The 137,680-nt window shown below is 49.4% G+C and overlaps 7 protein-coding genes and 1 long non-coding RNA gene across 17 annotated transcripts; 7 read left to right on the forward strand and 1 right to left on the reverse strand.

The window, feature by feature from the left end:
- The first annotated feature begins 1,339 nt into the window (after positions 1–1,339).
- HP1BP3 (heterochromatin protein 1 binding protein 3) lies at positions 1,340–17,030 on the forward strand. Of its 5 annotated transcripts, none has more exons than XM_082232620.1 (14): positions 1,345–1,479; positions 3,531–3,770; positions 6,572–6,749; positions 7,231–7,333; positions 8,363–8,516; positions 8,875–9,034; positions 9,835–9,978; positions 10,554–10,634; positions 11,167–11,324; positions 12,825–12,915; positions 13,057–13,216; positions 14,872–14,983; positions 15,538–15,663; positions 15,813–17,030. In XM_082232620.1, the coding sequence occupies exons 3-14, from the start codon at positions 6,663–6,665 to the stop codon at positions 16,114–16,116; spliced, it is 1,680 nt and encodes a 559-aa protein (XP_082088746.1). In that variant the 5' UTR covers positions 1,345–1,479; positions 3,531–3,770; positions 6,572–6,662; the 3' UTR covers positions 16,117–17,030. The 5 variants fall into 5 exon arrangements, with proteins under 5 accessions (XP_082088744.1, XP_082088746.1, XP_082088748.1 ...); XM_082232621.1 differs by having other exon boundaries at positions 1,356–1,479; positions 3,534–3,784; XM_082232619.1 differs by having other exon boundaries at positions 1,356–1,479; positions 3,534–3,770.
- Positions 17,031–27,759: 10,729 nt separating this feature from the next.
- SH2D5 (SH2 domain containing 5) lies at positions 27,760–36,704 on the forward strand. Its single transcript, XM_082230262.1, has 10 exons — positions 27,760–28,023; positions 28,414–28,547; positions 29,758–29,838; positions 30,148–30,222; positions 30,488–30,634; positions 31,006–31,254; positions 31,688–31,862; positions 33,289–33,394; positions 34,451–34,610; positions 35,236–36,704. The coding sequence occupies exons 2-10, from the start codon at positions 28,446–28,448 to the stop codon at positions 35,455–35,457; spliced, it is 1,317 nt and encodes a 438-aa protein (XP_082086388.1). The 5' UTR covers positions 27,760–28,023; positions 28,414–28,445; the 3' UTR covers positions 35,458–36,704.
- Positions 36,705–37,156: 452 nt separating this feature from the next.
- Positions 37,157–49,432, forward strand: DDOST (dolichyl-diphosphooligosaccharide--protein glycosyltransferase non-catalytic subunit). Its single transcript, XM_082230251.1, has 11 exons — positions 37,157–37,380; positions 39,307–39,417; positions 39,927–40,013; positions 40,815–40,918; positions 42,016–42,110; positions 42,603–42,696; positions 42,942–43,090; positions 44,290–44,437; positions 44,545–44,665; positions 45,880–45,986; positions 48,934–49,432. The coding sequence occupies exons 1-11, from the start codon at positions 37,188–37,190 to the stop codon at positions 49,081–49,083; spliced, it is 1,359 nt and encodes a 452-aa protein (XP_082086377.1). The 5' UTR covers positions 37,157–37,187; the 3' UTR covers positions 49,084–49,432.
- Positions 49,433–51,473: 2,041 nt separating this feature from the next.
- DDI2 (DNA damage inducible 1 homolog 2) lies at positions 51,474–76,773 on the forward strand. 3 transcript variants are annotated; one of them, XM_082233096.1, is made up of 10 exons: positions 51,474–51,734; positions 55,760–55,889; positions 56,993–57,250; positions 58,117–58,243; positions 58,856–58,983; positions 59,358–59,486; positions 60,221–60,324; positions 61,481–61,670; positions 64,982–65,045; positions 66,629–66,766. In XM_082233096.1, exons 1-9 carry the CDS (start codon positions 51,597–51,599, stop codon positions 64,996–64,998), a joined length of 1,221 nt encoding a protein of 406 aa, XP_082089222.1. In that variant the 5' UTR covers positions 51,474–51,596; the 3' UTR covers positions 64,999–65,045; positions 66,629–66,766. The 3 variants fall into 3 exon arrangements, with proteins under 3 accessions (XP_082089222.1, XP_082089223.1, XP_082089221.1); XM_082233097.1 differs by lacking the exons at positions 64,982–65,045; positions 66,629–66,766 and adding an exon at positions 76,556–76,773; XM_082233095.1 differs by lacking the exon at positions 64,982–65,045 and having other exon boundaries at positions 66,629–68,615.
- On the forward strand, positions 71,896–76,489 carry LOC309537947 (protein DDI1 homolog 2-like). The gene is made up of 6 exons (XM_082233098.1): positions 71,896–72,150; positions 73,019–73,136; positions 73,737–73,864; positions 74,228–74,356; positions 74,701–74,804; positions 75,961–76,489. The coding sequence occupies exons 1-6, from the start codon at positions 72,066–72,068 to the stop codon at positions 76,303–76,305; spliced, it is 909 nt and encodes a 302-aa protein (XP_082089224.1). The 5' UTR covers positions 71,896–72,065; the 3' UTR covers positions 76,306–76,489.
- A 12,380-nt stretch (positions 76,774–89,153) lies between the features above and the next one.
- Positions 89,154–124,027, forward strand: PLEKHM2 (pleckstrin homology and RUN domain containing M2). 2 transcript variants are annotated; one of them, XM_082229917.1, is made up of 20 exons: positions 89,155–89,711; positions 98,390–98,496; positions 99,820–99,929; positions 101,406–101,505; positions 102,262–102,349; positions 103,301–103,487; positions 104,642–104,701; positions 106,428–106,665; positions 108,924–109,694; positions 111,087–111,156; positions 111,521–111,611; positions 113,159–113,223; positions 114,941–115,029; positions 116,099–116,231; positions 117,005–117,195; positions 117,511–117,576; positions 117,675–117,834; positions 118,611–118,790; positions 119,788–119,904; positions 122,531–124,027. In XM_082229917.1, the coding sequence occupies exons 1-20, from the start codon at positions 89,649–89,651 to the stop codon at positions 122,666–122,668; spliced, it is 3,024 nt and encodes a 1,007-aa protein (XP_082086043.1). In that variant the 5' UTR covers positions 89,155–89,648; the 3' UTR covers positions 122,669–124,027. The 2 variants fall into 2 exon arrangements, with proteins under 2 accessions (XP_082086044.1, XP_082086043.1); XM_082229918.1 differs by lacking the exon at positions 104,642–104,701 and having other exon boundaries at positions 89,154–89,711.
- On the reverse strand, positions 118,797–122,630 carry LOC309536517. 2 transcript variants are annotated; one of them, XR_014221557.1, is made up of 3 exons: positions 122,499–122,630; positions 120,460–121,259; positions 118,797–119,405 (listed from the first exon to the last, which is right to left on the reverse strand). It is a non-coding gene; the product is annotated as an uncharacterized lncRNA (long non-coding RNA). The 2 variants fall into 2 exon arrangements; XR_014221558.1 differs by lacking the exon at positions 118,797–119,405 and having other exon boundaries at positions 119,912–120,584; positions 120,969–121,259.
- A 3,556-nt stretch (positions 124,028–127,583) lies between the features above and the next one.
- Positions 127,584–136,136, forward strand: SLC25A34 (solute carrier family 25 member 34). Of its 2 annotated transcripts, XR_014221506.1 has the most exons (6): positions 127,584–128,270; positions 130,190–130,255; positions 133,537–133,689; positions 134,298–134,432; positions 134,715–135,487; positions 136,122–136,136. XR_014221506.1 is itself a non-coding variant. In XM_082230475.1 (5 exons), the coding sequence occupies exons 1-5, from the start codon at positions 127,863–127,865 to the stop codon at positions 134,889–134,891; spliced, it is 939 nt and encodes a 312-aa protein (XP_082086601.1). In that variant the 5' UTR covers positions 127,584–127,862; the 3' UTR covers positions 134,892–135,638. The 2 variants fall into 2 exon arrangements, 1 of the variants encoding a protein (XP_082086601.1); XM_082230475.1 differs by lacking the exon at positions 136,122–136,136 and having other exon boundaries at positions 134,715–135,638.
- The last annotated feature ends 1,544 nt before the right edge of the window (positions 136,137–137,680 follow it).

Genomic DNA, 137,680 nt, shown 5'->3' on the forward strand with positions numbered 1-137,680 from the left:
GGATGTCAAAATATAGTCTTTCATGCACTGTTTGCTTACTCCACCATAGGAGCCTGGCTGTGACTTAACTGGTTTGCAGGAACAAAAGGAGTCTCATTTTTCATAAGTTTCATTTTTCATTAAAAACTCTGCATATGCTCACACATGTATTTGTGAGGAGGGGCATTCCTGTGCATAACCTGTCGTAGGACCCAAGACCCAGAGTCCTGCTTGTTCTCCTGCATGCCATTCCTGAGCAGAGGGAGGAGCAGAGACCAAATTATATGTCTGGCTACAGCAGTGAAGACAGTGGCCTACTTTGCAGGACTGTTGTCACAGGGGGGTGAATATGAGTTGGTAATGAATGGGCTTGCTTTTTACTTACAACTAAGGAACCACAAGCACTGGGAACTACCTTTAAGCCTGCTCTATAAAATCCTTGGATTTTTTTTTTTCATTTCATGTGGCAGGTGTCTCTTTGGAACTTCTATAAGGAGCTTGTCTTCAGCCACAGAACCATTTCTTTCTTTCTTTCTCCCTGCTTCGCTACAACAGGTCTTAAATCTTTTTAAGTGTCAAGCAAAGATGAGCCTGTTCCCCTTATTAGCTCTCAGTCTTTACATGTCCATATAAATGAGAGCGCAGTTATGGGGTTCAGAAGTCCTCTCTGCGCCTGCTTTCGATGGGCTCCTGGTTATCTCCTGGGCATGTGCAGAGAGCCAGCAAATTCCACTCGCCTTTGGGCCTCGTGCCTTCTTCTCTGGCACGAGTCCTTCTATGCGTAAACCAGCTCATTGTTCTTAAGGATTAAAATATGTACAGTCTTCTATATACTCCTTCCCACCCGCTTTTTTAAACCACCAGACCGGGTGAGATTCTGAGCTTGTTAAGATTGCTGCCCCTCACGAAGGAATCCCTGGTTGCTGGGGATTCGTTCCCCTTGGAACAGCGAGCGCTGGAGGTAAGTGAGAGTCACCGTCTCCTGAGCATGTACAAAATTCCCACGTGAACGAGGCTTTCTCAGGAGTGGGGGCGTGGCTGGCCGCGAGACAAGAGCGCAGTCGCCTGAAGGGGGGGGGGAATCACTTTTTCCCGCCAAAATAAGCTCGGTTCCTCCCCTTCCCCCTCCTCCCAGCCGCAAAAGCGCGCATGCGCCCTTCCCCCCTTGTTCAAAGCCGGGCTGCGTTTTTGTTTATTCGAAAAGGAAAAGGAGGGGGAAAGAAAACACAAACGGGAGTGGCGGCGCGGCGCACGCGCGTCTCGGAGGCGCCGGTTGGCCGCCGCCGCGCGTTCGAAAGGCGCTCGCCGCCGGCTATTGGTTGCTCCGGCCCGGTAGGCCCCGCCTCTTCCTGCCCACCGCCGAACCCCCAGCGTCCCCTCCGGTTCCGCCGCCGCCGCTTCTTGCTACCGTCGCTGAAGGGGCCGCCGCTGCCGCCGCTTTGTGCCTCGCTCACCGAAAAAGAGAGGGGTGTGAGGGGAGAGGAGGAGGCCCTGAAGCCGGTGAGTGGCGGGCGGGGAGAGGCGGGCGGGGTCAAAGGTCGCGCGTTGGGCCCGCGCTCCTATTTGCATAACACTTTTTTTGTATCCGTGTGACGCTTTTGGCCTCGGGAGGCCTGCGCTGGTCTCGGTGCCGCGCGCCGGGCAGGGGGGCGGGGCGGCCCCGGTTCCCTGGAAGGCTCGTTCGGTGGGGCCTGGATGGCGGTGGCCGCGGCTGCTGCGCCAGCCCCTCTGTCCCGGAGGGGAGGAGTCGGGGCTCATGGCACACCTTGGCAGCGACCCCCGGACTGGACCTACGGAGCAGCCCCTGCGCATCCTCCTCTTCGCTGCTGCTGCGCAGAGAGAAACGAGAGGCAGAAAGCGACACACACCGACCCGCAGAGGTCCGTTTCCATGGCTGGCTAACTGACAGGCTGGCGCAGAAGACGGACTCCTCCAGCCTCTCTCCTCCTTGCTTACCTGCCTTAGGTGGCAGCTGAAGCACGTTCCCCACGCCCAAAGTTTGCTTGCCCCCACACGGAGCTACAATAATCCCCAGCATCCTTAGCAAATTGCAGCTCCCAGGAGCCTTTGAGCAGGGTGAGCTTTTCAATGTGCGTGCTGCGTATGCAGCCTCGCCAGTGCTTATATCGCACTTTACAAAAAAAGAGCTGGGTCCCCCTAGTTTGAAATGCTTGTCATTCCAAGGGAGCTGACAGCAGTGCCTTTTCAGGCTGCTGGGAGGAAAGGAGGGGGAGGCTCAGCAGTAGGCGGCGCCAGAGCCAATGACAGAGGTAACTAAATTCTAGTTTTGTACCCATTCATCCCCCTGTTGAGTTCCACAAGGGCAACATTGAGACGACGGCGAGGAGGGAAAACTGATAGGCACAGCCATCCTACGGAGTTGGATGTAAGTAAGGAGGAAGTTGGGGACTGGCAGAGGACAGTGCTCCTTTTCTTCTAATGGACTTGCCTCCACTGGCAGCCAATGTGGTGCCCTGGACTGCAACTCCCAGCATTGACCCTGACCATTGGCCATGCTATCTGGTGGGAATTGGGGACCCCAGTGAGATCTGAAGGGCACCACATTGGCAACTTCTGTATGAATGTAATCTAATATTAAATCCAGGGGGAACCTGGTGTTCTCCAAAGCTTTTTGACTACAACTTCCATCAGCCCCAGCCAGGATATTTGTATGCTGCTGGGGCTGCTGGGCATCTGAGGAAGGCATAATGCTGTACAGGAGAGACACAAGGAAAAGGGGAGGCAGCAGTAAATAGAGGAAGGGCAGCTGTTCTCTGTTTGGTCCAATAATGTGGATTCGGGGCAAGTCAGGGGCTTCAGAGATTGGTGGGTCCAGGATCCCTGATCATTGCTGATGGGTGTTGGAGTCCAACAACATCTGAAGGGCCTCCACACAGCCTATTGCCCTGGTTTACTTTCAGGGAGGGGGGAGAGCTAAGGGTCATGCCAGGAGGTGGGTGTTGAGGAAGACTTTGCAGGATGAACTAGAGCAGAGGTGATGGTGTGCAGGTGTGTGGTAAGGTGCTATGGGCATAAGGGGCAACAATGGAGGAATGATGGGAGTTACATAAAGGAGCAGTAGATCCGAGGGTGGTGAAGAGGAAACCTCAAGGATGATGGGCAAGACACAGAAGAATCTTGAAAACTTTTATCAGGTGGGGGTAGCAACTCCAGAATCACATTCTAGGTGTGGTTCTGTAGCTCCTTCCTCCTCCAGCCTACCACCTCCTGCTTTTGGGCTAATGGCTGAAGCAGGCAAGAGCTGCTTCTACCCCTCAAGTTTCTGGTAGAAAAGCTAAAATCTAGACTGCTGTACTTGGATCTTAATTAGGGAAGTGTCGTAGCACAGTAGAAGAGCATCTGCTTTGCAAGCAGAATATCCACGTTCAGTCCCTGACAGCATCTTTAGTGACGCTGCCTGAAACCCTGGAGAGCCATTGCTGCCAGTCTGTGTAGACAACAGGGAGCTAGATGGACCCAGAGGCCTGGCTCCATATATAATTATTGTGGCGATTCCATTGTGGTCTCTGATCTCTGTCTCTTGCCTAGAGCAGAATCCACAAGCAATGATTCCTTAAGGTTCCAGTGCAAAAAAAATTCATCTCGACCAGCCGCTTCATTTTGGATTCAGCAGGAAATACGCGCACAGAGGCATCCCTCCCCCACCCTGCAAGCAGTGTCAGAGATACCAGGAGGCCTGTCACAAGGAGGAAGAGGAGAAATGCTGTCCATGTGGACTATTTTAATCCAGCACAGAATTTCCAACTGAAGTTAGCTTGGGCCACAGGAAGGTGTGTTCCTGTAGGTGTGTTTCATCAGGAAAGTATAGAGTCGTGTTGATTTAGGCACTGACATTGTTCCTGGAAACGCTTTTAACCTCTTTTGAGAAATGTCAGAGTGTAGCATCTCAGTGGCTGAACTGCCAACTTGGATGCCCCAGTGCAAATTCTGCCTCTGCTATGAGCTTGTTAGGCGGCCTTAAAGCAAGTCTCTCAACCTTATTGCACTCCCTAATCTACCACTGGGGGGGGCACAGCTATAAGGTCTGCAACAGCAGGTGATTTATAAATGCAAAATAATGATTCCATCAGCTTTTCCCAACCTCTGGTGCCCTACAGGTGTTTTGATCTGCAGCTTCCATCGGCCCCCTGCCAGCACAGCTGTATGATGCTGGGGATGATGGGAGTTGTAGACCAATACAACTCTGGAGACTGGGATACATGATCAGAGTATTGGGTAGGTGCTGAAAGTCTCCCAGAACAATTGTAGTTTTGCCACCTAGTTTTAGTTTGAAATGTTGGCGTCATAAATCCCCTACATGACTTGTGATGTAAAAGCTTCTAGCTAAATCTGGGCCTTTGGAGTCTTCTGTACGATTCTCGTTTTTGCCTGTAAAAATGCATGTGGTTTGAAACGCACCTGCAGTGTGACCTTCCACACAGGGAAGGCGCTCAGTCGCACCCAGAGCTGTGTGAGACCTCTAGCACATACGGGGAACAACAGATCCTTTCCATGGCCTGAGGGTCTTGCTACCTGTGAGGTAGGTGAGGCTAAGAGAGAGTTAGGCAACTGTCCCTTGTTTGCCCAGGGAGCTTTGTGGCTGAGGGGAGATTTGCACCTGGACCTCCCTGATCCTAAACCAACACTCTAACCACCATACTACACTGTTGCTAGCATCTACTACAGCTTGACAAGATTAAAAAAGGTAGAAGAAAATCTTCTCATGCTGTGCTTAGGGGTTCCGGTGCAACAGCGGTTTTAATCTCCCAGAGGGAAAACCCTGTTAGCAGCTTCCACGCTTTGAAATCAGCCTTGTGCAGAGACAGACAAAGCTTTGCAAGATTCAAACACGGTGGCTCTCTGGAGGGGCAGCTCTTTTTTTAAAAAAAGTGCATTAAAGCACCAGCAAAATCAAAGCCTAAGGAGTTCCTTTGGTCCCACAGAAATGTATGAAACCTGCTCCTGAACATCATGCTCACTTTTGGTATTCTTTAGAAAAGTAAAATCGGTGAGTGGGGACTTAAATTTGATTAAGCAAAGGTTTGAAATTTACGGGTTACATGCTTTGGAATCTCAGCCTGAAGAAGAGTGTTTTGTAGGCAAAGACGGAGGGGGTGGCAGTTGCTAGCCTGGGTGGAGGGGTTACTACACTTCCTACCAGGAATAATGCACACATGTTGGCTGTCTGAGGCTATCTGGGTTGTTTTTTAAAATAAAAATTAAGGTTTTTTTCCTGGGTCTTTTGGAGGAGGGGAAGAAGGTCCGTTTTGCAAATCCATACACAGGACTATGCCAGCCAAGGGGACCTATGCCCTACAATGCCAGAGCTCAAAGAGGCAGAGGTGTCCCAGTGCCACCCAGATCTCTCAGTCTCTCTCTCTAGTCTCTTCTGGCAGATGTAAACATTCAGAAAGATTGCAGGGCATTGTTCCCTTTGGGAGATAAATCTAGGGTGGTCTTCCTGCATTTGCCTCCCCCCCCCCCCGCCCCTGTATTCCCTGTCGCTCCATCAAGGCTCCTTCCCCCCCCCCCCTAGAGAGGGAGGACGTAAAACCTTTCTTGTTGGTGGGGCCTGAGGCCAGAAGGAATGTAGGGAATTTGCCCTGCGGTGGGCCCAGAACCTCACCATGCTGTTTTTCATTTCCTGCATTTTAACCTGATGGGGTTTTTTTTTATTAAAGTTGCATGTCTTGCCCTCGTCCGACCCACATCCTTCCCACACCTCAAATAGGTTAGGGGGGAGGGGATAAGACTGATTTGTGCTCCAGGCAGTTTAATTATTTCCTCTCACCCCCCAAAAAAGTTGTAATTCTGAAAAATGAGGATTCCACCTACCCACTTTCAGCTCTATTACAGTGTAGTGGGGCTGAGAAGTTGTTTTCCCCTGAGTGTCACATTTCATCTGCTTCGAGAAACAGGATGGGAGGCTGAAACTCCAAATTTGTTTTCCCCCTGCCGTCCCCGCCATGGAGCTGTGTGGGTCTGTTGCTGCAACTTCTTGTTTGTTAGAGGGGGGGTGGCTGGTGGGATTGTTTTTAAAGGTAGCCCTCTGCTGCCTGGAAGTTTGTGACATTTAAAAATAAGCTGGTGAAGGTGAGGGCAATGAGCTGCTTTGCGGTAAAAATGGGTGGAAGCTGGTCGGCTGGGCTCTTCAGGCTGACGAAAGCTGTGGGGTTGTCTTTAAACGTCCCACATGTAGAATAAGATCTTGGGGCTGGAGGGGGACGTTTCCACCCACAACATGCCAGCTGGTTGCATTCTGCTTGGATTGCCTACCCTGGGGCCTCCACTTCCACCCTTGGTTTGTTGGGTGCTGGGCAAGGGGCCTCGGAGGAGGAGGACATTCCCTTACCCCTCCCTCAATGTGTGCAAGGAAAACCCATTTCCCACCTGCAGGGGTTTCGGATGGGAGCTTCCAGCTTCTCTGTTGGACCACCAACAAAGTGGGCTTCCTGGCCTCCTCCTCTGCAACGGCTTAATTTGTTGTTTTCTTTTGCTTTGACTGCTCAGTAGCACGATAGGGAGGTAGATGAAGTTGCCTTTGTTTTTGTTTCGTTGTTAACCTTCACACCAAATCTTTTCTGCACTTCAGGTTGTCTGTGTTAGGAAGTCCTCTCCCCTTGAGGTTAAAACCTGGGGCTCCAAAGTGTTACCCTCACGTTGGGGTTATACATTAATTTAAAATGGCGACTGATCTGCCCGAAGCTGATCCCGCACACCGTAAGGCGCTTCCACTGTTAACGGGAGCCCCCCCGGACAAGTTGAGTGAGGTAGGGGCCGACCCTTCCCCACGCTCGCCCTTGGACTGGCCCCTGCGAGGGCTGCTCTACTTTTCCTTCCCCTGCTGCTTCTAGGAATCTTGGTTGGGGCTGCCTCCAACACCCCCCCCTTCCCTTTGCCCTGCCCTCCCCTCCCCACCCCAAAGCAATGATCCCTTCCCCTGCTTCCCCTGAGACCTCCCTCGCTGGGTCCCTTTGCTCTTCTCGTTCTGAACAGAAGCAATATATACGTATTAAAATGTATATACATCCTGTGATGCTCAAAAGTTCTGATGGAAACAGGAAGTTGGAGTCATCTGCCTCCTAAGGATCCTCAGCGCAGTTCCCTCTATCTTAGGTGGAATACATGGTGGGGTGATGGTGGCTTCCTTCTGGGTGTCCCTAGTTCCCTCTGGAGCCTTCCCCCTGCCCCAGCCCACTCCGCACCTCCTGGGCTCTCCTCATGACGCTCTTGCCACTGTTTCCCTTCCAGACGGCTGAAGACGCCACCATGCCCATCCGCCGGGCCGTGAATTCTTCTGCTCGGGAAACTCCTCCCAAAAGCAAACCTGCTGAAGGAGAGGAGGCCAAGCCAGGTAAAGACGCCCACTCCCACCTGTTGTCCTCCTTGGTCTGTGGTCAAGTGGTGGTGGTAGGGCTGATTCGTATGCAGCCTTGTCCTTTCAGCCAGAGAACCATCACTGCTTTCTAAGTTGACCCTTGCCTTGGGGATCTACTGAAATTGTATGTGTGTGTATGAGACACACAGAGAGATTCAGATGGGAGTTTGGAAAGTTTGGTGTTTGAGATGCATTATGTTATTTTTAATAGCATTTATTATTTCAGTTTGCATCCCACCCTTCCTAATAAGAAAAATAGGAACAATATTTTAAAAGTGGTTCTTTCTTTCCTTTCCTTTTTTTTTTTTTTTTGAGAAGTGTTCTAAAAACAGTTTTGAAAAGTGTTCCCCCAGCCAGTGAGTTCAGAGTTGCCTGAAACATTATCTTTCAGCCATCCAAGGCTAAGGGATGTTTTTAGATTTCCTCCTGAAAATCAGTAATGGCACAAACGGGCATACGTCACCAGGAAGAGCGTTCCACAAGGTGTGAGAACCGTCCCCAGCAAGGCCCTGCCAACCGGGCTCACTGCCAACTGGGTATTCCCCCGTGGTCGTACCACCAAGAAGACCACCTTGTACAGGCAAAGCACGGGCTCAGCCCCTGAACTATAGCCTGCCCTCACCACCACACCCACCCTGCAGAGTATTGGGGATGGAAACTGAGCCCCAGTTGCCGATTGAGCTAGTGGCTGCCCTCCAACTCATCAGCTTATAAGTGAAGGAGGCTGAAAGGTACCAAAAAGGCAACTCCATCACTACCTATGGTTCCCAATAGCCCACCAGTGGTCAGCCCCCACGTCTGCCTCTGGCTACCAGCTGATGGCTTTTGCCATCCTGCCTGCTTGTGAGCAGTCACTTCAGTCAGGAGATATAGCAGAAGGGGCCATGGTCGATCTGTCCCATTGTGGCATTCCTCAGGCAGGGCCCGTTTGCCCAACTGCAATGGGTGTGTTTTGTCCTTCGCATGTAACTTGCACATGGCCCTCTTCTTCCTCTTCCCTCTCAGATCCTGATGTCAGCTCAGAGGAATCTGCTTCGACTGTAGAGGAGCAAGAGAATGAAACTCCACCAGCCGCACCTAATGAGGCAGAGCCACCCAAGGAGCCCGAAGTGGAGGAAAAGGAAGGAGAGGCGAAGCCTGCCGAGGAAGCCAAAAAGGAGTAAGGGGTGGGGGCACTGAAGTGGGGGGCAGTCCATACCCGGGGGCAATGGTTATGCCAATGTCTCTGCCAACCCTACCTGGAGATGCAGCCAGGGATTGACCTGGCGCCTTCTGCATGCCAAGCAGGTGCTCAACCTCTGAGCTGCCATCCTTCCCTGACCATTTGGGGGATGCAGTGCTGGGCTAAGTGGAAGTGGCTTTGTATAAGGCCACTTTCAACATTCAGTTGCCCAGTTCTTCTGATTCCAGCGCTCTGCTTTTCTGTGAAATCAGAGCTCCCCTGAGCTGCAGAAAATGTAGTTGGGCTTCTGGGATTCCTGCATGAGTTTTGAGTCTCTCCCTTTGTGTGTGTAAAGGGAGAAGGATCAAGTCAAAGAGGAGAAGAAGAAAGTCAAGAAGACCATCCCTGCCTGGGCCACTCTCTCTGCCAGCCAGCTAGCCAGAGCACAGAAGCAGACGCATATGGCGGCTTCTTCTCGCCCCAAGATGGATGCCATTTTGATTGAGGCAATCAAGGTGAGCACAAAGGGTGGGCTTCTTGCTGCTCTTCCTTTCTCTTTGTGTCTCTTCCCCCAGGTATGTGGTTTTTTTTGGTCACCTTTCACTCCCCAGGAATAGAGTGCCAGTTGCACCGCCGGTTTAAACATATTTGCTGTTTCTGTGTTTTTACTTGAAACGGATTGTTTAGAAGGCGATTAATAAATCGTCAGCACCAGTGCAAACACCCCTGCCCTCCCAGCTCAAAGGGCACAGCTCTGCTGTGGTCAGTGGTCAGCCTTTGGGCCAGGAGACGCCCTGGACACCTGCCAGTTGGACCTCCCAGTTTCCTATAGGAAGTCCTCCAGGCTTAAAATGTCTTTATAGAGGGCTTTGTTTGGGATGCTGTCAGAAATCTGCCACCATCACATTTCACATGGAGGTGGGGGGAATGCACACATGCACACACTTTAGGAAGGCAGCGTATGGCTATGAGAGCACCCTGATTTGAGTCAGAAAGGGAGGATGCCTCAAGTCATGAGCAGCCTGGGCTTTGCTAGTCGTCCTGGGGGAATCCTGCGAGTGAAAAGCCCCTGCTAGTCCATCTGGTAACCCTGAGCTAGATGGTTGACCCCCTAGTCGCTCCAGGTAGGGTGATGAAGCACCCTGTCTTGAAACTGTGCAAGAAATATACAGCAAGATCAGGCCATCCTCCTCTTCTCACTATACCCAGCAGACGCCTCGGTGGGAAGCCCACAAGTAGGGCTCTCTCTTCTTGTGATTTTTCCCAGCAACTGGCATAGGGTAAGCCTAGTCACAGGTGCCTCCTCTCCTTCCAGGCGTGCTATCAGAAAGGCGGGGTGTCAGTTGTCGCCATCCGGAAGTACATCATCCATAAGTACCCTTCACTGGAGCTGGAGAGGAGAGGCTACCTCCTCAAGCAGGCCCTCAAGAGGGAGCTAGAGCGAGGGGTCATTCGGCAGGTGAGTTGGGTGTGGGTCAAGGGTTCTTTTGCTTGCTTATTTCTCTCTAGCCTGCCCAGCATTAGGAGAGCTCGCAGATTGGGTATGTTAAGAAGACTGAAACAATCACTTACATTTTCCAGAGTTCAAAGGCTTTATTCATGCAGGAGCAGCTTTGTCTTGGCAAAAAGTATTTATTTACAGGATGAGCAGAGCTAAAGAGAGAGAAATGGCAGACATCTTGTCAAAACAAGTTGGGGGAGAGAAACAAAATGGCTCAGCTTTTAGGGGCACAATTAACTTAGACAAAAAGACTACAAAAATGTTGGATAGATTACTAGAGAAACAGTGCCCTGATGTGGTTTAAAGTAGCATCTTAGAAGCTAAGAGAAGGAAGTGCATTTGTTTTGTCCAACACTCAGTCCCAAGGAGAATTCAGGGGCAGGGAACAAAGGTGTTAAATGTACCACTAAAACCAATTTACAGTAGGCCTGAGGAAAGCATCTGCCAGCATGGCATAGGGAAGCTTTCCCAGCCTTTCCTATTAAGGAAAGTTTGCCTGGTGCCTGAACTGGACCCCTCTTTCTCCACGCCAGGTGAAAGGAAAAGGAGCCTCTGGGAGCTTTGTGGTGGCCCCGAACTCAGGGAAAACGGCCCCCAAATCCAGGGACCGGAAGGTAATGCTGAGGGACCTGGGGGAGGTTTAGGGATTGAGGTAGCAAAGCTCGTAATTAGTGTGCACAGTTGAAATCCTCCATTCTCTGAAGGAACTAACAAGGGATCTTGTCTGAATCAGGTTTTGTATCCCTTCAAGAGCTCTGAAGAAGGCACATGTTTCACAGTGGTGGAAGCACTCGAAGAACTAGTGGCAGACCCTTTTCCATGTCTGTTGATGGCAAAGGATTACAGTAAATGTACATAACCTTTGAGATAAAAGCCACATTTGCCACATACATTTAAAGCACATGACTTTCCACCAATGAATTATGGGAACTGTAGTTTAAGGGTTGTGGGAAATGTAGCTTTGTGGGGGTAAACTACAGTTGCTGGGATTCTTTGCTGGGGAGTGGGATGTGCTTTAAGCATGTGATGTGGGCGTGAACGTTAGAACAGACAATTGCTTTGTAAACAGAACATGTAGAAAGCGGGGCTAGGAACGTATTGGAAGAAATGAAGACTTGCTTTGCTTCCGACCTCTCTCCTCCACAGCGGAGCTCTTCTTCGGCGTCCGGCCCAGAGCAGCAGGTGAAGCTGGAAGACATCCTCCCGCTGGCCTTTACACGCCTCTGCGAGCCGAAGGAGGCCTCCTACAGCTTGATCAAGAAATATGTCTCCCAGTATTACCCGAAGCTGAAGGTGGACATCAGGTAGGGCTGGAAGGGGGAGGGCAGGAAGGAGGCACTGGCTGGCCAACCAGCCAGGACTTCTTGCTTTTAGGCTCTGCCCTCTGACAGCAGGTGACTCTTCAACAACTTCTGACTTGGCATTGGCAGCAAAGGATTATTCCCTGTTGGGAACACGGGTGGTACCATGTTCACAGAAGTGGACCCATTTCAATGAGAGGAACTGAGCCATGTCCATCAGTTGCATCTACTCAAGTAGGACTATCTTTGGGTACGAACTGATGTTCTCACCTGAGACATGAACCTATGGGGTGTTCCTATGTTCAGAGTGTCCCGCCATTGTAGCCAGAGCAGAGGAAATGGCTTTCTTTACAGCTCAGTGGCGACTGAACCTGGGGCTCCCCGCATGAAAGGCACGTGCTCCACCACTGAGCTGTAAAGAAAGCTCAATTCTGAGCTCAGTGGTCAGACAGCCAGGCATGGTAGAAGGCAGCTTCCACTCCTGCTCAAAATTAGTTTCGTCCCACTGCTCCTGTGACCCTCCTCCCCACAAAAAAGGAATCCTTAAACTCTTCTAGGTTTATTCCAAATGTCTTGAAGTATACAGTGGTACCTCGGGTCAAGTACTTACCGTATTTTTCGCTCTATAACACGCACCAGACCATAACGCGCACGTAGTTTTTAGAGGAGGAAAACAAGAAAAAAATATTCTAAATGAAATAGTGGATATATGATTTTTGTAGTTCATGCTGTGGCCACAGACATGTGATCTGACAGTGAGTAGCTCAATGCAAAAATCCTGAGGATGCATGCTTTGTAACCACGGAGGAGGGAAGGAAGGGGAACCATGGATCCTCTGCTCACGACTGCAGCAGATCCCCCCCGCCACCCACAGGTATTCGCTCCATAACATGCACAGACATTTCCCCTTACTTTCTAGGAGGAAAAAAGTGAGTGCTATGGTGCAAAAAATATGGTAATTCGTTCCAGAGGTCTGTACTTAACCTGAAACTGTTCTTAACCTGAAGCACCACTTTAGCTAATGGGGCCTCCTGCTGCTGCTGCGCCGCCGGAGCACGATTTCTGTTCTCATCCTGAAGCAAAGTTCTTAACCTGAAGCACTATTTCTGGGTTAGTGGAGTCTGTAACCTGAAGCCTTTGTAAGCCGAGGTACCACTGTAGTTGGATTTTTAAAACAAGAGGGGAAAAGGAGGGTGTAGCTACTTGGCTGGTAGTCTGTGCGAGGGTTTGGTGCTCCAGTTCGCAGCCTGTGGACAGAAGAAGCCATTCTGCATCCCACGAGGAAGCAGAATCTCCTCCACTTCAAGGAAGGGCCACCCAGGAGGGCTTTGTGTCAGCCTCAGGCCCAGGAAAGAAGCATCACTCTTCCTCCTGGGAGGCTGTTTCAGCCATCCTCCCTCTTTTCAGCAGGATCTCCCTGCTGCTGGGAGATAGGGACTGTGTGGTCTTTGCCGCTCTCTCTGCCAATCATGGCCTTAAAGCTCCTTTTCTTCCCTCCCACAGACCTCAGTTGCTGAAGAATGCTCTGCAGAGAGCAGTGGAGAAGGGCCAGTTGGAGCAGATCACAGGGAAAGGAGCTTCTGGAACTTTCCAGGTGTGTGGGGGGGGAGCAGCCCAGCTCCCTTTAACTTGACTCCCTCTGGCTCCCCTCCTCCATTGGCCTGCCAAGAGCAAGCAGCTTAGGGGGCTGCGTCTGGTTTGGGCTGGGGGTTACCATAATGACTGTCTGTTTCAGCTGAAGAAATCTGGGGAGAAGCCCCTTCTGGGTGGGAGCCTGATGGAAGATGCCATCCTCTCCGCCATTGCGGCCATGAATGAGCCCAAGACCTGCTCCACCACTGCTCTGAAGAAATATGTTCTGGAGAATCACCCAGGGTCAAACTCCAGCTTCCAAGGTAAGGAGGCACAGAGGGGAGAGACCTAGTTCCACAGACGCAGGCAGGCAAGGATGATCTGGTCCAGAATCGCAGCTAAAGAATCCCCTTGTCATCTGGGAGGGCCCTGCACTGGCCAAAGTGAATACCAGCAGGGCCCAGCCGTGGGGTGCGGCAGGGGTGGGAAGGAGACTGACACATTTCATTGGTTTGTGCGCAGGCTACAAGCCCCTAACTTTGGGGCTAATGTGTAGATCGCAGAGTTGTAGAGTTGGAAGGCACCCTGAGGGTTATCTAGTTCAATCCCCCTCCAGTGTATTTCCTCTTATCTCTCTGGGGCGCCCAGATCTATAGAAATAGGAAAAGACAAGAGTGGCAACCAGCCATCGCCACGTGTTGTCAGGTGTAGGGAAGGTGGGTGATGCGTGGATTACTGGGGCCCCTGGTTTCTGCCAAAGGTCATTTACATCTGCAGAGAAGAGCCTTGGAGGTTAAGTGGGTTTAGGGCGAGGGCTTCAAAGAGCAACCAGGACAAGGGGTTACATTGCAGTAGCAGAGCCTTGGCAAATGAAATTCCTGTGCGATCCTCCCTCACTCCCTTCTTCCATCGATTGCCTTTACAGCCCAGGTTTCCCCCTCTCAGATCTTGGGTTTTAAAATAGCCCAGTGATGAGGTTTGCAGGAGACCTGCTGGGAGAAAGCGTGTGCAGGCTCTGTGTGTGTGTGTGTGCACGCATATTTTTGTTCCAGGAGAGCGCCTGCTCTTGAAAAGACACTGAGCCTTGGCAAGGGCACAGGGCTTAATGGAAGCCACCACCCCCCAGTTCTCCACATGGGCTCCCTTCTAGCTGCCCTTTCAAGGCAGCCTGTTCTGTCCCCTACAAGGAGAAGTCCGTGGGCTGCTGCTCATATCTCACACCCTGTGCCTGGATTATTTCCTCCTTCAACGCAAAGCCAGAGTGCTTTTTCCGCCCTGCCTCAGGCATCTTGGGGGCGTGGGCAGTGGTTGAAGCAAAAGCCCCTCCACTTGGCTCAGAATACTCGTTGCAAATATAGGGGAGCAGACAGAGACTGGGGGGGGGGGGAGGAGAGAGAAAGAGAAAGGCTTTGGTGCCCAGTTTTGACCTATGTTTTGAAAGGGCTTAGAGGGAGGCAGTTTGGAATCTGATTTTTGTTCCCTTTGGGAACAGCGTTTTAAGATGCTCTCATCACCCACTTTTCAAAGTGTGTGTGTGTGTGTGTGTGTGTGTGTGTGTTTTCCTTTACCCAGAGATGAGGGAGAATGTGCTGGGTGCAAGTTCAAGTCAAAGGTACTCACCTTAAAAAAAAGGGGGGGTGGAGTGGGGAGGCATTTAGCATAAACTGTTGCTAGGTAGATGAAGGTAAGCTTTCCAGCTGCTCTGACAGCCATGCAGCGTGGGGGGGGGGATCGGCTTCTTGGGAAGAGCAGAGGCTGGGATGCTCAGAGGTCCAGCCTTGGAACTTTGGCCTGAAGTCTCGAACCCCTCCCCAACTCCTGAGCACAGAGGCGGCTCAAAATTGGCCTCTTTGTCAGAATCCCAAGTAATGGGGCTTGCAAAAGAGGCCATTCCGTGGCAGGGAAGGGATTTGTTGGGGGTGTGCTAAGCTCAAGAGGCTGGTGCCCCTTCTGATGCCATCATCCTCCCACCCCACAGTCCACCTACTGAAGAGGACCCTGCAGAAGTGTGAGAAGTATGGCTGGATGGAGCAGATTTCCGGGAAGGGCTTCAGTGGCACCTTCCAGCTGTGTTTCCCCTACTATCCCAGGTAACAGGGTTGGGGGGCAGCCTCTGCCTTCGGAGGAAGCACCTGAGATTCCAAGGTGCAAGGCGGGACAGGGCAAGGTGAGGAAGAAGTTGAGGAAATGCTTTAAATACTCGAGCCAACCTTATTCTCACAAACACACCTGTCCTCCAGCTGACTCTCTTTAACGGCAGGAGTGGGAACCTTTTTGATTGGCGGGTCCAGATCATTTCATCTCCCACCCCGCAGGCCCCCAACCGCCAATCATCTGATGTCAGGTGACTGGTAGGTAGCAGCCCCCTGGTGAAGCAGCCTTCAGCAGGATTGATTCCCACTTCTCCCTGGCTACCAGCTGACATCAGATGATTGACAGGTGGGCCTGGTTTGGGGGAAGTGACTTTGCGGGCAACCCCCCCCCCCGTGGGCCAGAGTTCCCCCACCCTGTTCTAAAGCCTTGGGTGGTTAAAGGTATGGGAGAGAGGAGGATCCTGCCCCTTTTGCTCCCATTGAGCTCCACTTTCCCACCTGGTGAGTTGATTATTTCCTCTTGGGGGTGTTCCTTCTTTCCCCCCCTGCAGCCCCGGTGTCCTGTTTCCGGAGAAACAGAAAGAGGAAGAGTCTGAGGAGGATGAAGAGGAAGAGTCAGAGGAAGAGGAGGAGTCAGAGGAGGAGTCAGAGGAGGAAGAGCCCCCTCCAAGGAAAAGGTATCTGTTGGGGGGCACTTTTGGGTCCAGGTAGTTTTAACAGTCGTGGCAGCCCTCCTGGGCCACCTGGCCTGCTGTGAAGAGGCAGGGGCGGAGGTTGCCTCTGGGCTTGCAGGGCCCACCCTGAGAGCTTTTCCTTTCCTTGGCAGGATGCAGAAGCGGCCCCCGCCGAAGGCCCGGAACAGGGCCCCCCCACTGGCAAAGCGGCGGGAGGCCAAGCCCAAGCCCCGCAAAGCCCCCGTGGCCCGCCGTGGGAAGGCCAAAGCCCCCCCTCCCAAGGTCAAGGCCCCCAAGGCCAAGAAAGCCAAGCCAGCTGCCCCGCCCCGCCCGGCCCTCAAGACTCTCTCTGCCCCCAAGAAGCCCTCCTCAGCCGCCAGCGCAAGGAAGGACCTGAAGCCCTCGGCCAAGAAGAGCAAGACCACCATGCGCAAGTCCCTGAGAGCCAAAAAGTAACCCCTTCTCCCTCCGGAGTGGCAGGGCACAAGGGGGTGGGGATCTCACACGCTTGCTTGCGAAGTGCAAGGCCACCTTTGTCTCTTCCTCCTGATGCTTTCAAACCTCTCTCTCTTCTCCCCCCACTTCCTTCAGCAGCGGTGAAAGCCAGCCAGTCAAAGTGGCACTTAATAATCCAAGCGTCTCCCCTTAGATCTAGGTCCTGCCCTCTCTGCCTGCTCGCCACCCACCCTCTTCCCCTCTCCCACCTACCTGACCCCTTCCCCTCCAGAACCTTTAATCAGTAACATAGAACTGTTCTTTTTGAAATTAAAAAAGAAGGAGAAGGTTAATCTGTACAGGGTCACCTTGCCTTTGAATTTTGGGCTTTTGAAACAGGTTGCAGAAGAAGATTTTTATATTTTTAGAAAGTGGAAAGGATCCCCGGGAAGACTTTCTGAACAGGGCACTTCCTCCTCCTCCTCCTCCCTCCTCCTCCCGCCTTTTGGGTGCCTTGCTTGGTTCTTGCAGGCCAGTGAACCCCCTGGGGTGAGCAAGTCTTCTCAGAAGAGTTGGGTGCCAGATGGGGGGGGGCAGGGGGCTTCCCCACAGACGCCTTCTTCATTACCTTGTTGTGTTTTCTTGTGGTTTGTTTTTTTTTAGCTTAGATGCTCCCCACCCCCAGTGTTTCAATGTCGCCTGAAAACCAAGCTTACATAAAGTTCTTCTTGAATCCAGCTTTTGAAACTTGTTCTGTAAAGAAAGAGGGGGGGGGGAAACGAACATCAGGTTTCGTCATTTGTTCCCCCTCCCCTTTTTTTAAAGGAAAAAAAGAGAGAAAAGAAAATGACCGAGAACAATCTAAGTAGAGCAAATGATTAGAGCCATTAAGCAAAGGAACATGCTGTTTGTTAAAATAAAAAGTAGACTCTTGACACCTGTCTGGGGTGTGGTCTTTTTTTTTCTCCATATTATTTTTATTAAAGGTTTTCCCTTAAAATCTCCAAACATACAATTTAGACATCACATAGTTCAGTTATTGGACCTCCCTCAATTCCCCTGGTAATCTTCCATAGTTATTCCTCTACCCACGCATTTCTTAGTTATTATATCACCTTTGAATAAATTTTCTATCTTCATTTTCTTTCTTGCAATATTTCTTATTTTTTTCACAAAGCTTCTTTAAAGCACACTAGCGTTGTATGATCCTCACATACAGTTTCCAAATACTCCCTAAATTTTTTCCAGTCCTCTGAAAACTTATGGTCTCTTTGAGATCTAATCTTTCCCGTTAATTTATCCAATTCCGCATAGTCTGTTAGTTTTGTTCTCCATTCTTCCAAAGTCGGTGCCTCTTCTTGTTTCCATCTCTGGGCCAGCAGGGTTCTCGCTGCCGTTATTGCATACTGAAAAAGTTTTCTATCCCTCTTATTTATTGCATTTCTAGTTACTCCCAGCAAAAAAACCTCTGGTCTCTTTACAAAATTATATTTCAACATTTTCTGTAACTCATTATATATTATTTCCCAAAACCCCTTCACCTTTTTGCATTCCCACCACATGTGCATAAATGTACCCTCCTTCTCCTTACACTTCCAACATTTATTACAAATTTTATACATTTTTGCAAGCCTAGCCGGTGTCATATACCATCTGTATACCATCTTCATAGTGTTTTCTTTCAACGTAATACATGCCGTGAAATTCAAATTTTCAGTCCATATTTTTTGCCATTCCTCCAACTCTATACTATACCCCAAATCCCTGGCCCAGTGAATCATTACCTCTTTCACCTCTTCGTCCATAGTTTGCCATTCCAATAAAATTTTGTACATTTTAGATATTGTCTTACAATCGTTATTAATAATTTCTGTTTGAAATTTCGAGTCTTTTTCATTATATCTTCTCTCTTTTATCTCCTTTTTAAACATATCACTTATCTGAAGATATTGCAACCAATCGTATACATATTCTTTTACTTGTTCATATGGTTTCATTCTCCATTTATCTCCTTCTTTCATGACCAAATCACCATACATTATCCAATTACTCCTCATGTTAATTTTCTTAATTACTATAGCCTCTACTGGAGAAAACCAGTGTGGAACTCCCCTTTCTAATATGTTTTTATATCTGTCCCATACTTCAATTAGCGATTTCCGGAAAATACGGTTTTCAAACGATTTGTGACCCTTTTTCTTCTCTTTCCATAGGTACACGTGCCACCCGAATCTATTATCAAATCCCTCTAAGTCCAATAATTTTGTATCTTTCAGTTTTATCCATTCTTTTACCCAGCAAAGACACGATGCCTCATAGTATAACTTCAGATCTGGCAGGGCAAAACCTCCTCTTTCCTTTGTATCCGTCAACAATTTATATTTGATTCTTGGTTTTTTGCCCTGCCAGATATATCTTGATATCGATCTTTGCCATTCCTTAAAAATCTTCACTCCTCTTAATCCTGGGATCATCTGAAATAAGAATATCATTTTTGGCAACACGTTCATTTTGATCATTGCTATTCTGCCCCAAAAGGATAGTTTTAATCTTCCCCAACTCTCCAGGTCTTTCTTAATTCCATGCCATATCGGTACATAATTGTTTTGAAACAGGTCAATATTTTTAGTTGTTAACCATATGCCCAAGTATTTAACCTTTTTGACAATTTCAATACCTATTTGTTGTTGTAACGTCTCTCGCATTGTTTGATCCATATTTTTTGTTAAGATTTTTGTCTTCCCCCTATTTAACATAAATCCAGCCACCTCACCAAATTTTTCAATTTCCTCTATCACTTCAGTTGCATTATTCGTCGGATCCTCCACCATTATAACCAAATCGTCCGCAAAGGCTCTGACCTTATATTCATTGCGGCCTACTGTCACCGCCTTTATCTTTTTGTTTTCTCTAATTGAATTCAGAAGGATCTCCAGAACCATAATAAACAGTAATGGCGAGAGCGGGCAGCCCTGTCTAGTACCTTTTGATATTCTAATTTCTTCTGTTATCACGTTATTTACTAACAGCTTTGCCCTTTGTTCCATATATATTGTCCTTATTCCATTAAAGAATTCATTCCCCATCTCCATGTATTCCATATTTTTTAACATAAAGTCCCATGATATATTGTCGAATGCCTTTTCGGCATCGACAAACATTAGCATTGCTCTTCTCTCATTACTGGCTGACAGGTACTCCAAGATGTTTATTATATTTCTCACATTATCTCTCATCTGTCTTCGCGGAAGGAAGCCCGTTTGGTCTTCATGGATGATTCCTTGCAACACCTTTTTTAATCTCTTTGCTATTATTCCTGCAAAAATTTTGTAATCGGTGTTTAGCAGAGAAATTGGTCTATAATTCTTTACTTGTGTTAAGTCCACACCTTCTTTTGGAATAAAAGTTATATATGCTTCCTTCCAGGTCTCTGGGATCTCCCTCTCTTTTAAGATATTATTCATTGTTTCTTTCAGCGGTGTTATCAAAATTGGTTTTAGTTCTTTGTAGTACCTTGCTGTAAAGCCATCTGGTCCTGGGGCCTTCCCGTTTTTCAACTCTGATATAACCACCTTGATTTCCTCTTCATCTATTGGGGCGTTCAACCTATCTCTTGCTTCTGTTGGGATCTTTTGCACCTTTTTCTCTTTTAGGTATCTCTCTATTTTCCTTATATTACTCTTTTCTTTTTTCCTATACAATTGACTATAAAAGTCCAAAAATCCTTTCCTAATGCCTTTGGGGCTAGTTATCTCTTCTTCCTTCACTCTAATTTTATTTATTATACTCCTTTTCTTTTCTTGGTCTGCCCGGCCAGCCATTTTCCTGATTTGTTCGCGAATTCAAAATCTTTTTGTCTTAATCTTTTAATATTCCGTTCCACCTCCTTGTTTATTATCATAGCAAATTGGGTTTGCAAGGCCTTGATACTTTGTCTAACTTTCATATTATTCGGTTTTTTGATTAGATTTTGCTCATATTCCATAATTTGTTTTAAAATTTCTTTCTTTTCTTTCTCTCTATTCTTCCTTTTAATTGAATTTTGTTGTATATAAAGACCTCGCATCACTGCCTTGCTTGCATCCCAAACTATACTCATTTTCGTACCCTTGTTACAGTTGTCCACAAAATATTCCTTCATTTTCTTCTGTGCCTGTTGTACAAATTTTTGGTCATCAAAGAGGCTATCATTCATCCTCCATCTAAACGTTCTTTCTTCAAAGCCTTTAATCTCCAATTTGATCGGGTTGTGGTCTGAGATTACTCTTGGTTCTATTTCCACCTGGAGGATTCTTGGGGTTAACTCGTTCGAAATCCAAATTTGATCAATTCTCGACATTGATTGATTTGGCTCTGAATAATATGTGAGTTGTTTTTCCTGTGGGTGTCTTAACCTCCAGATATCTACTAAGTTACAGTTTTTAATCATTTCAAAAAATGATTTGGGTAGTTTACCTTCTTTTGATCCACTCTCCCTCAATCTATCCATTTCAATTGAGACCACCCCATTCATATCTCCCATCATGATTATTTTTTGATCCACATATTCCATCAATTTTTCCTCCAGGTTTTTATAAAAATCAGCTTTATTTCCGTTGGGTACATAGATTCCAACAATAATTATTTTTTCACCTTGCCAATTGATTTGAACAGCAACAATTCTTCCTTCTTCGTCCTTAAAGATTTGATGGGCTTCTATTTTGTTTTATATATATAAGATTACTCCTTTTTTCTTTCCTTTGTCTGAAGATATAAATTCATTTCCAAGTCTCTTATTTATCAAAATTCTCCTATGCCTTTTTGCCACATGCGTTTATTGCAGGCAAATGATATCTAATTTTTTTTTCTTTAAAAATTGTTCCACCTTATTCCTTTTTTTTATCATTCAGTCCATTTATATTCCAGTTCCATAATTTTAATGCCATATTGTTTTCAGTTAATGAAAATACTTTTTTCTCTACTTAAATTCCTTATAATCCTTCCTCTTCTTCCTCTCCCTCCTCCCCCTCCTCCTCCTCCCCCTCCTCCTCCAACCCTTCCCCAACTTTCCTCCTCTCTCCCACCTCTTTCAGTCCCTTTACCTCCACCCCTCCTACTGCTCCCCTGGCCTCTTCTTCCTCTTCTATTAGCAACTCTTTATATTTTCTTTGGAATTTACCTATTTCTTCTGGGCTAGTTAGTCTGTGCTTCTTGTTTTTGTAAGTGAATGAGATTCCTTCCGGAAACTCCCATTTAAATTCTATATTGTTCTTTTTGAGAATTTGCACCTGCGGCTTATAGGGGTCTCTCCGTTTCAACAGTCTAATTGGTATATCTTTAAAGATGATTATATAACTACCATCAATGCATAGTCTTTTTTCTCTATTTTTTTGAAGCACCACATTCCTCATATCTCTATCCTTAAAGGTTATCAGACAATCTCCTGGAAATTTCCTTGCCTTAGTCGTCTTCACTTTTAATCTGAAGGCATTCTGTATTGTACTCGCCACCTCCTCTGTTCGAAACTCCAGCCATTGTGCCAATTCTGTTATTAATTTTTGCCTAATATTCTCCCCTTGACTCTCTGGTACCCCCCTCAGTCTTAAATTAACTTCCCGTTGCCGGAGTTCATTCATGGAGATCGCATCCCACATTTCCTCTTGTATTTTATTAGTTTCTAAAAGTCCCACTCTAATTTTATCAGTTTCACGCTTTAAATCCTTCATTTCCAATTTTGTCCTTTTCATTCCTTCTTCTAACGCATGAGTTCTTTTAGATACCTCTTTAATTTGTCCTTTCAGTTCACTCACAGTTTCATCTATTTTTTAATCCATTTTCCCAATCTTAGAGTCCACCTGTTCAATTTTTGTTTCCAGATTTTTTTCACTTTGCCTAATCTCTGCAAACATCTTTAATATTTCAGATCTGAAATCTGTTTCTTGCTTAGACCCCTTCCTTTCCACTGGTGTCCCCCCATTCCCGCCTTTCTTTGGTACATGAGACATTTTGTGCGAATATATCTTACTACACCTGTTAAATAAGGTAAATATCCCAATTCCCTTTCCCCAATCAGAGCGTAACAGTCGGTTTTACAGTTTTTCAAAGACTCAAAACAATATCAAATAAAAACAATATCAAAATAATATCAAATAATATCAAACCTATTGGTTTGGGGTGTGGTCTTTTTCAGACACCCACAAAGTGTGGGGCTGGTGCCTGGGGGGTTGGGATGCGGGAGAGAGAAGCCTGCTCCCCAGAGCCATCCCAGCATAGCCCCAGCTCTGTCATGAGCCAAGAGGATCCTGCTTGCAGCTCAGAAGTGCCCTGAAGCACCATCTCAACAGAGGGCTTGGGAATCTTTTGGCCACTGTTTCCCAAAGTTGTTGATGATGCCCGGTTGGATTTAATTAAATTCTTCATTTCCACAAAACCCTAGGAACATAGGAAATTGCCTCATGCTGAGTCAGACCCATCGGTCCATCTAGCTTAGCGTTGTTTTTGCTGACTGGCAGCAGTGACTGTCCAAGGCTGCAGGCAGGCGTCTCTGCCCAGCCATACCTGGGACCTTCTGCATGCAAAACACGTGCTCTGCATTGACCTGGGTCTTTTATCAGATGCCCACATTTCTGGCCCAGTTCTTTTTGGGGGGAGATGGCTGGGGCGGGGGAGATGGCAGTGTTGGTGGATTAGGCAGGCAGCTGTTGGAAGTGTTGAGGTTGCAGATGACCACCTTCATTTCAAGAATCCTGACAGTAAGAGCTGTTTGACAGTGGAATTTGCTGCCAAGGAGTGTGGTGGAGTCTCCTACTTTGGAGGTCTTTAAGCAGAGGCTTGACAACCATATGTCAGGAGTGCTCTGATGGTGTTTCCTGCTTGGCAGGGGGTTGGACTCGGTGGCCCTTGTGGTCTCTTCCAACTCTATGATTCTATGATTCTAAGAAAACGTTGGGATCTCACTTTTGTCTGCTACATTCCACCCTCGCTCTCCTGCTCCTCACTCCTTAATTCACAGAGGTTTAGAAGGTTCCTTTTATAAATAAAACGCATTTTGTGTACCCATACTACAACACGTAAAACTGAGCCGGGCGGCACCCTGGGCAGCGGGGATCCTGTGATCCAGGGTCAAGGGTGAAAATGCAGGCGGTGTCAGCCATCTGGGCTCTCGCTTGGCATTAACACTTTGGGATGGTGCACAAATGTACAGGAGCACACGGTAGAGACACACACCCTGTTGTGGAGACCCGTGTGCCTTTACAGGGCAGGGAGAAAAGACTTTAAATGGCACGACATCTGTTTTAGCAGCAGTGCTTGAGTCCAGATACAAGAGGTTTACCAAAACCACTCATGCAGCCATCCATGGTCTGCCAAAGGCTGAATGCCCCCTCAGAGCAGCAGCCCAAAGCGACGGGGCAGTTCTGTGATCCAAATGCCTTTCCCCCAAAGTCTTCAGTTGGAAAATGTTACCTCCCCATCCTCCATTTAGATCCCATCCTAGAGCACTTCCTTCTCTCCTTGGCATTCACAGCCCAGTGCAAAGCTGACTGCCTCCTTTGGGTGACAAGCAGTGTTGGCTTAAGAAAACTGGCAAAAGAGCTTGGGACAAAACCAAGTCTGACCTGTCCATTGGAGATGGCCACTTTGCTGGATATCACAGGCACAGTGTGTCTTCATCCCACCCCACTCATCTCTCAAGGACAAATGTTACCCTTTTCAGATGGGCTTCCCAAGATCTTTTGTCTTCCCCTTGTCATTCTGAACCTCTGGCCTTTCCGGGCATTACTTCAGATTAAGCACATCCCACAAAGTCAGGTCATAAAAGTACCATCAACAGGAAGGAGTCCAGCAGCAGCACTGCCAGGGCTCACTAGAAGGAAAGGCTGCTGGAACAGTGACAGGGCTCCCCAAGTTGGACTACAACTCCCATCATCATCGTTGGTCATGCTGCCTGGCGCTGATGGAAATTCTATTCCCTCAACACCTGGAGGGCCAGAGGTCTAACATCCTTGCTATATAAGATCCGGAATATGCTGGCGAAGATCTTCCCAGGTGCATCTTGGTTTCTCCAGAGTACTTGCTTTGCAGCTTCAAACCTAAGTCTGAGGCATAGGCGCCGACTCCATGGGGCCTGAGGGGGCCCGAGCCCCCTCAAAAATTCATTTGGGGGGCTCTGCCCCCCCAATAATCTCGGACGCCCCTACAGCAGAGTGCCATCGCCGCCCCTCCCCCAGCCCAAAATGCACAGGGTCGGGCTGCATGCCTCCTGCCCTCCCTCCCGAGCAAAAGCTCCACCCAATTTCCTTCGGAGCTGATTAATAGGCGCAGCACACTCTCCCCTATTCGCTCACGAGGCGGCGGCGCCACTTTATTAATAATAATAATAATAATAATAATAATAATAATAATAATAATAATAATAAATTTTATTTATATCCCACCCTCCCCAGCCGAAGCTGGGCTCAGGGCGGCTAACAACAATCAAAATAGTTCAACATTCTAAAACATTCATTATAAAATTAATTAAATCAAATTAAAATCAAATTAATGGCAACCATCAAGCAAAATTTTGTGCAGATTGCCAGAGGAGGGGGTCAGGCTGCGCCCTGACAAAAGGCCTGGTGGAACAGCTCTGTCTTGCAGGCCCTGCGGAAGGATGTCAGGTCCTGCAGGGCCCTAGTCTCTTGTGACAGAGCGTTCCACCAGATTGGAGCCGCGGCCGAGAAGGCCCTGGCTCTAGTTGAGGCCAGCCTAACCTCTCTGAGGCCTGGGATCTTTAGGGTGTTTTTATTTGCAGACCGTAAATTTCTCTGTGGGACATACCACTTTATTTCCATATTCATGAGCTTATTTATTATTCATGAGCTTTCATTTATTATTCATTATTTATTATTCATGGGCTCCCCCAATATTTTTTATAAGTCGGCGCCCCTGGTCTGAGGTCTTGGGTTTCCAGCTGTTTTTGGACTACCAATTCCCATAATCCCTGACACTGTTCCTGCTAGCTAGGGATAATGGGAGTTGTAGTCCAGAAACAGCTGGAGACCCAAAGTTTGGGAAACCTTGGTCTAGTCCAATCTATCTAGTTCTCACAGATGCCCTAAAGGGAATCCTGCAAGTCAGGCATGAGCTCAACAGCAGGGCTCTCCCCACCTGTGACTCTTAGCAACTGGTATTTAGAGGCATCCTTGCCTTTAAGACAGGGACGCGGGTGGAGCTGTGGTCTAAACCACTAAGCCTTGGGCTTGCCAGTCAGAAGGTCAGCGGTTCAAATCCCTGCGATGGGGTGAGCTCCCATTGCTCAGTCCCAGCTCCTGCCCACCTAGCAGTTCGAAAGCACGTCAAAGTGCAAGTAGATAAATAGGTACCACTCCAGCGGGAAGGTAAACAGCGTTTCCGTGCGCTGCTCTGGTTCGCCAGAAGCGGCTCAGTCATGCTGGCCACATGACCCGGAAGCCGTCTGCGGACTAACACCTGCTCCCCCGGCCAGTAAAGCGAGATGAGTGCTGCAATCCCAGAGTCGTCCGTGACTGGACGTAACCGTCAGGGGTCCCTTTACCTTTTACCTTGCCTTTAAGGGTAGAGGTACCTTCCTAGATTCCCTTTCTCCCCGCAGAATCTTTGCAGGGCAGCTTGCAACAGCCAGACATGTCTCGTCACCCTGACGACCTTCACTAATAAGAGTTCCTCCACACATTATCCCAGCTCCTTCCTTCCTTAACCACTTCCTGCTCCTGTTCTGCCCCGCCCCCCTTTTTGTGTGTTCAAGAACCATCTGTCCCTTCTGTCTTGGCAATGTTCTCGGGCCCAAATCTGGTGCTTTAATTCTTCCCGGGAAAGTGGCTTGTTTCCAATCTCCCCTTGACAAAATGGTCCTCTTTTGTCTGCAAAAATAAATTCTGCCTCAAGGTCACTTCGGGGGGGGGGGGGGTTGTGATTATTTTGTCCATCCTAGTTTTTTGTTCTTTTTGTTCAACTTCACACAACATGTAGTTAAACTCTAGAACTCGCTCCCACAAGACGCATTGATGGCCACCAACTTGGATGGCTTCCAAAGATTAGGGAAATAATTCCAGGAGGATGGGGCTATATGTTCCACCTCCACGGTTGGAGGCAGCGATTCTTCTGAATACAGGCTCCTGGAAGCCTGTATTTGGGAATAAAGATAAAGGGACCCCTGACCATTAGGTCCAGTCGTGACCGACTCTGGGGTTGCAGCACTCATCTCATGTGGCCAGCATGACTAAGCCGTTTCTGGCGAACCAGAACAGCGCACGGAAACGCCGTTTACCTTCCTGCCGGAGTGGTACCTATTTATCTACTTGCACTTTGACGTGCTTTCGAACTGCTAGGTGGGCAGGAGCAGGGACCGAGCAACGGGAGCTCACCCCGTTGCGGGGATTCGAACCACCGACCTTCTGATCGGCAAGTCCTAGGCTCTGTGGTTTAACCCACAGCGTCACCCGTGTCCCTGTATTTGGGGATACAGGTTTCCAAAATCCTGCTTTTGGAATTCCCATTGGGGCATCTGGGTCGCCACTGAGAGAACAGAAGGCTGGACTAGATGGACTATTAGCCAGATCTAGCAAGGATCTTCCTATGTTCTTGTGACTTACTTTGCGTGCTCTGCAGGGAATGGGGCTTCAGGAGCTCTGAGACAGATATTCCACAGGTGCAGCCTTTCAGGATGGGATGGAGGCATGCAAGGAATGAGCCCTTTTTCTGCACATGTTGGGGCAGGAGGCAGGAACCATGCAGGTGCCCTTTGGTTAAAGTGCCACCTAAGTGCTCAAACCGTCCTACTCTGCCCTGCCACCCCTGGGCTATTTGAATGGGCTGCTTTCCATACAGACTAGGGGCTCCCCTTTCATCCACAGATCCCTAAAGGGTCTGTGAATTGCCCCATCCCCCCAAAAAAAATATTTTCCCAATGCCATAAAAATATGCAAAGTATTGTGGGGGAGGGGCAGTCCACGTAAAGGGACCCCTGACCATTAGGTCCAGTCGTGGCCGACTCTGGGGTTGCAGCGCTCATCTCGCTTTATTGGCCAAAGGAGCCGGTGTACAGCTTCCACGTCATGTGGCCAGCATGACTAAGCCGCTTCTTGCAGGACACGGAAACGCCGTTTATCTTCCCACTGGAGTGGTACCTATTTATCTACTTGCACTTTGACGTGCTTTCGAACTGCTAGGTTGGCAGGAGCAGGGACCCAGCAACGCGTCCCGCAGTCCACATAGCTTTCATCAGATTCTCAAAAGGGTCCACAGCCCCCAAAAGTGTACCCCCTTTCCTTCTGAGGAAATGCTTGCATCCATAGAAGTCAACTCCTAAAGGCCAAGATCTCTTTGCCCCCCCCCCCAATAAAATATTTGAGGGGCTTGGGCTCCCCCAAAGTTGATGGGACTTGCCGTTCAAATGGTTGCATGCACCACGTCATGTGATTGATTGGCAGCAGGGCGGGGTTTACGTGGACACCCACCCCTGTATTTTATTCAAGTTGGCACCCCTGCTTCTGTTGCAAATGATTCTGGGGGCGCCCCCTCGCTGGCCGGGGAGGGCTGTTCTGTGCGGTGCCCTGTCTCTTTTGAAGGTAACAAGACCTCAGAGCTTCCCTGGATGGGAAGCTGTTCTAAATGGAAGCGGGCGAGGCGAGGGGGCTGTGGGCCTGTGCCCAGCAAGGGCGGGTGGGGAGCTCTCGCCAGGCCTAAGCGCTGCAGGTCGCTCTACGCCGCCGCCCCCCACCCGCTGCTACATCTCCGCAGCCGGGGGCGGGGTCTCGCATTCCTGGCCGCTGATTGGTCGGCCGGGATGCGGAGGCGGCGCGTCCAGGTGAGCCGGGCCGGAGAGGCCGAGCAGGGGCCGGGAAGATGCTGCTGCTGCAGCTGCGGAGAGCGGAGCGCCTGGGCGCGGAGGAGATGCGCGGCGGCGGCGGCTTCCCACGCCGCCTCTGCCAGGTGAGGGCTGCGCGGAGGGAGGGAGGGAGGGCGGCGGCTTTTCTCCATCCTTCTCCTCCAGTGGCAGGATGGGAGAAGGAGGCTTCTGGGCGCGTGCAGAGCGCCCCCCGGGTCCTTGATCTCCCGTCGTGGAAAGAGGAGCTCTTCTCCTTTTGGGGCTTCCTATGGGGTGGGGGGGGGACCCCAGGAACTGCTCCTGGGGCATCTCCTCCTCCTCGCCCGCCCCCCAATATCTCTTTCCTGGCACCCAGCGCCCCCTCCCCATCATTTTCTTTGGGGGCCAGTGCGGGGGCGGAGGTGCCCCTTCCTCCCATGCCGCTTGGGCATCCGCGGTGCCTCTTCGGGGAGAGGCCGTCTCCTCCCTCCATCTCCCTGTCTCCATCCCCGCAGCAACCCCCGGAGCGGTCCCAGCCGGCGGCGCCATGAAGAAGCAGCGCTCCGAGTACTGGGGAGGGCCAGAGCCCCTGGCTTCCCCGCATCACCACCAGCAGAGGGGCGGGCGGGTCATCGCCAAACTAGCGGAGGTGAGGCTGGGCTGGGCTTTCACTCTTGTGGGGGGGGAGGGGGGGAGGAAGGATCGTAATAGCTCAGGGGTGGAGCAGCTGATTGGCATGCAGAAGGTCCCAGGTTCAATCGCCACTGGCAGCATCTCCAGGTGGGGCTGGGAGGGATCCCTGCCTGAAACCATGGCCAACCACTGCTGACAGTCAGTGTAGGCAACACTGACTCATTATAAGGCAGCTTTCTGGGGGGGGGGCAGTGGGTAGAGCATCTGCTTTGCATGCAGAAGGTCTCAGGCTCAATTCCAAGCCAGGTAAAGCCTCAGTCTGGAATGCAGGAGAGCCATCGCTGCCAGTCAGTGTAGACAGTACTGGGCTACATGGATGGCAGCTGCCTAGGTGTCTATGAAAGAGAAGACTTGGGAGGGTGAGGAGAGGATGTGGGGTAGAGGGGCTGATCTAGATCCTGCCTGCCTTGATCCCATGGTCAGGAATCTGGAAAGAGAGCATGGTTGGGCCATTATTGCCTCCTCTGTTGCCTTGCCTGGCTTTGCAGGGGCACTTGTGCCCACGGAGGCAGCCTGCTTTGCTGCTCAGCCCACTCCCCTGAAAACCTAAAGGTAAAGGGACCCCTGACCATTAGGTCCAGTCGTGGCCAAATCAGGGGTTTCGACGCTTACCTCGCTTTATTGGCCGAGGGAGCCGGCGTACAGCTTCCGGGTCATGTGGCCAGCATGACTAAGCCGCTTCTGGTGAACCAGAGCAACACACGGAAATGCCATTTACCTTCCCACCGGAGTGGTACCTATTTATCTACTTGCACTTTGACGTGCTTTCGAACTGCTAGGTGGACAGGAGCAGGGACTGAGCAACAGGAGTTCACACCATAGCGGGGATTCGAACCGCCGACCTGCTGATCGGCAAGTCCTAGGCTCTGTGGTTTAACCCACAGTGCCACCCACATCCCATCTGAAAACCTTGCAAAGAATCAAAGAAGAGGAAGAGAGAATCCCAGAGAAAGGAGAGGGCCACCCTAGCTCAGCTTCTAGTCTAGGGAGTTTGTCAGACCCCCCCTTTTTTTGCAAGGGGGGCAGTGGAGGTTTGAGGTGCATCTCCCTTAATTGCTCCCCAGAGGCCTCATCTTCCCAGGTCCTCCCTGGTGTTCCATGTGGGTCCTTAGAAGGGCTCCCCAGGGTATTCTCCTATCTCACTTTCCTCCTTCCCTTGCCAACAGTATGTGGGCTCCTTTACCGTCGAGGACACAGAGCTCCAGCAAAAGGCTCTGGCCATCCAACAGAAGCTCCAACGCCTGAAGGTAAGCAGTCGGAGCTGGTTGTGGCCACATTAGCCCTCTGCACGTGCTTAGAGGCACTAGCCCCAATGCTTCTTCCCCCTCTTTGGGGGGATCTTTACTCTGGCACTGTGAAACCAGCTCTGTCTCTGAGCCCCTGGGATGTGCATGCTACAAAGCCCCCAAAATTCTAGAGGTGCGGGGAGCAAAAGGGAATTGTCACTGCTTGGAATCTTTGTGCGTCTAGAAGAACCAAGTGAGTCTCCTTGGTGTGCCATCTCTGACTCCGTTTATCCCTTTCTCCATCTCTCATCCTGCTCTCCCGGAACACAGGACTGCCCCAGGCGGCGATCCGTCGTCCTCAAGTTTTGCCTGCAGGGCCTGAAGATGTACAATGCAGAGGGGGAGGTAGGAGCGGGGCCATGGCTTGATGCACGACAGCATGCTGGACCTAGGGGCCATCTTGCCTTATGAGGTGTTAACTGGGGCTTGTGCCAGGCTGGGTGGGGGTCCCGTTTTGTTTTCCGGCTGGCCCACCTTGCTGGGTTGTGGTGAGGATATCCTGAGGACGAAGGAGCCGGGGAGGCCTTCTCTGCTTGGTTGTTTGGTGAGGACACGAGTTGCCAACTGCTTGACCTCATTGCCCCTTCCTCCTCCTCTTCTCCTCCTGCAGGCTCTGCTTATGGCGCATGCCCTCAAGCGCATCCTGTATAGCACCTGGATACCCACTGAGTGCCAGTTCGCCTTTGTGGCCCGCAACCCACGCAGCCCTCGCAGCAGCCTCTTCTGCCACTTGTTTGTGGGCAGCCAGCCCAGTGAGGTAGGGCAGCTGGTGGGGCAGAGGTATAGCATCTCCGACAGTGGAGGAGAAATACAGCCACCCTGAATAGCAGTCATTGACGGACTGATCGTCCATGAATTTGCCTAGAGGATGAACATTCTATAACTGAAGTCACCACCAAGGAGGCCCTGCCTCTTGCCCCCCCAGAAACAGTGAGCACTGTTGGTCGCCGTGAAAACTTGGAGAGCATTAATCCTGCTGCCCCATGAAGGGAGGTGTTTAGTGCCTGCTCCTCTCCTAACAGAAATGTGCCACTCAGGAGTGAAGCTGCTTTCAGCCATTGCCTGGAAGGGGAATGGGGGGGGGCGCTGGTGGTGGCTAATGTGCCTCCTGCGTTTTCTGCCCTACAGGTCCAGATTTTGCACTTCTTGCTCTGCCGCTCCTTCCAGCTCTACTATCTCCTGGTGCATCCTGAGGACCAAGAATGGCTCCCCAGTGGTTCCACACAGCAGGAGCCTGGGAGGCTGCTGGGAGCCTCTCTGGATAACCGAGTGGCCTGGGAGTCCCTCGATCCGGAGGATGTATCTCAAAACGTCAATGCGTTGGTGTCCTTCCGGAGGCTTCCGTGCCCTGCTGACTTTGGCCCCTCCATCAGTGTGGTAAGTGGGTTCCCTCTGGGGTTCTCCATTGAGTAAGCCGAAGAAGTGAGCCCAGCTGCACCTGGCAGTGGAAGGAAGGCCCTTGCCAGCGGCATCTCCAGGTAGGGCTAGAAAAATACTACCTGCCTGAAACCATGGAGAGCCACGGCTGCCAGTCAGTGTAGGCAATGCTGAGCTGGATTGACCAATGGTTTGATTCAGTGTAAGGCAGTTTCCTATGTCCAGACCTGGATCAGGAAGAAACCACCTTCCAAAAGAAGACTTTCAGTCTGATCCAGAGTGCCAGGAGAAAAGGCACTGCCTGAATATTCAAGGTGACCTACTGTGCTGGGGTGGAACTTTGAGCCATCCAGCTTCCCGCTAAACTTTATCGCCAGCTCCAAATTCTGCTTCTCCTGCTCAGTGTCCATCCGTCTCTGTCTCGTATCCCTAGAGAGAGAGGCTGGATTTGGAGGAAAGGAGCAGCCTGGGCACTTCTCGCCCGGGGAATCCATACTGCTCTCCAATCCTGGTGCGGAAGAAGGCGATCCGCAGCAAAACCCTCCGCTCCGGAGCCTACCGGGGCTGCACCTTTGAGGCTCAGTTGCAGCAGAGCGCCCGAGAGATGTGTGAGTATTCGGGGAATGCGGAAGATTCTGCTGTTCAGGGAGACAAAGAGAATACCGGTATCCTGTGCTGCTCTTTCATCCATGTTGCATTCCAGCTATGTAAAGAGCTTCTGTTTATTTCCAAGTGTGTCTCTGGGGTGTTTTTGTCCCTGTTTTTCAGAGGATAGCTTGCCTCCTACATCTCCTTTTGCATTCTCATTCCTCATTTCTTTATTTTTCTTGTAATGAGAGTCTTATTAAAGTTTTTCATAATACTGTAAAATAGCTGCTACAAAAAAACCAATTGAATAAGTAGAATGTGGAGTCCTCTTAAAAGTAATTATTAGCCCTTACCAACCACAGAAGATAGTAGCTCATCCCGGTTCTCACCTGAGATATTTTCTCATCCCAGCCTTTCATCCTGGGAGACCAACATTCCCCTAGCTCTCATCCAGAGTCTCACCCATTTCCTGTTGTGTTTCCATTTCCTGATGTATTTTTGATAGTATCTTGATTTCCCCCCCCAGTCTTTTCCCAGAGAGTAGCATAAATTTAGTAGCATCATTCTCTGAATTTGCTCCAAATTGTATGCAAAATACTTTTTATCTGCTAGAACTGAAGAAAGGCCAGGATTGAAGTTTTCCCAAAGCTTTATATCCTCTCAGCTCCATTGATGCCATATCCATTTAATTTCCCATCTTTCCATTTTCTCCTCCAAATCCTTGTATGCAAGGCATTTCCATTTCAGCACCTGCTTTTTTCAATTTAGCTATTTCATCATCCAGTCCTGCTAGCTTTTCATCTATTCAGTATGAAGTATTTAAGTATTCTTCATTTCATATTTCTCAGATCCCTTTTCTTTCCCCCTTTCATCATGCACCGATCTGATCATTTTTAATTGTTCAGCCATTAACTGTTGAACAATACTAACGGTCACTAGGAGATCCAAAGGCACATTTGCCATATTGGGTGCTTTTGATGTTTTGAATATTATTAGCAACTCAGTCTACCTTAATATTTCCACGTTAAGCTCACAGCTAGCATATCCTTTCTCACAATAAATTCTTTCCATGGCTGGAATAATGGAGTAATTGCTGGTTTACTTTCAGTTATTTCAGCTCTTTAGTGGGAAGCAAGAGAAAAAGTGTTAATGATTCTTCACACATGGGATTCCTCCATCCATTTAATCTTTATTGCCAAACATAAATCAGACACGTCACTTTTCCTTAGACACTTTAATGTCCACTTTTCCTTTCTGTTATTCTGTTATCAATCACCACATAATTATATTCTGTCTGCGGCATGCTTATAGAGAGACAGCTGAACCACCAATTCCTCTCCCCGGAAGTCCTCCTTCCTTGTTCTGTTGAGATTTTGCTCAAGCATCTATGCTGCTGAGATGGTCTCTTTTGTATAACCTCCCCCTCTGTTTCCTTCTTGGCTTCAGTTCTCACCAGCTGCGACAGCAAAGGCAGCAGAGGGAGCCTGGCTTGCTTGCTGGATAACGACAGCAGTCTGATGGAGAATGTGTGGTCTTTTGCAGGCATCGACAGGTAAGGGGAGGTCTCCCCTTGTGTGCCCTCTGACAGGAGGCCTGCAAGGATGCTTGTAGATTGGGGAATGGAAGTAAACTGCACTGCACAGGTGGTTGACCACAAGAAGGAAGCAAAGATTTCCCATATAAATTCATGGTTGCTGGAGCCAAATTGGTAAGAACGTGAGAGAAGCCCTGCAGCTAGAAGAGACCAATGGCTTTGTCTGGTCCAGCATCCTGTTCTCATAGGGCCCAATCCCAATGGGAAGCCTGTGAGCAGGACCTAAGCGCAACAGCAATGCTGTCCCCATTTGTGATTCCCAGCAAAGGGCATATTGCCATCATGGCTAGTAGCCACTGACACTGCTTGCTGTTGAATGACCCAAGGAAAGTAGCCAAACATTTCCCACACTTGTGGTGCGAACTTAATCATGCTTACTCTGAAGTAAGTCCCGCTGTTTCCAGTGCAGCTTACTCCAAGGGAAGGGCGCATTGGATGGTAGACTTTATTCCCAGACGTGGAAGGGCTGGAGCGGGGAGAGGGATTCTGCTCCAGAGAGAGAAACCTGGTACGATGGGCTGCTTTCCTCCTGCTCAGAGGTCCCTTCTTATAATAATAATAATAATAATAATAATTTATTATTTATACCCCGCCCATCTGGCTGGGCCTCCCCAGCCACTCTGGGCGGCTTCCATAAAAACCAAAAATACAATAAAATATCACACGTTAAAAACTTCCCTGAACAGGGCTGCCTTAAGATGTCTCCTGAATGTCAGGTAGTTGTTTATCGCCTTGACATCTGCTGGAAGGGTGTTCCACAGGGCGGGCGCCACTACCGAGAAGGCCCTCTGCCTGGTTCCCTGTAGCTTTGCTTCTCGCAATGAGGGAACCGCCAGAAGGCCCTCGGCGCTGGACCTCAGCGTCCGGGCAGAATGATGGGGGTGGAGACGCTCCTTCAGGTATACTGGACCGAGGCCGTTTAGGGCTTTAAAGGTCAGCACCAACACTTTGAATTGTGCTCGGAAACGTACTGGGAGCCAATGCAGGTCTTTCACACTCCCTTCTGGTTTTCAGGGATGCTGGGATGGCACTGCTCAGGAATGATGTAATTGGAGCCTTCCTCCTCTGGGCTGAGCCAGGGGCCACCGATCAGTGGTGTCTTACAGTGAGGACAAGATGTGGAATCATCCCTTACCAGATTTACAGGAGCCAGCTTGGGAAGTATTCTGTGGAGGTGAGAGCTTGAGGGAAATGACATGCCAGCTCTGCCTGATTCTGTCTGATTCAGTTGTTGCAAGCACATTCGGACAGGTTTTTTTTAAACTCCTGTCATACAACATTGCCAATATATTGGACCACAGTCTCATCACTTTGGTGCACGAGATAAGCAAGTTTCCAGGAGCCAGAAGGAATGGTAACTAGTTGGATTTGTATCAATGGATTAAAAGATTAAAATGTTAAAACATTAACTGAAATATTGAAAACAATAAACATTCTACTAGCACTCACTAACATTTCTGAGCTCCTTTGGGGGCCTTCTTGGCCAAACGCAGTCCAGAAACAAAGTATGACAATAGTAATAGCAACATTACAAAGCTCTTCCTGTCCCTAAAGCCTCCCTCTCTAAGCCCAATCCGGTACATTTCCCCCCCTTTAACTAAATCTTCCCCTTACCTCTCAAGAATAGCTCCTGCATTGATTTGTGTTGAAATTCCACAAGGGACTGTTCCCCTTTGCAAATTAGATTGTGTGGGAACATTATGTGACATCACAGAAGCTCGTCCATTGAGGGGTGGTTTGCGGGCAACAGCCAGTTTTCGATCTCTTATCATTTATTTCCTTTTCTCCTGTTCTCATAGCATTTGAATGTGGAGTTCCCCAGTATGGAAGCTCTGTTGGATCACTACTCTGGAATCCAAGGAGGCCTGTTCTGCTCTCTGGCTGCAGGCCGGATCAACCACTGTTACGAGGAGCAAGACTGCGCAGCGGAGGATCCCTGGAAGGAAGACAGAAGCCGCCGGCAGGCGTCTTGGCTACATGGCACTAGTAAATCTCTGGCTGTCCCACAGGAACTGGGATGAGGAATCTGGGCTTAGCTTTCCTGCCATCCACATGCTAACTGTGCTAACTCTTTTTGTGGTGTTCAAGCTATGTGGCACTTTTGCACTTGGGCTAGCTTTCTCATACTGATATGGTAGGGATTAGGCTTTATGGCATTGATCCAATCCTTCCCTCTTGCCCTCTAGTAGAACGGCAAACTAGTCTTAACTTTTCTAGCCAAAGGGACCCATGGTGCTGATGCCCCTGGTCATTCAGAGATAGATTTTTCATCAGCGGCTGAAATCCTGCACATGCCGTATTTTAAAAAATTAAAATTCCTGACACCTGCAAAGTTGTTGAGCTTTTTTAAGGAAACCACTACCAATTTGGGAACAAACCCAAATTGTTTAGCTTTTTTGGGAAAACCAATAGTTATTTTAAGCTTTTTGATCTTTTTCCATTGTGTTGCCATACTTCCGTGTTCTCTAGACATTTTGCCCATTTGGCAGAATTCCCCCGACAACATTTTTACACCCGAAAACCAGGACATGGCAGGAATTTTCCTGACATGTGGCGAGTCTACTTTCCAAGCACAAAAGCCCCATTGGTCTTGGAGTTACTACTTACTAGAAGTACCCTAGAGTTGCACTTTTTGTCTCAATCCTGCATCACAGAATCGTGGAATTGGAAGGGACCCCAAGGCTTATCTAGTCCAATCCAATGCAATGCTGGAATCTCAACTATGAATTCATTTAAAGTAGCTAGGTGTTCCCTCACCACCTATTTTCCTATCTTGGGCTGCAGCTCAGACAATAAATCCTCCTTCAATTAGAACACTGGTTTACCAGATTCTTGCCACTTATCATAAAAACAAACAAATTAACTGAGCAGTTGAGAGGTCAGAGATAACTCCAGGTTTAATCTAAATAAAATTCTGCAAGTAGTTTTTAGCTCTTGCAGGTCAGTTAAGACAACACCCCCTTTCCCACTTAATTCTGCTGGTTTATGTTCCTTGGGTTGTGTCCAATGTTGGTCCTCTTCAAAGTTAATGTACATAATTTTAATGGGTCTACTCTCAGTAGAATTTAGTTGGTTACAATCCCTTGTTTTCCTTATGGGGGTTTATGTACCTTCTGCAGCCAGAATATTTTGAAAGAAATATTTTTGGGGAGGGAAATATTTGTGAGCATGCCAATATATGAATACATAACCTATATTTTAAATATGTTTATATATAAATGTTATGAAAAATATATTTGTAATCCAAAATGATTAAATTTTAGCTGTCGTTTGTGTGTGAGAGTGTGTTGGGAAATGGCAATAAAACGTGACTGGGAGGAGAAGACCTTTAAAATGTTAGTTTTCGAAATCAATGGCGGCCATTAAGGCCTAGATGCCTCCGTTGCCTAGCAACAATCGCTCAGCTCCGCGCTGTATTGGCCATGACTGCGCTCATGCTTGATTGGATACCAGCAGCAAAAGAGAAGCAGCGATTGGCTTCCGCCAAGGGCCGAGCTCGGACTGGCAGATCCGGCCGCGGGGAGCAACGGCAGGAAGGCTCGGCAGTGTCGAGAGTTGTCTGTCTCCGATTGGCTGAAGGCGGAAGGCAGGGCGGGCACTCGCTCCCGCGCGCAGCACGTTGCCCCGTCGCCTGCTGTTGGTTGGCTGAGAGACGCTTGGGCGCCCGCCTTCCCTGAAAGGGCGGTGTCCGCTGATTGGCGGCTGCGGCGGAGTTCGCTTCCGCGTCGCTCGGAGAGTGGGAGAAGGCAAGATGGCGGCGGCAGTGCGTGGAGCTCCCGGGCTGCGCCGGCGGAGGTCGATGGCAGCTTCTCTAGCGGCGGCGCTGGTGCTCCTATCCCTGGCGCGGGAGGCGGCGGCCGGGGGAGGCGGGATCCGCACGCTGGTGCTGCTGGAGAACATGAACCTGAAGGACACGCACTCGCTCTTCATGCGCAGCCTGGCAGGTCTGGCCCAGGAGCGGCGAGCGCTTTAGAGCAGACGGGGTCGGGGGTGGGAGCCTTTTCCAGCGCCAGGGCAGCATTCCCTTCAAGGCAACCTCCCAGAAGGGACGTGCCAGCGGGGTGTGTGTGTGTGTGTCAACACGTGGAATTCCTACCTTTGGACGGTGACTAGCGCGGTGGGTTAAACCACAGAGCCTCTTGGGCTTGCCCATCACAAGGTCGTCAGTTCGAATCCCCGCAACGGGGTGAGCTCCCGTTGCTCGGTCCCTGCTCCTGTGTACCTAGCAGTTTGAAAGTACACCAGTGTAAGTAGATAAATAGGTACCGCTCCGGTGGGAAGGTAAACGGCGTTTCCATGTGCTGCTCTGGTTCTCCAGAAGTGGCTTAGTCATGCTGGCCACATGACCTGGAAGCTGTCTGCTGGCTCCCTCGGCCAATAAAGCGAGATGAGCGCCGCAACCCCAGAGTCGGCCACGACTGGACCTAATGGTCAGGGGTCCCTTTACCTTTTACTACTACTACTAGTAATAATAATTTTATTATTTATACCCCGCCCATCTGGCTGGGTTTCCCCAGCCACTCTGGGCGGCTTCCAACAGAACACTAAAATGCAATAACCTATTAAACATTAGAAGCTTCCCTAAACAGGGCTGCCTTCAGATGTCTTCTAAAAGTTTGGTAGTTATTTTTTTCTTTGACATCTGATTGGAGGGCGTTCCACAGGGCGGGTGCCACTACCGAGAAGGCCCTCTGCCTGGTTTCCTGTAACTTACATTAAATATTTATTACATTTATCAAGGATGGCGCACATGGTTCTCTTGTTCCTCATTTCATCCCCACAACAACCCTGTGAGGTTGTTCAGGCCGAGAGACTGTGACTGCCCACCCGCAAGTGAGTTTCATGGCTGAGCCGGGGATTCGGAGCGTCGCTTCTCCGAAGGTGCTTGTCCTGCACTCTGAATCATTACACCACTAGGCTGTATGTATATGCACAGATTCTCACACACGCACCTCTCTACTCTCCATTCAGGGGAGTGGGAACTGTTATCAGAGTCCCAGCACATGTTCCAGTGTGGCACAGTGGTTAAGAGTGTTAGACCGGAACCAGCACTCAAATCCCCACCGCCTCTCAGCCATGAAACTCACTGGCTGACGTTGGTCCAGTTGGTCACTCTTAGCCGAACCTACCTTGCAGGGCATCTGAGGGGATGAAAGGAGGAGGGGTAGAGCCGCATATCCCAATCTGAGCTCCTTGGTGAGTTACAAAAGCAAAAAAGAAATGAAAACATTCAAAGGAGGGTGCAGAGCTTGTGTGGGATGTGGCCTTGAGGGAAGCCTGGTGGGCTACATCTGACTCTTCACCTCAGCTTTAGAGCAGGCATAGGCAAACTCCTGCCTTCCAGGTGTTTGGGACTACAATTCCCATCATCCCTGACAGCTGGTCTTGTTAGCTAGGGATGATGGGAATTGTAGTCCCAAACATCTGGAGGGCTGGAGTTTGCCTAAGCCTGCTTTAGAAGGTTAGGAGTGGAAGGTAGTGTTGGTTGGTTGAAGCGTGAGTAGGACACAATTTTTTTCTTATTCCTAGGCTTTTCCAGGTAATAACTTTGTTATTCAATAACATAACCCTCAAGTTCATTTTAGGCAGCTCAAGAAATTTTTTGTTTTATGGTTTATAAATGCTTTTAGGATAAATGAATAATTGGCGTGAATAATTCTGTGGGGCAGGTATTGCAAACAAGGGGAATAGAAGAGGCACCGTGGGGGTTGTTTCAGGCCAGCTAATCTTACCCAGCAGAGGAAAAATGGGAATTTGGAACTCCCTGATTTGCCCATCAGTCTTCTAGCAATGTCTAGTGGTTCCTGGATTTCTCTCTGTGCTTGGGAATATTACAATTCACTTATTTTCTCCTGTACTTCTAAATCTAGATAGGGGCTTTGATCTCACCTTCAGGACTGCAGATGACCCTGGGTTGTCTCTCATTAAATATGGAGAGTTCCTGTATGACAACCTGATTATCTTCTCTCCATCTGTAGAAGGTAAGACAGAAATGAAGTAATGTAGAGAAGTTTGAGTGCAACCCTATGCTGTGTTTATTCAGAAGTGAGGACCACAAAGTTTGTTCAAGCTTTATTTCCTTGAACTGTACAGTTCTTATTGTATAAATAATACTTGTGTGTCTTTATTTGCTTTCTGCACCTGTTCCTTGAACAGCTTATATTTCACCTGTTGAGTAGGAAGTGGTCTTTATTTGGGGGGGGGTTGGTTGGATTGGAAGGCATTTCTTTATATCACCCTTACAATAGGCATGACGGATAAATACAACTGTGTGTTGCTTTTTGCTAGAAAAACATTTACGTTTTTAAAAATGAGTTTTGCGGGTTGGGGTTGGCTGCTGGAAATCAGTCATTTGCGGTGTGCAGCCCTGAAGTTCAGCTGCTTCACCTACCTCTGTATGCACTGCAAAGATTATCCCTCCTGCAAACTGCTCCTTGCAAATCTAGCTTTTGCTTTGACATGTTTAAACATCATTGGCCCTTCATTTCAGATTTTGGAGGCAACATCAACGTGGAGACCATTGCTGCTTTCATCGATGGAGGGGGGAGCGTCCTTGTGGCCGCCAATTCAGATATTGGTCAGTAAAATGAACTTTATCCAACGGAGAGCCTTTGACTTGAAAGAGAGCTTCTCCCTATCCCCACCATGAATGGGGAACTTCTCGTTGATCAGCCATTTTGTTTTGTAGTTCGGTTGAGCCGCCTGTGCCTAGAATTCATTTGGCTATAGCAGTCCTGGAATTCTGGGTACCACTGTTAATTAAATGGGAAATACAGGACAAAGTACTCTTTCTAACCACCTTAAAGTGTGACTGCTTACTGTAAATGTGTTGAACCTTCCACTATTTAGCTGGAGAACTGACCTCCTAAGCCAGACCTCGCCAACCCAGTACCCTTTAGGTGTTTTGGACTGGTATTGGCAGCTGTGCTGACTGGAGCTGATGGGAGTTGCAGTGGAAGGGCACCAGGTTGGCAGGAGTTGACTTACTACTTCTACCTGAGTGATGAATGAGTATAGATTTAAGAAACAACAAACCCAGGGTGCCGCAACTTCCTTTTCTCTCTCTATAGCCATTATCTCAAAGGAAAGCAAAAGGGTCCGTTTCTGTCTGCTGTCATCTTTGAAGGTGGCATGATCCCCCCCCCTTCTTTTGCATCTGTTTGGAAGCTGCTGTCTTGAACAGAGTTAAGTAAACATTTGTGGCGTCATAAAATAGAGCTCTGAGCACTTCCACCCTCTTTTTCTATGCATATAATACTTCTTTGTACTTAGAGACTGATTTATGTGTGTATCATCTAAGTAGATGCCAGGCTACTTGTGGCTTTAATTATAAACAGCTCCCCTTTTTCTAAACAAGTACAATGTTGACAATTCTTAGGCGATCCCCTTCGAGAGCTGGGAAGTGAATGTGGCATAGAATTTGATGAGGAGAAGACAGCTGTCATTGACCATCACAACTACGATGTCTCTGATCTGGGTCAGGTAAGCAGCAGGATGCAAAGTGTTGGGTAGATTGGCTTTCCTCTAGGCAGTAAATATGTAGTTGTTTTGAAACAGTTGCCTGCGTTAACCATTAAGCTCTTACGAAGGCTGCAGGTGGCAGCCAGCATCTTAGAAAAGGCCACAGCCTCTTCACTGGGAGCCAGTGTGGTGTAGTGGTTAAGAGTGGTAGTCTCGTAATCTGGGGAACCGGGTTCGCTTCCCCGCTCCTCCACATGCAGCTGCTGGTGACCTTGGGCCAGTCACACTTCTCTGAAGTCTCTCGGCCCCACTCACCTCACAGAGTGTTTGTTGTGGGGGAGGAAGGGAAAGGAGAATGTTAGCCGCTTTGAGACTCTTTAAAGGGAGTGAAAGGCGGGATATCAAATCCAAACTCTTCTTCTTCTTCTTCTTCACTGCCATGGAGGGGGGAAAGCTGCTTCCAAGATGGTGCTTGCTTCAACATCTACATGTATATTTGAAAAACAAAGAACATATGCCAATTTACCAGTTAATTGATCAAAAGAATCTGCTTTCGGCCCCAACATGGAAATAGAATGCCAGCAGCCACTGGCTACTTTCTGACAATCATATCTCAACTTTTGCGGCCTCTTCTCTTTCCGCCATTTGCAGTGAAATGAATGAAATGAGGAGAACTGCGGTTAACCATTTTTTCCTGTTTTATGGGGAACCTGGAAACTCCGGCTACCTGCGTCAGAACAATCCAGTATCCAAAATATAGTTCAAACTATGGTTAAATATTCTGGCTAGTAACTGTAAATGTCCGACTCAGATGAAATGCAGCTATATGGAGACTATTTGGTTGAATTGTGCTGTGCGTGACGGGGCTGCCCTTGTAATGCAAATGCTTTTGCATATCTTGGTTGATGGTGCTGAACTGTAACCATCCAAATGCAGCCTTCTGTGTGTTGCAGAGAAAGTTGGAGAGGGCAGAAAAGCGGAGTTGGGGCTGGTGGGCAGAGAATTATGGCTTCTTCTAAGGCAAAGTGTTAGCCACATTTTCATTTGATGAAGCATTGGCTGAACCTGCCTGTAGAGTTGGCAGTCCCCAAAAGGTTTTAACTGCGGTCTCTTTGCAGCACACCCTCATCGTGGCAGATTCTGAGAACCTCCTGAAGGCTCCGACTATTGTGGGGAAGAAGCCTCTGAACCCCATCCTCTTTCGGGGAGTTGGGTGAGTCTCCCGTAACACGGGGGTTGTGTTTGGCCACAGCTATAGGAGCTGGTGCTCTTGGCCAGTTTACTGAGTGAAGAGACTATGTCTTCACCTAGACAACAAGAAAATTTGGTAACTACTTTGCTACGCTCCCAGCTCATGGGGCTTTCTCCAGCTAAGTCATTCTCAATAGACCCACTCAAATGAATTGGCCCGAGTTAGTCCTGTTGTCCATAAATTTCAATGGGGTTAGTCTAAGTAGGACTAGCAGTGGATACCTCCCATGGTTTCTCTTCATCTTTACTGAATTTTAAATCCTAATCATAAAGAGAAGATCCTCCTTTCAAGACAGTGTTGGGTCTTGCACCAAGTGCTTTCCAGAAATACATTATTAATATTTGGGGGCTCCCACCTGGAGGGGTCGCATGGGCGTTTTGAACTGAGTCTTGGAAGGAAACTTCTCCCCTGCTGTCGGACATCTTCTCACAACTAGTTTTCCCCCTCCTGCAGGATGGTGGCTGATCCTGACAACCCTTTGGTTCTAGATATCCTGACTGGCTCCTCAACCTCTTACTCCTTCTTTCCTGACAAACCCATCACACAGGTATGATATGAAAGAGTGGGGGGGGGGCCTTGCCTTTGTTAAAAACCTGCTGGCAAAAAGTACCTTGGTGCCAGGCTTCAATTGCTTTCCTTTTGGTTTGGGACTGCAGGGGGCATCAAAACAATGCTGTAGGATGGAGCACAGGACACCTGAAATTTGAGACCCCAAAGTCTGCCACTGGTGGCAATTGGCATCCTCTCAGAAAAATGGTTCACCTTCACTGACCAGTCATTTTTCTCCCTTAGTATCCTCATGCTGTTGGGAAGAACACGCTCCTGATTGCAGGTCTCCAGGCCCGGAATAACGCCCGTGTTGTTTTCAGCGGTTCCCTGGATTTCTTCAGCGATGCGTTCTTCAACTCTGCTGTGCAGAAAGCTACCCCTGGCTCCCAAAGGTATAGTCGGGTTTCCACTCCATTCTTGTGTTCCAGATGATGCCCACTTTCTGTGTGCATGAGCAGGGACAGAGCCCATGGAGGCTCCTTTGACAGAGACGATTCTGTCTTATTTATTACTTATCTTCCCGCTCCAGGTTGCTTAAAGTGGTCTACATAGTTCTCCCCTTCCTCATTTAATCCTCACAACATCCCTGGGAGCTAGGTTAGGCTGAGAGGCAATTTTTGGCCCCAGGTCACCCGGTGAGCTTCGTGGTCAAGTGGGGGGATTTGAACCCTGGTCTCCCATGTTAGGAAATTTACATCCTCAAACGAAAAACTGAGGGCGGTTATATCGGTACATGAGAACGAGCCCTCAAGTAACCATTGGAACGCTATTGGAAATAGCTAACAGTTTCCTACCAGTTAATCCAGAGTAGAGGATAAAGTCCGTACAGCATGAAAGCATAAAAGCACTGGCAACCAAAAGATTAAACAGCTGCTGGAATAAGAAAGGTATTTTGTGAGGTGGCTAAAAGCCATCAGGTGTTAAATACATTGCAGGATTCCCAAAAATAGACCAGAGGCATTTCATCCAGCAGAGCTTTACTGCTACTGAAGACAAATGTGCATAATGGTCACAAATCCAATACATTCAGGATTGGCACTGTCCATAAGAAATCCAGTTGCAGCAGACTTAACTTAAACCTTACAATAGCTTATAATAAGACTAAACTGTAACACTATATACGGAACACCACACCAGAGCAAAAAGAGAGAGGGTGAAACTCGGGCTCCTTCTGGCCCTACTTTTATAGGCAGCATGACCTTGACAGAAAGAGAGAACAGAACCAGTTTAAACCAGCTGAAGGAATAACCCAAACATCAGTAACCTCCTGCTTGCTTCTTTCGCACAGAGAAGCTTCCAGAACCCTCTTGAATTAATTAGAATAGGAAAGATCTCTACGCATCAGATCAATATTTTCTGTACTGTGCTAAGAAATGCCAACTGACACCCACCCCCCCAGCTAGGTTTGTAGTCCAAAAGACCTGGATGTCTCTAGGTTGGTGAAGGTCGATGCAGACCGTACTAGATCTGCCGTGCAAATAACGCTGATTAATCTTCCTGTGCTGGAGTTGAATTTCTGTGGATATGCAACATCCCTTGAGCAAATGTTAACTCTCATTCCTTGGCTTCCTCTTCTATGTAACTCACTCAGGTACTCCCAGACGGGGAACTATGAGCTGGCCATGGCTTTGTCGCGCTGGGTGTTCAAGGAGGAAGGTGTCCTTCGTGTGGGAGAGGTGTCCCACCACCGGGTGGGGGAGATCGCGCCCCCTAGTGCCTACACCGTCACAGACCTGGTGGTGAGATTTTAAAACCATCCTTTGCAGCCGGAGCTTAAGAGTTCCCTTCACAGTCTGCACATGCCTTTTTAGCCGGCCAATGACACTCGCTCCCCCCTCTATCTCAGGAATACAGTATCGTAATTGAGAAGCTCTCTGATGGGAAGTGGGTCCCCTTTGATGGCGATGATATCCAGCTCGAATTTGTCCGCATCGACCCGTTTGTGAGAACTTTCCTCAAGAGGAATGGTAAGCTGGTTCCGTTTTCTCAGCCGTGCATTGTCAGTCCCTTGAAAATTTCAGAATTTCTGCTGTCCCCATTTGCCTGTATTCCTTCGTGCCCCCTCCACTGTGACCTAGGAGTGGGGGAGAGGTGAAACCACCTCTGTTACTTTCTAGAAAAGATTCATTTCTGGCCTGAGTTGAGTAGCTTGCATGCAGGTTTGCAGTCAGTTATGACCCAGGCTTGCAGTATCCTAACACCTTCACGTAATGTTGTCATAGTGATGTTGGATGGCGCTGAGAAATTCTGATACACATCGAGAGACCTGCCACCTATACTGTCTGAACCTACCCAGCTGCTAAGATCCACAGGTTGGGCACCTTAACTCAGTCCCAAAAACACGTGAAGCACAGCTGGTGGTGACAGAAGAGAGAGAAAGAAAAAGAGGGAGAGCCTTTTCAGTGGCTGCTCCCTGATTGTGGAATTTTGCCCCCCTCCAAGAGAGGTTAGACTGGCTCCCTCCTACTCTTCTGTCAGCATGCGTCCGCAACCTGCAGCGGTGCATCTGTGCACGGACAGGTTGCGATTTGGCGCATATGCGCAAAGCGCAATTTAGTGCTTCTGTGCATGTGCAACCGCCGAAACCCGGAAGTAACCTGTTCCAGTGCTTCTGGGTTTCGGCGGTCCACAACCCGAAAAAACGCAACCTGAAGCGTCTGTAACTCGAGGTATGACTGTGTTTGAATTACTGTCTTATAGCTAGTTTGCTTTTCTTATTTTGCATTTCATAACATTGCAAGCTGCCTTGAATCCCAACTTGGGAGAAAGGTGGGATATAAAGAAATAGAATAAAAATAACAGCAACTAGCTGCAACAGCCAGTGAGAGGGATATGTGCAGAGAATTTGCGCTGGGGCTGAGAGTTGCAGCCAGTGCTAGTCCTACTCGAGGTGTGACCCACTTAGGTTCATTAATTTCAGCAGGTGTGCTCTGAGCAGAGCTTGAATTTCCTACTTGGGAGGCGACCTCCAGTTCCCAACTGTATAATGGGCACAAATTCTACTGGATTAAGGGTAGTCTGGCCACCGGAGCCACAGAAACTATTACGCTTCCAGGTCAGAATGACAGGAGTTAGGATAGGTTGTTGAAATGCACAGGGGAAGGAGGGGGACGCCTTCACTTTCTTTGCATGTTGACCACAAGTTGGCCTGAGCCCCCCCTGAAATGTGTTTGGCTCCTAGGAGGCAAGTACAGTGTCCAGTTCAAGCTGCCCGACGTCTATGGAGTCTTCCAGTTCAAAGTGGATTACAACCGGCTGGGCTATACCCACCTGTACTCCTCCACCCAGGTAAGAAGAGCCTTGGCCTGGGCAAGGAAAAAGCTTCTGGCCCAAGAGCCTGGTGGAAAGATACCATGGATGGTGCCTCCTTGGGCTCCCCGATCTCTCAAGCTAGCTAACAGGAAAAAAGACAAGCCCATTAGAAGATAATTGCTGGAAATCACAGAAGGGGAGAGTTGTTCTTGCACTCAAATTGTGCTTGCTGGTTTCCCACCGACATCTGGTCGGCCATTTGTAAGAACAGAATGCTGGCTAGATGGGCTACTGGTCTGATCCAGAAGGTCTGATCCAGTTCTTATGTTCAATAGGCAACCCCAGCTGGCATGGCCAATGGTTGCAGATTCCCCATCCCTGGCCCACAGTGCCTGGGCCACCAAAGAGCTATCCTGATCCCTTTCCCTTTGGGAATGTGAGATGAAGGGCTCCCGGACAGGGCTCTCATTGGAGGAACTCAGTGAGCTGAGAATGATTCAGGGCAGTTTTGGCTTCTCATTGCAATTGCCCTTTGAGAGGGGCAGAATCACTCTCCAGCCCTCCTAACACCACAGGCCTTTGATGATTATGCTGCAGTCTGTGTGCTTTTAATAGAGGAACTGGATATATTTATTAATTACAGTGATTAAATCTTTGACTCAATAGTCGTTTTGCTCTGCTGGGTATGTGCTTTGCAAGAAGCCTGCTTGTTGCCCGTAAGGTGGGAGACACTCAAATACAGGCACTCAAATACAGAAAAGCCCCGGGAGCAGATAACATCTCTCCTGAACTTCTCAAAGCCAATATTGACTGGTGGGCCCCAGTCCTTGCCACCCTTTTCACCAGCATAGATCAAACAGCAATAATACCAGAGGACTGGGGATTGGCAATCATCGTTCCCATATTCAAGAAAGGCTGTAAACTTGATCCAGCCAATTACAGACCAATCAGTCTCTTAAGCATCATCAGCAAACTTTATGCAACTCACTTACGTGAAAAGTTTGCGGACTGGCTAGAACAGGAGCACATCCTAAAGGAAGCCCAGGCTGGCTTCAGGGCACATAGATCAACTCTAGACCAAGGACTGGTATTGCAACATCTAGTGGAGAAATACACCTCAAAGAAAGGAGGCTCTCTCTATGTAGCCTTTATAGATTTCAAATCAGCCTTCGACTCGATACCCCGGCACAGACTTTGGGAAAAACTAAATGTCACAAACATCGATAGACGTCTTTTGCTTCTTATCCGTAGACTACATGAAAATACTCGGATCCGTGTTAGATGCGACCGTTATGGGAACCTATCAAAGGAAATCCAAAGTTCCCATGGTGTCAAGCAAGGCTGTGTTCTTGCCCCTATTCTTTTTAACTTCTATATAAACTCCTTAGTCGGAAAGATGGAGGAAGCAAGTACTCACTCCCCAAATCTAAATAATACACCAATCCCGGTCCTTTTGTACGCAGATGATGCGGCACTTATTTCCTTCTCTTGTGTGGGTCTAAGAAAACTTTTACGAGCTCTTACAGAGTATTGCGAAGCTGAACACCTAATAATAAACTACACCAAATCAAAAATTATGGTGTTCTCCAAGAGAAAACTCCGACATAAATGGAAAATTAATAACCAACCTATTGAGCAAGTAACATCTTTTAGATATCTTGGAATAATTTTCGATGAGAAGGGGTCTTGGTGCCATCAGATTAAGAATTCCATTGTAAATGCGCAAAGATCTTCCAGAGCTATCATAAGATTCTTTTATAGAAAAGGAGGTCAATATGTTCCCGCTGCCTCCCAGGTCTTTGTTGCAAAAATACTTCCACAATTGACCTATGGCACCCAGATATTTAATTGTCAAAAACTCAAGTCCCTGGAATCTGTACAAACTAAATTTTATCGTTCCCTACTAGGGTTACCTACCTGTGTCTCTAACACTGCCGTTAGGCTGGAGGTTGGCCAACTCCCTATTAATGCCAGGATATGGATCCTGAAGATTCATTTCTGGCTAAAACTCATATTTTTCCCAGTGGGAGTGGCTCCATTGACTCTACTAGACCCGTTCCAGTCTAAATGGAGATTGTCGCTCTATGAAAAACTGAGGGGCCTGGGGCTTTCCTCACAAGAACTTATAGCCTCAGGCTTTGAAAAGGCTAAAATGATGGTGAGCCAGCGAATAGGAGATGTAGAGCTTCAGGACCATATGAGCAAGATAGATAAATATCCAGCTATCCAAGATTATGGAAAAGGGTTTAACCTAACCCCATATTTGATGGACCTACAAATCGCAAAATATAGGCGGGCGTTTACCCTTACTAGATTTGATGTATTGCCATCTGCCTTACTAAAGGGCAGATACGAGGGCACACCCTATGCTGAACGAGTTTGCCCATGTGGTCTGAAGGAGGTGGAAACGGCTTCACATGTGTTGTTACACTGCGACCTTTACGGGGATATCAGGTTACTGTTTATCTCCCCTATCGTTCAGAAATTTCCAGGTCGATCTGAATCTCAGCGGCTGAAAATCCTACTAGGAGACAAAAACCCAGAAGTAACATTGAAAGTGGCCAAGTTTTCTGCGGCCGCGATCAAGCGGAGGGCATTAGCTGTAAAAAAGTAAAAGATCTGACCCCTGGATAAGCCCCCCCTTTTTTTAAGCCCATACATATACTGTAGTGCATACATGAGTATGTATATGTGTGTGTGTGTATATGTGCATTGTTTTTATGTATAATTTTACAACTTTTAACTGACACCACCATTCCCTTGTAAATTATTGCTGCCTTTTATGTTTCCCCCCCCCCCTTTCTTCTGGTCTATGACCGTAATAAATTTATTCATTCATTCATTCATGCTCTGCTGGGTATGTGCTTTGCAAGAAGCCTGCTTGTTGCCCGTAAGGTGGGAGACAGAACTCCCCACCCGTGAGTGTGGGTGGCTGCTAAGAAGCCTCCTCACACCTTGCTCTGCTATCTCCTGCCTTTGCCAGGTATCGGTGCGTCCCCTCCAGCACACGCAGTACGAGCGATTCATCCCTTCGGCGTACCCCTACTATGCCAGCGCCTTCTCCATGATGGTGGGCCTCTTCCTGTTCAGCATCGTGTTCCTCCACATGAAGGAGAAGGAGAAATCAGACTGAGGGTCTCCCAGCAGGAGGAGTAGGGAGCCCACCTCTTCCGTGGCGGTGGCCCCAAGCAGTGCAGGCGCTGAGTACACACAACATTTGGAGACTGGAAGTCCTCAGGATCGAGGGACCAGGGCCGGGTGGGTGGGGATTGGGGGTGGGCAAGGGGAAGCAGATGCCTCTTGGAGGAAGAGAAGGAAGAGTGAGCAGCCCCCCGAATGAACTCTTACAGAATCCACGTGTCAGTTCCTTTGTGGACGTCTCCCAAACATGCTTACGGCCACTGTGACTTGTTTCTGGTCTCCCAACAAAAGATTGCTGTACTTGAATTTTGTTTTCTGAAATAAAGCAGCCTCACCTTCCAGTGGTAGTTGTTTTCTTGAAAATAATTTGGGAGCGGCCTTGAATCCCAACTTGGGGGGAAAGGTGGGAAATAAATAAGAACAACGACAATTAGCTGCAACAGGCAATGAGAGGGATGTGTACAGAGAATGTGAAGATGCATATGAGCAAAGAGGGGCAAGTTGCATCTTCTGGAATGTCTTTGCCATGGAGTACCTGAGTAACCTAAAGAAACTTGCTCAGTGATGAGATAGGGCACACATTTTTTTTGAGGAGGGGAGAACCAGAAATAGCTTCTAAATCCTGAAAATGCATGACTCTGCAATTTAGTTTTGTTTTCAGTCTGGGTGTTTTATGTAATATTTTGATTTAAATGTAAAGCAGAGTTTTGAACAAATGCAATCTAACTACATTTGGAGCAACTGTGCTTCCCAACAGTAAGAAAAGGCCACCCTCGCCAACAGTCAGCCAGCCTGGGACAAATTGACCAGCACCGGATCTCTGCAGCCCAGTTTGCAACAGAGACTGAAGGCTTCAGGGAGGAGGGTGGCAGCAGCAGCAGCAGTGGGAAGAAGCCTTGAGTTACACCTGGATAGTACTGGGAGAGGGAGTGGGTGGCGCTGTGGTGTAAACCACAGAGCCTCTTGGGCTTGCTGATTGCAAGGTCAGCGGTTCAAATCTGCGTGATGGGGTGAGCTCCCGTTGCTCTGTCCCAGCTCCTGCCAACCTAGCAGTTCGAAAGCACACCAGCGCAAGTAGATAAATAGGTACTGCAGCAGTGGGAAGGTAAACAACGTTTTCGTGCACTCTGGCTTCCGTCACAGTGTCCTGTTGCGCCAGAAGCGGTTTAGTCCTGCTGGCCACATGACCCAGAAAGCTGTCTGCGGACAAACACTGGCTCCCTTGACCTGAAAGCGAGATGAGCACTGCAACCCCGTAGTTGCCTTTGACTGGACTTAACCTGGCTCCCAGTACATTTCCGAGCACAATTCAAAGTGGTGGTGCTGACCATTAAAGCCCTAAACGGCCTTGGCCCAGTATACCTTTAGGAGCGTCTCCACCCCCATCGTTCTGCCCGGACACTGAGTTCCAGCTCTGAGGGCCTTCTGGTGGTTCCCTCCCTGCGAGAAGCCAAGTTACAGGGAACCAGGCAGAGGGCCTTCTCGGTAGTGGCACCCGCCCTGTGGAAGGCCCTCCCACCAGATGTCAAAGAGAAAAACAACTATCAGACTTTTAGAAGACATCTGAAGGCAGCCCTGTTTAGGGAAGCTTTTAATGTTTAATAGGTTATTGTATTTTAATATTCTGTTGGAAGCCGCCCAGAGTGGCTGGGGAAACCCAGCCAGATGGGCGGGGTATAAATATTATTATTATTAACCGTCCAGGGATCCTTTACCTTCCTGCCACTCAGCCTCCATTAAAATTGTGGGGTTTTTCCCCAAAATTTTTTTATTGGTTTTCACAACATTATAAACAAACACTTAAGACAAACAAACATAAATCATAGCCTTATTGAAAATTACACTTGTTTACATTGTTAAGTGACTTCCTCGCTTCCCCTTGGTTGAATTTCATTGCATGTCCTTTTAATGGTTTTCCAAATCACAGTTCTTATAAATTTTACCTTAAACATTAACATCCACAGATCTTCACATTATGAAATTAAACATATTAATTCAACACTTAACATAAATAAAATCCTGAGCCAATTAAGTATCTGCAAGCTGTTTTCAGTTAATTTAACTTAACATATATAACTAAGTAATCATTAAATTTAATCCACAGCCTCCACTAAAATTGTAATCGCGACCTGGAAAAATAAAATAACAGCAGAGACGCCGCAACTACCAACGACACCACCTTCGCCCCCCTCTGGTCCTGCCCTGCACCCGGCGACGGAGCCGGACGTCGTGGCCGCCTCCTCCCGCCTCTACCCCTAAGGGCTCCGCCCCGAGGGCGGGGCGTCGCCGCGCTGGCGCGGCTCTGTCCCCGCCCACCTGCCCGTCCTTTTGCGACGGAGGGGCGGGGCGGAGCGTTCAAGAGGCGCTGCCGTAAACGCGGCGTTGCTTAGCGGCGTCACTGAGGCGAGGCAGGCGGGCGAGCTGGGGCTCAGTCAGGCGGGCTCCGGATCCACTCTGCCGTCCTTCGCGCGTTCGCTTCCTACCCGGCAACCCCACGGCCGAGCGATGCTCCTGACGGTCTTCTGCCTGCGGCGCGACCGCTCCGAGCTCACCTTCTCGCTCCAGGTGGACGCCGACTTCGAGCTCCAGAACTTCCGCGCCCTCTGCGAGCTCGAGTCCGGCATCCCCGCCGCCGAGAGCCAGGTCAGCGCGCGCGCCCGGGAGGGGGAGGGGTGCGCGTGCCCGGGGCTGGGACATGAATAGAACTGAGGGGGGAGGGGGGGGAATAAGGCGAGGCCAAAGGGGCATGTGTGTCTCTCTGTGTGTGCTCTCGCGCGCCTCCCCCTCTTACTCCGAGTAGACCCTCTTTTAAAACGAGGGCGGCTTAATCCGGCCTCCCTTGCTTTTTAATCAGCTTCAGGTTTAGCTGTGGTCCCTGCATTGCAAGGGCGGGGCGGGGGTGCGACTAGATGACCCTAGCAGTCCCTGGCCCCTTCCAGCTCTGCAGGCCTATGGAAGGGTCTCCTCTTGAGTAGGGCTCACCGTTTGGATGCATGGGTCCGGCTTGACCCAGCAGTGTGTGTATTTCTCCCCCTCCCCCCCCCACTCATATATCTGCTTTCTTAAGGTTTTAGTCATGTTTTATTTATTTTTTAATAATTATCCTGTGTGTAAGTCACATGCAAATCGCCTCTTTACATGTTGTGGCATTTGCCTTTTAAACACTAATTTGCTTTGGGCACCTTTGGCAAAAAAGTGGTATGTGAATATGATAAAGATAGTAGGATTAGTAAAGCGGTGGTGGGGATGGTTATCCCCCTCCGAAAAGCTTCAGGGTGCCCAACCCCGTGGGTCATATCCATGTAAGTTCTACCAAGAGTAGACCCATTGAAGGGAATGGAGCAAACTTAGCCATGTCCATTAATTAAAAGTGTGTCCACTCAATGTAGGGTTAGCGTTGCCAAAGAAATCAACAGATTTCAGTGCCAAGCACAGTCCAAATACAATCCTAGCCCTTCTCAGACTTTTTTAAATGAATAAATTATTGTCCAATTATTGTTAGTGGGCCTCTGCTGAGTAGGACCCACATTGGCTATACAACCAAATGGACAGTATCTGTTCAGTGTTCGCCACCTGTTCTCAAGAGTAGACCCATTTGCATCTAATGGGGTGGGGTTGCTTCATAAGCCCATTATTGGCTTCAGTGTGGTCTGTTCTCAAGTATGCCTAGCTAACATTGGATGGGTGTCTTCCAGGTGGATCAAAGCACCCTTTCGCAACCTGGAACTTTCTAGAGCAGTGGTGGCCAAACTCCAATTTTACAATTCCCATCATCCCTGGACACTAGACCTATTAGCTAGAGAGGGTGGGAGTTGTAGTCCAAAAACAGCTGGAGGGCCAAGTTTGGCCACCACTGCTCCAGACATTGCTGGACTCCCATCAGTGATCCTGCATGACCAGGGAGCTGAAGGCCAGCAGCATCCGGGGGGCTGCAGTTTCTCAGTCCCTGCGTTAAAAGAAGGAAAAATAGCATTGGGAGGTAGCTTGGGCAGTAAAAGCAAGTGGCACTGGTGGCTCTCCAGGTATTGTCAGACTCCCAGTTCCCAGTGTGGCCATTGATGGGGTGGTAGCCCAGCAACGACTGGTGCTCTGGTTGTGTAGGAGGCATCCTTGGGGTGTTTGTTGGGTGCTGTGCTGTTGGTGGCTCCTCAAGATATGTGATAAAACTCTGCCTGGCTTTTCACGAGAGACTGATAAAGGAGGCGGTGTCGGCGGTCTCTGCGTGCCACAGTGTGCAGCTTGTTAAAAGCAGAGTGGGAGAGGAAAGCCCCTGCCAATCTCTCCTAGGAGCATCTTGCATCAGGGGTTGGTGTGGGGCCCACTTTCTCCAGCTGTGGGTCTGTAAAAATGAAAGCAGCTTAAGCTGCTTTGGGCCAAGTCAACCGGTTTGCCCCAGTGTGGCTGACACAGACTAGCAGCTGCTCTCATGCCTTGGTCTTTCACAGCCCTACCTAGAGATCCTGGTGGAAAGTGAGCCTGGACCTTCCGTATGCCAAGCAGGGGCTTTGCCACTAAGGTAGAGAGGCTAAGTTTTTAGGATTGCCTGTGTTTACCCTGGCACTTCTTTACCCTGGGCTTTGACCCTGTTCTTGTGATTGTAAGTTGTTTAAAACAGTTTTTAATGTTGTGTTTTAAATAATTGCCCCGGGATCTTAGGGTGAAGGGCGAGTAGTAAATTTAAATAAATAATAATTCAGCTTGGAAGGTAGTTATGCTGACCTGGCCCCTGTAACCACCCAGAGGAGTCTCCGTGGTGTGGTTCATTTTTCTCAGGAGTGCATCAGGCCCTGCACACCTGAAAAGAATGAAGACCAACCAATGCCAGTGGGTCTTGTTTGGAGTAGAGCTTAGTTGGAATCAACCTTGTCCCATGGGAAGGTAGGGAGTCAAAATGGGGACCTCATAGCTTGGAAGTCTCTTGCAATCAACAGGGCTTTGCAGGATGAGGCAACCGCCTGGAACAGAGGAGTGAGTGTCCGGCTCATCTTGGGTTGGCAACGTGAGGTCTTTCCCCGGACTCTTGCACCAGAGTATCATGACCGTCTATTTTAAGATAGTGGGAAGCTGTGAATTCTCTCCCGCCTCCATAGCTAAACTGCTCCCTTCATGCAGGCAGTAAACATCATGGAGCAGTAAACACCGTGGAGCTCCCAGATGGGCCCCCGGATCCTTGTCGCAGAGTAGAGAGCCCCCCTTGACTCATTGGGCCTCCTTTTACGTCCCTTCTGTCCTGCCTCCTCAATCTCTCTCCCTGCCTCCTCCTCATATTGCACATTATGGACTGGTGATAGAAGCAAGCTGGAGGAGAACAGGGCTGGTGGGTTGCGGGAGGGGGGGAGATGTTCCCCCAGTGAAACATTGAGGGATCCATCCCAGTCCATGCCCACCTCCCAGAGAGCTGGCCAGGTGTCTCCTGGTACTGGAAGCCCTTGCACTTGCCTTTGCTGCGTTCCTGGCGCCCCTCCCTTGACGGAGGTGGCTCCTGCCTCTGATAGAACTGGCTCACCCACAATCCTTAGTGCCAGTTGGGCAAGATTGCTCAGGCTTGTGGGCGGCTCTGGAGGAGCTGCTTTTGAATTCCCATCTTGCACTGTGAATGACGCATCCCATAGTAGAGGTGTGCACGACTTTTGCCAACTCCTAATGGTGTCTTGGGACTGGGAGGAGAAGCGACTTCCTGGAGGCCAAAGAACTCCCTGCTCCGCGCCAGGCTGGCTGGTGTAAATAGCGTGTTTTTCATAACCTGGATCAGTTCAGAGAAGAGCCGCTGCCTTGGCTTCTTTTGTGAACTGTTTGAGTCAAGTGTGGCTCTTTTGCTCCTGGGCTGCCTTTGCCCAGGACTGTGCCATGGGATGTCAAGGCTGTAAGTTGGAAAGCGAAAGTGATACTTACCTGCCTGAGGCTTTGTGTGGGGAATTCAGCAAAGCCCTCTCTCCCGCCTCCATCAAGCCTGCTCTTTCGCTGACATGGCATTTTCTTGCCACCTCTTGTCTGCCTTGAAAGTGTTTAGATGCAAAGCTGTCATAAGGTGCTCACCTGATAGCCAGCAGTCCTGTGCTTGAGTGTTATCTCTCAGGCCACTGACTTCCAGTGCAGGTTTCATGAAGCAAAGCAAGATAAGGATAGCATTATCTGTGGTTTTGAGTGTGATTGCGCAGGGAAATGTGGAAGGAGTTCCCCCCACAAATGCCAGGTTTCTTATAATAATAATAATTTAATTTTTAAAAATATCGTCCATCCAGCTGGGTTGCAGCTTCCAACACATATAAAAATATAATAAAATGTCAAACATTAAAAACTTCCTGATACAGAACTGCCTTCGGATGTCTTCTAAAAGTTGTGTAGTTCTTTATCTCCTTGACATCTGATTGGAGGGTATTCCACAGAGGGAAACATTGCATTACATGTCCTGAATCAGTCCAAAGCATAGCACAAGCCCCTAGTCCTCATTCTTCTGACACCCTGTTGGCTGGCAAAAGTGAGGCAAGCTGAATCTCTCCTGCTTAAGGCCTGGTCCTCACAGTTCCCTCTGGGGATCTTCCATCCTGTGTGTGTCTGTGTGGAGTGTGGACATTTATTCTCTCTTGTGCCTGAGCTTTCTTGGCAGTCCTTTTCTCCTAGTCAGATGTGGTGAGTTGTTTATTAACCACCCTTCCCTTGTCTCCCAGATTGTTTACGCAGAGCAGCCCCTGACGGACAACCACCGGTCGCTGGCTTCTTACGGCTTGAAAGACGGCGACGTGGTGATCCTGCAGCAAGTGGAGAATGCGGGGGTGCGGCCCCCAGCCCCATTTCCCGGTGAGGAAGGCTCCCTCTTCACCCCACCCTGTCCCTGGCAGACTTCTCCGTGGTCTGGGCTGTCCACAGGACTCAGGTCACATTGAGCCTAGGAGTCTGTTGATTCTCTGAGCGTTTAACTTCGCTGTCTTAAATAACGGTTTCATTAAAAGGTTTCTGAGCCAGTGTGTCTTACTGTTAACCAGAAGGTTGGTGGTTCGAGCCCACCCAGGGGCAGCTGTGGGTGAGATTCCTGCATTCTATAACTCTATGAAACTGTGGGCTGAGCCAGCCTCTTCCTCTTGTCCTGCTTTGGGAAACTGCCTTCTGCTCACCGCTGTTCCTACTGCTCCACTCTTGAGCATTGCTTCCTTGTCATGCTCTGCACATGCTGAGACCGTAAGGACACTTGTGAGCTTCCTCTTTCCTGGAGCCGGCCATCGCTTGCCCAGGAGGAAAAAGCAGGAGATTCCTCGTGGCAGAGGCTGCTGTGATCCCTGAGCTACCACTGCTGTTTCTCTTGACCGGATCTTCATAAATCTAAAGAGCTGTCACATGGAAGATGGAGCAAGCTTGTTTTCTGCTGCTCCAGAGGGCAGGACCTGAACCGTTGGGTTCAAGTTACGAGAAAGGAGAGTCTGGCTAAACATCAGGAAAAACATTCTGGCAGGGAGAGCTGTTTGACAGTGGACCAAACACTCTCAGAAGGGTGTGGACTCTTCTACATAGCAGGAATTTAGGCACAGGTTGGATGGCCATCCTGTCCAGCATTATTTCACTATGGTTCCTGCATTTCTGGGGGTTGGACTAGATGACCATTGGAGGTCCCCTCTAGCGTTACAATTCTGTGATTCTATTGTTTTGTCAACCTGCTGAACTACATTGTGGAGGCTGGATACTTGGCATGGGTGTGTGTGTGTGTGTGCATAGCTGTCGAAAGTTTTCATTTTTTAAAAAAGGGAATTTCCCTTATTCCGAATAGGATTCCTTTCAAGAAATGGGAAAAGTTGACAGCTATGGTGTATGTGTGTATCAGAGGGTATTGGGCCTTAGGGTCCCCTCCCACATACGGTATAAATCACCAGGGCTAGTATTAACTGTTCTGTCAATTCCCCTCTGCCTAGGTTTGCCCAGGATAGACTTCAGCAGCATCACGGTTCCTGGGACTTCAGGCCAGCCTCCCCAGCTGCCCTCACTGGCACCCCCAGCGCAGCAGCCCTCCTCCCAGCCCGGCCCGTCTCCTCCTGAGTTCCCCTCCCCACCGCAGGGCTTGGACAACCCAGCGCTGTTGAGAGACATGTTGCTGGCCAATCCCCACGAGCTTTCCCTGCTGAAGGAGCGCAACCCACCCCTAGCAGAGGCTCTGCTCAGCGGGGACCTGGGTGAGTATCTCCCTCGATGTGGGGCGTTTGTGCCAGAGGAGAAGAAACCCCCTGGATTCTTTGGGGTGACTTGCTGGAAGGCTGAAGAACGGGCAGAAGAATGGGCGCTTTAGCCTCATAGCTTCGCTCAGATGGGTGTGTGTGTGCATGGTTTGACTTTCTGGTTTTTGCACTATCCCGGACTGACGAGGATTTGGGGAGAGGAGGGAAGTGAGGAGTGTTTGGAAAGAAACTGGAGCTGGGTGGTACACATGGAGCGCTTTGTGAGCTGTTGAGGCGTGCCGCAGAAACGCTAGCTGTGGCTGCCAGTCGCTATTGTATCCCCCCCCCCATTTTTTTTATTAGTTTTCCAAGTTTATAACAAACGGGGGGGGGGGATCAAGAATAAACAAACAAACATTTATCATGGCTAGAATAATTCCACTTTTGTTAACATTGTTAAGTGACTTCCTCGAATCTCTCTGGCTGAGTTTCCATATAAATCATTTTAGCAGTTTTCCAAAACTATGTCCACATAAAATTTACTTAGTCAATTAACATCATTCTTTCTGAGATCCATCACCTTCTGGCGGTTCCTTCATTGCGAGAAGTGAGGTTACAGAATATCAGACAGAGGGCCTTCTCGGTAGTGGCGCCCACCCTGTGGAACACCCTCCCTTCAGATGTGAAGGAAATAAGCAGCTATTCTATCTTTAAAAGACATCTGAAGGCAGCCCTGTTCAGGGAAGTTTTTAATGTTTAATGCTGTACTGTTTTTAACATTTGATTGGGAGCCGCCCAGAGTGGCTGGGGAAATTCAGACAGATGGGCGGGGTATAAATAATAAATTGTTTAGTCGCTATTGTAAATGTGTTTCCTTACTCTAGAAAAGTTCAGCCGGGTGCTTGTAGAGCAGCAGCAAGATCGAGCCCGCCAGGAGCAGGAGAGGATCCGTCTTTTGTCCGCTGACCCTTTTGATCTTGAGGCTCAGGCCAAGATCGAAGAGGACATTAGGTAGGAGCCACCCCTGGGGTGTGCAAGTGGCTTGTCGGTTTCAAACCTGGAGCAAACGTAGTGCAGATTTGTCGCCTCCTGGCTGAGCCTTCTCTGAACTCCCGCGGCTCCCTGACCTCTAAGGGGGTTGGGGACAACAGGTATCCTCAAACCCACACCTGTTGGGTTTATGAGGAAAAGCTGTAGCTCAATGGCAGAGTGTCTGTATTGCAAACCAAAGGTCCGAGGTTCAGCTCCTAATGGCATTTCCAGATAGGTCTGGGAATAGACTTCCTGCCTGCAACCCTGGAGAGCTGCTGCCTGTCAGTGCAGACAGTAGTGAGCTAGATGGACCCAAGGGTCTGACTCCGTACAGAGCAGGTGGGAAGGAATCTCAGGCGGCATCTCTACACATGCATGCACACAGAGAGCTAAGCTGTCAAGTATCTCGGGGGCCCTGCACGTGGCCAGGCCTGTTGTGTTGCTGTGGGTCAGCCCTGTTGTCAGCTTCACCCTCTGGCCCAGGGGGTTGCTCTGCCCCTGCTTCTGGCATGGAGCACGTGGCAGTCAGCCCAATCCATGGTGCTGGCGGTTAATGCTTGCCCTTCACCCATGTTTTGATGTTGGATCCAGGCAGCAGAACATCGAGGAGAACATGACGATCGCCATGGAGGAGGCCCCGGAGAGCTTTGGCCAGGTAGTGATGCTCTACATCAACTGCAAAGTCAACGGCCACCCTGTGAAAGCCTTTGTGGACTCAGGTGAGTTAGGCCAAGAGACAGTGACTGGCCCAAGGTCACCCACTGAGCGAGGATTGAACCTTGGCTTCCCGGATCCTAGTCCCACGTGCTAACCACTATGCCAAACTTGCTTTTGTCTCCCAACAAGGCACTGGGCTGCTTCCAGTGCTGGGTCTACTCTTGCGTTAAACCTCTGTTGGTTACAACCCCTTGCCTTGGTCCTGTGCACTTAATGCTAAATTTCTGCTGTGCTTGTGAGAGAGCCTTGCCCCCAGAGGCAAATGTTTTCCCAAGCATTGCCCCCATAATGGGGAGAGTATGGGGCAGCTCCCCCTTTTGCTCCCTGGGAAGAGGCTGGGTGTGCCTTTTAACACCGGCTGCTGTATTTCTGGCAGGGGCACAGATGACCATCATGAGCCAAGCGTGCGCAGAGAGGTGCAACATCATGCGGCTGGTGGACCGGAGGTGGGCAGGCATTGCCAAAGGCGTGGGGACCCAGAAGATCATTGGCAGGGTCCACCTGGGTAAGGGCGGCAGATTCCTTGCAGCTGGCTGGTGGGGCAGGGAGGGTGGGGAGCTCCCTGCTTCCAGAGCCAGAGTCGAGGCTGCTGCAGGCAGCACAGAGTGGAACTCTTTTCCCACAGGAGGCAGTGATGACCACCAACTTGCAGAGAGCATGAGCTAGATTCACAGAGGAGGGTAGAGGCTCTGTGTTCCCTCTTGTCAGAGGCAGGAAATTTATTTTATCATTGTTATTTATTGAATTTATATACCACCCTATACCCGGAGGTCTCGGGGCGGTTCACAGAATAAAATCAAAATATAAAACTGCAAAATGCATAATCAAAATAAAAACAACAACCCGATAATCCCCCACCCCCCAAAATTCACATTTTAAAATGGCATAGGATCCTCACAACATTTAACAAACCCGGACAGGAGCCACTTGTTGGATATACCATGATCTCAGATATGTCTGCAGTGATATGAAATATTGCTCTGAATGTTTATGAGTGCCAGTGGCTGGGAATCACAATTAGGGAAGAGTTGTTCTTTTGCTCGAATCCTGGTTGTGGGTGGCCCCTGGGAGAACAGGGTGCTGGACTTGGGTGGGAATTCTAGCCTGATCCTGCTTCGGGCAGCTGCTTACGTTAACACGACTTGTCGTGGCCAACGGCTAGAACCATGAAGTTATTTGAATTGGCTTGGCTTGGTTAATATGCCAGTCTCTCTCCTCCCCACCCCCAACCTGCTTTAGCTCAGGTCCAGATTGAAGGAGATTTCCTGCCTTGTTCGTTCTGCATCCTGGAGGAGCAGCCTATGGATATGCTCCTGGGACTGGACATGCTGAAGAGGCACCAGGTGAGGCTGGCAAAGGGGGCCGCGTCCTCTGAAATGTGTATGTGTGGGTGTCTCTGTGTGCGGTCTTTGCCCAGCAGCTTCTGCCCTTTTTAAAAAAAGAAATACAGTGGTACCTCAGGTTACAGACGCTTTGGGTTACAGACACTTCGGGTTACAAACTCCACTAAGCAGGAAGTGGTTGCTCCAGGTTAAGAACTTTGCGCCAGGATAAGAATGGAAATTGTGCGGCAGCGGGAGGCCCCATTAGCGAAAGCACGCCTCAGGTTAAGAACCATTTCAGGTTAAGAATTAAGCTCTTAACCCGAGGTACCACCGTGTGTTCAATAGGTGTTTTTTAAGCGTCATACAGAAATCCTGCAAATTAACTGCTATCAGGATTTGATAGCAGTATACATAGTCCATATACAATTGAGGACCGCTTGGAAGGAAGAAGTTCCCGCCAGAGAAGAATGGAGAAGTACGGTGATGGACTATGCAGAATTGGCAAAGTTAACAGCCAGAATAAGAGAACCTAACAATGATAGTTTTGTGGAAGTATGGAAGCCCTTTTAGGACCACTTAAGGAGATATTACAGATCGATGACCCCGCATGCAGGATTTGAATTATGAGCCACAGAAGGAATTTGAGAATACAGCATTGATGTGTTGGCATAAGAAATAGAATGCAGTGGGCAGCAGACGGGGGCAGAAATTAAAACACCATGGGAAATGGGGCGGGAAGTAGAGAAAAGACAAATTCATTATGTTGATATTTTTTGAAAATTCAATAGGAATGTATTATAAGGAAAATAAAATTATTTTTGTTCACTGTCCCAACAAAAAGAAATATAAAATAAAGCCAAATAACTAAGCCACAGGTATGTGACTGCGAGGAAGGTTGCAACTGGAACTACTTGTGGCATAGACATAGTGGTTAAACAAGACGGTTAAAAACCATGGACACTATATTATACTGAGGGAAGGTAACTGAATCGATTCAGGGAATTTGAATGCTTTACCTGGCACATTCATTTGTAGGGCATTGGCCATCTGCCCTGTTTTCCCCTGGGTGCTTTTGAAGCTGTCTGGCATTAGGGCATTGCCTGCAGTTGAAGAGCAATGAAGCTCCCCTGTTGTCCCCTAACCTGGATCTCTGCTCCTTCCCACCCACCACCAGTGTTCCATAGACCTCAAGAAGAACGTGCTGGTAATAGGCACTACTGGATCGAAGACGACATTCCTGCCGGAGGGGGAGCTCCCCGAGTGCGCGAGATTGGCCCACGGGGCGGGGCAAGAGGACGTGCAGCCCGAGGAGATCGCAGACCAGGAGCTGGCAGAAGCCATACAGAAGTCCGTCGACGAAGCAGGTACTGCAAGGATACGCAAGGTGGAGTGGCAAGACACCTGCTTGGCATGCCAAAGGGCCCCAGGCCCAGGCCCTGGAATCTCTGGGTGTAGGGCTGGGAGAGCCCCTCCCTGCTTGCCGTCCTGGAGAGCTGTTGCCAGCCAGTGTAGGTCAGTGCGGAGCTAGATGGGGCCAAGGTTCTGGCTCCGCATAAGGCGGCTTCCTCTGCGTTTCTGTCGACAGAAGCCTCCCCTTTGCTGGCTGTTTTTGTGCAAGCCACTGCAAAGGCAGAGACCGAGAGGAGTTGTGGTCTGCAGCACTTAGAGAGCTCCAAGCTGGTCTAAGAGCATGCCAAGTCTTCCTTACGCCTCCTAGAGATGGTGCCTGTGACTTTCTAATTTGTTAATCCATTAAACCCTTATTAACCTAACCAGTTAACCAGTTGAAAGTTGCAGAACCCCGTTTGCTGAGAAGTTTCATAAAAGGAATCGCAGTTACCTTTGTAACCCAGTTGCCAAGGAGCGCGGTGGTGGTTGAGCCTTACAGCAGCCCTGTGAGGGAGGCTCTGCTGCAAGACATTAAAAGCCTCCCATTCCCACACGTCTAGCTCAGTCTCGAGTTTTGTTCGGAGACCCCTTGCCCACCTCGAGGAGAGACAGGGGTGCTTAGGAGGGCAGGGGGTGGGGCAGGCAGCCTTCATGCCTGTCTTGATGAAGCAGCAGCTTTGTCTTCCTCCCCCTTCTCTCTGCCAGGCTATTTCTCCCCATCCCCCAGTGCTGCTGCCCGGGCATTGGAGTGGGCAGACCCCTCTGCTCCTTACAAGTGGCTGCTGTGATTTTGTGGCATTATAGTTCTTTACCTGAAATGCGCCAGAATTTTTGGTGTTTCAGGAAAAGGAGGGTGCCCCTTCGTTTAGGAGCCTAGGGGCTTGGCGTAGTGGTGGGTTCTAACATTCACCACTACTCCACAACGCATTCAGTCTTGCAAAGCTGAACCAGGCCTGACTGGTTGCCATGTGGGGTGATGTGGAAAGCCTTTGACCAAGTTCTCGCCCATAGCAGGGCAACGCAGCTTAGATGCTCTTTCCAGAAGCTCATGCTTGTTTACCTGCGAGATCACCTGGTAGGCTTTTGCTCACGTGCCACGTAAACCCTGGAACATGCCCGGGAGCCTGGGCTGAGGCTTCTGTGGGGCCCAAGGGCTTGTGGCAAAGGGGCAGAGAAAGAAGGCTTCAGCAGCGGGCAGGCTGATGCAGATCATCCTCCACCACTGGCCCTGCAAGCAGGGACTAAGCATCCCAAGAACATCTGGAGGGAATTTAGGGCAGTGCAAGCAGTTGCACAGGGACGCGGGTGGCGCTGTGGGTTAAAGCCTCAGCGCCTAGGGCTTGCCGATCGAAAGGTCGGCAGTTCGAATCCCCGCGGCGGGGTGCGCTCCCGCCGTTCGGTCCCAGCGCCTGCCAACCTAGCAGTTCGAAAGCACCCCCGGGTGCAAGTAGATAAATAGGTACCGCTTACCAGCGGGAAGGTAAACGGCGTTCCGTGTGCTGCGCTGGCTCGCCAGATGCAGCTTTGTCACGCTGGCCACGTGACCCGGAAGTGTCTCCGGACAGCGCTCGCCCCCGGCCAATAGATGTGAGATGGGCGCACAAACCCCAGAGTCTGTCAAGACTGGCCCGTTCGGGCAGGGGTACCTTTACCTTTACCTTTAAGCAGTTGCACTGCACAGAGCACCCAGCCGAGGGGGTGCAAAGCAGTATTAGTAACAACAACAACAACAACAACAATAAAACCCATATTTATATGGGAACCTACTGAGATGGGGCAGGTGGGGCTTGTCTACCTGGGAAGGTAGGCCAACTAGGAGAAGGAAACCTTGGATCCAAAACCTCCACTGGATGTTTTTGGGAGAAGGTAAGGCTAAAGAGTAAACAGAAATCCGGAGGGGAGTCCCTAAGGCAGTTGGATGGCGCCTTGTCAGCCTCCTTCCAGCAAGTCCTGCAAGCCAAGCTGGTGCCAAACGTATTGCTCTTCTTTCCTTTGGACCACCATCAGCGAGGCCAAGAGCAGCGGGGTCTTGTCATCTGGGGAGCTCAGGACCCACAGACACACTGTCTAGGCTTGCGTCCCAGGGAGGTCTCTTTGGTGCTGCTAACACAGCACCAAAAGTGACTTCACTCCCAAAGGTGCACTGTATTGCCTCTCGAGACAGACAGGTGCCAACAACAAGATTGCCTTACCCCATATATGCCCACTTGACAACTTCGCTCGGCTGAACTGGCGTTACTACAGATACCATTTCTGCATTTTTAAGAAATCAATCTGTTAGTGTGTTATCTTAGCTCTCTCAAACTCTTTATTTTTGTTAATTTTTCTTAGTGTGATACCGTTACTGTTTTATTTTTTGTAAACCGCTTTGAGGTTTTTGTTTGACCATCAAGCTGTATAGAAATTATGAAATAAAAACAGCACTTGTTAACCCCGGGAAGACGTGGAGTCACTCCTTGTGATGCCCACTGTCACTTTTCTGCCTTGAAAATCTTTAGCAAAGGAAAGCTTGCATGCCATTCTTGAGTTACACATTTGAAAACTGTTCCTCCATGTTCCCCATCCAATGTTGCTTCTGTCCTGCACCACCTCCCCACCCCCTGCAAGTCTGGCCATCCTGAATTACTTTTAAAATATCCCCCTACCCCACAGAGGCAACGCTGGAGGCCTCCTCCCTGTCTAGTTCCTGAGCCCACCTTGTTGGTTTCGTTGGTTTGCGGCAGATGTTGGAGACGTGGCCCCCATCCATAGGGACCAGCTGGGGCGGTGCCTGCACAGGGTTAGCAAGCCCATTGAGTCAACTAGAGCCAGGAAGAGATTCTGAAGAGGTAGTGCAGAGGAGATCTTCAGGCAGCCAGAGAGTCCCTTCCTCGCAGAGCATCGAGATCTGGATGTCAGGGAGGCAGAGAGGAACCCAGAACTCAGGCTCAGAAAGTAGCCCAGAAGCATGCAGTGCCAAAAATCCATGCTAGTTGAGAATAGAAGACAGGAGCCCCAGCAGCGCCCATCCACACCAGACCTCAACTGGAGAGCAAGCGGATGCTTCTTGACCTGTTCTAAAAAGCTATTCAGTGTGCATTGTGAGGCTAAGATAGCTGAGCATCGTTCCTGGAAAGAAGTCCCAGCCGCGAGGAGCTGCTAACTTGCATGCAGGAAAGGGAGGGGGACAGGAAAGCAGACCGTGACATGAGGACCCACGCGAGGGCTGCAAGCCACCTCCCGAGTCGTGGTGCATGTGCGTGTGTGCTAACCCGAGTTTGGTGTGTTTGTCTCCTAATCCAAACAGAACGCCAGAAGCCTTGATGCATGTTGTGTGGGGTTTGCTGCCGCTGGAGTGGGCCACAGACCAGGTATTCCACCGAGCTCTTCCATCTCCTTGACGGGGGGTTGCAGGGGTGGGGACTTTAAAGGAGCTCCTTTCTACTCTGGCATCCTCCCTGGTCGGCTTGGAGCAGGCTCTTGGATCTTCCCAGCGTCTGCTGCAGAGAGAAGAGAACTGCAGAGGGGGCATATTTGTGTGGATGCGCTCGATTCCGACAACTTGAGCGCAGTAGTTTTTGGTGGTGCCTGGAGCTGAACACTCAACACCACTCTCTGAGGGATTAACTCGCCACTGGCCAGACTCGGCCTCTTTTTCGGATGTTCACCCCAGAACCGATAAGTGGGGGGAAGTGCAGGAATTTTGTTTTGTTTGGTCTCCGGGGAGTTCCTCAGGTGAGTAGATGCAAAGCGGACCTCAGAACCGGCTGCTTGTTTAAGACTGTTTGCCAAATAACTCAGGTCAAAAAAGCAGTGTCATTTCTTTTTATTTTAGCTAGCCAAACTTTTGCTGTGGGATTGATTATCTCACAAGAATGACTTAACCAGAGAGCAAGAGGCACATATCCAGATCTGTACCTTCAGGAGCTTAGATGACCCCCGAGCTCAAACCGAATCTTGCTAACAGGTTGCCTAGTGCTGAGCAAATCAGCCTGGCGGGAGGGCTGCTTCTAATACGCCTGTCTTTCAAGACGATTTTGAGCTGCTTGAAATAAAATATATTTTAAAACATGGCCAAGAGGGAAAATACCCAGTTTTGGGTATTTATAGCCTACTCTTAAAACGTTAGCAAGAATGTTGGTTTCACTAATCACATCTCGTTGGAGCATGGGCGGAAAACAGTGAAACCTGTAGCTTTGTGGCCACTCTTGATTGTCAGCCTTATTTATATGCTGTGTCTCTGCCAAAGCAGTATGGGCAGCTTCCTGCCAAAAGGGCAAGAAGGGGGCGGAGGATGAAGAGATCTGGTGCTTCTTTGGGTGCCAGCTGTTGGTTTCATGCTGCATCATAATAAAAATAATGACAGGTGGGGTGAGGTGGCTGCTTGATGGAGGCAGCTCTGACAGAAGCCAAGTGGCCCTTTGTCCCAAACCAACCCAGTGGAAACTCAGACCCATAGAATTGTAGTGTGGGGAAGGGGCCAGAATGGTCATCTAGTCCAACCCCCTGCGAGGCAAGGGCAAAGGCTGTCCCTGCCTCTCTTCCCCCAGTGTTACTATACTTGGGTGGAAAAACAGGAGCTTTGCCTAGTGGTTACTAACCTTGGTGGTTCCTTTCTACTTTCGGAGGCAGTTCAGATATGAATATTAGTGGCTGGAAATCACATGTAAAAAGAGAGTGTTCTTGCACCCAGGTCCTGCTTTTGGGCTTCCCATTGGGGCGTCTGGTTGAGCACTGTGAGGATTAGATGGTCCCCCTTGGGCCTGATCCAGCCTCCAGTCATTTCTTAACAACAGCACCCTGAGTGCATACCCCAAAGCAAGTCCTGGTGAGGCAAGCTAATGGGCTGTACCTCCTGAAGGTTTTATATACCCTCGTGGAATGTATCAAAGGGAGAATCTCATTCCATTTCTCTCTCCTTCCTCCCCCCTTTCCTCCTCTGCCCTTTATACAGAGAATAGTGACAAAGAAACTACCTCACTAGAAATGCCATCGCTACCAACTTCTGATGGGACGAAACGTCCAGTCCGTTTTCCAGAGATGGGTCCGAAAGCCGGTGACCTGGCAAGCCAATTGCTTGACCGTTCAGTCTCTGCGCCTTCTGTTTTCTCCCACGAGGGCAGCCAGGGTGAGACTCTTAGCCCCAAGGCAGCCAAGTCCATGGACTCTCTTCTTGAATGCCCAACCAATTTGGAAGGCAAAGAGCCGCTCCTGTCTCCACCAAATCATACTGCTTCTGCCAATTCCGATGCTTCCCCGGCTGAAAAAACTGGCACGGGGTCCCGTCCTCATTCACAGGACCGAGAGCCAGTTGCTCATGGCAGCCTGCAGAAGCCCAGTGCTGAAGACAATCCCCTTGGTCTGGCGCCTGCTGTTGAAGGAGAGGGAGGAAGCCACTTGCTGGGCATTTGTGGGTGGCCAAAGGATCTGGACGGACCCTTCCCTTCAGAGCAGCAGGAAGGGAAACAAACACATAAGCTTCAATTAGACCTCCAGGCACGTGAAACCCTTGGAAATGAGCAGCCTCTGGGTGTGCAGAAGGTACCAGATTGCCAGGAGCCTCTCTGCGAAATGGCTGTTTCCCCATCCCCTGCTGATGGAGAGCAGAGCCCTGACAACGTCCCCATGGAAGGGGAGGTGGGGTTTTCTGCAGGGGAGGGAAGGAGCTCAGAGAGTCTGCCGCCCGAGCACCCTGCAGTGGAAGCCACCCAGGACCCTTCAGATCCACAGAGCTCCCTTGGGCTGGCTGCTGTGAGTTCAGGATGTGCCATGATGGAGGTGGAATGGGCCAAGCGAGTTGACTCCACTCCGGCCACTGATTTGATGCAGCCAGGAAATGCATTTTTTGAATCGGATACACCCGCCACCCCTCCCAGTGGCCAACTGACCGATCAGGCGGAAGACCCGCACGTCTCCCTCTCCTCTGCCTTAAAGGAGCTTCACCAACTTCTTGCTGTCAGTTGCAAAGGGGAGTTAAGCGTTCCTTGGCATGAAGACACCAGCCCGTCCGCGTCTGCCCCTGAAGAGCAAACGGCAGGTGGGGAGATTTTTAAAGAGGAACACGGATGTGCACACCTTGAGAGCCAGGATGTGGAACTCCCCATCCCTGAAAGTGCAGGGATACAAGTGTCCGTTGACCTCCAGGAAGCCCACAGGTTGGCTGTGACGTCCGAACGGGAGGCTCTGGTCATCCAAGGATCTTCTACTTTGAGCACTTCCCTCTCCCTGAGCCCATCGGCAGCTTCTGCTCAGCTTCCGCACTGTGAATGTTCTGAAAGCCAGCCTCCTCATTTAGTTCTGGGTGGTGAAACTTTGGAGCAGGGCCAACGTCTCAGCATGGGTCAAGATGCATCTCTGAGCTCTCAGAGTTCTTTCCCGGAAGAAACTGGACCACCAAACACCTTAAATGCAGGTGCTTTGGGGCCACTCGATGAGCCAACTGGCCCCTTGCTGCCTCTGGGTTTCCCAGATCTCGTGCCCCCCTGGCCCTCTGTTTTCCCTGCTGCAGACATTGATCAGATTGTGGGGGCTGGCTTTACACCCCAGGAAGCTGGTGAGGCTTTGGAGCATGCTGGCGGAAACGCAGACCTTGCCCTCCTCATTTTGCTAGCCAAGAGTATAGTCGTTCCAACGTAACCGTGGCAGGAAGGCTGGTCTATACTCCCCCCCCCCCAAAAAAAAGAGTCTGTATCTTGACTACATAGAATATTCTGCTTCGATGATTGAGCCACACTTTTTTTTCTTAAAAGAAAAAGGAGAAAAGAGAGAGAATACCATTTATTTTCAGCCAAAGTATCTTCTGTCTTGTTTTCCCTTGTTGAATTTAGGCATTTTAAAAGGAGCAAAGCATTGGTAATGTATCAGCACAGTAGCTTTTTATGATGATGATGATGATGATGATTAAGGCAATGTATAATGGAATAAAGTCTTTATTTAAATAACCTGTTTTTAAAAGAAGAGGCCAAACTTAAGAGGTGAGAAAGCTGTAGAACATAGTCCCTCTTCTTCATCAAATCTCTCAGAAACAGGCGTGGCAGGAGGATCTCTGCTCTCTGGGCTATCCTTTGCCTCCATGGGGTTGATGCTCACAGGGGCTGCAGAACCTTGGGTGCTTAGCAAGCAGCAGAGTGTCACAATGGGGTGCTTTATGCAGCTTTGCAAGGAGGGGTGGGCAAGCCAGGGCCAGCTCCAGAAGCTGAGGAGGTGAGCTCATGAGTTTGCCAAGAAGCGTCTCCATTTCCCCCAAGAATGCCACCATCCACGCTCTGCATGGATGGGGTGTGGTGATCAGAAAGGTCCCTGAGAGAATACTCCATTTGCATGCTCTTAGGCTGCTTAAGGAGAGCCCCTAAATCTGTCGCAGCCAGTAGAATGGTAGGGGCCACCCCTGCAAGCTTGACTGTTGGGTTGGATTCCTGCTGCCGTATCTTGCCTTGCTGATGAGCAGTCAGGCTGGCAACTTAGAAGCAGGAACAGTGCTCCCCCCCCAAAAAAAAATGTTTAGGGGTACTCTCATTTTGACTCAAGAAAACCACCATTTTATAGTTCAGATCTGGGAAAAAGAAATGCAGTAAATGGACAAAAGTACAAAGATTCACAAAATGTTTAAGGGGGGTGTACCCCTGTGTCCCCCCAGAAAAAAAAACACTGAGCAGGAATAACTGGGGCTGAACTCAGCAGAGTTGTCCATTTTGAAACACTCTTTCCCTTCCCCCTATTTTTAAATTTATTTATTTTTTGTTTGGGTCTCTCCTGGTGTGTGTTTGGCTTCAAGGGGGAGGGCTAGATTGTGGTGCTGTTGGGTTGTCAACCATTTCTGAAGGCGTCCCGAAGTTAGCACGGTGGGAGATGACATTTGGGCCCCAATGGGTGTGTATGTATAAACCTCTCCCATTCCGAGGTGAGGAACCCAGAAGCCTTTTTCTCCAGCAGGCATCCCCTCTTGAAATGGCTTTTAGGTACATCAGGTATCGTGTTTGCCATGGGAATGCCATACACAGAGACTTTGGTCCCCTGGACCCAACCCAAGGGGGCTCAGCTTTATATTTGCAGGCCCTGCAAAATCCTGAAACTGTCTTTGTTGCGTATGAAAAGAGACTCAGGTTTAAACTAGTGAATTCTCTGTCATTCTGGGTACTCTGCAGCTTGGGTGTTTCATTCCGTAACTATCTTGCTGCACTGTCCAGTACTCTTGTTTACATTGTAATGGCGATTATCTAGTTCCCAGTGGACCAAAATGGTGCACGGCTTACATTGTGGTTTGAAAAGCAATGAGCACTTGGAGTGCTTTTTTGCACTGGGTGAACCACACAGCTAAGAGAATATTTTGCAAAGAAAATAAATGGTGGAGACAGGGAAGAAAACGTTCCTGGAGGATCATGAAAATGTCCGAGTCCACCGCTGAAAGGATGGGTGAGATCAGACTTAATCAGGCTGGACTGTCCTGGGAGCAAAGCAATATTGAGGCGGCACTAGGAGAGAGAAGGAAAAGAACAGACACCCTCTTTTCAACAATACTCCAATCTACCCACCGCACTATTCTATTCCTTATATCATTAAGACATTACAGATCCCCTTTATGGCAAAGAGCAGAACCCAAAGCAAAACATGGCCCCACTACAAATCCATCTAGCTTTGCTAGTTAATACAAAAGCTGTCTTGCTTTCCTTCTGTTCTGCTCCCTGCCTCACCAGGAACCTGTGTGTGTGGAGTGTGACAATTGGCTTTTATATTTTTCAAAGGGCAGGGCAGCTATGTTGCTTTGTCCCGTGGTTCCTGACACAACCCGAGGTCTCTTCATTAGGGCTTAAACCTAATTAAAGCTCCAATTGTAGGTGTGAGCTGGGACCTGAAAGCAAGAATTGGGCTGGAAGTCTGCATAATGTTTCTGTTCCGTCTTTGTAATGGCATAGGGGGGATTCTTTTGTCATACCCAGGAACATCTTTGCCGCCTCTTCATCTCTTCCTCCTGTAAAAGAGGGAAATCCTTACAAAGAAGGCTTTTAGAGTGGAAACCTAGTCCAGGGTGGCAGTTGGGGGGGGGGGAGAGAATTCCACGCTAGGGATTATTTGGAAAGAGATTGAAAACAAAAGTGCCAGCGATGTGATTCTATGGAATGCTGGGCACAGTTCTGTTTTCATCGGCTCCGATGGGATATTGTGAAGCTGAAAAAAAGGGCAACCCAAAATGTGTGGTGTTGGTAGTTCTATCTCAGAACAGTAGAACCCCACAGGGTCATCCGTTGAATGGTGAGAGGGCAGACAAAAGCAGGTATTTATTCACACAGCGCAGAGTGGAACTGTGGAATTCACTGCTGCAAGGTGTAGTGATGGCCACCAGCCTGGGCTGCCTTAAAAGGGGGAGTGGGCAAATTCAGGGAAGATGCTAGCCATGAAGGCTATGATGTGCCTGTGCTGTCAGGAGGCACCAATACTTTCGAATACCAGTTGCTTGGGGGGGGGTGGACAGTGGGGAGAGTGAGGTTGTCTTCACTTCCTGTTGGGCATCTGGCTGGCCACTGAGAGAACAGGTGCTGGACTATGCTGGGCTCCATTTGGGGTAATCCAGCTTCAGGGCTGCTCTTATGGGCTTCAGTTGCAACTACCATTTTTTCCTCCTGCAAGAACCTGCTGTGAGATGTTTTTGGCTACATCTTGCTTCAGCCCCAAAGCCTGACTTAAAGGGTGTTTTCTACCAGCTTTAATTACTTCCCCTTTGCCATTAAGGGCTGCCTGCTTTAATGCAAGAGACGGTCCTGTGGTAGGCATTTGGTGGCCTGCTCTACACTGACTGGCAGCAGCTGTCCAGGGTTTCAGACACAGGAAATTCCCGGGCCTCATTGAGGATGCCTTCAGGAATTAAAGTTGCAGCCTTCGGTGTGTAAACCAGGTGTTCTGCCACTGAGCACATTTCTGATGGCGACTCTCAGGCCTGAACTGTTTTGTCCATCTCTTAGCTGGCACAAACTCCAAGGTCTCCCAGGTGGCTATTTGGGGCTCCAAACTCTGCCCTTTGGCTCATGTCAGTGTTGGGGCAGAGCTGGTGGGAATCTGGAGCTGATCTTACCAAGGTGGGGCCTTTCTCACTAGAGGATGCTGAAACTTGGCATGCCACAGGGATACTTCTGGAGCACAGCTTTCCAAATTGTGTGTCACGACATGTTAAGTGTGTTGGCTGCATTGTGTAGGTGTGTTGTGCAAATGCTCCTCCCGGGGCTGGTTTGCCCAGGATAGACTTCAGCAGCATCACGGTTCCTGGGACTTCAGGCCAGCCTCCCCAGCTGCCCTCACTGGCACCCCCAGCGCAGCAGCCCTCCTCCCAGCCCGGCCCGTCTCCTCCTGAGTTCCCCTCCCCACCGCAGGGCTTGGACAACCCGGCGCTGTTGAGAGACATGTTGCTGGCCAATCCCCACGAGCTTTCCCTGCTGAAGGAGCGCAATCCACCCCTACCAGAGGCTCTGCTCAGCGGGGACCTGGGTGAGTATCTCCCTCGATGTGGGGCGTTTGTGCCAGAGGAGAAGAAACCCCCTGGATTCTTTGGGGTGACTTGCTGGAAGGCTGAAGAACGGGCAGAAGAATGGGAGCTTTAGCCTCATAGCTTCGCTCAGATGGGGGTGTGTGTGTATGGTTTGACTTCCTGGTTTTTGCACTATCCCGGACTGCCGAGGATTTGGGGAGAGGAGGGAAGTGAGGAGTGTTTGGAAAGAAACTGGAGCTGGGTGGTACACATGGAGCGCTTTGTGAGCTGTTGAGGCGTGCCGCAGAAACGCTAGCTGTGGCTGCCAGTCGCTATTGTATTCCCCCCCCCAATTTTTTTATTAGTTTTCCAAGTTTATAACAAACAGGGGGGAAAATCAAGAATAAACAAACATTTATCATGGCTAGAATAATTCCACTTTTGTTAACATTGTTAAGTGACTTCCTCGAATCTCTCTGGCTGAGTTTCCATATAAATCATTGTAGCAGTTTTCCAAAACTATGTTCACATAAAATTTACTTAGTGAATTAACATCATTCTTTCTGAGATCCATCGCCGAGGGCCTTCTGGCGGTTCCCTCATTGCGAGAAGTGAGGTTACAGGGAACCAGATAGAGGGCCTTCTCGGTAGTGGCGCCCACCCTGTGGAACACCCTCCCTTCAGATGTGAAAGAAATAAGCAGCTATTCTATCTTTAAAAGACATCTGAAGGCAGCCCTGTTCAGGGAAGTTTTTAATATTTAATGCTGTACTGTTTTTAACACTCGACTGGGAGCCGCCCAGAGTGGCTGGGGAAATTCAGACAGATGGGAGGGGTATAAATAATAAATTATTTAGTCGCTATTGTAAATGTGTTTCCTTACTCTAGAGAAGTTCACCCGGGTGCTTGTAGAGCAGCAGCAAGATCGAGCCCGCCAGGAGCAGGAGAGGATCTCCGCTGACCCTTTTGATCTTGAGGCTCAGGCCAAGATGGAAGAGGACATTAGGTAGGGGTGTGCAAGTGGCTTGTCGGTTTCAAACCTGGAGCAAACGTAGTGCAGATTTGTCGCCTCCTGGCTGAGCCTTCTCTGAACTCCCGTGGCTCCCTGACCTCTAAGGGGGTTGGGGACAACAGGTATCCTCAAACCCACACCTGTTGGGTTTATGAGGAAAAGCTGTAGCTCAATGGCAGAGTGTCTGTATTGCAAACCGAAGGTCCGAGGTTCAGCTCCTAATGGCATTTCCAGATAGGTCTGGGAATAGACTTCCTGCCTGCAACCCTGGAGAGCTGCTGCCTGTCAGTGCAGACAGTAGTGAGCTAGATGGACCCAAGGGTCTGACTCCGTACAGAGCAGGTGGGAAGGAATCTCAGGCGGCATCTCTACACATGCATGCACACAGAGAGCTAAGCTGTCAAGTATCTCGGGGGCCCTGCACGTGGCCAGGCCTGTTGTGTTGCTGTGGGTCAGCCCTGTTGTCAGCTTCACCCTCTGGCCCAGGGGGTTGCTCTGCCCCTGCTTCTGGCATGGAGCACGTGGCAGTCAGCCCAATCCATGGTGCTGGCGGTTAATGCTTGCTCTTCACCCATGTTTTGATGTTGGATCCAGGCAGCAGAACATCGAGGAGAACATGACGATCGCCATGGAGGAGGCCCCGGAGAGCTTTGGCCAGGTAGTGATGCTCTACATCAACTGCAAAGTCAACGGTCACCCTGTGAAAGCCTTTGTGGACTCAGGTGAGTTAGGCCAAGAGACAGTGACTGGCCCAAGGTCACCCACTGAGCGAGGATTGAACCTTGGCTTCCCGGATCCTAGTCCCACCTGCTAACCACTATGCCAAACTTGCTTTTGTCTCCCAACAAGGCACTGGGCTGCTTCCAGTGCTGGGTCTACTCTTGAGTTGGTTACAACCCCTTGCCTTGGTCCTGTGCACTTAATGCTAAATTTCTGCTGTGCTTGTGAGAGAGCCTTGCCCCCAGAGGCAAATGTTTTCCCAAGCATTGCCCCCATAATGGGGAGAGTATGGGGCAGCTCCCCCTTTTGCTCCCTGGGAAGAGGCTGGGTGTGCCTTTTAACACCGGCTGCTGTATTTCTGGCAGGGGCACAGATGACCATCATGAGCCAAGCGTGCGCAGAGAGGTGCAACATCATGCGGCTGGTGGACCGGAGGTGGGCAGGCATTGCCAAAGGCGTGGGGACCCAGAAGATCATTGGCAGGGTCCACCTGGGTAAGGGCGGCAGATTCCTTGCAGCTGGCTGGTGGGGCAGGGAGGGTGGGGAGCTCCCTGCTTCCAGAGCCAGAGTCGAGGCTGCTGCAGGCAGCACAGAGTGGAACTCTTTTCCCACAGGAGGCAGTGATGACCACCAACTTGCTCGAATCCTGCTTGTGGGTGGCCCCTGGGAGAACAGGGTGCTGGACTTGGGTGGGAATTCTAGCCTGATCCTGCTTCGGGCAGCTGCTTACGTTAACACGACTTGTCGTGGCCAACGGCTAGAACCATGAAGTTATTTGAATTGGATTGGCTTGGTTAATATGCCAGTCTCTCTCCTCCCCACCCCCAACCTGCTTTAGCTCAGGTCCAGATTGAAGGAGATTTCCTGCCTTGTTCGTTCTGCATCCTGCAGGAGCAGCCTATGGATATGCTCCTGGGACTGGACATGCTGAAGAGGCACCAGGTGAGGCTGGCAAAGGGGGCCGCGTCCTCTGAAATGTGCATGTGTGGGTGTCTCTGTGTGTGGTCTTTGCCCAGCAGCTTCTGCCCTTTTTAAAAAAAGAAATACAGTGGTACCTCAGGTTACAGACGCTTTGGGTTACAGACACTTCGGGTTACAAACTCCACTAAGCAGGAAGTGGTTGCTCCAGGTTAAGAACTTTGCGCCAGGATAAGAATGGAAATTGTGCGGCAGCGGGAGGCCCCATTAGCGAAAGCACGCCTCAGGTTAAGAACCATTTCAGGTTAAGAATTAAGCTCTTAACCCGAGGTACCACCGTGTGTTCAATAGGTGTTTTTTAAGCGTCATACAGAAATCCTGCAAATTAACTGCTATCAGGATTTGATAGCAGTATACATAGTCCATATACAATTGAGGACCGCTTGGAAGGAAGAAGTTCCCGCCAGAGAAGAATGGAGAAGTACGGTGATGGACTATGCAGAATTGGCAAAGTTAACAGCCAGAATAAGAGAATCTAACAATGATAGTTTTGTGGAAGTATGGAAGCCCTTTTAGGACCACTTAAGGAGATATTACAGATTGATGACCCCGCATGCAGGATTTGAATTATGAGCCACAGAAGGAATTTGAGAATACAGTATTGATGTGTTGGCATAAGAAATAGAATGCAGTGGGCAGCAGAGGGGGGCAGAAATTAAAACACCATGGAAAATGGGGCGGGAAGTAGAGAAAAGACAAATTCATTATGTTGATATTTTTTTGAAAATTCAATAGGAATTTATTATAAGAAAAATAAAATTATTTTTGTTCACTGTCCCAACAAAAAGAAATATTAAATAAAGCCAAATAACTAAGCCACGGGTATGTGACTGCAAGGAAGGTTGCAACTGGAACTACTTGTGGCATAGACATAGTGGTTAAACAAGATGGTTAAAAACCATGGACTCTGTATTATACTGAGGGAAGGTAACTGAATGGATTCAGGGCATTTGAATGCTTTACCTGTCACATTCATTTGTAGGCCACTGGCCATCTGCCCTGTTTTCCCCTGGGTGCTTTTGAAGCTGTTGGCATTAGGGCATTGCCTGCAGTTGAAGAGCAATGAAGCTCCCCTGTTGTCCCCTAACCAGGATCTCTGCTCCTTCCCACCCACCACCAGTGTTCCATAGACCTCAAGAAGAACGTGCTGGTAATAGGCACTACTGGATCGAAGACGACATTCCTGCCGGAGGGGGAGCTCCCCGAGTGCGCGAGATTGGTCCACGGGGAGGGGCAAGAGGACGAGGAGATCGCAGACCAGGAGCTGGCAGAAGCCATACAGAAGTCCGTCGACGAAGCAGGTACTGCAAGGATACGCAAGGTGGAGTGGCAAGACACCTGCTTGGCATGCCAAAGGGCCCCAGGCCCAGGCCCTGGAATCTCTGGGTGTAGGGCTGGGAGAGCCCCTCCCTGCTTGCCGTCCTGGAGAGCTGCTGCCAGCCAGTGTAGGTCAGTGCTGAGCTAGATGGGGCCAAGGTTCTGGCTCCGCATAAGGCGGCTTCCTCTGCGTTTCTGTCGACAGAAGCCTCCCCTTTGCTGGCTGTTTTTGTGCAAGCCACTGCAAAGGCAGAGACCGAGAGGAGTTGTGGTCTGCAGCACTTAGAGAGCTCCAAGCTGGTCTAAGAGCAAGCCAAGTCTTCCTTACGCCTCCTAGAGATGGTGCCTGTGACTTTCACCCACCTCCTCACCACCACCTCTGGATGCTTTAGTTGCAGTTGCCCGAGACATCTGAGTCAGAAGACAGGAGGAGAGGAGACTGCGGAGGGAGCATCGCCTGTCTTCGGGAGCCTCTGCCCGCCACAGGAGCTCCCAGTGCGTCATCTTCTAACGCCTGGCACTCCCCTCACCCAGGCCTTACATCTTGGATAAAACAGCGAGCCAGGGGAATTGCTTTGTACTCCAGTCCTGCCATTAAAAGCCTCCCATTCCAACAGGTCTAGCTCAGTCTCGAGTTTTGTTCGGAGACCCCTTGCCCACCTCGAGGAAAGACAGGAGTGCTTAGGAGGGCAGGGGGTGGGGCAGGCAGCCTTCATGCCTGTCTTGATGAAGCAGCAGCTTTGTCTTCCTCCCCCTTCTCTCTGCCAGGCTATTTCTCCCCATCCCCCAGTGCTGCTGCCCGGGCATTGGAGTGGGCAGACCCCTCTGCTCCTTACTAGTGGCTGCTGTGATTTTGTGGCATTATAGTTCTTTACCTGAAATGCGCCAGAATTTTTGGTGTTTCAGGAAAAGGAGGGTGCCCCTTCGTTTAGGAGCCTAGGGGCTTGGCGTAGTGGTGGGTTCTAACATTCACCACTACTCCACAACGCATTCAGTCTTGCAAAGCTGAACCAGGCCTGACTGGTTGCCATGTGGGGTGATGTGGAAAGCCTTTGACCATGTTCTCGCCCATAGCAGGGCAACGCAGCTTAGATGCTCTTTCCAGAAGCTCATGCTTGTTTACCTGCGAGATCACCTGGTAGGCTTTTGCTCACGTGCCACGTGAACCCTGGAACATGCCCGGGAGCCTGGGCGGAGGCTTCTGTGGGGCCCAAGGGCTTGTGGCAAAGGGGCAGAGAAAGAAGGCTTCAGCAGCGGGCAGGCTGATGCAGATCATCCTCCACCACTGGCCCTGCAAGCAGGGACTAAGCATCCCAAGAACATCTGGAGGGAATTTAGGGCAGTGCAAGCAGTTGCACTGCACAGAGCACCCAGCCGAGGGGGTGCAAAGCAGTAGTAGTAACAACAACAACAACAACAACAATAACAACAACAACAAAACCCATATTTATATGGGAACCTACTGAGATGGGGCAGGTGGGGCTTGTCTACCTGGGAAGGTAGGCCAACTAGGAGAAGGAAACCTTGGATCCAAAACCTCCACTGGATGTTTTTGGGAGAAGGTAAGGCTAAAGAGTAAACAGAAATCCGGAGGGGAGTCCCTAAGGCAGTTGGATGGCGCCTTGTCAGCCTCCTTCCAGCAACTCCTGCAAGCCCAGCTGGTGCCAAACGTATTGCTCTTTCCTTTGGACCACCATCAGCGAGGCCAAGAGCAGCGGGGTCTTGTCATCTGGGGAGCTCAGGACCCACAGACACACTGTCTAGGCTTGCGTCCCAGGGAGGTCTCTTTGGTGCTGCTAACACCGCGGCCTGACTTCACTCCCAGAGGTGCACTGTATTGTCTCTCGAGACAGACAGGTGCCAACAACAAGATTGCCTTACCCCATATATGCCCACTTGACAACTTCACTCGGCGGAACTGGCGTTACTACAGATACCATTTCTGCATTTGTAAGAAATCAATCTGTTAGTGTGTTATCTTGGCTCTCTCAAACTCTTTATTTTTGTTAATTTTTCTTAGTGTGATACCGTTACTGTTTTATTTTTTGTAAACCGCTTTGAGGTTTTTGTTTGACCATCAAGCTGTATAGAAATTATGAAATAAAAACAGCACTTGTTAACCCCGGGAAGACGTGGAGTCACTCCTTGTGATGCCCACTGTCACTTTTCTGCCTTGAAAATCTTTAGCAAAGGAAAGCTTGCATGCCATTCTTGAGTTACACATTTGAAAACTGTTCCTCCATGTTCCCCATCCAATGTTGCTTCTGTCCTGCACCACCTCCCCACCCCCTGCAAGTCTGGCCATCCTGAATTACTTTTAAAATATCCCCCTACCCCACAGAGGCAACGCTGGAGGCCTCCTCCCTGTCTAGTTCTTGAGCCCACCTTGTTGGTTTCGTTGGTTTGCGGCAGATGTTGGAGACGTGGCCCCCATCCCTAGGGACCAGCTGGGGCAGTGCCTGCGCAGGGTTAGCAAGCCCATTGAGTCAACTAGAGCCAGGAAGAGATTCTGAAGAGGTAGCGCAGAGGAGATCTTCAGGCAGCCAGAGAGTCCCTTCCTCGCAGAGCATCGAGATCTGGATGTCAGGGAGAAGAAGAAGAAGAGTTTGGATTTGATATCCCGCCTTTCACTCCCCTTCAGGAGTCTCAAAGCGGCTAACATTCTCCTTTCCCTTCCTCCCCCACAACAAACACTCTGTGAGGTGAGTGGGGCTGAGAGACTTCACAGAAGTGTGACTGGCCCAAGGTCACCCAGCAGCTGCATGTGGAGGAGCGGAGACACGAACCCGGTTTCCCAGATTAGGTGACTACCGCTCTTAACCACTACACCATACTGGCAGAGAGGAACCCAGAACTCAGAAAGTAGCCCAGAAGCATGCAGTGCCAAAAATCCATGCTAGTTGAGAATAGAAGACAAGAGCCCCAGCAGCGCCCATCCACACCAGACCTCAACTGGGGAGCAAGCGGATGCTTCTTGACCTGTTCTAAAAAGCTATTCAGTGTGCATTGTGAGGCTAAGATAGCTGAGCATCGTTCCTGGAAAGAAGTCCCAGCCGCGAGGAGCTGCTAACTTGCATGCAGGAAAGGGAGGGGGACCGGAAAGCAGACCGTGACATGAGGACCCACGCGAGGGCTGCAAGCCACCTCCCGAGTCGTGGTGCATGTGCGTGTGTGCTAACCCGAGTTTGGTGTGTTTGTCTCCTAATCCAAACAGAACGCCAGAAGCCTTGATGCATGTTGTGTGGGGTTTGCTGCCGCTGGAGTGGGCCACAGACCAGGTATTCCACCGAGCTCTTCCATCTCCTTGACGGGGGGTTGCAGGGGTGGGGACTTTAAAGGAGCTCCTTTCTAGTCTGGCATCCTCCCTGGTCGGCTTGGAGCAGGCTCTTGGATCTTCCCAGCGTCTGCTGCAGAGAGAAGAGAACTGCAGAGGGGGCATATTTGTGTGGATGCGCTCGATTCCGACAACTTGAGCGCAGTAGTTTTTGGTGGTGCCTGGAGCTGAACACTCAACACCACTCTCTGAGGGATTAACTCGCCACTGGCCAGACTCGGCCTCTTTTTCGGATTTTAGAGGATGAAAAATTTTACCTGCAAAATTAACATCAAGAAAATTTATTCATTGACATATATATTCGTACTACTGTTGGTTCTTTATCAAGCCCTAGGTTATTTTAAAATACCTTTAATTTTACTTTAAATGATAAGATTTATTAAATATACCTAAAATCTTGACTTTCTGGTTTTCTCATATAGTGTATGCTTTAGATTTATATAATTTATAGATAACATATCATCAACATAAAGAAACTAACTATGTTCTATAATACCATCACTTATGGAAACTATTTTTTTAACATCGTTGCATCATAAAACTTCATGACGTCTAGTACGGTAATTACCTCCATTCGAGCAAAGACTAAATACTTGATGTTATAACAACAAGTCTAAGACCTCTGGGAGATTTTTATTATATTTCACACGAAAAATTAATTATCAAACGATATTTTAAAATTTATTTTAAGAAATGAAAATTAGCTGGAAAAAGGTACACTAGAACATTTCTCGAAGAAAAAATCGAAATTAAGTTTTTAATCAAACAAAGAAGCATTCCTAGAAACAAATGAAATGGGTTAACATGATTTTATTTATTCATATATCTTACAGGAAATAAATTAGCAAACTTAGTATTTTTAAATTGTGAGAGGATATATTTTACCACAGCACACTAATTTCATTCTAGTGTATTCGTGTGCACATCAGATATAAAATCAACGAATCTTTTTGAATGATTTACAATAAAAATATCCAAGATACTCTATTACCTCATAAGCTTTTCGTCCATCTGAGATATGGTAGGATGTCTCTTAACACGTCTTTTGATTACTTCGTGCAACATAGGTTTATTACATTTCTCTAAAGTAATCAAAACAAGTTTTAGATCGATAATTCTTTCTAAAACCCAAGCACACAAACACCATCTACTTTATGACCCCCGTGGTACTTACTCCTACAAAACTTGAATTTATTTACTTCAAAATTTACACCGCTTATGTTAAGTAAACACGTAGATATGTATTTTCCATCAGAATGGTAGATAGTCGAGTTAAAAGTAATGAATCCGTTAGTAAAGATACACTAGCACGATCTAAGATTTGACTTTTGTTGTATCCGAAAAACCAAAGCGGTAGTGCTTTTTTCTTTTGTATAAGAGACAGCCGCGAGTTAAGATATATTTTTTCCTTTAATATTGAAACTTCTAGGCCACTCAGTAAAATTACGATGATCTACTCTTAGTTGAAAATGTTTCTTAATCGCCATAAACCTGCATCATGCAACCTTATTTATTAACTTTCTTTTAACATCTTCTCTTTCTTATCTATTTTTTATTTTACGGGTATTTTTTAAAAATTTTGCGAGTATGCCTTTTGATTAAATCTATGATTGTCTTTGGAAGAGAGCTGTAACATTCGATTGGTACTTTAGCTAGAAACTTATCTTGTCAAAAGTTTTCTTTTTTTATACTTGTGGAAGACTTTCTCCACGTCATCTACATTCAAAAACTAAAAGACTGCAAAAAGAACCACGAAGTGGTTGCTTCATGCTCAAGTGAAGTTTTAAATTTGGGTAAACTCTAGTGGCTGTTGACTAAGTGAATAAATGTTTTTCTTAGAACACCTATATTTTTAATTTATTTAATCAAAAAATGTTTGGTTAAAATTTTTTGAGAAATTAAAATGCAGAATAAAAAATTGGCATTTAGACGTCATAAACGAACATATAATTTATGTTTACATTTTAAGTCAGTGTACAATTTTTTTAATTTATCTTATCAAAATTTAAGCTAGTTAAAAATTTATCCCATGCGCGGGAAATCTCTCAATGTATTACTTTTAGGAGTTTGGAGATTTATTAAAGGTACTGACTACATTAGAATCAAGAATATCTATGAATGCTTTACTTTCATCATCTGAGTCCATCACAACAACTCCAGAGCCTGATCAATCAACAGAGATTAAAACTTTAGAAGAAAGAGCAAAGAAATGGCCTTAAGAGAAAACTTATATCAACAAAGGAGAGTCAAAATACATCTAATATACATGAAGAGAAAAATGTAAAATCACCGAAGAAAACAAAGTTTTGGAAATTATCAATGAACTCAAATGTCAATTTAGAAAATATAAAATATCTGAATCAAGATTTGCAGACAATTATGGAATTAAGCTTTTTAAATCTATCTTGTGAACTTCCGGATCTTGTAAAAAATAATATTCTAAGTACACAAAAATGGATTGTAATGACGCAAATTTTTCGAAAAATTTGTGAGAAATATCACAAGTTCTTGTCATCTACAGATTTTGATTTCAATAGATTTATAGATATGATCTCTAAAAAAAACTTAGAAACCTTAGATATACTGTATGAAACCTTCCTAAACTTAGTTATAATGAAAAAATATGATTGCCGTGGATTTGAGTATACACTTGATTTGAACGAAGAACATCTTTTTTTATTGTATGTTTTACATGAAAAGGACTATGAAAAGAAAATAAGTTTATTTCTGTACAACATCATTAATAAACGTATAAAGCAATTTGATATAAGATCTCTAACAGAGCTTCTGCTTTATACTATATCAAAAAATAAGCAAGAAATAGTTGAGATCAACAGTATAATTCTTACTGTATTCTATAATTATCCTACAGAAAGCAGCGAGTTAGAAGATCCACACAATATCTTTAGACTGAAGTGTTTAATTGGTAAAATTATTATTCTTATAAATCTAGCAAATGATCATTTACATTTAATATCAGAAGTTTCTAAAAATACAATTTTGGCAAGAATAAACAAATGTATTATTAGAAGATTGATCTGGTATTTCTGCGATTTCAAGAAAGGTCGATACCATCTTTATAGATACTTAATGATAAATAATAAAATTCAAGAATATAAAAATATTTATATCCCAATAAAACAAGATAATTTTCTCTTTGTCTATTTTTCGATAGGCACATACGCTGATTTATTGAGGAATTATGTTCAACCAGTTTCAGTTTTACAAAGATATGATGATTTCCATAAAATCCCTTATTTTTATCTGATTAGAGCAGTAGAAAGATTAAACAAACTTGGAGAATTCATAATAGTTCGAACTACACTAATCTAGCTCAATAATAAACGCTTTAGAAATTTACTTATAAATACAAAGACCATATTCAACAGATATTGAATTCTGGTTTAACTTGGTATTGTTTTATTTAACGCTTTTAAGTAAAGATAATGTCATTAATGATAAATGTGGACATAATGGTATCTTTATTATTACATTCAGAACCCTCCAAGTTGTATTTCAGCTAATCAGTAAACACTTAATTGGCAAAATTACAAAAATTAATATTTTATGAATGAAAATGGGAAGAAATACTTAAAACCGCTCAATTGGAAAAAACTAAAATTACTCGGAATAAATGTTAAAATATCTTACCTTAAAAAAATGACTGAGCATTTAACTTTAAGACAAGAAAGATATTGTTTGTTATGAAGATAAACATACTATGGTAATTTCCTCATTAAAGTTGCATTTTAGTGTTTAAAAGCAATATTGATCATAACACTTATAAAGATATCGTTTTTAAATAAAGAGAAAATTTAGTCCGATTAGAAAAATGAATATTTAGAATTAATGTTGGTGCATGTGTAAATTTTTCAAACGAAACTTACAAATACTTCAATATGGTGACATTGTTCTAGAAATTTTAGGACAAAAAGCAAGAAATAGTGGCTGCAACAAAAAATTAAATACTATATTAACATTTGAAACGAATACAATTTCAGAATAACCATATTATTATATCTTATCACTTACCGCCTAATTTGTAGAAACCCAGTTAATCGGTAAAATCCCAAAACCCATAAAAACAAAAATAACCGATTATGCAGTTCTGACTGTATTTTTTTATTTATCGGGTAAACCAACAATTATTATTAAAAACCATGGACTCTATATTATACTGAGGGAAGGTAACTGAATGGATTCAGGGCATTTGAATGCTTTACCTGGCACATTCCTTTGTAGGCCATTGGCCATCTGCCCTGTTTTCCCCTGGGTGCTTTTGAAGCTGTTGGCATTAGGGCATTGCCTGCAGTTGAAGAGCAATGAAGCTCCCCTGTTGTCCCCTAACCAGGATCTCTGCTCCTTCCCACCCACCACCAGTGTTCCATAGACCTCAAGGAGAACGTGCTGGTAATAGGCACTACTGGATCGAAGACGACCTTCCTGCCGGAGGGGGAGCTCCCCGAGTGCGCGAGATTGGCCCACGGGGCGGGGCAAGAGGACGTGCAGCCCGAGGAGATCGCAGACCAGGAGCTGGCAGAAGCCATACAGAAGTCCGTCGACGAAGCAGGTACTGCAAGGATACGCAAGGTGGAGTGGCAAGACACACGCTTGGCATGCCAAAGGGCCCCAGGCCCAGGCCCTGGAATCTCTAGGTGTAGGGCTGGGAGAGCCCCTCCCTGCTTGCCGTCCTGGAGAGCTGCTGCCAGCCAGTGTAGGTCAGTGCGGAGCTAGATGGGGCCAAGGTTCTGGCTCCGCATAAGGCGGCTTCCTCTGCGTTTCTGTCGACAGAAGCCTCCCCTTTGCTGGCTGTTTTTGTGCAAGCCACTGCAAAGGCAGAGACCGAGAGGAGTTGTGGTCTGCAGCACTTAGAGAGCTCCAAGCTGGTCTAAGAGCATGCCAAGTCTTCCTTACGCCTCCTAGAGATGGTGCCTGTGACTTTCTAATTTGTTAATCCATTAAACCCTTATTAACCTAACCAGTTAACCAGTTGTATGTTTTATTGTATGTTTTACATGAAAAGGATTATGAAAAGAAAATAAGTTTATTTCTGTACAACATCATTAATAAACGTATAAAGCAATTTGATATAAGATCTCTAACAGAGCTTATGCTTTATACTATATCAAAAAATAAGCAAGAAATAGTTGAGATCAACAGTATAATTCTTACTGTATTCTATAATTATCCTACAGAAAGCAGCGAGTTAGAAGATCCACACAATATCTTTAGACTGAAGTGTTTAATTGGTAAAATTATTATTCTTATAAATCTAGCAAATGATCATTTACATTTAATATCAGAAGTTTCTAAAAATACAATTTTGGCAAGAATAAACAAATGTATTATTAGAAGATTGATCTGGTATTTCTGCGATTTCAAGAAAGGTCGATACCATCTTTATAGATACTTAATGATAAATAATAAAATTCAAGTATATAAAAATATTTATATCCCAATAAAGCAAGATAATTTTCTCTTTGTCTATTTTTCGATAGGCACATACGCTGATTTATTGAGGAATTATGTTCAACCAGTTTCAGTTTTACAAAGATATGATGATTTCCATAAAATCCCTTATTTTTATCTGATTAGAGCAGTTTTATCTGATTAGAACTGGGTCAAGTGAGTGACGCCTGAATAGGGGCCAGTGTTCATCATTAGCATTTAGGGGACCCATTCCACTTTCCTTGATTAACTGTTCGTCTGAGTGGCCTAGCCTTGCATTAAAATCCCCGCCAATAATTAAGGAGGCAGAGGGAAACTTATTTGAGACAAAGAGAATGCAGTCTTCCAGTTCGTTCCAGATGTTTTTAAGATCAGTTTGTTTCATAAGTGGGTGAATATAAACATTGATGCATATGATCTGTTTAAAAACCTCCAATAAAGGAATTTCTGTCACCTTCCAAAGGAGTCGCTGTTGGAACAACTACTACTGTGAGAAAGTTCTCCCTAATGTTTACCGTATTTTTCGCTCTATAAGACGCACCAGACCACAAGACGCACCTAGTTTTTGGAGGAGGAAAACGAAAAAAAAATATCTGAATCTCAGAAGCCAGAACAGCAAGAGGGATCACTGCGCAGTGAAAGCAGCAATCCCTCTTGCTTTTCTGGCTTCTGGGGTAGCTGCGCAGCCTGCATTCGCTCCATAAGACGCACATACATTTCCCCTTACTTTTTAGGAGGGGAAAAGTGAGTCTTATAGAGCAAAAAATATGGTAGTTCTTGCATAAGAACAGAAACCCTGTGTGATAGATGCTGAACAGAGGAAAGGTGCTGGATCCAACGTTAGCCCTACTCGAAGTAGGCCCATTGAGATGAATGAACGCACCTAACTTGGGCCCAGTAATTTCAGTGTGTCCATTCTTGAGTAGAACTTGTCTGTCCTTGAGCTCAGGCTTTTTCCAGTGGTCTGGGCCTCTCAGGAGTCCTCAATGCACCCTTCTGGGCTATCAACTTAGTTGTTTGGGCTGGGTTGTTCTTGCCACCGACAGCTTCAGCATTGTGGGAGCATTGGGAGTTTCCTTGCTGTTTTTCTGATCAAGCTATGTTTTTTGTTTCTGCCACTGGCAGCCCACTTTTGGGTTTTTTTTAATACTTGGGGATAAACAATCAGAAGAAAAACATGTAAAAACATTTTTAAAAATAAAAACAAAGTTTTATCATAATGGTTGTTGGGAATTTTTCCTCCCTTTCTCACTAAAAAACACATGGAACATAGCTGGGGGGGGGGCTCATCCAATTAAGCTGAACGTTGGAGAAAAATTGGGACAAACAAGAAGAAGGACTTCTTCACAAAGCACATAATTAATCTGTGGAACACACTGCTGCAGGATTTAGTGAGTGCTGAATTGGATGTCTTTAATAATAAAAATTTTTATTTATACCCCAGCCAGAGCCAGGCTCAGGGCGGCTAACACCAGTAAAATTACAGTAAAAACATAATAGGGGGGTAAACCAATTTAAAATACAGGTTAAAATGCAATTTTAAATGCAGCCTCATTTTAAAAGTAGCCCATATATCAAAACCAAAAGGGGAGGGAAACATAAGGGTCGGACTGAGTCCAAACCAAAGGCCAGGCAGAACAGCTCTGTCTTGCAGGCCCTGCAGAAAGATGTCAAATCCCGGAGGGCCCTAGTCTCTTGTGACAGAGTGTTCCACCAAGTTGGGGCCAGTACTGAAAAGGCCCTGGCCCTAGTTGAGACCAATCTAACCACCTTGCGCCCTGGGACCTCCAAAATGATGTCATTTGTGGACCTTAAGGTCCTCCACGGGGCATACCAGGAGAGGTGGTCCCGTAGGTGTGTGGGTCTTAGGCCACATAGGGCTTTAAAGGTCAAAACCAGCACCTTAAACCTGACCCTGTACTCCACCAGGAGCCAGCGCAGTTGGTAAAGCACTGGATGAAAGTGATCCTGCGGCAAGGACCCCGTAAGGAGCCTCGCTGCGGCATTCTGCACCCGCTGGAGTTTCTGGGTCAGCTTCAAGGGCAGCCCTGCGTAGAGCGAGTTACGATAATCAAGCCTGGAGGTGACCATCGAATGGATCACTGTGGCCAGATCAGGGCTTGAACAAAACCATAGAGGAGGATGTGGCTATCTTACCTCCGGTATCGGAGGCAGGGTGAATATCTGTTGCTGGTGGAGCATAAGCCAGATAGGGGTTGGCAGGAGAGCACCAATACAGCTCCTTGCCAAGGGCACAAGGGAGCCTAGACACACCTTGGCGAGTGCTGCTGCACCCATGTCTAGGATATTGGTCCATACAGGCCTTTGATCCAGTAGCGCACTGCTGATGCTGGAGCACTTTTGTATTGTTGCTTGCATCCCCTCAAGCACTTCTGCACACCTTTCCCACTGCACCCTATAAAGTGGTTAGACAGGTTCAGCTTAGCATCTGTGGGTGTGTGACACCTCCAAGGTGCTTACTCCACCGAGTTAGCAAGCTTACCCCAAGAAATAGGCCACCGAGTTACCTGTTTGGGCTTGCTCTCCTCTTCCACGCCAAGTAGGGTGGCCAACTCTAGTCGCTGTCTTGTGGTATGACTCATCTCTGTCTTTAATAATAGGCACAGATTTCACTGGTGAAGCCTTGACAAGCAGACAGAAGGGCCAAACTCCAGCTTGCATTTTGCCTCTGGAATGGAATAGAAATTGGCATTATGGCAAGGACACACAGAGCTACCTTAACACGTAAGAAAATCCACATCGGGGCAATACCTTCATTAGGCCAACTGCCACGTTGCACACACTGTTTTGTAAAATGTTTTGGTTGGCCTAATGCAAGTATTTTTTCCCCAGGGTGAACGCTGGAATTCTTGTAAGGCTGGTAAGAGGTGTGCTTGCAGATTTTAAATTAAGGACATCCCTTTAAAAAAAGGACAGCCTTGCAACCCCAAAATACATAGCACAAAAGGAAAACGAATTGGGAGGGAGGAGGAATTGAATAGGTAGAAGTTCTTGGAAGGGTGTTCACACAATAAAATGTGTGAACAGGCTCCCATCCAGTGTCAGAAGGGGGTGAATTAGCACATACCAAATTTTAGATTGTAAACTTGATGGGGGCTGGGACCTTACCCTCCCTTGAAATTTGGAAAATGCCATGTGTGTTGAGGGCAGGAGGTCACGTATTTGCACATGCATATTTACACACATATAATTTTGTTAGCGGAAGGGGAAAAGAAGTGTTTGCATCACTGAGCTGAGGAAGAAATTTTTTACCAAAGATGGGGGTGCTGGCATGAGAGTATTGGTTTTTAAAATTTATTTTGGTATCTAGAACCTACCTTTCTCTGGTCAGTTCCTACCCCGTGCAGCTTGCAAAAATATCTCTCTCAAGAGCTTTAAAAACGATCTTAACAATAACAGAAGTCTGCATGGTGGAGGAGATCTGGGTTCAAAGCTGTGCTGGTGGACCTTGTTGTTAGCTTCCTCCCTGGGTGGTCGCAGGACTAAAAAGGAGCCGGGTGCCTCACACTAAGCCTGGCCCACCTGATAGGCTTGTTGTGAGGAGAATTAGCAGGCAGTGCCCTTCTGCCTCTTGGCTTAGACTACTTCGCAGGGTTTTGTGAGAAAAACAAGGGGGCAAACAAAAAATAGGAGGGGGGGAAATAGGAGGGGAAGGGAACAATCATTATAAAAAACCCAATTAAACATTGATACAGTTAAAGCAATGGAATCCAAAGTCCTTCACCTATGAGAAGAAGGAAAACATAGATATATATAAATAAAATCTTTGTGGGGGTTTTTTAGGTGTGTATATCTCTATCTATCTATCTATCTATCTATCTCATAGGTGAAGGACTTTGGATTCTGTATAATCATAGGGACTCAGCTATACATCTGCAAATACAGCATTCCAAGTGCATTATACAAATGTGACACTAGATGGCGGTGGTGAGCTTATGGCAGATTCAGCATAGTTTTCAAAACGTGTCTTTTTTTAAAGCATTTTCACAGCGTTTTTTTTTAGTGTGTGTGTGTCTAGAGTCCACCACGGAAGGGCAGAATTGTAGAGTGGGAAGGGGGCCTCTGAAGAGCCCTCTCGCTTCTCCCTCTCCTCCTAGGCACACTATACTGTGTACAGTATACGCTTCCCCCCTCAGACCCGGCGAACTACATTTCCCGGTGTCCTTTGCGCGGGCCGAGAGCGGCCTGGCCGGGGACGGACTGCAGCAGCCGCCGGGAGGCAGAGGCGGCGGCAGCAGCGGCGGTCTCGGTGGCTGCCACTTCTTCTCCCGCCTTGCCGGGCCGAGCCTCTCCTCCTCGCTTCCCTTTCCTCACAGGCCGCAGGAGGCCCGAGGCGAGAGGGGCCGGTCCCGGCGCTCTCCCTGGGCGCCTCCCCGCTTGTCACGAGGCGGCTCCACCCCGCGGCGGCGGCGGCGGCCCTCCCCCTCCTCCTCCTCCCCGGCCGGTCCCGCTCCTCGGCTCCGCGCAGGATCCTTCCCGAGGGCCCTCTTCGTCCTCCTCTTCCCCGCCCCCGAAGTGCCCCCGGTGGGGGGGGCGGGCCTTGAGGGTTGGGGGAGGACCTTCCTCTCCGTGGCCCCCGGGGGACCCTCAGGACGGAGGGAGCGAGGGGTCCGCAGCGCCGTGGGGGCGGACGTCCTCGCCGTCGGGGCGGCCGGGGTCTCCGCCAGAGGAGCGCGTCGGCGCCGGTCATGGAGCCCCCCGGGCAGGTCAAGGACCGCATCCTGGAGAACATCTCCCTCTCCGTCAAGAAGGTCAGCGGGGTGGGGAGGGGCCTTTTTTATTGGGTTGGTGTTGTAGGGGGAAACCCATAGACGCCCCCCCCATCCCGCCACAAGGGTGCCCTTCCCAGCCCCACTTAACCGCCCCCTAACGCCGTCAACAGACACACACAGCCGGCCATCCCCATCCCAGCATATTTCTCTTCCTTTCACCTTCCCCTTACTCCCAATTCTTATTCGTTGTTATTACTATTACATGTCACTCGTTATTCTTGTTTGCTGTTGTTGCTGTTATTCACAATCATTATGATTTGATATTAAGATCTGTTAGTTTTCTTGTCCTTTTGCTACCATCATTGGCGTTCTTGGATTTATTACCTTATCTGTGAACTGACCCGAGATCTCCGGGTATAGGGCAGGATATAAATTCTATTCTTCTTCTTCTTGTTGTTGTTGTTGTTATTATTATTATTATTATTCCCCACCCCCCTTTGACAGGCAGGCTCCAGGGTTACAGCCGTTGCTTCACTTTCAAAATTAAAAGCAGTTAAACGAAGAGCAGGGTAGGTCACAGGAATCTGAGTCACTTAAGAACTGCTTCATGGGCTCCTTGAAGCAGGTTATGGATTTAATGCAATATAAACAAAATCAAGAGGTGCTATCCGGTACAACTTATACTCAGAGCGGGACCCGCTGAAGTTGATAGGTGTGGTGGTTTTTTGGCTCATTGGTTTCAGTGGGTCTTCTCAGAGGAGGACGCAGCCCATTGTTGACTTACCGTAACAATAGTGTTGTTAGTAAAGTCGTTTCATCATTGTCACATGTTGTTGATGTGATTAGCCACAGTAGCATAGTATTACTTATAATACCATTAAATCAGCCTTTTTAAATTCGTTGCAGATTTCTCAATCCTTTCCCTGCTCTCTCTTGATAAGCCTTCTATGCTGGGGGATTGTTGTGGGCGTGGGGGAAGAAAGTCAGGGGCAGGGAAGCTGTCATAGAATACAATACGGTATTCTCCTGCTGGTGTGGCTTCTTCTGAACACTACCCACCCACCCAGGAGCACCCTATCAGGGTCCACCCCATGCGAATGATAACTGCTCAAGCTGTGCTTTCTGACCATTTCAGCAAAGCTGTCACCTCTGTTTTTGGGGACAGGAGGCGGGCAGGTGTGGAGGATTCCCTGGTCCTGAATGGGGTAACTGTGCCCCTGAAGGACCAGGTGCGCAGCCTGGGAGTCATTTTAGACTCACAGCTGTCCATGGAGGCACAGGTCATATCTGTGTCCAGGGCAGCTGTTTACCAGCTCCATCTGGTACGTAGGCTGAGACCCTATCTGCCCGCGGACTGCCTCGCCAGAGTGGTGCATGCTCTGGTTATCTCCCGCTTGGACTACTGCAATGCACTCTACGTAGGGCCACCTTTGAAGGTGACACGGAAACTACAACTAATCCAGAATGCGGCAGCTAGACTGGTGACTGGGGGCGGCCGCCGAGACCATATAACACCGGTCTTGAAAGACATACATTGGCTCCCAGTACGTTTCTGAGCACAATTCAAAGTGTTGGTGCTGACCTTTAAAGCCCTAAACGGCCTCAGTCCAGTATACCTGAAGGAGCGTCTCCACCCCATCATTCTGCCCGGACGCTGAGGTCCAGCACCGAGGGCCTTCTGGCGGTTCCCTCATTGCGAGAAGCAAAGCTACAGGGAACCAGGCAGAGGGCCTTCTCGGTAGTGGCGCCCGCCCTGTGGAACGCCCTCCCATCAGATGTCAAAGCGATAAACAACTACCTGACATTCAGAAGACATCTTAAGGCAGCCCTGTTCAGGGAAGTTTTTAACGTGTGATATTTTACTGTATTTTTGGTTTCTATGGAAGCCACCCAGAGTGGCTGGGGAGGCCCAGCCAGATGGGCGGGGTATAAATAATAAATTATTATTATTATTATTATTTAGCACCATATGACATCACTTAACCAGCTTCCCTGGTTGCAATTGTACATCTCTTTTCCCGCATGGTCTGCCTTTGCCCCCACAGCCCAGCTACTGTGCTCTCTTGCTTCCTTATCCTAGCTGGACTGTAATAAGCCTGGGTATGCAATCTCAGCAACAAGCAAGCTGCAGTGCGTGTTGAATTTTCAGTGGGCCAAAGGGCTGCTTGCTTCAGCAATGGATGTTGTTAGAGAAGCCTCTGTTCCCATTTTACTGACAACAAACCGAGGTTGAAGGGAAGGGTTGCAGCTCAGCGGTGAAGCACCTGCTTACTGTGCAGAAAGTCCATGGCATCTCCAGGTGGGAAAATCCCCTGCTCAGAGCCCTAGGCAGTCAGTGTGGGTCATCCTGAGCCAGGTGACCAAGGGTCTACCATCCTAAGAAAGTAAGGCCAATTGTCCTTGCTGTGGCCAACCAGATTCCTTTGGAAAGTCTGCAAGATGATGGACCTGAGTGCAACAGCATCTTCCCCCTGCTTTGCTTCTCAGCAGCTGCTATTCTGACTGTTTGGCATGCAGCTGTGGATGACAGGCCTTTCCCCAGCAGGAAAGCCTCAGTGTTTTGTGGAGCTTATCTCTCCCAACTTCTTAAACAAGCAGATGCCTTCGATGGGAGGCACTTTGCTCTCTGCTGGTCCTTTGCCGCTTGAAGAAACAACCCATTGATTGGCAAGAAGGAGAGCCAGCAGTGTGTAGTTCTCATAATTCCATTAATTGTGTTTCCCAGCACTGTATCATCCAATTCACCAGTCATTCTTTCTTCTCCTTTGCCTTCTGTAACCTTTCCCCTGCCCCTGACTTTCATCCCCCAAGCCCATAATAACCCACTTATCCAAATGCACAGGCTATTCCGTGCAATATCTGCAGCCAGACATAATATGAAGGGGAAGTGCCTTTGGGTAATATATTCAGTTTGCAGAACTAGGGTTTTATACTATCTAGATCTGGCTATCCTTTGCCATGACTTTGCTTGGCTGTAGGGAACCAGAGGCGAGACTGTCCTCTTTGTTACCAACTGTGCTTTTTATATTCACTGCTGAAATCCTTAAAAAAAAAAAAAAAGCTTCATCCTTTTACTAGATCTGGCCTTTGGGTTTCTTTATACTCTATAATGCTCAGCCTTAGCCTTAATCCTAACTAGAGCTGGCGATATATCATCCAGAACCGGATTGAAGCCAATATTGTGATAACCGTTTCATAATTTTTGATTTGGCAATATGTCATGAATCATGACGTGTGTGTGTGCTATGCAGAAATCATGGTGCAGGAAAAACTTTGAAGCAGGCAATGCCGCTACATAGCTCCATCCTTATTTCAGACACTGTGATATATATTGCAACGTTTAGCTGGTGACATATCACAATGTTGAAAACCAGATATCACCCAGCCCTAATCCTAAACTGGAGACTCTTACAGTGGTTTCCAAAACAGTAACAAAAAGTAACTCACCCTTTGTGGTATACGTATATATGTGCAGTCAAACAGCCATATCCAAAGCAGAGATACACCTGTATAATGCAAATATTTAAAATGTTCATATAACTGTGTGCGTGCGTGCATAAGGCTAATATTGCCCTGATATCTGTCATTCCAGGATGTTGCAGATATTATGCACAGCTTCTTTGCTCAACTTTAGTCCTTTCCACATCCAGGAACAATATGTTCATTTTGGCGTCATCAGGATGTCTCAGATTCTATTAAAAACCGGTCCAATGCAGGCAGGACAGTGGGGTTTCTTCTGAAAGTACATAATGAACACCTTAGCCATTGTTGGTAGGTTAGTCACTGTTTCTACACGGTCCTCTTTGATAGCGTAACACGCAACAAAAAGTAATCACAACTTAAAACCGTTTAAAGCAATCAGTTAGCAGTGCACCCTAGATATCAGCAAGTAGATGTCTTCAGACTTGCTTCCATCTTCTCTTCCCCTCTCACTCGCTCAACTCCTCCACCCCCCGTCAGCCCCTTGCTCCACATAATCGCTCCTGTCTTCCCCAGGCAAATCCATTTCCACTTGTCCCACAGCAGTTGCACAAACTGCCAGTATTTCATGGCTAGCTCTTCCCACTCAACACAAAATATTGCATAAACTCTAGTGCTGGGTTGGAGAATCTCCAGCCTGTGGCCTACCAGACCTCCCCATTTGGCCCATGTGGTTTTTTTGGCCATGCCCCCTGCTTCCTCCCCATGGCTGCAAAGCAGAGAAAATGCAAAACCCCTGTAAACTCCTTTCCAAAATTCTGAAGGAAGCAGGTAGAGAGCCCAAAACTTTCATAAATTGCTGTCCGGTAGTTTTTCCCTCATAAAATTGGGTCTCCATGAGTTCGTACTGTAAGGTCGCATCACCCGGGGCTCATTTGTGAGGGAAGGGTGGAATATACATTTCATAAACTAGTTAATCAGATGATGGGCCTAGGCTTAATTTTATAAGATGCCCAAATGTTCCCTAACTCCACCCTGGGAGGAGAGCATTGCTGCAACTCCTTCATCTCTCTTGTTTGAAAGTGGGTGGCATAATGCAGCGGTTGCGGGGGACTTGAAATCGTGAAGGAGTATTGCAAAATTCTTTGGCAAAGAGTTGTGATCTTTGCCATTGCATATATGCTAACCTTTTGTGGGCTTTCCTAAAGCACCCTGGGGTGGTATCCAGGTAAGTCCTACTCTCCGTCAACCCATTAAAATCAATGGCCCCAAGTTAGTCACACCCACCAATTTCAGTGGGTCTACTCTGAGGAGGACTAATGTGGAATGCAACCCCTGGAAACTGTTGTTTCAGCAAGAAACACAGTCCCCTGGGGAAGGGGCTGCTGCAGCTCATCTCAGTCCTAGGAATTTGCAATGAAGAGTGGTATTAAAGGCTTGATTTCTTTCTTTGAGGAGAATGGGGAACAGCTGCATATCAGGTAAATCCATTAATGAGGTTTGGTCAAAGGGTCCTGTCCTGAGCTTCAGTGGCAGGAGCATGGTCTTCTATGTTTAACAACTACTGGGCTGCTTTATAAAACAAGAGTTTCCCGCCGGTGCCAGACTGTGTAGCCTGTGCGTTGGGTGCTGTGTCAGGGCATCCACGAGCAGGTGCATGGAAGATCTGTGATGCAGAGGAGTAGGAAGAAAGGTGCTGAGAGTAGCCCCTTGTAGGAGCAGAGCAGCTGTTGGCTATGTTGGCTGCTGGGCACAGGAGGAGGGAGGCCAAGGCTGGGAGTTGGGAGAGGGAGCTGTTGTCATTCCTTCCTTGTCTCCTGCAGCCTGCGGCCAGTCAGGCATGGCATGTGGCCATGGAAGGGGCAAACGTTGGCATCCAGGCAGCGAAAGCGAGGAGGGCTGCTGTGTGATCAGCTCTGAGCTCTGACAGGGCCCCCAAGTGCTGGCTGTAGAGCAGGACCCAAATGGCCACCGAAAGAATGAAATGGAGAAGAGCAACTTTCCAACTCCCGCGTTACCATCAGCAGAGTTTCCTCCAGCTGTTGCCGTGAGCAGAGAATGCTGTCAAAAGCACATTCCCTCCTTCCTCTCTCAGCAAGTTTCACATCAGTACAAGGGCCAGTTTGCAGAAGTTGGCCGCCGACCACTTAAGCGGGGAGCCCCTTTCCTCTAGGGGGGTTTCAGTGAGCAGGCCACAGTCCTCCTCCTCCTCTCTGCAGGGTCCTCTCTTAGTGTGCTTTTCAGGATTTTGCTGCGTGGCAGGGGATCTGTGGCCTCCCTGCAACCCCCCACTCCGTCCTTTGTGAAGTGGTTGTTCCGTCCTCGAAGGAGCAGTCATATGCTTTGCGTCAGTCTCAGCCTGCTCAGCTCATGAGCTGCTCCAGCCGCTGCCTTTCTGGACTTGTTCCAGTCTTTGGAATCTGCCCAGCACTGGCAGCCGAGCGCTGAAGAAACTGGCTCAGAGTTACCATGAAAGGGTCTCTGGTGGGCATCACCCCCATCCCATGTGGCCCCCTGTGCCCACAGAGCAGGAGGATGGCAAGCTGAGTTATCTGGTGTTGATTCATTGATCCATCTAGTTCAGTGTCACCTGCTCTGACTGGCAGCAGCTCTCCAGGGTATCCAGCAGAGAGAGGCACTTTGCTCCTACCTGGGGCCTTCTGCATGCAAAGCATGAGATACCAGCCCTCTGTCCAGGTGACGTGTGGAAGTTGCAGAGCCCCTGCTTCCTTCCTGGTCTGAGCACCCCCAGTTAGGGACTAGGTGTTCATGAAAAGTATTCCACAGAGCAGTAGGCTCCTCAGCACTCCATACGGCAGGGGAGGCTGGGACTGACCTCTTGTCATGGGGGTATTTTCCATCAGCTCTGAATGGTCAGCCGGGTTCAAGCCGAACATCTCAGGCGTCTGTTTACGGTGCTCTCTCTGTTTGTGTGTCCTGCCTGTGAATGTGCTTGGGCAATCACATGGGTGTCTCTTAAACATGGACGCCGTTTGTTTTGCTTGTCAAAGGGTTTATAAATAGCTCTGTGAGTCACCAGACCAGCATTCCCACAGGAGGAAATTTTGCCCTGTCACCTTATGGGTCAGCTTTGCTTGGTGGCATCAGCTGGGGCAGAACCTGATCAGTCAAGTATTGCTTGACAGGATATCCAGTTGACACGTGAATTGACACCCTGATCAGGGAGGGAGGTCCAGCTTCCTGCCTTTCCTGCTGGTCGGGATTTTTCAGCCCCCCTGGAGCAGCTGTTTTTACCAGAACATGCAGTTTTTACCCCATTGGGTGCAGTGTGAGAAAGTCAGATATATAAACTAGGTGCCGAATGGCTCCTTAAACCAAAGTTAAGTCACCAAAACAGGATGTTTAGTTGCCATTTTTGGGCCAGGCAGCTCTGAAGTCTTATTTTTCAAATGATGGACTGACTGTGATTAATTCTCGGTTAAACATTTGGTTAGTTCAGATGGAAACCATGAACTAGGTGTAGAACGTTGAGAACTTAAAGAAGAAAAGTCATTTGATCCAGGGACAGTCCACATATATTGTCCTGTTCCAACCTCTTATTTTTAATGGTTACACAGACCATTCATAACATAAGAATATTCTTCACAACTGTGAGCAGGGCAGTGGGATGGAGGAAGTGAAGACAAGCAACAACAATTAACTATAGCGTTGCTCACTGCTCCTTTTCCAGAAAGAGCATTTTGGCTCCTAAAATCCATTCTGATTGTGCAGATAGAATGTAACTGATTGAATTCTACAGGATGGAGTATTAGTGTGTGAAAACAGCCCAGATCCAATGATTCCCAGGCATGCACCTCTGGAGATGTCAGGCACCATCCTGGCGCCCAGGCATCTTCACTTCACTATCGCAAGTGACCGATAGCCAGGTGCAAAATGACTAGTTTTGAACACCATTTGGGTGCTGTTCTGCATCCACACCAAGGGTGTGATAGTGGGGTACAGTGGGTATTGCTGTACTGGGGCCAGGCCTAGAGCCAGTAGTGGGGTCGGACTCTGAGATTTCCTTTATGGTTGGGAAAAAAGGGTTGTATCCAATTAACATTTATTCAGAGTAGATCCACTGGAATTAATGACCATGATTAACTTCAGTCCTTTAGTTTCAGTGGCTCCCCAGGGTTTCAAGCAGGGGAGACACTGCCAGGGCCTAGGACCTTTGGCAAGCTTAGCACATGCTCTGCCGCCGAGCCCCCTTCCCTGTTTGTCCTCAGTGTTGCTTCCCTTGCGCTTGCTGCCATTAGCCCCTAGGGGGCAGAGCTCCAAGAGGCAGCCAGGCCAACCCCCTCCAGGCCAGGAGCAGCTCTTCCTTGCGCCCCCCTCCTCTCCTTGCAGTCTGTGCTGGAGAGCTTCTGTGCAGGTACACTTTGGGACACACCCCTTGGGTGAGCAATTGCAAAATGGGCGACGGGAGCTATGGGGTGTTGCCTCTGCTGCCTCAGGCTCTTCCTGCGATGCGATCAGCTCATCGCAGGAGCCTCATCCAGCTGAGGCAGCGCATTGCTTGGGTGTCCCTCCCAAAACCGGAGAGGTTGGGAACCCTGGCTTAGGGAGAAAATGTCCCTCCTACCTTGCTCTGTGCGTCTGATTGGCCGGGAGAACTGTCTGCATACACAACTGTATCCCAGCAGGCATACAGAGGTGGTGCTGATGGAAGGTACCCACAATAAATATCTCCCTGCCCCCCTCCCCCCGCTTGCTTCACAGCTGGACCCCTCTTGTCACCTGCAGGAAATAGCTCACGGCCAGAGCGCCTGCCTTGCAAGCAGAAAGCTCCAGGTTCAATCCCCATCAGCAGAGCCAGTGTAGTGTAGTGGTTAAGAGCGGTGGACTCGTAATCTGGTGAACCGGGTTCGCGTCTCCGCTCCTCCACATGCAGCTGCTGGGTGACCTTGGGCCAGTCACACTTCTTTGAAGTCTCTCTGCCCCACTCACCTCACAGAGTGTTTGTTGTGGGGGAGGAAGGGATAGGAGATTGTTAGCTGCTTTGAGACTCCTTAGGGTAGTGATAAAGCGGGATATCAAATCCAAACTCCTCCTCCTCCTCTTCTTCTTCTTCTTCTTCTTCTTCTTCTTCTTCTTCGGCATCTTCAGGCAGGGCTGGGAAAAGCCTTTTGAGCCCTTCAGAGGCGTCCGAGCTCCTAGGTGCTTGTCCCCTGGACCCCTCTGGGGTGTCGCGATTCCTACATTGCTACCTTCTACCGTTCTATAATTCTACAAGGCAGAATGCTCTCCCCCAAAACTCATTCACTGACGTGTTTTTCTCTTTCTCTCACCCTTAGCTGCAAAGCTACTTCGCCGCCTGCGAGGATGAAACTCCAGCCATCAGGAACCACGACAAGGTCCTGCAGAGGCTCTGCGAGCACCTTGACCATGCGCTGCTGTATGGGTAGGCCTTCCTAACCGCTTTCCAGTTCGGTGTTGAAAATATTCCCAACCCCCAGTGCCACTCCTCTCTCTGAAAATGTTGCAAAGATGAAGGAACACTTCGTGAATTAAGAACCTGGCTTGTTTGAGTGGCACTTGGGAAGGGCTCTTACCGTCCGTCCGTCCCTTCCTTGTTCGGCCCACTTTACGAGAGAACCTGTGAGCGTTTTCTCTTAAAGCAACAGGCTAGGCGTAAAAGCCCTGCCAGCTTCAGACAGGAAAAGGCTGCCAGGCAGACATTAAAGTCGCCAATATCTCAGTGTGCTTCTACAGATCTAAGGTGCAACTTTACTCGCAGTACTGCGTACAGTTCTCATCACCACACCTCAGATAAGGTCTGAAAACGAAAAGCCAAATGACCGATGGAGCAGCTCCCCTGTGAAGAGAGGTCGCCATGTTTGGGACTTGCTAGTGTAAGGAGGGGGAAAGGTGGAGAGATGGGATAGAGGCGTGGAGAAAGTGAGCAAGGGGAAGCTTTTCAGATCCCGCAGAAGCTGAATGGTGAGAGATTCAGGACAGGCAGGAAGGAGCAGCAGCTTATGAGTTCTCACAGAGCCCCCAGAGGTGGTGATGGACCCCACCTTGGGCAGAAATACATCGAGGGGAAGGAGGGGGGCTATCAGTGGAATTGCTAGCTACTGCAGCCACAGCCTTCCTCCAATATCAGAGATGGCAGGCCATCTGAATGCCAGCTGGTGGGGAACAGCCATGGGGCTGCCTGTGAGCCTCCTGGAGGCACCAGATTGGCTGCTGTGGGGCAGAACGCTTGTCTTGATAGGCTTTTGGCCTGATCCAGCAGCTAAGCTCCTCTGGTGTTCTTGTAAGGTGACAGGTGGTACCTGGAGTCAATTCATGAGCAAGTTGAGTTAGATATTTTGGGTCTGGGCTGGATCTCTCCTGAACATTTTCTCTGGGGCTGCGGAGGCAATGAAAGGAAGTCCATGCGTCTTCCAGGCTGTGCAGCAGGTCCCCCTTACAATTCGGAAAAAGTGGCCTGTTTTGCCTTGAGAGTGCCCGTTTTAAAGAGAAAAGTTTGCTGGGATGATGAGTTAAATTCTTCAGGGGAGCAAACTCTTGTCTGACATAATTCCTGGTTTCAATAATTATTGTAACTGTGTAATGTATTTTATTCTGTTTTGTGTATTATTATTATTTTGTAATGGCCCCAGCTACACAGATAAATAATATTCATATTGCAGGCTGCTCTGTTAAACAGCTCTGAGGCCGAGGCCTTGACACAGTGGCTGTCCTCCATCACCCTGTTTTTACTCCTCCGTTTCCACAGGCTGCAAGATCTCCCTTCGGGCTACTGGGTCCTGGTGGTCCATTTCACTCGCCGAGAAGCCATTGAGCAGATCGAGGTCCTGGAGCACGTGGCCACCAACTTGGGGCGCAGTAAGTGCGGGCCAGAGCCTGGCTGGCAACCACCTTCCCGGGATGTAATGTGGCCTAGTGTTTGTGTTACATGTTTTCTGGTTCAACTTAAACCCAACCTGCGCCCTATGATCTGAAGACAAACTTCTCGTTTGCATCCTGGCTGCTGCCACGACTAGAGCACTCAGGATGCAGGAGAGAAACTAGGGAACTCTGTCCTTCAGGGGGTCCCTTTGGCCCCTCTCTGCCTGCCTTGCAGAAGAAGAAGAAGAAGAAGAAGAGTTTGGATTTGATATCCCGCCTTTCACTCCCTTTAAGGAGTCTCAAAGTAGCTAACATTCTCCTTTCCCTTCCTGCCCCACAACAAACACTCTGTGAGGTGAGTGGGGCTGAGAGACTTCAGAGAAGTGTGACTGGTCCAAGGTCACCCAGCAGCTGCATGTGGAGGGGCGGAGACGCGAACCCGGTTCCCCAGATTACGAGTCTACCGCTCTTAACCACTACACCACACTGGCTCTCTCCACTCTTGCACCACTCAGATAAGATACTTTTATTTAGGCTATCTTTTAATTTGACCAGTTAGGGATTGTCCTAGTCCTACTCAGGAGACGCATTTAAATTAAAAAACCTAAAGTAGTCATGTTCCTAGGGCTAGCATTGGCTACAATTCTGGATTTTTAATGGCTCTATTCCAGTTATTTTAGCTGTTATCTCTTTTCCTGTGGTCTTTTATTATTATTTTTAATACTGTACTGCTGTTGTTTTGGGGGTTTTTTAAATCTGCCCTGAGCACTGCCATTGTTGCTTTCTTTACTGTAGAACGAGAGAATATAAACTCTCTGAAATGAATGAAACACATATCCTGTTCTAAGCTGTTGCTCCCTATGGGCTCCTATCCAAAGGACTGATTCAGTCTTCCAGCTGCCAGGCCATTGGCTGGTTCAGCAGTCCTCCTCCTCACAGGGGTCCCCCTCCAGGCACTCCCCAGGCCTACTGTAACCATGTTGTGTTGACTCTGAAATACATTGGAACAGGGAGGGGAATTTGTGTTCCCTAGACCCCTCTCTGCTGACACAAGGACATGCAAGCTTCTGAGCTGCACTGAGATCTTCGCCAGGCTGCCAGCTTTGTACAGAACCAGGTTCCTTAACAGGAGCAAGGATGCTCTGATCCCATAGTGTTTTGCTGGATAAAGCAGGGGCCGATTTAAGGCTGGCACCTTTTTCAAAAGGGCTTAATCCTGGGACATTTGATGGGCTTGTGTAATACAGAAAAAGCAGTCTTGTCCTGCAACCTGAGGTTAAGGAGCAGGGCATGGCTTCCCAGCACCTCTTGGCAGCAGCTGAGCCTTGTCTCATGGTGACACCTCGGAGGCATTACCCAAAGCCTGCACATTGAGCCTATTTCTCTTGACATTTAACCATGGCGGGTGGGAGGTTGCCTACTCCTCAAGCAGTGCCCATAAAGCCCTCTCCTTTTCCGCCCCCCCCCTTGCAGGCCGAGCATGGCTGTACCTGGCCCTCAATGAGAACTCCCTGGAGAGCTACCTACGCCTTTTCCAGGAGAACCTGAGTCTGCTGCACAAGTACTACGTCAAGTGAGTCTGGCACTGGGATGGAGAAGGCACAGCTGCGCTTCCCCTCCACCCTTAATGTTCAAACGGTGTAAGGGAAGTGCAAACTGTTGAGTCGGCATGTTTTAAAATACATACAACTATTCCAGTTCATTGGTTTCTTATGTAAATCGTCTTTTTGAATGCAGTATAGAAAACACACAAAGTTTACATTGTTGGGTGTCCCCACTTAATTGAATATTGCAGTTCAACAGACTTTGGGTTATTGGGAAAAGGTTTAAACGGTACATTTTGTTAGCATGGGTGACTCTCTTACTTTCATTTTCTAAATGGAAGTCAAATAAACACACTAATTCAGATTCCATTTGACTGAGGGTGCCAGAAGACTTCTTTTCTCTTTTCTTTTTTTAAATAAAAACTTAACGATTTTATTTAAACAAGATAGGCAAAAGGAAAACATTTACAACAGTGTAACACAGTTCAGTTCAGAATACCAGACAAGGAAAACTTTCTGATTCAAAATTTTCTGGAAAACCAACATATTTGCCTTCATTGATGTTGCAAGGAGTCAAAACAGACAGATCTGCTTACGTGACTTGGAATATTAAACTGAAGCCTTTTCAATCTTTCCTTCCTTGCGGAACTTGCAGAATTTGTCTTTTTGGATTGCAGAAGGAAGGGAAAGATCAGATGGGAAGAGGTTGGGCTTTGTTTTTACCTGGGTGGGCCATGAAACCTCTGGGTTCTTGGATGACCAGCTTCAACTTCTCTCTCCCACAGGAACGCTCTTGTCTGCAGCCACCATCATTTGACCCTCTTCCTCACGCTGGTCTCTGGTTTGGAGTTCATCCGCTTTGATTTGGACCTGGTGAGCAAATCTCCTCTTGCTAGAGAGTAGCAGAGAGACACACACACAGAAGCAGCAAAGAACAAACTCTTGATGCAAACCTGCCCCATATTTTTCAATCCCCCTGGCCCCCATTTGACTACCCCAGTCTTTGGCATCACAACTTCCTTCAGGCTTAGAATACATGCACGGAAATTTCCATTCCTCCTTTTGAGTTGCAGCATCTTCTTGGTGCCACAAGGAAAGCTTAACCCACCTCCGGCCTACCGTTCAATTTCCTGCATCTATGGCCAAATAAAGATGCTGCATTGATTTTTCCCCATTTTGAAAGGCCCTTGCTGCTTCTGTATTACATTAGCAGCATTTAAGAAGTACTTTGCTAGAGACTAGGACTAAGAGCCCTGTGTGGAAAGTGATTTACTGGGCTGGCAGGGGGGAGAGAGAGAGAGACTCAAGAGGGACCCCTTCATTACAATGGCTGTGCAAACCCCTTTCGCTACAGCCTTCTGATTTAGTCTGGACCAAAGAGGAGCAGCATTTCGCCTTCCTTTTATTCCCTAGGTGCCTTGAGGTGTGTTCTGAGCTTTAGTGGCGAGCCCTTTTCAATTAATTTGCCAACCAGGCGCATCAGTGTCAAGGAGCCTGCAAGCAGACCCTTTCCCCACAAAGATGCCTCTCACAGGGCTCTGGGTACTGAGACTTCCCCCTATTCAAGTTACCCCCTCTTGTTCTTCCTTAATAAGCAGCCCCCTGAGCGCTGGCCTGACTGTGGCTCCAGTTCTCTGCAGTGCTTGGAGGCAGCTGGCCACATGCAGGTGCCCTAAGAGAGGTGGTGCCTGGAAGCAGGATGGTGGCAGCAGAGAGCAGCCAGCTGTGCTGCCAGCAGGGTTCCCTAGGGGAGGCAGGTCAGGAGGTGGGTTTCTCCATTCCCTAGATGAACAGTAACCCCAGGTTTTTCCCTGGCCCTTCCAGGATGCCCCTTACCTGGACCTGGCGCCCTACATGCCGGATTACTACAAGCCTCAGTACCTGCTAGACTTCGAGGACCGCCTGCCCAGCTCAGTCCATGGCTCTGACAGCCTCTCCCTCAACTCCTTCAATTCCGTCACCTCCACCAACCTGGAATGGGACGACAGTGCCATTGCCCCCTCCAGCGAGGGTAAGTGGGGTGCAAGTGTTCGAACAGGGCTGGAGGAGGTCAGGGAGTTGTTTCACAGTGCCTGAAGTCTGCAGGCAGAAATCCCTCCTCGCTCACAAAACAGCAGTTTGGGGCGAAGGCACAGAGAGTTAATCCAGTTTGGGTATCTAGTAGTGGTGCTGTTTCTCTGCAGAGAGAAGGGGAGGGAGCGTGCGTGATTTTGCTGGTAGGGTATTCCAGCCCTCTGTGCCGGAGAGCCAGAGCATGGGTGGCATCTCGTCTTCGTGGGCAAAACCCAGGGTGTGGGAGTTACCTGCAGCCAGGTCTCTCCATGGCCTAAAAGGCTTCCTCTTGGATACACATGAATGGAGTACTTCTTTCAGAGTGGTGTTTGAAAGAAGGTATTTGAAAATGTCATGCTGGGGGTGTGCACGGTTTTCTCCCTACCTGATGCTGGTTAAGCCTGTGCTGTAGAATGAACTGGGTAGTCCCGAGGTGCTAGACTGGACTGTACCACATCTGAGAGCCAGTCAGGGGAACCACTTTTTTAATGCCCTCCTGTGTTCAAAAAACGAACGAGCAAGCAGGAACAGACCCAGAGGAATAGGAGGCAGGCACAACTAAGGAGTAGACCGAACTTGAATATTCCTCCCTGGTAAACTGCCGTGTTTGTTGCTGGCGATGATGGCGTTTCCTTTCTGGAAGTTTTGTATTTGGGGGAGCATTTGGAAACTGGCACCCCCCCTTGCAGCCTGGAGTGGTATAATCCAGCCACAGTTCCCCACCTCTCCTCTGCCCCATCTGTAGACCTGTGCTGCTGGGAAAAACCAGCATGATGTAGTGGACGGATTGTCAGACTAGGGCCTGGGAGACCAGGGTTCGAATCTCTGCCTGGCCATGAAGCTCACAGGGTCACTGCCTCTCAGCCCAACCTATCTTAGAGGGATGTTGTGGCCATTAAATGAGGAGGAGGCAAACCATGTATACCACTCTAGAGCTCTTTGGAGAAAAAAGGCGGGATATAAATGCTATAAATAATAAGAGCAATGAATTAGCGCCCTGCCTCTGTCCCCCTTGACGCCCCCCCCCCCCTGCACACACTACTGGCCATTTATTCCCCACCCCTTCCTTCAGCCTCCATTTCTAACCCTCCTTTTTTATCCCTCGTTTTGTAGATTATGATTTTGGAGATGTGTTCCCTGCAGTGCCGTCCATGCCCACCACAGCCTGGGAAGGTGCGACGAGCTCGCCCGCTTCTCCGTAGCCGTGCTCTCTCTCTCTCTGCCGCTTTTGTTTCCTTCGTCAGAGCTTGCCTGCATGCCCCGCCATGGGCCCCTAATGCTGCTTGGCGCCCCCAGGGGGAGCCAGCGGCTCAGAAGAGTGTGAGGTCCCTCCCTCCGCCGTTCCTTGTGGGGTAAACAAGGGCTTGGCACTGGGTGCTGCGGCACTTTGGGGAGCGAGGGCTCTCCAGCTTGCTGGCCCTTCCCCCTCTCCCTCCCGGTGGGGCCAGTCCTGAGTGTATTTAACATCCTTCCTCGTTCTGTGGCTTTGTCTCTGGCAGCATGAGATGCTGGGTGTCCTCCTCGTCTCCAAATTAACAAGCCTTCCAAACCCTCTTTTTCTGCACAGGCGTCGGTGATCACCTTCTCCCGGGCCACTAACCACTTTCTCTGTTCCAACAGTGCATGGGAAAGACCCGAAAGAAGCCATCACTTATTTGATTGCCACCAACCCCCCTTCCCCCCCCCCGGCAGCCTCTTTTTTTAAGCTGGCTGCTGCAAGCCCATCTCTTTTCTCTGTTCTCCCTTTTATGGGCTGCCTCGGACTCTGTGCCACCTCCTCCTCACAGGGCTTTGCGGCAGAAGGAAACCAAGGACTCTCTATTACAAGCTGCTCTCTGTCTTGTTTGTAGGCGAGCTTCTAGTTCCTATGATTGGAAAGGGAAACAGGGAGGACAGGACAGCAGAAATTGCCAGTGGGAAGGTGCTCCGAATGTTGAGTTGAGGCTCCTCCTGCCCGTTTTGCGTTCTCTTCCAAGAGCAATCTGCCTACCAACCCTGCGGTGCTCAGGGTTTGGGGCACCTGTTCATGGCTGATGTTGGGTTGCTTACAGAACAGCTGAATGAGACTGCTCCTCTCGCCTCGCTTGGAGCCAAGTCCAATCCTAAGGCAGCTCAGCACTCAGGGGCGTTTCTGCACTACAATGCTGTAGTTCTTTAAATAACTGAACAAGCTTAAAAACCTGTGAGTTCTGTCCAAACAGGCATTAAAACATCAGGGTGGGCTGAATAAGATTTTTCAGTGCCTTTGCCAGATTGTAATGCCATGATATAATAATAATAATAATAATAATAATAATAATAATAATAATAATAATAATTTATTTATACCCCGCCCATCTGGCTGAATTTCCCCAGCCACTCTGGGCAGCTCCCAATCGAGTGTTAAAAACAGTACAGCATTAAATATTAAAAACTTCCCTAAACAGGGCTGCCCTCAGATGTTTTTTAAAGATAGGATAGCTGCTTATTTCCTTCACATCTGGAGGGAGGGCGTTCCACAGGGCGGGCGCCACTACCGAGAAGGCCCTCTGCCCGGTTCCCTGTAACCTCACTTCTCGCAGTGAGGGAACCGCCAGAAGGGCCTCGGTGCTGGATCTCAGTGTCCGGGCTGAACGATGATAAGTATCGCAATCTGTGATAACTTTCCAAAACTAGTTTTAAACCGAAACCAATGAGCACTTGTGATTTAGACAAGTCCTCCTCTGATTCCTGGCTGCTTGCTTTGAATGACCCTGAGTTGCCTCCGGAGGTCTGCAGGGGGCGCCAAAAACCAACCCTTTGCTGGGGGATCCTTCATGGGCCACTCTTTCCCCAGGCTTTGCTTTTGGCTTCAGGACTTTCTCGTAGGGAGGGGGGAGCTGAATCACACTTTGTTGCTTTTTCTCCTCCTCTTGCTCAGACGGAGACCTAACAGACACCCTCAGCTGCTCGCGCTCCACAGCCTCCGAGGTGAACAACTGCCGAGCGTCGGCCAAGAGCCCAACTCAGCAGCGCTACAACCCTTTCAATGAGAAGGCAGAGGCATTGTCCTCCATTGAGACCACCCCAGTCCACTCTGCCTCCCAAGAGAAGGCAGACCTCACAACCACGGAGGGCACCGACCAATCGGAGAACTGCATGGAGCTGGAGGTCATAAGGTCAGTGGTGGGAGGGAGGCAGAAAGTCCAGGGTTCCCGGGCCAGTTGGAATCCTATGAAAATAAGAATTCAAATAAGGTAATAAATTGCTGCTCATAACTATATGACTGAGAACACAGGAAAGGGTGATGTGAGGAAGTCCAAAGATTATGAAAATATGATTTAAGGATAAATTGACTTTGTTGTATTTTTTTCTTTCTATTTTATGTTTATTCTTTAAATCTTTTCTCCTTTCTTTGTTTTGTTGTATGGTGATGGTATTGTATATGTTTGTTGGTTTGTTTTTTGTTTAAAATCTGCAATAAATATTTTACAGAAAAAAAGGAATCCTATGAAACTGCTTATTATCATAATTATCATTATCCTTATCTTTTAAAAATAATATTTTTATTGGTTTTTACAAAAACAAATTCAAAATAATAAGGAGAAAAAACTTTAACCACATCCATATACGAGATTCTCTGAATCTCGTGACTTTCCCACGTCCCCTGCATGGGTGCTTAAAATGATTTTTCTAAAACTACATATCATTACATTCTCCAGTTTTCATTTCTCTAAATTCTCCATATTTTTCGTTTCTTTGCAAGTTATTTTTAAAGTCCAGCTAACACTTTTATTTGTTTAATATGGTCTCCTAAGTAAATAATAAATTTCTCCCCATTCTTTTTCAAAGTCATTATCTTCTTGATTCCTGAGTCTCCCAGTCAGTTTTGCCGTTTCAGCATTTCAGTTTGGCTTGCCATTCTTCCTTGGTCGGCACTGTTGGTGCTTTCCATCTTTGGGCTAGCATCATCATCATCATCATCATCCCGGGGCAGCAATTTAAAATTCAGTACTATATTAACAGTTGAAGCAAGTCAGAGGAAGACAGTATGTCCTAAAAAACCTTGCTTCTTGAGGGGTCAAAGGTCAGAGTAAGGGAGTACATCTTCAGCATTCCTGTTGAATTGGGCCATTCTTCCATCTAGCTGAGTGTCCTCCACTCCGGACAGTTAGCAGGTTTGCAGTCAGAGATACCAGGGAGGTGGATAGGCTTCACTGCTGAGCTATTGTCCCCTCCTTAAAACACATTATAAATTACCTGGATGAAAGTGGCAGTACCTTGCTCTGTCTTGCTTATGGCTGGGCTAACTGTGGCCCTCCAGATGTTGCTTGACTCCAACTCCCTCCAGGCTCAGCATCGCCTGTGATTAGGGAAGATGGAAGGTGCTGGAGTCCGACACCCAGAGTGCCACAGGTTCCACACCCCTGCGTTCAAGAGGAGGCAGAGTTGTGATGGAGGTAGGCAGGGGCAGGAGAGGCAAATGACTGTCTAGTTTAGGTTTGGGGGAGCCGTGGCCTTCCAGATGTTGCTAGACTTCAATTCCCATCAGCCCCAGCCAGCTGCTTCTGTTCCTAATAAGCCTAGGGAGATGTCCTTCGGTATGGGACCAAATATTCACAGTGGCTGCGTTCTCTAGAGGGCTGTCGCTGCCCCCCAATACCCCCGTGCCCTGACGCTGCCCTTATGCCTCACAGTGCTTCTACTTCTCCATCTCTTATTTTATTTTATTTTATTTTATTTCCAGGTTCATGCATTTCAATTTTACAGTCATTTTAACATATCAAAACTTGACTTCCTTCCCCCTCCTTCTGCGGTTCCTTAAATTTATTTTTAATATCTTCTGCATTTCCAAATTAACTTTATTCATTTATTCATCTATTTTAAATATGTACTCTTTTAAAACTGCAGATTACAATAATCTTGCCAGTGTTCTTATATTCAATAAACCATTTCCATTCTTTTATAAAAAGGTTGCTATCTTGATTTCTTATTTTTTCCAGTAACTTTCACCATTTCTGCATATTCCATAAGTTTTTGTATCCATTCTTCTTTCGGCGGGACTTCTGCTTCTTTCCAGTTTTGGGCAAGTAACATTCTTGCCGCAGTAGTAGCATACATGAATACGTTTTTGTACAGTTTGGGTAGTTCTGTCCCTATAATTCCCAAAAGGAAATTTTCTGGGTTTGTTTTTTTACAAACGTTATTTTAAACATCTTTTTCAATTCATTATATATCATTTCCCAGGAAGCTTCAAGACCACCACATGATAAAAAGAACCTTCTTTCTCCTTACATTTCCAACACTTACTTGATTTAGAGTTATACATTTTTGCCAATTTACTCGGTGTTAGATATCTAACATCTATCTGTCTATCTATCTATCTATCTATCTATCTATCTATCTATCTATCTAATACTTCTCCATCTCTTTGTAGGTTAGCTAAAAAGAAGAAGACAGGCAAGAAGAAAAAGGTCAAGACCGAAGAGGTCAGACAGGAGGACTCCAGCACCACTCCCAACTCTTCTGCGGCCCAGGCTGGAACCCAAGGGGCAGGCGAGGGGGACAAGTCGGGCACCGGAGCCAGGCGGCAGGAATCTGGCCTGGAGGCCAGCCCAGATGTCAGCAGCGAGAGGAGCCCCGCCCTTCCCCAGCTGGGCCTGTGTATCCCCGAGATGAAGGACACCTCCATGGAGAGGATGGGGCAATCTCTGAGCAGGGTGATTGACTCCCTGGACGATGCCGGGGGGTGGAGCCGCTCCCTCGAGCCCCCGGACCAGTCCTTTCGGACCGTCTTGCCAGAGGAGGCCCCCTCGGAGGGGCCACCCTCTGGCAGTGTTAGTGAGGGGGTTTCGGCCCCCATGGATTTCTACCGCTTTACCGTCGAGAGTCCAAACGCTGCTTCGGCAGGTGGTGGCCGCCATGACGCTGCAGGGGATGGTCAACCGCCACATGTTCCTGGTGGCCCTCAAGCTGCTGGAGAAGAGGAGGAAGGAGGAGGAGAAGAGACGGCTGGGCCACGCATAGCCACGGACTTGCAGGAGGAGGAGGAGGAGGAGGTGGTGGTGGTGGTTGAGGCAGGCAGTGTGGAGGCCCTCGGTAAGCTAAAGGGAGACAGGACCAGCCCCTCTCCGAGCAGCGCCGAGGACTCTGGCGTGGAAGAAGGCCAGGGGAGCCCTTCTGAGGCAGCCCACCCCTCTGAGTTCAGGTAAGTGGCTGTGCAGAGGGAACCAAATAAAGCTGCCAGGAAATCCAGTCCTGCAAAAGAAGGTGGGAACCTTTCTGACCCAGGGCAGGGTACGATGGGAAGGGGAAACGGTTATTCCCCTTATAAATGAGGTATATGGGTTTCTCTACCTGAGAAGAAAATGGTGGCTGGGTCTCCTGCTGGGTCTCCTGAGACAAGGAGAAAAGACCGTGTGTGTGTGTGTGTGTGTGTGTGTGTGTGTGTGTGTGATTCTCAGTCATCTTTTATCTGTCTGGCAAATTGTCACTCCGGCCTGCTCACCTCCCGGTGGAGCCGTTCAGCCTGGAATCTCTTGTTGGCTGCATTCGCTTGCTGATGACAAAGAATCCAGATGGCGTAGCTGACAAAACATTGCGTTGTGTAGTTTTTGTGTTTTTGAAAACCCAGGCAGCTTCTCTGACTTAGGTGCTGTGTTGCCCAAGGTGGGCTGGCAGAATTCATTTGAGGCTTCTAGCTACAGCGGTACCTCGGGATACATACGCTTCAGGTTACATACGCTTCAGGTTACAGACTCCGCTAACCCAGAAAATATTACCTTGGGTTAAGAACTTTGCTTCAGGATGAGAACAGAAATCGTGCAGCAGCGGCGCAGCGGCAGCATGAGGCCCCATTAGCTAAAGTGGTGCTTTAGGTTAAGAATAGTTTCAGGTTAAGAACAGACCTCCTGAATGAATTAAGTTTTTAACCCGAGGTACCACTGTACTGTGCCTTTGATTAGGAGCTTCCCCTGTGCGACTTCCTCCTCTCATTCCTTCCTGTTCAGTGACAAGGAACTGCTCCTTGGTTAATCATCCCCTTTTCCCCACCCAGGCAAAGCCTCTTTAATTTTACTGGCTTCCTCTCATTATTTACTTGGGGTTGTTTTTTTATCATGAAATTGTATTATATAATTACTGGGGGGGGGGGAGGAATGAGAAGAAAACAGTCTCTCCCTCCTCCTCTGTGGGAAACAAGAACTAAGCCAGGGGCAGTTCCATCTGTATTGAGAGGGAGAAGCCGCAAGGAGGAAGCTTCTAACTCAATATGAAGGAGACCTGTTCAAAGACCTGTTCTGAGCAAACATTGTGGAGAGTTCTGTCCTTAGTGGCATGCAAGCACTTACATTTTTGACTTGGGGTGACGGTGAGGTGTTGCTCCTTCCAGCCCAAATGCAAAAGGGTCAACTTTGAAGAAGAATATTGACCATTGGGTGAGGGAAGCATTGCTGGATAATATAGTCCTATATTAAATTGCCACGTGGGAATGACCTCATAAGGCCCAAATCTCCCCCTCTCCCACTGGCCCTGAGATATTAGGTGGGAGGTCTAAACCTTCCATGCTTTTTGAGATTCATCTCTCTCTCTCTCTGCACAGGGTAGACAACAACCACTTGTTGCTTCTGATGATCCATGTCTTCCGGGAAAATGAGGAGCAGCTGTTCCGGGTAGGTCTGTGAGGTGTTGTCGCCTTCTCTTCCCTTTCCCACACTCCTTTTGGGATGTCCCCCTCTCCACTTACTCGGTTTCTCCTGTCCTTAAGAGGCAAAGTGAAGGGTGTGTGTGGGTGTGTGGGTGTGTGTGTGCGGGGCTTGATGCCAGCCAGCTCAAAGCCTGCTTTGGAGGGGAAGAACTCTTTTCCGTCCTAGAGTCACCAGCAGTTCCAGCAGATCAGGGGCAGGGAGGATCTTGGACGCGCCTTGCAGCAAAAGAGCAGTGTTCCAGTGGCAAAGCTGTGGCCAGTGGGTGTGTTTCGCAGAGCCCCTGCGAAAAAGCCTTAACGGGGCGCCTCTCTCTTTTCCCCCCACACAGATGATCCGCATGAGCTCTGGGCACATGGAGGGCAACCTCCAGCTCGTCTACGTGCTGCTGACTGACTGCTACGTCTACCTCCTCCGCAAAGGTATCCTGCCAGGCTGGCCCAGGCTCTTCCCTCCTCTGGGCCCAGGCCCCGATCCTGGCTTTGCACTTGCAAAGGAGCCATTTCGTGATGTTTCAGGGGTGATTATTTGGCAGGCGGCAGCAGATGGTGGATTGAAAAAGCATTTTTACCAGGCTGCTTAACACATCCCTTCTGCTCCCTTTGTGGCCCCTGGAGTCGCAAAAAGTATTTGTCTCACATAATATACCCCACATACACCTGTCTTTATCCCTCTCCCCCCCGCAAATAACTTGGCACTCCCCGTCTTACTTTCTTTGGGGCCACAGGAATTTCCAAAGGCAGGGTTTTGGTGGCATACATACATAACAGCCATCTTCAAATAGTTCAAGGGGCTGTCGCATGGAAGAGGGAACAAGCTTGTTTTCTCCTGTTCTGGAGGGTAGGACTCAAACCAATGGCTTCAAGTTACAAGAAAGGAGAATCCGACTAAATATCAGGGTCCCTAGATGACCCTCATGGGTCCCTTCCAGCTCTACAGTTCTATGATAATTTAATTTGTATGCTGCCTTTCCACAGTTCAAACCATGCTCAAGGTGACCTACAAAATGAAAACAATACATAGCTACAACATGACAATAGTACAGTCATACCTCTTGTTACGTTTGCTTCAGGTTAAATCTTTTCAGGTTGTGTCCCGCGGCGACCCGGAAGTACCAGAAAGCGTTACTTCTGGGTTTCGCCGCTCATGCAGACGCTCAAAATGACATCATGCGCGGAAGCTGCGAATCACAACACGCAGAAGTGGGTTGCGTTCTGCTCACGTTGCGAACGGGGCTCCGGAATGGATCCTGTTCGCAACCAGAGGTACCACTGTAGTCATAAACAACAAATAAAACATTTAAAAAATTCACAACCCAACTGAACAGCTTCCACATAAATCACAAGAAGATCTATAATAAAAATGCAAAAAAAACAAAACAAAACACCCAACCCCAACAGCAACAACCCTCCCCTCTCCCCATCACCCCAGCCCAAGAACCTGGCGTGGAGGCATCCCGATTTAAATTTGCCCTGGAGGTGGTTTAGTGGGTGGGCTTTGCTGATGCTCAGTGTTGCCTGCGCTGACTGGCAGCAGTGCCTCTCCATGGTTGCAGGCATTGGGGGAGGCATTCCCAGCCCTACCTGAAGAAACTGCGAGGGATTGAACCTGGGGTCCTCTGTGTGCCAGGCAGGTGCTCTGCCGCTGACCACAGCCCTTCCTCATCTTGGTGGGGAAGGGCAGATTGCCTTGCTCAGTTCAAAGCCTGCCTCCCTGTTTGCTGGGTCCAGGGAGAGAGGCTTCCAGACGAGCCCCCTGCCTTCTGTTGTAGTTGCTTTGCTTTTTTTTTTAAAGTGAGAATGTAAGCAATATCACTTGCGGCCTGATCGCTGAGCTGCAAGAGGCCATGCCAGGTGGTCCAGAGACCCTCGTGGGTGGGCTGCAACTTTCCCCAACCATGTGACTGACTTGGCTCTCTCCCTTTCTCTCTCTCTTCCTCCTCCCTGCTCCCTCACCCTCTTTGGCTCAGGAGCCGCTGAGAAGCCCTACATGGTGGAGGAAGCCGTTTCCTACAATGAGCTGGACTACATCTCAGTGAGTTGGGAAAGGGGGACTGAGGCAGGGGGACAGTGCTGGCGCCTCTTGGGACAGAAGCTGGATCCAGCCATGGTACACCTGAGAGGAGAGGGCCTTCTTGTTTTCAGTGCTCTGAATTCCAGGGCAAGGGTACTGTTCCCAAAGATAGGTGGGGCTTTTACCAGTGCGGGTTCAAAGGCACAGAAGCTGCCATGGTGAGCTGCTGGCTTCTGCCTGGAGGCAGCAGGGGCAGCTGGACCTGTTGAAGCTGCTTGGCAGCCATGGAGATTGCAGAGTTGTGGCCACAGAGGGCATGATGCCAGGATCTGCAGCACCAAGCCCCCGCCTCCAGTGCCCACCTTTGAACAGCCCACTTTTTAATTTTTTTATGATTTTCTATTTTATACATTTCAGTAATTTTACAATCATTTTAACATTTTGAAACTCGACTTCCTTCCCACTCTTTCTGTGGTTCTTTAAATTTATTTCATATATTTTCTGCATATTCCAAATTAACTCTTTTTAATAATATTTTTATTAGTTTTCATTCATAGCCTCATTATAACAATGCGAAATTATAATACAATTACTAATACCTATCATTCAAATACCAAATTATATAATTTAGGTGGCTCCCCCACGTGCTAGAATTGATGGTTTGATTCTTTTCTTTATATCTGCGTTCCAAAATCTTATTAATTTTAATTACATTTCTGTCATAATAATAATCCCATATACAACAACTGCAATGTTAATTTCTATTCGTATTGACACATTAAATGGTTTATGAAACTACAAGTCAGGCACTCAAACTATGTCCTTGTTCTTCCTGTGTGTGACAATTATTCTGTCCCTAATGTTTTTCCCTGTCCTTGTAAAATGTTGTGTCTGTCTTTCCCGCTTGTTGCTGTTCTCCATCATGCCTTGGGCGGAGCTAATATCCCATTGTTGTTTCAGAAATGCATATTCCATATTAACTTAATCATTTATTCATCTCCTTTAAATGCATACTCTTATAAAACTCAGTGGATTTGTAACTGGCTGGCTGACCGAACCCAAAGGGTGCTCATCAATGGTTCCTCTTCATCCTGGAGAAGAGTGACTAGTGGGGTGCCACAGGGTTCTGTCTTGGGCCCGTGTCCAGAGGAGGGCAACCAAAATGGTCAAAGGCCTGGAAACAATGCCTTATGAGGAACGGCTAAGGGAGCTGGGCATGTTTAGCCTGGAGAAGAGGAGGTTAAGGGGTGATATGATAGCCATGTTCAAATATATAAAAGGATGTCACATAGAGGAGGGAGAAAGGTTGTTTTCTGCTGCTCCAGAGAAGCGGACACGGAGCAATGGATCCAAACTACAAGAAAGAAGATTCCACCTAAACATTAGGAAGAACTTCCTGACAGTAAGAGCTGTTTGACAGTGGAATTTGCTGCCAAGGAGTGTGGTGGAGTCTCCTTCTTTGACAACCATATGTCAGGAGTGCTCTGATGGTGTTTCCTGCTTGGCAGGGGGTTGGACTCGATGGCCCTTGTGGTCTCTTCCAACTCTATGATTCTATGATTCTAAAGCTGCAGGTTATTACAATAGTCCCGCCAGTGTTCTTACCTGTTTACAGTTTGTTTGTAAATATTCAGTTGGGCAGCCCCCCTTTGAGCAGCTTCTCAGCTCAAAGGATAAGAGGCTCTCCTTGGGTCCTGGGGCTCCTTCCCTGACCTGGGGTGCCTTCCTTCTGCCGCAGGTGGGCCTGGACCAGCAGACAGTGACCTTGGTCTGCACCAACCGCAGGAAGCAGTTCCTTCTGGACACAGCCGATGTCACCCTGACCGAGTGAGTAAAGCGCCAGCCAGGCATGCCTGCTCCCTTCCTGGCACCTTTATGAGGCAGCTGCCCGCTTTGTGGCCTTGGGCAGAGCAGTGTGCCAGCTGGGGGTTCAGAAAGGGACTGGCCCCACATTTTAAGGGCTCCTCCCTTACCAGTTTGCTTCTGGGATGGCCTCAGAAGAGCCTGCTGACTGCAGTAAGGCTGTAGTGGTTAAACCACTGAGCCTCTTGGGCTTGCCGATCAGAAGGTCAGTGGTTCGAATCCCTGCGAACCGTTGCTGGGTCCCTGCTCCTGCCAACCTAGCAGTTCAAAACCACGTCAAAGTGCAAGTAGATAAATAGGTACAGCTCCGGCAGGAAGGTAAAGGGCGTTTCCGTGCCTGCTCTGGTTCGCCAGAAGCGGCTTAGTCATGCTGGCCACATGACCTGGAAGCTGTACACTGGCTCCTTCGGCCAGTAAAGCGAGGTGAGCGTCGCAACCCCAGAGTCGTCCGCGACTGGACCTAACAGTCAGGGATCCCTTTACCTGTTAAATGCTACTAAGGGGGGATGGGGAGGATTTCAGTACATTCTCAGTACGTTTCTGAGCACAATTGAAAGTGCTGGTGCTGACCTTGAAAGCCCTAAACGGCCTCGGCCCTATGTACCTGAAGGAGCGTCTCCACCTCCATCGTTCAGCCCGGACACTGAGGACCTCCTGGCAGTTCCCTCACTACAAGAAGTGAAGTTACAGGGAACTAGGCAGAGGGCCTTCTTGGTAGTGGCAACCGCCCAGTAGAATGCGCTCCTTTCAGATGTCAAGGAAATAAACTACTATCTGACTTATAGAAGACATCTGAAGGCAGCCCTGTATAGGGGAGTTTTTAGTGTTCACTGTTTTCCTGTGCTTAATGTTTTAATTGTTGGAAGCTGCCCAGAGTGGCTGGGGCTAACCCACTCAGATGGGCGGCATATAAATTATTATTATTATTATTGGATCAGCTTTGGTTTTCTGGCCTGATCCCCCATTTCTGGGCATGAATCCTCACCCCCTGACTCCCGCTTTTGCCCTCTGTATTCCCCCCTCCCTCCCCCAGGTTTTTCCTGGTGTGCCTCAAGTCAGCCATGATCAAAGGATGCCGAGAGCCGCCCTATCCCAGCATCCTGACGGACGCCACCATGGAGAAGCTGGCGCTGGCCAAGTTTGTGGCTCAGGAATCCAAGCGGGAGGTGAGGAGGGCACTCTGGGCCATTTTCCAGCCAACTGCAGGCAGTTTAAGTGCAAGACCTGTTTTCAGCAAGGGGAGAACATGGCTAGTGTCTGCATGTTGCACCGTGATCAGGTGGCCCTCGGGATCAGAATGAGAGCAGCTCCACTTTTGCACTGCGTCTGAGAGAATTCCATATGCAATAAGGCTGCAGGTGGGGGGGCTGTTCTCCCCAAGCCACACCCACCTGTCAGTCAGCTGACATCACCAGGTGACACCAGCTGGTTGGCAGGTCAGTCCTGCTGGGTTCTGCTTCACCAGGGAGTTCCCCATGAGGAGTGTTCCCCCTACAGAGAGCAGGAGCCAATCCTCCACTCATCAGCTGGTGAACAGAGAGTTCAGTCCTGCTGTCTGCTGCTTTTCCAGCCTGTTTCCTACTGGGAACACCCTGGTGGGCAGGGGTCACACAACATCATAATGACGTTGGCGGGGGGGGGGGGAGGTTGAATGTGCCAAAAAGGTTCCCTGCCTCATCTGTGAGGGAAGAAGAGTGAGACTGTCTTGTTCTCCGCCAGTTTTCCCACCCAGATACTTAGCTGCTGCTGTCCTCCTTCCCCACAAATAGGATTGGTTCAGGGGTCCCCCTGGCATTTCAGACCCTCTGCCCCCCCCCACCAAAGGGCCTTTCAGGCACCTGCCCTGGAGGGACTTCATCACAAGCTCCTTCCTCCTCCCCACCCCCAGTGCTATGAAGCTATTAACCCCACTTGTGGGTTGGGGCGGGGTCTCCTTCAGATCTCGGATGTGGTGGTCCGCTTTTATGGCCTGATCCACTGGGAAGACCCCATGGACGAGACTCTGGGGCCAGCCCCCTCGGACTACATGCTAGCCGAGCATCCCATCACAAAGGAAGGTGTCCTGAGCTACAAGGCAGGCACCAACTACCTGGGCAAGGAGAACTGGAAGACCTGCTACGTGGTGCTCAGGTGAGAGAGAGACAGGATTGCAGAGTGAGCGAGGATGGGAGCACAAAAGGCTCAGAGCAAGCGCCATGGGCTTGCTTGCTTCTCTTGCTGTTTAGTGCCTCCAATGTGCAGCCCCCTTTGCCTTCCTAATGACCCCCCCCCCGCCCCTGTCGGACATTGTGCCCTGCGACTCGCATCAGCACCAAGCTGCACAGCTGATGCAGCAACTGCCTTCAGCGGCCACCCTTTGCGGGAGTGATTGAGCTCCCCACCCTGAGTCCTGAACACAGGACAGGATAGCATGACGAAATCGGCTCTTGCATTTTCCCTCCACAGCAACGGCATCTTGTATCAGTACCCGGACCGTGCGGACGTCACCCTTCTTCTCTCCGTGACCATGGGGTGAGTTTGCCCCGCGAGGCAGGAGCCTTCCAGATCTTCCCTCTTCCCCACCCATACCCACCCCACTCACTCGGAACCCTCTCTGGCCCTCCTTGCAGTGGGGAGCAGTGTGGAGGGTGCCGGAGGTCAAACGGGACGGACCGCCCCCACTCCTTCCAGGTGATCCTGACCGACCGGCCCTCCTTAGAGCTGAGCGCCGAGAGCGAGGAGGAGATGGCTGACTGGATGCAGTACCTGTGCCAGGCGGTCTCCAAAGGGGTGAGAAAGAGCTAAGCTTCCAGATCAGACCAGTACGACTCACAGGGGTTGCCGCTTAGGAGGGGTCCTAGGCAGCCTGGGCTTCTGTGGCCCCACAAAACCACTTTTGGCCCTCATCAGTAAAGGGCGTAAAGGTAAAGGGACCCCTGACCATTAGGTCCAGTCGTTGCCCACTCTGGGGTTGCGGCGCTCATCTCTCTTTATTGGCCGAGGGAGCTGGTGTACAGCTTCCGGGTCATGTGGCCAGCATGACTAAGCCGCTTCTGGCAAACCAGAGCAGTGCACAGAAACGCCAGTTACCTTCCCGCCAGAGTGGTACCTATTTATCTACTTGCACTTTGATGTGCTTTCGAACTGCTAGGTTGGCAGGAGCAAGGACCGAGCAACGGGAGCTCACCCCGTCACAGGGATTTGAACCGCCGACCTTCTGATCGGCAAGTCCTAGGCTCTGTGGTTTAACCCACAGCGCCACCCGCGTCCCTAGTAAAGGAGGAGACCTGCTGAAATGAATAACTGCAAGTTAGCCATGTTCATTAACTTCAGTGGGTCTACTCCTGAGTAGAACTGGAGAACCAACACACGCCATATGCCAGAGCTTTCCAAACACTGTTAGTGTGTCAACTGCAGTGTGTAAGTGTGTTGTGCAAACTCCTGCCGGGCTGGAAAGGGGTTAGTTTAATTTGCTAATAAAACTGATATACTATTTTGCGAACGGATGCATGTCTAAAAAGTGTGTCACCGACATGAAAAGTTTGGAAATCTCTGCCTTCTTCCAGGTTGTCCCCCAAGGTGTGGTTCCTGCCCCCTGCGTCCCTTGCTGCCTGGTGCTGACAGATCAGAAACTCTTCACCTGCCACGAGGACTGCCAGACCAGCTTCTTTCGCTCGCTGGCCACGGCTGAGTTGGCGGATGTGGTCTCTGTCTCCACAGAGGCTGGCCGGGAATACTGTATCTTGGTGAGTATTTGGCTGACCTGGGGGCGTGTGCCACATGGGTGTGTCCAGCCAGCAATGGCTACAGACACCTTATACCAGATCATACCATCAGTCCACCTAGCTCAGTATTGGCAACACTGACTGGCAGCAGTAGCTCTCCAGTGTCTTGGGCACGGGACATTCCCAGGCCTACCTGGAGGTGCTGCCAAGGACTGAATGTACCACCTTCTGCATCCAAATCTGAGCTATGACCCTTCTCTTAAAGCGTAAATAAAGCAAGCTCTGAATAATGATTGGCTAACGTCTGTCTCGGAAGACACTTTCGGGAGTGAAGTCAAACCATTGGAGAGTTACAGTGACTTCTGTGGCTGGAGAGACCAATGTGGGGAGACCTGTTTTATTGCAGGTGGGGCAAATTTTGCTGCTGCGGGTGCACCATGGCATGTCTTCTCTGTGTGCTCCTCCCAGCGGTCATTCCTTCTCTGGCCACTGATGAAGCCAACCTTCGTGACTCGTTGGCAGACACCTTCCTAACGCAGAGTCGGTCTGCCAATGGTCCTGAAGGCAGCTCTGCGTAGCGTACTTGGGGATCCTGCCATAGTTCATTTTATGTACCACGACCAAGCCAGCATAGTTCTGAATAAAGGGCCGATTTAAATAAGAAAATAGGTAGCTGCCTTATACAAAGTCCGGCCCGCAGTCTGTCTTGCTCATTATTGTCAATTACTGATCAGCATATCCAGAGGCTTAGAGTTGGAAGGGACCCTGAGGATAATCTAATCCAGCCCCTTGTGACGCAGGAACATGCAGCTGTCCGTTACGGGCAGCCTTGCAATTACCAGCACTATACTCTAGCCAACTAAGCTATCCAGCTCTTCAGGGTTTTCAGACAGGAGGAGCCTATAGCCAGCCCTGCTTGGAGATGCCGACATTGGAGATTGAACCCAGGTCCTTCTGCATGCCAAGCAAGTGCCCTTCCCCTCAACTGATGTGTGTCTTACCCTCCCTCCCTCCCTAGGAGTTTGCCCAGGACCGCAAGCAGTACCTGCCCTCCTGGGTGCTCTATTTTAGCTGCATAGCAGAACTGGAGAGGTTCCTCCTGGCATTGGACACGGTGTGGAAAAGCACCTACCAGGTAAGCTGGCATGGCTGTTGGCAGGCCTCACTCCTCTGAAAGGCGGCCAGGTTTTGTTGCCTATCTCCTCCCTTTCCTGCACACTGAGGCCCACGCTGTGTCTTGGCTCCTACAGTGGCATTGCCATCAAACCATAGGGGTGGCTGTGCTGCTGCTGCTGCTGCTGCTGCGAAAGGTAAAAAGGGCCTTTTGTTGACATCCTTCTGTTTCAAGAGACAATGGAGTGCACCTCCAGGGGTGAAGTCAAACTGCTGCATTGGCAGCATCGAAGTGACCTCCCTGGGGCGCAAGCCTAGACAGTGTGCATGGATGTTCTGGGATGCCCAGACGACAAGCTCCCCCCTGTGGAGCAAAGGAAAGCAGAGCAATACATTTGGCACCAGCGGCTGCAGGAGTTGCTGGAAGGAGGTGTACAAGGCACCATCCAACCATCTTAGAGAATCCTCTCTCCAGATTTGAGTAGGGTTTATTCCTTAACCTTGTCTTCTCTTGAAGATATCCTACAAGGCAGAGTTTTCCTTCTCCTAGTTGCAAATAAAGAGATCCAAATAATACCTGTACTGATGACATAACGCTGTCATCACATTCTGATTCAACATATAGCAAGGGACTATGAGACTCTGGGCACATTCATCACTCCTTCCTCTTTTATATAATATGGTTTATTCAGACATAATGCACTGCAATAAAAAACAAACTAATCTAAACAAAAACAGAGAAAGAAGAAGTCCTCTTTCACAGGCAAATCTTAATTTGTCCCACACAAAGGGAGGGGCCATTCCAACTCTCACTTGGGAGCTTACCTTTCTTTTTCCATCCTCCCACCCTGGGAGATCTTCCTTTCCCTTCATCTATCCATCCATCCATCCATGTTAACCCCTCCTTAATCCTGAGTCGAGGACCACAAAAATGGCAAAAGACCAGAGCAGAACAACACAAAGAAAGCAGAGAAAAGGGAAAAGAAAAGAGAGCAAAGAGAGAAGAGTATTGAAGGAAATAATAAAGGAATAAAATAGAAAGATAAAAAGAAGTAAAAATGACTAGCATAGAAATAAATAAGTCACCATTTAGTAAAGTGACAGGCATGAAATATCTATCCCATATCCAGTGCTGGGCCAGAGAGTCCAGAGCAGCCCAGCACAGTGGATCAGATGAAATCAAGCACTGGGATGAAATCCAGCCCCTAGGATTTCCCCCCCCTTGGACCTGCAGTCACTGGCTCATATCAGCCTCCTCCAGAGCCCGCTCTGTGTTCAGGATGTTGCCGTTGCAGAGTGGGATTTTGAAGGGTCTTTGTAGTGTCTCGAGGGCTTTCGGGAGGCAGAAGCTGCAGGCGAGAACCTTTGAGAATAATCCTGAAGCGCCACCACAAACAAAAGAAAAAAACAGAAATATTAGGTTCTAGAAAGCAAATCAATGACATCTTCAAATAGCTCAAGGGCTGCCACAAGGAAGATTTCTTGTTTTCTCCTGCTCTGGAGGTGAGGACCCAAACCGATGGCTTCAAGTTACAAGAAAGGAAATTCTGAGTAAACATGGGAATAGTTTTCTGGCAGTTCTAGCTGTTGGACAGTGGGACGGACTCCCTCGGAAGATGGAAGGCTCTCCTTCATTGGCGGCTTTAAGCAGAGGTTGGGCGGCCATCTGCCATGGATGCTTTAGCTGAGATCCCTGCATTGCAGGGGGGGGGGCCCTTCCAACTCTACAATTCTGTGATCACACAACCCCAACCACCCCCACTGGAGGATTTGCACAGCTGCATTACAATCCTAGATTTGCATGAAGAAGTGGGGTTGGGAAGGTGAAAAGTGAGCTAGGTAGCTGCATTGGGTGGGAAGAGGAAGTTTGAGGGTGTTAATGTGGGTGGGGAGTAGCAGGGGGTTTGGTGAGCCGAGCGAGTGGGGGCACAGCTGCTTGTGCTAATAGAATATTTCAACTATACAAAACAGCAACAATGCACACTGCATTGCAGGGGGTTGGAGTCAAGGACCCTCAGGGTTCCTTCCAAGTCCACAGTTCTATGATACAGGTAATCACTGAAACATCTGTTTCAATGAAGAATTGTCAAGTTCCTTCAGGAGACTGATATCTTCTCATCCCTTGGCGGGGTGTGTGTGTGTGTCTGCAGTTTGTCCCCAGATTCCAGCTTGGATGATGGTGCACACGAGGAAACAACTTTGTCGTTTTTGTATATGGTTGAAAGTGTATGTTAGTTCAATACAGGTGCTGTTTGGAGCAGCATGGCTGGACTGAGAGCCAGGAGGCCAGGGTTCGAATCCCCCACTCGGCCAGGAGGCTCACTACACAATGTTTGGGGCTGGTTGCTGCATCTCAGCCTAACCTACTTTGGGGATTAATTCAGGAGCGGGGGAAACTATGTATGCCAGCTTGATCTCTGAGAAAAAAGTGGGATAGAAGTACAATACATCAATACCATTTGAGTCCCTTATCTGTGATGAAGAAACAGCTACTGTCGCATCCTGCGGACCAGGTGGCCGCAGGCTCTGTGGTTTGGCTGCTGGGGCTTTAACTAAGCAGGGCTCACCCCTCAGCCTCACTCAACTCCCTGTCTTTGGTCTTAGCAAACCACAAACCTTCCTCTCCCGCCCCTGTTTTGTCCTGACAGGTGGACCTCCTGCACAAGCCGATCGAGGACGCCTCCATCCGGAAGAAGTGCGAGGACGCCGTGAGCTTGATCCACAGCGCCTGGCAGCGGAGTGACAGCCTTTGCCGCGGGAGGGCTTCCCGGGACCCCTGGTGTTAGCCTCCCGGCCGGCAGGGAAAAACACGACTCTGCGGCAGCGTGGGCTTTGGCCATCTTCACGAGCCAGAGGCTGCTTGAAGTGGAGCTGGGCCTCCCTGCGGCTACTTGGCTGCCAGCAGAATCCAGCTGGAGACGAAAGGGGGCCGTGTGGGTGACTGAGTGAGTGAGTGTGCACGTGTAATAATAGGCCGATGAAGCACTGCGATCCTCGAGCAACTTTCACCGGGCCCACCTTGCTGCATCTCCTGCTACATCTCAGCTGGAGGTTACGGTACGAAGGCTGCCGGCAGCGATGGACAGGACTGGCTTGCTGGTGCTCCGCTGGCAGCCCTCCCAGGGGCCTGGTGGCAAGGCCTCATCTTCGAAGAATACTAATCTCTTATTAACGGGGATGGGGTAGAGGGGCACGACCCGGGCTGGGAGGTCTGGAGCTGTTAGAATGAGGCAAGGTTGGGACGTGGCGGACACCCTGCATGCATTTCTCTTGTCAAAACGAAGCGGAAACTCGCCGGTCTTATTCCACTTTCGCCCCACCCTGAGGTACAGACAAATCTCCCATCTCTCCTTCGTCCCCCAGATGTTCTCGTTCTGTGAAGGGATCTCTGCCTGTCTCCAGCCCCTCTGCCCTGGTCTCGGCAGGCTACCGGGCAAAGCTGGCGCAGCGGATCTAGGCCTTCGCCATCTCTTCAAGGAAGCTGAGAAGGAGCAGCCAGGGTGGGAGTGGCGGCGCCAGCAGCTTCCTCTGTTAGGCCAGCAGGTGGCGCTCGGTCCCCAGTTTTCCCTGGGTGGAGTGGAGTTTCCCAGGAAAGGACCTGTTGTCAGGAGTGGGCTTTGACCTGGCGCAGTGAGATCCTCTTCTCCTCCTTGCCCCCTGCAACCAGAGAAGCTTCCTTTGGGGGGGGGGGCGGTCTGCCCTGGCAGCTGCTGGTCTGTGCAGATCCTGCCTCTTCACATTCCTGTTGTTTTGCAGGAGGGGAGTCCCTCTGTGCCTGCCTCCCTCCTGGCTGGCTTGAGGGCAGTGGTAATGCTGCTAGGGGTGTGTGTGTGTGCTGGAAGGGAGCTGGGTGGGTGGTGCTGATCTCTTTATGCCAAGAGCAAATCTATAGGAAGCAGGGGCCGCATTGGTTATCCCAGCCATGATAGGCAGGGTTCGGGTTTTATTTGCCTGAGGAGGGTGGTGGTGTGTTTTTTTTTAAGCTGTTGTTATTTTAAATTTTCTTTAACAGAGAAGAGACTTGCTAATGTATTATATGCGTTCATGCGGGGGGTCTCCCCTCCCCCCAAGAGGTGGCCTGTGTGGCAGAATGTATCTGCACATACATCTCCCCTCCTACCCTGTAATAAAAACTCCTTGGTTAATGCTGAGTCTGCCTGCTTGCCTGGGACATCAGGGAGTGACCCGAAAGCTCCCTGTAGCTCAGTGGTTCCCAGACTTGGGTCTCCAGCTGTTTTCAGACTACAATTCCCATAATCCCTGACCAATGGTCTTGCTAACTAGGGATGATGGGAGTGGTAAAGGTAAAGGGACCCCTGACCATTAGGTCCAGTCGTGGCCGACTCTGGGGTTGCGGCGCTCATCTTGCCCTATTGGCCAAGGGAGCCGGCGTACAGCTTCCGGGTCATGTGGCCAGCAGGATTAAGCCACTTCTGGTGAACCAGAGCAGCGCACGGAAACGCCGTTTGCCTTCCCGCCAGAGTGGTACCTATTTATCTACTTGCACTTTGAGGTGCTTTTGAACTGCTAGGTGGGCAGGAGCAGGGACCGAGCAATGGGAGCTCACCCTGTCACGGGGATTCGAACCGCCGACCTTCAGACCGACAAGTCCTAGGCTCTGTGGTTTAACCCACAGTGCCACCCGCGTCCCGATGAGAGTTGTAGGGTGGTTTTATTTGCCAGGGCGGCAGGAGGACCAGCTTGCTCTTCTCTGGCTGTTTCGTCTCCAAAGGGATTTGACAAATTGTTATCTCAGTTTAATCTTGGCTTCTGTTCTCTAGTCTCCTTCCTCTGTTGGTTACCTGTTTGTGCTTTAAAGTGAGGAGCGGAGCCTCGGGTGTCATTTGGTAAATAGGCTTGAGCCTGGGAAAGGACTCTGCCTGGGGGAGAGACTTTGGATAGTTGCTGCCAGTCAGTGTAGACAATACAGAGCTTGATGGACCCAGTGGTCTGAATGAGTGTAAGGCAGATTCCTATGCCAGGGAGGAGGCTGAGGCCAAGGCAATCCAGTCCAGTGCCACGGGGGGGGGGGGGGAGGCTTTTCTAACCTTTGCAGTCCTGGCAGGAAGTGCCAAATTGTAGAGACCCCAAAATGGAAACAGACCTCATGTGCTTTTTGCACAGTAAGGCCTCAGGGCCGCACCCAAGAGCAGGAGAAGCTGGTGCCCCAGATGGGTGCAGGAGCCTCCACGACCAGGGCAAAGGGCAGCCAGGGGTCCCTTTGCCCCCTCCTGTGCCCTAGTTCCCAACCCGCCTCCTCTTCGGCACCCTTCCATGTTTTTGTCCTCTCAGCGCATCTTACGCAAGCATCAGCAATGCCACACTCTCCTGAGATGTGCTATTTTGAGCTGTTGACAAGAAGACGCCTCCAGACTCAGCCAGCTGGTCTTTTTCGGGCACAGGGATTGCTGCCGGTCCTCCTTGGACACGTGCTCAAGACGTGCCCCTGCTCTGCCTCTGTGGAAGGGCCACGCATGCCCAGCAGCAGAGGCTTTGTGTGCCCGGGGCCTATTCAGGCCAGATTCTTGGTGCGTCGTTTGCAGAGATTCACACCCAGTGTTGGGACCTGCCACTGCACTGCCGTCCTTAGCCATCCTCTGCAGCTGGAGGCCATAAACGCCTCTCAATCCCAGTGGCCGAGAGTCGCAACAGTGTGGTGGTTGCCCTCAGTCTTCCTTTGGCACTTCCCGGTGGGGCACCAGGTTGACCACTGAGAGGACAGAAGGCTAGGCCTGGTACCCCCCCACCCCACATTGGCCTGATCCACCTGCTTCCAGGCAGGGGCGAAGGAAGGAAGGAAGGAAGATGGTATTTCCTGCTTGGCAGGGGGTTGGACTCGATGGCCCTTGTGGTCTCTTCCAACTCTATGATTCTAAGGCTCTCCGGCACTTGGTGCGGGGTGTCGAGAGGTGGGGCATACTGGCCACAGGGGCGGTTAAACCGCCCCGCAGCTCATGCGCAGTGCTGCGTACGCTGCATGTGCGTGCTTTATGTACAGCACATGCCCGTGCGCTGCTATGTACGGCACGTGCGCGGTGCCGCTATGTACAGACGGTGGCGGGATCCTCTGCTCGTGGCTGCAGTGGGGCGGAGCAAACCGCTTAGTGGTGCATGCGCAGCACTACTACATACAGTGCATGCGCGGCTGCACATGCACCATACAGACAGCAGAGGGATCCTCCACTCGTGGCTGCAGCAGCAGCAAAGGAAACCACACGCGGCGGCAGTGGCGCAATGGCAATGGCTCGCACTGCTGCACCCGGGAGTGGTGGGCCAAGCCCCATGTGGGGTGCCCTCTTGTCACCCCCCCCCCCGAGATGACTGCCGCTCCCTTCCTCCGCCACTGCTTCCATGCTTTCTTCAGATTCTTATCTACGTTGGTCTTAACTGGGCCTGTTCACCTGCCTTTCCAGACTTAATAGGTCAGTTGGTTAGAGCGTGGTGCTGAAAATGCCATGGTTGCAGGTTCTATCCCCTTAAGGGACAGCAGGGGATTGGACTAGATGATCCTCAGGGTCCCTGCCAACTCTATGAATCTTCCCAAATTCAGCTTCATTGTGTTATAGAAAAAATAGGGAGGGTTGTTTTTTGCTGCCCAACTCCCCAAGTGACTGAGTTCCCTAAGTCCATGATCTGTCAGAGATGAATGGATGGAGGCAAGATCCATAGAAACCAAGGGGGATCTTTATTTTTCTGTTGCAACAGAGTCCCCACCCCCTTGCAAGGAGGTAGGAGAGACCCAGAACAATGGTGTGCAAGACCCTATAAAGACTTTTGAAATTGCCTAAGACCACCCCCCAAAACATCATACATACATCACAGAAGGAGGCGGTCTCCAGCAGAAATTTGAGAGTGTCGCTTCTCCTCTGTCTGCCAGGATTCCTGATAATGACTTACTTGATTGCGTTTTCTGGGTAGCCTGGCCATTCCTTGGAGATGGCTAATACTTCAGTTCCTGAATTTCTTACACATTTTGATAGTTTGCTCAGCTTAACCAGACTGTATTTGCAGGAAGGTGTAAGCCCCTACAGTCCAAAGACAATAGGAAAGCTTTTCCCATTTCCTTCCTTCTTGCAGAGAAATCGGGAGAGTCAAAATGGCTTCAGGATTGCTCTTCTGTGCTATTTCAAACACGTGTACATTTATGAGCATCAATTCTATATCTGAGACCTTAGAATTTTAATAAAAATTGGATGATACGGATTCCTCTTGGATGACTCTGGGTATGTGTACATGATGAAAAAAACACCCACATGTGTGTGTGTTGCCTGCCTAGCTGACTGGACTGCTCTCCCCACAAGGAATGCATCCCACTAATCACACTTTTTCAGGAATTCAAGGCTGGCCGCTGGGGTTGGGGGTTTTTTTTTTGTTCTGGTCTGGAAAGCGCTGAATATCTCTCTCTCTCTCCCTCCCCCCCCCCCGCCTCCCACTTGCAGAGCAGTGTGTTCCTGCAAGCTCAGGAGCAAAATGATCTCCAGTAAACAAAAGAGGGAGGCAGGCAGAAGGTTGTGTGTGTGTGTGTGTGTGTGTGTGTGTGAACTTTCCCCTACATTCTGCCTGCTTCCCTCCCTTGCCCAACCCCTTCCCTGGCACCCAGGCAAATACTGTAGAGAGGAAGGCACCACCCAATCATCCCTCCCAGAGGCGGAGAGTCAGCTGAGGGAGGGGGCTGGCCAGCGATATAAGCCCAAAGGTGTCACTCAACTGGCACAAACAGCCCTGCATGGCACAAAGCAAGCTGGAGAGCAGGGCAGGAAGAGAGGAGCTGGTTGCTGGAGGAGAGGGGCTGATCTCTCCAGGAAAGGGGGAGTTGGTGGCGGCATTGGCACTGGCCAAGCAGGCTCCTGCCGGGGCCCACCTGCAGTCCCACCAAACTTCTCTGGAGACAGAGCTCTGCTAGCTCAGTTTCAGAGGAGACCCCCCTGCATGTCCTGCTAGGTCGTCCCTGTCAACAGCTGGGCCAGCGGGGGCCACACCATGGAGCCCCCCCGCAGCCGCGCGGCAGCCATGCTCTCCATCTCTCCTCCAGTGGATTTCGTCCTGGGGGCCACGGCCTGCTGCATGGCCTGCGTCTTCACCAACCCGCTGGAGGTGGTGAAGACCCGCCTGCAGCTGCAAGGGGAGCTCCGCTCGCGGGGCACCTACCCTCGCCATTACCGGGGGGTCCTGCACGCCATGGTGGCTGTCAGCCGGGCGGACGGGCTCCGGGGGCTCCAGAAAGGCCTGACAGCCGGGCTGCTCTACCAAGGACTGATGAATGGTGTGCGCTTCTTCTTCTACTCCCACGCCGAAGACATTGGCTTGACGCAGCAGCCAGGCGGGACCATCGTGGCGGGGGCCGTGGCCGGGGCACTCGGTGCCTTTGTGGGCAGCCCAGCCTATCTGGTGAGTCTCCTGGCGATGCTCTGCCTGGCAAGCCGAGCTGGCTTCAGGGCAGTGGGCAGCCTTGTGTCTCTGTGACCCCTGCTTTGTAGCAAGTAGAAATATGTTATTTTGTCATCTGAACCTTGCACACAGGCCAGTTCTCATTATTCCCATCTTGCAGAGCTAGAACTGAGGCAGGCAGAAAGCTGGCCAAGCCCCACAAATCTGCAGTAATTCTGTTTTGAACCCTTGTCCTGTTTTGCCCGTGCATCAGGTGGCTCCCTTTCACATGACTTGTTCCCATTTTACAGAGCAGGAAGCTGAGGCAGTTGGCCTCTGGCCATGAACTGAGCTTGTGTCAGAAATGGGATTTTTCAGCCCAGGTCTGCCACATCCGAGGCATTCCGGTTGCGCCTCTCTTGCTGTGTCTCTCAAATACCCGCTGGTGGTCTGTAGAACAGCTGTGGCGTCCCCCACCCCTTGCCCATTGAGATTCAGAGTGCTGAAGTGGTTAGGTCTGGGCTAGGGCCAGGGGAGAGCCGAGTTCAAATCCCCAAACAGCCATGAAGCTCACTGGATGATCCCTGAAAGTATAGTCTTGAGCCAGTCTCAGTCTCACCCACCTCGCAGGGTAGATGTGAGAATAAAATGAGGAGGGAGCCACATATACCGCTGCTGTGAGCTCCTTGGAGGAATGGCAGGACAGAAACGGAAAATACCCTGGAGGGCTGAGCAGTTTCTTCCACAAACAGCTACCAACCACCCCAGAAAATGGCTGCTGGTTGCTTGGGTCTGTCTGTTCAACCGTCCGTCCTAGAGCTTTAGGAGAGACCAGCCCTGTGTGGGGTTGCAAAAGTTGCTCTGCAGCATTCTGAGAAGCTGTTCCTGTTTCGTAAAGCTGCCCAGAGTCTTGTCCCAGCGAAGGCAGGCTGTGAAATGTGTTTGGGCAACGTAGGAGCAAGATTCCCAGGGGATGGCTGACCACCTCACAGCCTCCTCCTCCTTGCCCAAAAGAGAGATCAAGTGCACCAACTTGGGGCAATCTTGCTCATTTCTGCCTGGGATACAGAACCCCTCTTTGCTAGAGGTTTTTTTTAAGTGCATGTGAAATGCATGGCCTATCAGTCTTGCGCTGGCCGCCCTGGATCAAGCTTGTCTCTAGTGTGTTTTGGGCTGCAATTCCCATCGGGCCCCATCCTGATGTCAGAGGAGCCCAGGCGAGAGCCTTTCTCCACCCACCAACCTGTGGTCTGAACAAGAATCCCAAGTAGCTCAGAGGATGCTGAGGTCCGGCACAGAACAAATGGAAAGTTGTGCACCTTAAAAGAAATGGCACAGAGTGAGCGCCAATGAGGAAAAGATGGGGGGCGGGTTACCTATTTTTCTGAAGACCTGGTGGTTAAGACATGCTTAGAGAGCTGGGGGCCATACAGGAAGGGTGGCTATTTTGCTATCTGTGTTACAGCCTAACACACCCTTCAGAGGAGCTCAGGACTTCTGAAGACAAGGCCAAGACCCAGAAAAATTTGATTGGCGTTGCCATTCAAATGTGTGTGCTGCATCTTGTGATTATGTGGGATGGGACCTACCTGGGCTCCTTCCCCAATATTTTATGCAAGTCAACACACCTGTCAGGGCTCCGCTAAACTCTAGCAAAGTCTACAATATCCACACTGCATGGCTCAGGGAGTGCACACCCACTGAGCTCCAGAAGTCTGATCACCAGCCAGGTAGAGTTATGTAACTGTCCCCAAGGTACCTCTCCAGGGTGTTGACAGAGCAGAGAAGGTGGAGGCCTTCTTGTTGCCTGCAAGGTCGGGCAGAGTCCTCCTCTTTCTGCAAAGGAGCCAGTGGTTCAAACAATCTGTGGGGAGGGGGGAGACTCCTGCCACCCGCCTCTGCTCTCGCTGACCTTTCTGCTCCTCTGCTTGCGACTCCAGGTCAAGACGCATCTCCAAGCCCAGACTTTGGCCGCCATCGCCGTGGGGCACCAGCACAACCACCAGGTGAGCTGGGGGTCAGGAGGGTGGCGGCGATGAGGCTTTGGGGGGTGAATTTGCAGGGGGTGGCCTCTGGGTGTGTGTGTGTGATGTCTAGTCCGTTGTGTATGCAGGAGGAACACAGAAAACCGTCTTCTATCAGGCCAGGCCACCTAACCATCAGCTGCCAATGGGTCTTTTTAAAACTGGGAATGAGCGCTGAGACTTTCTGCATGCAGAGCAGACGCTCTAGCAGAACCTCCCCAGCTGGGACCATTTAAAGGGGAAGGGGTTTGTTGCTGCAGAGAAGAGGAGCAAGGATTGGTGGAGACAGCCAGCCGGGGAGAAAGCACTGGGTGAGCACACCTAAGGCCTTTGGGCTGAGGGCTACCATGCTCTGGCAGCATCGTCTGGGCACTTTCTGTATAAATGACAGCCAACCAATCAGCAGCCACCGTAACTGCCAGGGCCGGCCCTTCCATTAGGCAGGGTGAGGCAGCTGCCTCAGGCGGTGCTTGTGGGGTGGTCAGCAGCAGCAGCAGCAGTGATGTGTTACACCTGTGTATGTGTGCCACTTCTTCCTGAGGCTGCAAAATGGCTTGGAGCAGCTCTCCTTGTTGCCCACTGTCCCCAGTCCTAGTAGTCGCTGCAGAGGAGGGTTGATTCATTGACAAAGAGGCCAGAGGTGCCTCTAGAGCAGGGATGGGCAACGCAGTGCCCCATAGGTGATGGCGTTGGACTCCAACTCCCAGCTGCCAACATGGCCGAGGAAGGGCCATAGCTCAGTGACAGAGCTTCTGCTTTGCATGCACAGTGTCACAGGTTCGAGACTCGGCAACGTCTCCAAGTAGGGCTGGGGGTGACCCCTGTCTTGAAGCTCTGGAGAGCCACTGCTGCCAGTCAGTGTATAAATGAGACAGACCTAGATGGACCCATGGACTGCCTCAGTATAAGGGGTGGTATAAGGGGTGGCCAGAAGTCCAGCAATATTGTCTGGCTTTGCTCAGCCCTGTTCCAGCCAACAGGGGCTATTCTTATTTCTTCCAGAGGGTTCTGATATGCCCACCATGCCAATATTTAGTGTGCCATCTTAGACAGCTTAATGCAGGGGTCAGCAAACTTTTTCAGCCAGTCTACTATCCTTCAGACCTTGTGGGGGGCCAGGCTATATTTTTTTTTGGGGGGGGAGGAACAAATTCCTATGCCCCACAAATAACCCAGAGATGCATTTTAAATAAAAGGACACATTCTACTCATGTAAAAACACGCTGATTCCCAGACCGTCCGTGGACCGGATTTGGAAGGCGATTGGCCGGATCTGGCCCCCGGGCTTTAGGTTGCCTACCCATGGCTTATGGCACGTTAGAAGCAGACTCTGCTTCTTTTCTCTGCCCCGTTAGGTTTAAATTTGGATTATGCCTGGCCTCTGCTGCTGAATTTTCCCCATGCCATTCCCGAGGCAGAACGGAACAGGGGTGGGGGGCTCTCTTGCTTTTAAGGAGAATCTCAGCCCTCTCACTTTGCCAGCCTGAGAACCAAGCGAGTGTTTTACAGCATCCAGAGTTGCCGAATGGGAGGAGTTGGGGAAGGTAGAGAGAGGGCAAAGGGTGACGTTGGCTTGTTCCTGAGCTCAGGTGACGTCAGCTGTTTGTGCCGCTCCGCACGAATTGCTTTCCAACCACCTCAACATGTTTGTTTTGCAAAACACAGACGTCCTCCCTGCACCCTCCCCCTTGGCCTGAGCTCCCTTCGGCTGGCTTCTCTCCCAGCAGGGAGGCGGAAGCAAAGGGCCCGGGGGAAGGAACCTCTAGCTGTGCCACTGGTGTGTTCTGGTCCCAGACCCAGCGGCCAGGGGGTTCCTGCTGATATGGCTCCCTTTGCCCTCCCTGGCACAGGGCAAGACCCTCTCTCCCAGAGCCCTGCCAACCTCAGATCAGGAGATTCAGAGCTCTGGCCTGGATAGTATCCACCACACTCCATCCCTCACCTGGTTCAACTTGTGTTCAAGTGTTTTATGCAGAGTAAACCAACAGCGTTCAATAACACTGTAAATCAGAGGTTTCAGACTCATACCCACCAACATTTCTCCAATGAAAATAGCAGCATCCTATTCCGAATCCCCGCGACGGGGTGAGCTCCTGTTGCTCGGTCCCTGCTCCTGCCAACCTAGCAGTTCGAAAGCACGTCAAAGTAGATAAATAGGAACGGCTCCGGCGGGAAGGTAAATGGCATTTCCGTGTGCTGCTCTGGTTCACCAGAAGCGGCTTAGTCATGCTGGCCACATGACCCGGAAGCTGTATGCCGGCTCCCTCGGCCAATAAAGCGAGATGAGCGCCGCAACCCCAGAGTCCTTCAGATGTAAAGGAAATAAGCAGCTACCTTATCTTTCAAAGACATCTGAAGGCAGCCCTGTTTAGGGAAGTTTTTAAATATTTAATGCTGTACTGTTTTTAACACTCGATTGGGAGCCACCCAGAGTGGCTGGGCAAATTCATTCATTCATTCATTCATTCATTCATTCATTCATTCATTCATTCATCATTATTATTATTTCTCCCGCCTGCTTCATGCAACAACAACAGCCATGGTGGGTGAGGCAGGGTTGTTCTTGTTGTTGTTTTGTCCAAAGCAAAATGGGTCAGGATGGGTGCATCATGTGCTCTTTGGTGTCCCTGGTAATTTGGACTCCGTCAAAACCCTTCCTGAGCCCCTCAGGAGTCTGGAGCGCAGCTCTTCATCACTAAGAGAGGAGGAACTGCAATTTCACCTCGTAGGCTTGGCCCTTTTGCCTTCGGATTAAGGCAACAGAAGCAGATGGTCTCTCACTGGCATGATGGTGTTTCTCTTTGAAAGAGAGAGAACGGAGCTACAAAACTAGTCATCCTAGTGGTGCAAGCAATAAAACTGCTAGCACATTTGCAGAGCTAAGCAGGGTCCGGTATGGTTTCAAATTGGATAGGGGATAAGGGACAGTAAACTGGATAGGGGCAGTATTTTAAGGGGGCTGGATTAAATGGCCGTCGGGACCCCTTCCATTTCTACATTTCTATAATTTAATGCACATCACCTCCAAATCCTGGAAACTGTAGCTCTGTAAGGGGTAAACTATAGTTCCCATGTTTATTGGAGGGGGATCTGCTTGAAGCCTGAGAAGGGGGTGGCTTTCCTTCCTGCCCCCCCCCTGACTGAGAAGAGGGGGGGGCAAAGCCACAGATGAGTGTCCTGCCACAGTGGTGCAATGCAGGCAGCTGCCCCTGCTCTCTGCTGCCCCCTGCTGACTAACCCCTGCAGCTTTTCTCCCCCCGCAGAGTGTCTCTAGCGCCTTTGAGACCATCTACAAGAAGCAGGGCCTCCTGGGACTGTGGCGAGGGGTGAACGGGGCCGTGCCTCGTGTCATGGTGGGCTCAGCCGTCCAGCTGGCCACTTTCGCCTCCGCCAAAGAGTGGGTCAGGAAGCAAAAGGTGAGGAGGGGGCCAGAGGGTGGGGGAGATGGGCCGTGGCAGTTGCACGACTCTGGTTTTGTCATTGACTCTGGAACAAAGGTCTAGTTTATCAGCAGCGCCTCAGACCCACCCCGTCCTAAACCCTTTTCCAAGATGAGCCCTGCCAGCTTGTTTGATTCCTCTAGCAGACCCTCTTACCCCTTCTATACCCCAGTTGATCCCTGCACTCTGCAGAGAGTGGCCAGCTCATCAGGAAATCTGTTCCACACAGGGTAGGAACGGGGCCTTTTGGGTGGTGGCACCAACCCCTTGGAATTCTCTCCCATTAAATGTGTGACAGGCGCTGTCTCTGTTGCCTTTTGGCACCTGCTGAACACCTTCCTCTTCCAACAAACCTTTTAATTCAAGACCTTTATCCTGCTTTATCTTTACATGGTTTAACTGTCTCATCGCTTGTGTGTTGGCCGCAGTGGGCTGCTTTGGGGAGGAAGGTGGTATATACCTTAAATAAATAAATACAATATTCAGCCTTTGTGGCTTTTCCTGTTGCTCGATCCTGATGCTGTCGAGAGCAGGTGGGGTTCGCCGACTCTCCCCCCCTTACTGTTGCCCTCTTCTGCCCACAGTGGTTCAAGGAAGACAGCTGGATGGTGGCGCTTGCTGGTGGCATGATCAGCAGCGTGGCTGTTGCTGTGGCTATGACGCCCTTCGACGTGGTGAGCACCAGACTCTACAACCAGCCAGTGGACGAGCTGGGCATGGTAAGTCTCTCATGCCAGGGGTGGTCACTGGCAGCCTTAGAAACCCCAAGAAGTTTGTGGAGGGAGGTGAGGAGTTTAATGGCTCTGAGCCTAAATAGAAGCATCCTGGGGCTAGTTCAGGGATGGGGAGCAGCTGCAGCCCCGCAAGGTGTTGCTGAATTCCCAGCTCCCACCGGTCAGCACAGTCAGTGGTTAGGGATGGTGAGAGGAGTTGCAGCACCCTTGTTCCGAAGGGCGTGTGTCCAGCTTTTAACCAGGCTCTCTCCCCTCTGCCACCCGCAGGGCAAGCACTACCGCGGCTTCTTCGACTGTGTGGTGCAAGTCACCGGCAAAGAGGGTGTCTTGGCCCTCTACAAGGGCCTGGGGCCTGCCTACCTCCGCCTGGGACCACACACCATTCTCAGCCTCCTCTTCTGGGACGAACTGAGGAAATTCACCTACCAGCTCCAGGGGGCTTGAAAACCCTGCAAGAAAAGACGACATTTCCAGAGAGAGGGGCGCCCGCTCTCTTCCTCCCTCTCCCCGCCTCACTGATGGGACCAGAACTTGGGGTGGGAGGCTGGTCTTTTCCCAGGCAGCTCTGGAATGAAGAGTGGGGCTTTTGGCGCTGCCTGTCCTCTTTTCCCCGGACCAGGGGTCTTGGGTGGGGGGCGGTCACACAGCCCCTTCTTCCAGGAGATGGTTGGGAGCACCTGTCCCTTCCCCATCTCGTTTTCTCACTCGTCATGTGACACCAGAGAAGTGGCCTCCAAGAACCAACTTTCTGAAAAGGAAGAATTGCAAACACGCACGAGAAGGACGGTTGCCTCTGAGCCAAACAGCAGCTTCACATCAACATGACCTTTTTTTTTGGGGGGGGGTGAGGCTGCTCAGGGAGGGGCATCCCCAGACTAGCTGCAGCTCCACCTGTGCAGATTTGGGGGTTTCGTGGCCTGGAAACAGTATCCTGTCCATTCCCTGCCTCGGGACACACACTCCCTGCAACCAAAGGGGTAGAGAATGGGCACCAGGCGTTAACAGACCAAAAGTAAAGGGTAAATGGCATGAGAAGGCTGGCCCAGTGAGGCTCTCCCAGTTATGAGGCCTGATGGGCCAGTGCAAAAGGCTCAAAAGCTTGGGTCTAAGGTAGACTGCAGCACGTCCCCCTGCCTGTGCCAGGGGAAGAGAAGAAAGCCAAAGAAGCGAGAGGGAAAGGGGAGCAGAAAGACAAAATAATAATAATAATAATAATTTATTATTTATACCCCGCCCATCTGGCTGGGCCTCCCCAGCCACTCTGGGCGGCTTCCATAAAAACCAAAAATACAATAAAATATCACACGTTAAAAACTTCCCTGAACAGGGCTGCCTTAAGATGTCTCCTGAATGTCAGGTAGTTGTTTATCGCCTTGACATCTGCTGGAAGGGTGTTCCACAGGGCGGGCGCCACTACCGAGAAGGCCCTCTGCCTGGTTCCCTGTAGCTTTGCTTCTCGCAATGAGGGAACCGCCAGAAGGCCCTCGGCGCTGGACCTCAGCGTCCGGGCAGAATGATGGGGGTGGAGACGCTCCACATGGACGGAGAAACACATGGGCGGAGAATGAGAGGCAAAAGTGTGTCGCCCTTAGCAGAAGAGGCTCCTGCTTTTTGAAGAGGTGGCGACTTCTGTCCTAGAGGCAGTGGCCTTCACAAAGCCCATTCAGTCCTCAGGAGTTGGGGAAGGCGCTGTAGCTCTGTGGCCTCCTTGCCATTTGCAGGCAGTCCCAGGTTCGGTCTCCCAGCCTGAAACCCTGGAGAGCTGGCAATAGGTCTGTTTTGAACCTCTGGACCCATCAGATGGGAGTACAAGGAGTGCAAGCAGGAGAGGAGCTGTGGCCACTTTCAGGAACAGCAGAGCTGTGTTTTGGGTCGAGGTCAAAATCCTCCGGAGACATCTGCGACGCAGGCAACGCCTTAGCCTCTGACATTTGGACCCTGCCAAGTTCCCGTCTGTCCTCCTTGCACCTTGCCAAGAGCAGAGCACCCCCTCCCGCCGGGACTGGGGAAGGGTGGTGGCGGCAGGTTTGCTCAGCAAGGTGATCTTGTTTCCTCCAACAGCTGCTGTAACTGGAGCCCAGTGGCTGGGCAGAGATCAAGCCCAATAAAGATTGTTTCTACTTTGTTGTATTTATAGCCCTCTCTCAGGAGGTGTCATTTGGAGGGGGGGTTCCATGGATGAGTAGGCAATGTTCAGTTCAGAAAATAGGTCTGGGGGTGGGTTCTAGGCCGCATTAGGCCTCATTGTCCCCCGCTTTCTTTCCAGGGGAGTTGGCAGGGAGCCCCCGTCCCCCAATCAGCACAAATCTAGAAAGTCAAGTGAACCATGAGTTGCTAAAGTGCCTTTAGAAATTCAGGGGTGGAACGAGGGAACTGGCATGCTCCACAAGGTTGTTGTGAGGGTCACTCAGACGATGGTGTGTGTGGTGTGGTAATATTGGGGAGCGCTATATAAATCCCTTTGTGCAAACACTGTCAGAGAGAGAGAGAGAGAGAGAGAGATGGAATTGCAATGGACTCTCTTGCCTACACAGAACTCACCTGTGCAGCCCCGCAGGTAAGAGGCTTCAATGGGTCCCTCCTCCCCATTCTGTGTTGTTCTCGCTTCTTATCTCTAGTCCACCTTTCCTCCAAATAAGCTCAGGGTTGTGGCAAAAAGTGTATAGTTCAAGCTATTTTTTCCCCAGTAGTGATGTATGGAAGTGAGAGCTGGACCATAAAGAAGGCTGACCGCCGAAGAATGGATGCTTTTGAATTATGGTGCTGGAGGAGACTCTTGAGAGTCCCATGGACTGCAAGAAGATCAAACCTCTCCATTCTTAAGGAAATCAGCCCTGAGTGCTCACTGGAAGGACAGATCCTGAAGCTGAGGCTCCAATACTTTGGCCACCTCATGAGAAGAGAGTACTCCCTGGAAAAGACCCTGATGTTGGGAAAGATGGAGGGCACAAGGAGAAGGGGACAACAGAGGACGAGATGGCTGGACAGTGTTCTCGAAGCTACCAGCATGAGTTTGACCAAACTGCGAGAGGCAGTGGAAGACAGGAGTGCCTGGCGTGCTCTGGTCTATGGGGTCAGGAAGAGTCGGACACGACTAAACAACAACAAAAGTGTCAAAAAAGACCGTTCTCCACATTTTATCCCCACAACAACCCTGTTAGGCAGGATAGGCTGAGAGGGAGCAACCGGCAGTCACAGCTGAGTAGGGGATTGGATCTCGGGTCTCCCCTTCA

The sequence above is a fragment of the Podarcis vaucheri genome (genome assembly GCF_965113315.1).
Source record: "Podarcis vaucheri genome assembly, chromosome: 7".
Classification (NCBI taxonomy): domain Eukaryota; kingdom Metazoa; phylum Chordata; class Lepidosauria; order Squamata; family Lacertidae; genus Podarcis; species Podarcis vaucheri.

Excerpts from the sequence above, each read along its gene's own strand:
- HP1BP3 (XM_082232618.1), top strand. The coding sequence starts at position 6,663 with ATGGCGACTGATCTGCCCGAAGCTGATCCCGCACACCGTAAGGCGCTT. Across the intron at positions 10,635-11,166 it reads CCAAATCCAGGGACCGGAAG|CGGAGCTCTTCTTCGGCGTC; the intron begins GTAATGCTGAGG and ends TCTCCTCCACAG. Across the intron at positions 14,984-15,537 it reads TGTTTCCCCTACTATCCCAG|CCCCGGTGTCCTGTTTCCGG; the intron begins GTAACAGGGTTG and ends CCCCCCCTGCAG.
- SH2D5 (XM_082230262.1), top strand. The coding sequence starts at position 28,446 with ATGAAGAAGCAGCGCTCCGAGTACTGGGGAGGGCCAGAGCCCCTGGCT. Across the intron at positions 28,548-29,757 it reads TCATCGCCAAACTAGCGGAG|TATGTGGGCTCCTTTACCGT; the intron begins GTGAGGCTGGGC and ends CCTTGCCAACAG. Across the intron at positions 31,255-31,687 it reads TTGGCCCCTCCATCAGTGTG|AGAGAGAGGCTGGATTTGGA; the intron begins GTAAGTGGGTTC and ends TCGTATCCCTAG.
- DDOST (XM_082230251.1), top strand. The coding sequence starts at position 37,188 with ATGGCGGCGGCAGTGCGTGGAGCTCCCGGGCTGCGCCGGCGGAGGTCG. Across the intron at positions 42,697-42,941 it reads CTGACAAACCCATCACACAG|TATCCTCATGCTGTTGGGAA; the intron begins GTATGATATGAA and ends TTTCTCCCTTAG. Across the intron at positions 45,987-48,933 it reads ACCTGTACTCCTCCACCCAG|GTATCGGTGCGTCCCCTCCA; the intron begins GTAAGAAGAGCC and ends TGCCTTTGCCAG.
- DDI2 (XM_082233095.1), top strand. The coding sequence starts at position 51,597 with ATGCTCCTGACGGTCTTCTGCCTGCGGCGCGACCGCTCCGAGCTCACC. Across the intron at positions 55,890-56,992 it reads GCCCCCAGCCCCATTTCCCG|GTTTGCCCAGGATAGACTTC; the intron begins GTGAGGAAGGCT and ends CCCTCTGCCTAG. Across the intron at positions 57,251-58,116 it reads TCTGCTCAGCGGGGACCTGG|AAAAGTTCAGCCGGGTGCTT; the intron begins GTGAGTATCTCC and ends TCCTTACTCTAG.
- LOC309537947 (XM_082233098.1), top strand. The coding sequence starts at position 72,066 with ATGTTGCTGGCCAATCCCCACGAGCTTTCCCTGCTGAAGGAGCGCAAT. Across the intron at positions 73,137-73,736 it reads AAGATGGAAGAGGACATTAG|GCAGCAGAACATCGAGGAGA; the intron begins GTAGGGGTGTGC and ends TGTTGGATCCAG. Across the intron at positions 74,805-75,960 it reads ACATGCTGAAGAGGCACCAG|TGTTCCATAGACCTCAAGAA; the intron begins GTGAGGCTGGCA and ends ACCCACCACCAG.
- PLEKHM2 (XM_082229917.1), top strand. The coding sequence starts at position 89,649 with ATGGAGCCCCCCGGGCAGGTCAAGGACCGCATCCTGGAGAACATCTCC. Across the intron at positions 109,695-111,086 it reads GCCCACCCCTCTGAGTTCAG|GGTAGACAACAACCACTTGT; the intron begins GTAAGTGGCTGT and ends CTCTCTGCACAG. Across the intron at positions 115,030-116,098 it reads GCCGATGTCACCCTGACCGA|GTTTTTCCTGGTGTGCCTCA; the intron begins GTGAGTAAAGCG and ends TCCCTCCCCCAG.
- SLC25A34 (XM_082230475.1), top strand. The coding sequence starts at position 127,863 with ATGGAGCCCCCCCGCAGCCGCGCGGCAGCCATGCTCTCCATCTCTCCT. Across the intron at positions 130,256-133,536 it reads GGCACCAGCACAACCACCAG|AGTGTCTCTAGCGCCTTTGA; the intron begins GTGAGCTGGGGG and ends CTCCCCCCGCAG. Across the intron at positions 134,433-134,714 it reads CAGTGGACGAGCTGGGCATG|GGCAAGCACTACCGCGGCTT; the intron begins GTAAGTCTCTCA and ends TGCCACCCGCAG.